This window comes from Cornus florida, unplaced genomic scaffold, assembly GCF_030987335.1.
Source record: "Cornus florida cultivar Cherokee Brave unplaced genomic scaffold, ASM3098733v1 CherokeeBrave_3.0.0_Hap2_Chr01, whole genome shotgun sequence".
Taxonomy (NCBI): Eukaryota; Viridiplantae; Streptophyta; class Magnoliopsida; order Cornales; family Cornaceae; genus Cornus; species Cornus florida.
Window position 1 is genome coordinate 86840737 of NW_026775571.1, and position 135571 is coordinate 86976307.

Consider the following 135571-nt stretch of genomic DNA (forward strand, 5'->3'; position numbering starts at 1 on the left):
ACTATTAGGGTAGGTCTATTGTATTCACCATGCCTGGTTAGGATATGTATGTCATCGTGATGCCACGTTCTAATGGAGGCACTAGCACTTACTTGTTCCATGTGGAGGAGAAAACGGAAGAGCAAGTTACTGTGTCATTGGATCGCATACCAATTATACAGGACTTTTCAGATGTTTTTTTTGAGATTCCGGGGTTGCCACCTAGTCGCGAGATCAATTTGGTTATTGATTTAGCTCCGGGCACTACACCTATTGATAGGGCACCATACAGGATGACACCAGTAGAGATGAGGGAGCTGAGGGATCAGATTCAGCAGTTACTCAGCCAGGGCTTTATCCGTAGGAGTACTTCACCCCGGGGAGCACTGGTTTTGTTTGTGAAGAAGAAGGATGATTCGCTTCGTCTGTGTATAGATTACAGGGAGTTGAACAAGGTTACGATTCGTAACAAGTATCCTTTGCCCAGGATTGATGACTTGTTTGATCAGTTAAAGGGAGCCACATACTTCTCCAAGATTGATCTGCGTTCTGGGTATCATCAGCTGAGGGTTAGGGAGCAGGATGTTCCTAAGACAGCATCTCTCACGAGATATGGTTCTTATGAGTTTCGTGTTATGCCGTTTGGGATGACTAATGCGCCAGCGGTTTTTATGGATTTAATAAATCGAGTTTTCAGGGCATACTTGGATCAATTTGTCATTGTCTTCATTGATGACATATTGATTTACTCGAGGTCAGAGGACGATCATGCTAAACATCTTCGGATAGTCTTGTAGACGTTTTGTGAGCACCAGTTATATGTCAAGTTCGAGTAGTGTGAATTTTGGCAGCGAAAGTAAAGTTTCTGGGTTACGTGGTGTCAGAAAGGGGGATAGCTGTTAATCTAGCCAAGGTTTCAGCTGTGGTAGAGTGGGGACAGCCTACTTCACTTACTGAAATTCAGAGTTTTCTCGGTTTGGCAAGATATTATCGTTGGTTCATCTAGGGGTTCTCCAAGATAGCAGGACCACTCACTTATCTGACCAAAAAGGGTGTACAGTTCGTGTGGCATGAGCACTGTCAGCGAGCTTTTAATGAGCTGAAAAGGAAGTTGACTTCTGCATCGGTTCTGGCTACTCCACAGAGTGGGATAGAGTATCTTGTCTATATGAATGCTTCGTTGCAGGGTCTTGGATGTGTATTGATGCAGGAGAAGCGACCGATTTCTTATGGATCTCGGAAACTTAAGCCTCATGAGCTTAATTATCCAACACATGATTTGGAGTTGGCAGCAGTGGTTTTTGCCTTGCGTATTTGGAGGTATTATCTGTTGGGTGAGTTCTTTAGATTATTCAGTGATCACAAGAGTCTGCAGTACTTGTTCACTCAGCGGGAGCTGAATATGAGACAGCGCAGGTAGTTGGAGTTTGTAAAAGACTATCATTTTTCTATACAGTACTATCCAGGGAAAGCGAATGTAGTGGCGGATGCACTCAGTCGCTGACTTGTTGGTAGTCTTTCTGCTCTATTCATTACTGAGTGGAATGCTTTGAAGAGTGTAGATGAGTTGTCAGACGTTTTTATGGCTTGCATGGTGGTTACACCTTCCATCATTCGCAAGGTTTTACAAGCACAACTCACCGATCAGCAGTGTGTCGACAAGGTCGCAGAGATAGCTTCCGGAGAGGTTCCATTCTACTATATTGGGGCTAATAGAGGTTTAAAGTACAAGGGACGGTTAGTGGTACCTTCTGCTGATAATTTGAGGAAGGATGTGATGACTGAGACTCATCACTCTGAGTTCTCTGTTCATCCAGGAGACGATAAGATGTATCAAGATATGAAGCGGCAGTTTCGGTGGGCAGGTATGAAGAGGGACATTGCTCTTTTTGTTTCTCAGTGTAGTACTTGTCAGATGGTTAAGATTGATCATCAGAGGCCGCTAGGAGCTCTACAGCCACTACCGATACCGGAGTGGAAATGGGAGAGCATTTCTACGGATTTTATGGAAGGGTTGCCAAATTCTTTCAAGGGGTATAATTCCATATGGGTCATTGTGGATAGGTTGACCAAATCAGCTCATTTCTTGCCTATTTACACTGACTACACTTCGGAGCAGTTGGCGAGGCTTTACATTTCAGAGATTGTGATGCTGCATGGCATTCTATTGTCTATTATATCGAACAGGTATTCGAGCTTTGTATCTGGATTTTGGAAGAGTTTTCAGCAGGCTTTAGGTACGGAGTTACACCTTAGTACTGCTTATCATCCTGAGACTGACGGACAGACTGAGAGGGTGAATCAAATTATGGAAGATATGTTTCGGTCGTGTGTTCTGGATTTCAAGGGCCACTGGGAGGAATATTTGCCACTTGTGGAGTTTGCTTATAACAATAGTTTCCAGAAGACTATTGGGATGGCACCTTTTGAGGTGTTATACGGTCGACCGTGTCGATCACCTGTTTGTTGGATGGAGGTCGGAGAGAATCGATTCTTAGGTCCTGAGTTCATCAAGGATACTTCTGAAAAGATTGCACTTATTCGAGATCGCATGCGTACTGCCCAAAGTAGGCAGAAAAGCTATGCTGATCGTCGTACTCGTGCTTTGGAGTTTCGGGTTGGGGATCAGGTTTTTCTCAAAGTATCTCCTATGAAGGGTGTTATGCGCTTTGGGAAGAAAGGGAGTTGTCTCCACGATTTGTCGGTCCATTCATGATTACGGATCGACTTGGCGCTGTATTTTATAGGTTGGCATTGCCGGATAATTTGGATCGCATAAACAATGTGTTCCATGTTTTCATGTTGCGGAACTTTCTGCAAGATGAGAATCGGTATCAGCATATCGATGTTGGGGAGATTGAGTTGCAGCCGGATGCAACTTATTTGGAGCCACTGTGTCGTATTGTAGCTCGTCGGGATCAAATCCTTCGTAACAAGGTTATCCCTTTAGTGTGTGTCCAGTGAAGTCATCACAATGAGGCTGAGTCCACTTGGGAACAGGAGGAAGTCATTCGCTCGCAGTTTCCTAGATTATGGGAAGAAGGTAAGAGCGAATTCCGAGGATAGAATTCCTTTTGTTAGGGGGGAAGAATGTAATACTCCTAATTTTAAAAGGATAGTTCTGGAATTTATTTAAATATTTAATTGTGTTTTTAGTTTATTTAGTTGGTTATTTGTAGTTGTTGTGTTTGTTTGTTTATTTAAATTGTTATTTAGTTAAATTTTTATTTTGCTTTAATTGCTTAAATTGATTATTTGTTTTATTTTAAATTGTTTTATTTTAAATTGGTTGTTTATGTTAGTTAGTATTTATTTGAATTAAGTTAAATGTTTTATTTATTAAATTAGGGTTTTATCAGTTTAGGGAAGCCACGTATTTAGCCGACTTATTTTTTTTTCTGTCTAGTAATAGGATTAGGGTTTAATTGCACCTAGGTTTAGTTGGCCTATATATATATCTGTATAAGACTACCAAGGGTTTAGAACCCTAACCACACGTATTGGAGGCAGAAGTATCAGGGGAGTTAGGAGAAGGTAGTTCGCCGGAAAACTTCGAAGAAAGACGTTGAGATTTTTGAACCGAATCTCATAGGCAAGTTTTATTACTAACTCTATCTCTTTGGCCTGTGTTCTTTGTATCTCTAATTCAGTTCCAGGAAGAAATAAAGCTAAATTAATTTGGTTGTAATTATTTGTTTCAAACAGTATGGGTTCTTGTATGTATTTTTCCGTTCGTGATGAAACTGTTTGTGCTTGTTCTTGTTTTAATTGAATTTGATTAACAAGTAATGAACTTAGATAACTATGGAGCACTTTGGGACTTAGTTTTAATCCATAGGAAACTTAGGTTGGAGGAACAAGGTTGCCGGAGTTAGAGAAGAAGTTGAACAACATGTTTCCTTATAGGTGCATATTAACCGTTTTTTAATTATTTTGTTTAATTCTTGTTCCCACTGAATGTGATTATTAATCAAGGAAGTTAATTAACTTTTGAAGACCCAAGGACTTAATTTTAATCAGCAAGAAATTTGGTTTGGAGGATCAACATAACTGGACACCGCCGGAATTGGAAAAACGACGTACAGGGGAAGGAGCCTGCTCTATTTCAAGTAGAACAGGCTCAATTAAAAAGTGGAGTAGGCTCTACTTTGTAGTAGAGCCGGCTCTACTTGGTAGTGGAGGCGGATCCACTTTGTGTGGAGCCGGCTCCTTCAACAGGTTTCAGTTTTTTGCCTTTTCAGTGATGGTTTTGGCTACGGGTTTCAGAATTTGTTGTTTTCAGATGCTATTAGGAGCTATGCAGGGATGTTTCAGTAGCATCTAAGTCCTATTAGAAATTCTGAAGGTGTGATGATACATAATAAATTACAAAAAAATCGGTAGATTTAAACCGTTATAGTTTTCAGGTGAACTTGTGGACTGTTCTTGGAGGCAGAGGATTTTAAGCGCATAACCCTATGAGTTGCAATTTATCTGGGAATGGTAATATTGTTAAATCATCTTTCTGTAATTTAAGTTAAGTTTATTAGATTACAGAATGATTACATATATTCATAAGTGACGGTAAAACACTTTTAAGGAAGTTTACATGGTTGAAATTTTGTAGATGATTCAAGTTGATTAATTTTAAATTAGCAATTGAATTAGGAGTTTGATATGTAAATCATATATCAGTGGTATGGTGATTAAGCCTATTAACTAATATAAATTCAGTTAATACTTAATAAGGAACCAGTTGATGTTACCAAGAATTTATTTATGTCAACTTGTGGAATGTTGTGGAACAATTACAAGTAAGCATGTATATACTATTGTTATTATTATTATGCTTATTGTGAGTTACAGGATGGTTATATTTCTTCTCTATATTTAAAAATTTGTCAGAGAATCAGGTACTAGATGTATGGAACAAGCATGCTAATCAAACATTCTTGTTATGCTTATGATTGGATATGTTGATATTGATATGTTATGCTATCATATATATATTATCAATACTGGATGGATGGTTTGTATGCACCGGTATGGGACAGTGTCATACTAGGGGGATTAGCTCAAAAATAAAATGCTAAGTCCTACCTACTCTGGATTAAGTGATGGATTAATTACAAAAGTTAAGTCCTACCTGTCTTCTGTGTCAGATCAATAAATAATTGAGTGACACTTTGGTTTGGAATGGAATTTAAATATATTTTTATGATGCCACGATATGAGCCTGAGACTTAGAGTCGTTGGTTAGGGAGCGTATATGTATTGGGATGCATAGTTGGCTATGATGGTTGGATGTGTACCCTGCTAGGGCTAGGTAGTCATGCCAACCTTTGGGTGCATTTTCGCATGGTGCCTACTAGTCAGATTGAGACAGGCCTGTAGTCCAGTGAGAGTCCTGTAGTGTGATTATATATATATATATTTATCTACGGACTATTAGCTATTGTTGGATTGGTTAGGATGTACATGCGTATCGGGTCTCTGCTTGGGTAGTAGTAGTATAGAACTTGCATGTGGGCCTGACCCACTCATCATTTTTCAGGTATCGGACATTTCCAGTCTAGAGCTTATTCGTACTGAGCAGAAACGATCTTCCATTCTACCGATGACGTAGGATTTCTTTCCAAATATTAGATTTGGATTTTATTTTCAGTTTTTACTTTCATTTAGTTTGGGATTTTTATTAGGGGTCCACTAGAGATGGATTCCCGAGTTGTTAAACTGATGGAGTTTTGGATTATCAGATTCTAAGTATTTAATTATAAAGGATTTTACTTTTAGTTTCTTCCAGCTTAAACTTTATTTATTAAATTCATTTTGTCATCTGTGTTCGATTAAATATTAATTGTTTGATATCCTTCGGATCTATGCTCGGACTTGATCACCTGTGTCTCTAGAATCGAGGGGTATCATAGCTGAAGACGGCTCAATGGTTAATAAGAGCCTGCTCTTGGTTTTTTTAGAGTAGGCTCACTTATGTGTGTGCGTTCTGAAATTCTTTGTGCAATGTTTGGAGAAGTTTCATTTTTCAGAAGGGTTTGGAAGTTTACAAGGGTTTCTAAATATGGTTTTCATGAAGCTTTAAATCCTCATATGGCATAAATTATATCTGCAGACGTAATGGATGCAATGGTAGGAAAGTAAACAATGGAGCAGGCTTTGTGGTTTCGGGTGTTACAGTGTGTGTTACAGAAGCTTGAAAACTTAGAAAAGGCTCTTGAAAACTTAGAGAAGGCTCAATCCACTTAGAGAAGGCTCTTGAAAACTTAGAGAAGGCTCTCCCTTAGTTAGGGACGTCTCTAGGTAGCTTAGAGCCTTCTCCAGGTTTTTTTAGAGAAGGCTCTCTTCAATAGTACACTTGTTTTGAAATTTTTCTACAACTGTTGGTACTTTGGAGCATGGGATTACTTCTGTTGATTATGGGGTTTCACAGAAGTATTAGAAGATTGGTTTTGGATGTTGTTAAATCTTTATATTGAGTAAGGTTGACCTCTAAGTGAATGGAATTAACAGTGCGTTATTCTAACAACTATGCGTACGGTTAATTGCTGGAAGGAGATTTATTGTCTAGTTTTAATTTGACAATTTAAGGTGTTATATCATGATTCCAAATTAAGTTTTAAATACATGGTGAAGTCTTTTAATTAACAAATTGGACTTGGGGCATAGTGTATGGCTCCGTGCTAAAGGATAAAACAGAATACGAGTATAGAACTTAGTACGCTGTTACCGGATGGAAAGAATTAAATTGCTTAAATTAATTTAGCAATTGTTTGGACTATAACATGATTATAAAACTTATTTAAATGCACGATAGAGTTGTTGATTTATTAAAACTGATTTATGTATGCTCTGGATACTGGTTGTTGAACTATTAAACCATTTCTTGCAAATACATGGTTTAGATCTTGGATTTAAATTGCTGAAACTTTAATCACTTTTTCTGCAATGATATGGATATTTGGTTTTGGACTGTAAATTACTTGCTTATTATTTATATGTTGTAATTTACATGGATATGGAGGATTGTATGCACCGGTATAGGTTGGTGACATACTAGGTATGGTTTAGCTCAAAACGCTAATTCAGGAACGTTATGGATTTTAATTGGTGAACAGTTTTACCTGTTCTATCAATTATATGGATTTTGTGGATTGTATGGACCGGTATGGGACGGTGGCATATCAAAATACTCAGTCCTATCTATTTTGGAATAAGGGTACGAATTATAAAAATATAATTCTCCTTATATTTAAGTTTGTGCGGTTGAATAAGCTGAACGACTTATTGGATCTCTTATATAAGTCTGTGCGGTTGAATGAGCTGAACGATTTATTAGATTTCCTATGGATGTATATGAATGGATTTTAAATATATTTTTATGGTACCGCAATCTGAGCTTGAGTCTTATAATTGACGGTTAGGGTGCATATATGCAGTAGGATGCGTAGCTAGCTATGTTGGTTGAGGTATACCCTGTTAGGCTTAGGTAGTCATACCCACTCAGGTGCGTATTGCATGTTGCCTTCTATTCAGGTTGAGACCCTCAGCATAGTTTAGTGAGAGTTCTGTAGTATGAATATATATTTATCTATTACGGAGTATATAGATATGGTTGAGACATTTAGGATGTATCTGCGTGTCGGGTCTTTATTTGGATTGTAGTTAGGATAAAACTTGTTCGTGGGTCTGACCCACTATTATTTTTCAGGTAACGGACGGTTCCAGGTCTTAAATCTAGTTCGTGCTGAGTAGAGATGGCTTTTTATTCTTCTGATGACGTAGGAGCTTCTTCATGATTTAGCAGTGGAGTTTTTCAGTTGATGATTTCAGTGTTAGAGTTTTTAGGGGTCCACCAGATGGATTCCCGAGTTGTATTAGAAATGGAGAATTTGGATGTATCAAAATAATTCTTTATTAATTTAATTTTATTATGAGGTTTTAGTATTTGGATTATTATTCTAGTTTCTTTTCAGCAAATTTTTATTTATTCCTGTTTCCTTAATTATATTCTGTGTTCGTTTATTACTAATTGGTTTGATATCCTCGGGTAATCAGGCGTGGGCCTGGCCAACCCGCATCCGTAAATCTGGGGGTATCACAATATATATGTATAATATATATAATATATATTTCAATATATTATAATACACACACACACACACACACACACACATATATATATATATATATATAATATTTCAATATATAAGACAACCATTTTACTTTACGTTTGAAGTTCTTATACCTAGGAAATTTTACATGTTTAGAGAACTTACCCCCAAAGGAAAATTCTCAGAAGCTTAGAGCAACTCCAATGAAGTCTTTAAAAATTGGCTCTTTGAATTTGCAACGCCAGCATTTTCTAAGAGTCAAATCAGCGTTTTGGAGTCTCCAAATTTTAGTTATCGGATGTACTTCAATGGTGCATTTTCGCTCTCCAAAAATATTAATAATTTAATATTTTTAAAAATTTTAATATATATATATATATATATATATATATATATATATATATATATATATATACACACTCTATCCTAAAAGTTATATTTCAAGCGGTTATATCATACAAAAAAATTTAAATAATACAATATTTATTATGGATTATAAAAATTAAAACAATACAATACGATATGAAATTAAAAAAAAAAAAAAAATACAATACCATTATTAAAATCAACTAGGAAAAACACAACAATCATATGGGAAGCTTGAGGCACTGTTTGTGTCACTTGAAAACTTTAAAAAGGGAAGGAAAAAAAAAAAAAACCCACTTTTTTCCATTATTTTAAACTTTTTTTTTTTTATCCAAAAAAGCCTTTAAGGCACTGTTTGTGTCAGCCAAACAGTGCCTTAAAGGCTCTTTGGTTTAATTATTGAGAAAAAAAGGCCAAAAAAAACCAAAAAAAACTATTTTTTGAAATTTTTTGATTAGCCAAACACGCCCTTAAATTTATTTTGGGTTACAGTGTTTTGGGCCACAAAAGTTAAAAAATCAAAAAATAGGCGAGCCCGCATAAGGTAGCCCGCAATTGCCAATTGGGTTGCCCTTTTTGGCGACCCATTCCGCGACCAAAAAAATGGGGCTCATATTTTGGAGACCCCATTGGACTAACCCAATCGGTAAAAAAGGCTTAAAATCTCTAAAACGAAGTATGGTGGAGATGCTCTTACAAATGACTCAAAGATATATATATATTTTTTGGAAATTAAATGACTCAAATATCTTGTTGCACTATAAAGAATTATTTCAAGCATAAAGGTTATCCAGTATTATTTGCCACCATGGATCATAGTACTTTTATGCTTCAAAAGTGAAATACAATGGCTATATAAGCGAAGGATTTTTAATAGTTATTTAAAAATATAAACTGACATCCTGAAAATAAAAGAAAGTAACAATTCTCAAATTTAGTTGTTATCAATGCACGTATTGCACATTTTCTCCCCTCTATGATTTTTTTTTTTTGGTTGTGCACCGATATGGCACAATATAAACACTTTTGGTGTACTTACAAAACATTGCAAATCGATATTATAATTATTATTTTTTGATAATAGAATTTAATGTAATTTAAATATACTATGAATTAATTAAAAAAATTAATTTGTAGAAAAAAATTACAGTATAAGTTTCAATTATTATGGGTAGCCCTCTGTTTTTTTTTTTTCTTGGGCTGCAGTTCTTGCAGTTTGGATCGGATACTCACTATCTAGGGTCCATTCTAGAATAAATAACATTTTGAAATAAGGAACCGTTGTACTATGTCTCAACGGCTAGTTTTGTTTAACTTCATTCCTTTCTTTTCACCCGAGAGAGAGAGAGAGAGAAGGGGTTGGAGGTTTTTTTCCTTCACTACAGTGTCAGGACAACATCGCGGCCAGTTTAAGCTGACCCATCCAAACCCATCTCTACTATTCCGATCCAATTTGTGGAATAGGAGTGAAAATTAGGGTTTTTGGATGACCATTTAAAACGTTCTGGTCTGTGATACAGTAATCGTTTCCACAGAGGAAGATCTCCTCAATTAGGGTTTTTGGGTGAATTGCTTCTCCAATCTCATTCATTCATTTCCAATCATTGCTTCAACAATTGCACTAACAGAGTCAATTTGAATCAGCCCAGGTGATCAATTTCTCATCTCAATTCTTTTTTACCCCAAAAAATGAACGAACCAACAGTTGAAGTTCCACCGCAGCCTCCGGCTGCCGCCGACACTACTGCCCTGGCGGCTCCTCCCCTGCCTCACCGCCGTCCGAGGGTGAGGGAAGTGAGCTCCCGGTTCATGTCTCCATCGGTTTCCTCTTCTCACTCTTCTTCTTCCGGCGATCCCCATCTTGTGCCGGCAAGATCGCCCCATTCCAAGCACGTCGCCTCAACTCCTAATCCTACAGAGTTGCAGGGAAGGCGGCACCAGCAGCGGTCCAAATCCGTGCAGAGGTCTCGTCAAGAAGCCGACCCCTTATCGCGTGCCGATGAGAACATACCGGAGACGATCCGGAGCTTGGAAACCCCATTGGGGTTACACAGTAAAGGATTGGTGTCTGTACAGAGGAAGCCCTCTGCTTCTGTGAAGCTTTTCAAGGAGAATGGAGGGGGCAGAGCAGAGCAGTCACATTCATCGGATTTTTCACAATCAAAAGGCCTTGTGAGTGGCAAATGTTCACTGAGAAGTGGAAATTTGATTCCCTCAAGGCCTGATACCCCAACTGTGACTGGTGGGGACAGGGTCATTCAGTCGAGATTCCGGCTTCAGCGTCCGGCCAATTCCGGCGGAGGCACCCCTGCTGTCACAGCAGCAGCAAAGCTGTTGCAGTCAAGTGGGTTGTCATTGTCTGCTCAACCCTCCAATTGGGATTCATCCCAAGAAGCCAATTCCAATTCTGTGAACACTTCTTCAGGGGATGATGACAAAGTGGTTTCACAAAGCCATGCTACAATTCCATTATCAAATGATTCAAATTCGTGCAATGGTTCTCCGGTCCAAAACTGCAAGACGCGGGCTCTTCCAGACGTGCGCTGTTCTATGCCAGAGGTGGATATGCTGCCTACTGTGTCCACCAGATTGCTTGCAGATAGAGGTTGCAGCAGTGGGAATGTCAATGGCAGCGATACTTCGAAATTCACTGTTTCTCCTTGCTCTCGTTCTCTGAATTGTGAACAATCCTCCCTTTTCTATTCACTCAAGACCAATGAGAAATCGACATCTATGACCTACAAACCCTGTTCAAATTCTGTAAAGATGGGAAGCCTTTGTCTGCCACCAGTCCCACCCTGTATGAAATTGGGAGCAGATGCAAAGAAGGGAAGGAAGGGTTTCAGTAATCAAGAAGAAATCCATTATCTAAAGTTGCTTCATAACCGTTATATGCAGTGGAGATATGCAAATGCGAAAGCAGAGGTCTCCTTGCATGCTCAGAGAAGGGAAGCCGAGGTTAGTAATAATCATATTGAATGGTGAAATAGCATAAGCAAACTTTACTTTCTATGTTTATATCATTCTTAGTGTGGCTGATTCATGTTGAATGGTGGAATAGCATAAAAAAGCTTTCCTTTCTATGTTTATATCATTGTAGTGTGGCTGATTCATATTAGTTTGATGAGCTTAGCGCTTTTAAAATCAAATGCTGGCTCCCTTTCATCACTTTTGGTATACAATAGAAACAATTGTATTAGTTTGAGGTGACATCACTATATTGTTTGGTGTATAATTAAGCATACAATTTATGTTAGGGGTTAATTCTTTCTCTATCTCTCTGAGCATACAATTTATGACTGCTTGTGCACACACATGCGCGCAATAAGTTATATACCTGTTATCATTTTTGTGGATATATAGTGCTATGATGATCTAACTAATATTGATATTTCTATCTAGCTTGTGTCCTCAACTTTTTATAGCCTAGATCATTGTTGGTGTGGCATCAATATTGGTTTGATAAGCTTAGCGGCTCTAAAATCAAAATTGGATCTCTTTTGTTCACTTTTGGTGTAGAATAGAAACAACTGGATTAGTTTAGCCATCATTTTAGATTTTTTGGACACGCACACACAATAAGTTTGTATACGTGTTCTCATTCTCAAATGCTTAAGATATTAGAAATGGTGTAACTTTAATATTTAAATCCTCCAAAGATATTTCTATCTAGCTTGTGTCCTCAACATTTGCCTTGGTCATCATTTTAGTTGATCAGTAAATTTTTTGTTCCAACATATTTGCTTTTACAATTATTATATAGTAGCCACAATATAATACTTATCACATCTCTCTATCTCTCTTGAACTCTTTTATTCTTTCAATGATATAAAGGAGCTCTTATATTTCTTTTCTTGTTTAAGTCACTTTTTTAACAATGCATTTTTGTTTCATTGGAAAAATTTTATTTAACCCTCAACCTCTAATTTTTCTAATGTTATTGATTTAAGCTTATTTTGTTATCCCTGTAGAGAAAACTTTATTCTCTAGCAGTCAAGATATCAGATTTACGTAACACTGTGGAAGGGAAACGCATTGAACTTGGGATGTTGCAAAGAGCAAAAACTCTGTTCACAATTCTTGAAGCTCATGTAAGGCTGCTATCTTGATGAATCCTGTAGTGTTTCTTAGTTAAGGAAGCTATGGTGTGCATCTTGTTTCTGTTGAATAGACTAGGTTTCCTTTGGGGGAAAAAAAGTTCAATTTAGAGCTAGATGAAGTGGAATTAGTTGATATTATGCTGCATATCCACATTTAACCATCTCTCATATAACCATTCTCACTAGAAGGGAAAGAGTTTTCACTTCTTTGAAGGAGAAATATACCTAGTTTAACTTCCGCATGATAAATTTAAAGTAATTTATAGCTTGGAAAATATGTAGAGTGATGGATTCATAAAATGATCTAGACGAGTAATCTCTTCATGCTTCTTTCCATTTAAATGAGATTACTATACTCTTACTTGGAGCATAGAATTATATTTGTGGTCAAACCATATATGTAATGGGTATAATTATTGATTTTGATCTATTTTAATTGTACAATTGTTTTGCTTTTGTCTATAAGTTGATTGATTTGCTTGTTTTGTTAGTAAACTAATGATGCACAAGTTGTCTAAATGGTGATTCCAAAATGTTATGTGAATCATCTTCTCAATTTTTGTGTTTTCTTTAAATATTAACATTCCTGTTGTGTAATTCTTCGTTTTTTTTTTTTTTGGTCATGACAAATAACTCACACACCCACAACACCTTAATCCGTTGGTGGGTATCCCTATTGTATAATTGATCAATGAATTTTGTTTTCATTTAGTATTATATACTTCAAATCCAATAATTGCAGCTTTCAAGTGACAATATGCAAGCATCCTTGCTGTCCTACTATAGAGCTAATATATTAACAAAGATTATAGTATTTCTTATTAAATATTCCTATTCAGGAGTGAATGCAGTTTGTGATGCGTCAATGATTGTAACATATTTACTATTGTTGGTGTTATTATTTTTTAAAAAAAAAAAAAAGACCATCCATTGGCCTAGTATAGTTACCTATATTGTATCAGAACTGAATGCTGATGTAGTGAAGATGGTTTTAGCTGCTCTTAGAGATGTTACTACTATGTGGGAATTAGGAACATAAATTTCTGTTACAGTGAAGCTTTGGCTCTGCCTGCAGCAGAAATGACTAAACCATAACGTTTTTCTAATAATTGCAACTCAAAGTAAAAAATTTAAGCATCCTTGTTGTCCTACTATAGAGCTAAGTATGAAATTCAATAGTGAGTGCAGTTTGATGATGTGTCAATGAACTGTAATATACTTGGGGAAAAGAAACTGTATATAATTACTATTTAGAACACCATTGGCATGGGACTAGCATAGTGATCTATTCGCATACAAAACTGGATTCTGATGTAGTGATGCTGGTTTTAGCTGCTCCTAGGGATGCTGCTACTATGTTGAAATTAAGAAAATAAATCTCTAAATCTCTGTTACAGTGAAGCTATTGTTATATTTAAGTCAACCAAAGAAGTGACTGAATCATGACTACAAACTAAATGAATTATTCAGAATATTCACTTATCCAGCAGAAAGTAACTGAACCCTGAATTTTCTTTTTGTCATTCATATTCTTTTGTGCAAACCATCCCCCCATCCTTATGTATCCATCGCATTTGTCAGATGATGAATTATCTGACCCCCAAAAGATTTACATTGAACGGTTTGAGTGAAGAATAACTTGACGTGTAATTTTTATGAATATCATCAGTGAAGGGAAGCTTAGTCAGTGAAATACTAAAAAGATTTCAAGGAGAGTGCATTACATATTGAGGATGATGGTTCTTCCAAGGCTTAAAAGTTACATGCAACTAATACCAGAAACAGGTGCTATATTTCTTGGAAGTTGGTTCAGTAGGGTAAAAAAGCTAAAATGTTGATAATACAAATGAAATGTCCTGTTATGTAGTACAAGAAATAGCAGTCTTCTAAGTGGAATATATCCACTGAACCTGCCCAGAGAGATGAGGCTATATTACCCTGTGGGAAGTTAGACTGCTTTTGTTGAAACTTTTAAAAGCATTATTCCCTCCTAATTGCTTGTTTTTCTGTAATTAATTCTGTTGTATAGAAATTACCTTGTTTGTGTTAATTGGGTTTTATACTGCAGTATTTTTCCAGTAAGCATTCAATGCAATTATGCAAATGCACAGACAGTTTATTTGCACGCCACTCAATCTTGATGATTGCGAAGTTATATGCACTTGACATTATTCTATTGTTTCAGTTTTTTTTTTACCTTTTTCCTTCTCACCCCTTTTCAAGATATTCACATACATTGCAACACTGATATTTATTAATCACATATTCTGCTGCCCTAATTTTAGATGCCATATCTTGATGAATGGTTTGCTTTGGAAGAGGAGTTCTCAACTTCTTTGTCAGGAGCAAGTGATGCTTTGCTCAATGCCTCTCTCCAACTTCCAGTCAGTGGGAATGTCCAAGTAAGATATATTTCTGTCTGTTGATTACTTGTGGAGTTGAGATCATAATTTAACCAACGTTTCGGCTTAAATTTTTGTGTATGGGGGGTCCTCCAATTGCAATGCACTAACTATGAGATAATTATGTTTCAGGTTGATATAAGAGAGGTGGGGGAGGCTCTGCATTCAGCAGCAAAGGTGATGGAGACAATCGGTCTTCATGTTCAAATCTTTATGCTAAAGGTATGATGGATGAATAAACTTCATTTTTTCCAAATAGTCAATGGAAGTTGTAGCACTAGAAAAGCTACCACTTGTCTGAGAATAAGCAGTTGACAGGAGACCCGTCTGATAGTTTCCAAAGGAAGCCTATTTTGTTCTCTAGGTTATATTGATACGAGTATAGCGTCCTTAGAATATATTGAGCATAAAGTTACAGATGAAAGAAAAAGGTACAGAATACAACTGTGGGAAGTTGCTGAACTGAACGGACTTGTAGAGTTTCAGAGAGTGCCACCCCGAAATTGGGCACCCAAATTGGTTTCCTTTCCACTTGCTCGTTTTGAGAAAAGAGAGAATATTGAACAAGTTATTTGCTTCAAGGTATTATTTACTATGCAAACTCTAGATGGAGATAACTGGGTGGAGGATAAAAAGTTCTTTTATGCACTTTGGGCTACCACATTTTCAGTTATGCATGGATCATCTTATAATCATTTGAACAATGAGCAACTTCCAATATTGGAAGGAACAATTTGTCCTTTGAATCGAAACAGGTTCAGGAAACTATATACCTTTTTGCCCCCTTGTTTTTTCTTACAAGAGCACCGATGCTTTTTTGTCCCTTGTAATTTCTTGCTAGAGACTCCCACAGAACTTTAATGCTAGTATTATATGTTATCGGAGACATGGAGAACGGTTCTATATTACTAGGAAGGGGTGCAGAATGATGTCAGTTACATCCGGGGATTGAAATATGATATAATTATGGGCAAGTATGTAGGTGTTGGTTCTGATATAGGTATTATCTGCCAAAACAGCATAGATAAGATGTGCTATTATTCCTGCATATTTATGCATCTGGTCATTCTTGTAAATGGGAGAATTTATTTATTTATTTTTAATGCAGGCCGAAGAACTGGATAATTTGATAACAGAAGTAGCCAGGGTTAGTGGTGGAGAAAGAGCTCTTGTTGAAGAATGTGGAGATTTGTTGTTCAAGACTAATAAATCACAGGTTAGTCTCAAAATGCTCCTTTTTGTAACTTATACCTTATATTCCATCCGTGTTCAAGCCTCGGTGGAGGCATAATATATACTGGATGTGTGTTTGCTTGGACTTTTGAAGGAAAAAAAAAAAAAAAAAAAACCGCTGTTCATTGCCGTGGGATAATTTATATTTTCTGCCTCCTTTATGATTTTATTACTGTTTCTGCCGCCTGTATGATTTTATTGTGGAATAATTTATTTTTTCTTTGTTCTTTTTCTCTTTATTTTTTAGGGGGTTCTGTAATTAAGTTGTTTCATTATTAGTAAAGAAAAATATAGAAAAGGAATTGCAAACAAAGTGCTGCCATTGTTCATTATTAAATTATTGGCTAACAAATTTCAGGTGGAAGAGTGCAGCTTAAGGGGACATTTAATTCAATTACAAAGGAGCAACCATGGTCAACCTCAGGAAGGATGAAAAACTTTGATGACATGACAAGCAATTGAGCACCTTATTTTTTATTTTTTGTTGATCAATTTTTTTGTTGATAAGTTTTTTTTTTTTTTTTTTTTTAAATCCCTTGGCACCAAAGGAAGTGAGTAATCAATTTTCATGTTTGTTGTAATGCATGGAATAAGAAAATATTATACATATGAATTGAGAGCAGCATTGAGATGTAGCTTCTCTTCTGAGTCATGTAAGCTTGATCCATATGCAATGTGATTTTTTGCAACTCAAAAATGTTCGAGTCTACGTTTGTACTTCGAGCTGCTTATTCTTAAGAGTAACGATATTTGGACCGAAGTGTTAGGCATTAACTTTTAACTAAATATATTTGATTGATCATTAATACAAGGGATAAGAAAATGACCCCCATTTTCTTATCTTTGGCATATATTGAACAAATAAAAGCATCCGGTTAAGGAATTGTACACAACTCCTGGACTTAAAAATCATTTTCCTATACCTAATTTTGAAACCAAAATGAGAATATTATCAAAAGCACAGTGAATATCTCATCCCATTTCCTTGTTCAGAACTTTATGGCTGGAAGGGGTAAATGCTTTTTTAATTTTAAAATTTTCTGAAGTAACTTTAGTTTTAGAGACTTTGACATACTAGAGCACTTTAGTAATTTCATGAAATGAACTGTTTGGTAAATTGAAAACTTAATTGTTTAAAAATAAATTAGAAAATTTAATAAAATTCAAATAAGTATATGTATTTATTTTTTAAAAAATAGTTAGAAGGGTAAATTCAAAATCCTTCCATGAAGTATATCTCAAATTGGAAAAGATCTTTTTGATCTTTCAATTTCGCATTAAACACCCTTTTAGTATCCATTTTTTTAGGACAAATTACTCGTCAGTTAGGATGCCATTTAAAAAATCGCCATTAGTTCATTACATGATTTTGATAATAACAAAATTACTCTATCGCAATTTTTTTTTTGAATTACTATCAAGAAATTGCACTAAACCCACAAACTATATATATTAAGCAAAAAAAAAAAAAAAAAAAAAAATCTCATCTTTTAAAATTGTACAAAATGCCCCAGCCGACAGAAACTGTTGAATTTTCATTAATTTATGACATGAAATTATTTAATGGCCTACTTTGAACTTGAAAAAAAAAAAATAATAACAACTCCAAACAAAATATATTAATTTTATTTTATTCTTTTTAAGTTCATTAGTAGGAGCAGTTCAGTAAATTCATAACAAATTAGTGGAGACTTGATGTTCATTAAATAAAAGGGGACTGTTTACTCAATTTTGAATGATAAGGGTTTTTTGTTTTTGTCTCAAAAATAGTTTTGAGATTGCTAATTAAACGCAGGAGCCAAACTCCGCAGAGCAATACAAATACAGTTTTATTCTTAAAATTTCAGTTTTAATAAGCAACACCTTCATCCTTTGTCACTTCCTTTCCTTTCCGTTCCTTTCCTTTCCTTTCCTTCCGACGCCTTACATTCTAAATACAAAATACAAAGCCAAACGGTGTCCAATTCCAATCCCCCAACTCAGAGAGAGACGGAGGGACAAAGATTATCCGCAATCAACTTTGAATCTCTGCAGAGCAGTGTGTTGATTTGATAAAGATCATCGTCTCCAATGGCGCTGAAGTTTCTTAACAAGAAGGGATGGCACACGGGTTCTCTTCGGAACATAGAGAACGTGTGGAAGGCGGAGCAGAAGCATGACGCTGAACAGAAGAAGTTGGAAGAGCTCCGCAAGCAGATCCACGAGGAGAGAGAGCGATCCGAGTTCCGTCTACTCCAAGAACAAGCTGGCCTTGTCCCGTACGTCTTTCAATTTCTTCAATTTCGTTTTTTCCCCATGAATTTTGTTCAAAGTTCATATTTTTAGGGTTTTTTTTTTCTTCTTCTATTTCTTCATTGGGTTTGTTGATTTCCATCAATTATTTTACTAAGTTGCTCTTATATATATATATATATTTATTTATTTATTTATTTATTTGCAGCAATCAAGAGAAATCCAACCTCATGTTTTTTTATGTGAAATTTTTAGGGTTTCATTCCTTTTTTGATCCTATTTCTTCTCTTCACCAGGTCGTTGATTCAATCAATTACTTTACTAAATTGTTCATATATAATATATATGTATATCTATTTGCAGCAAGCAAGAGAGGTTGGATTTTCTGTATGATTCTGGATTAGCTGTGGGAAAGGGCAGTTCTGAAGGATTCAAGGCACTTGAACCCAAAACTCAAACGGACACACCCTCCTCTTCTTCTGCCAAGGTTTGTTTCTTCCATATAATTGGGTTCAATTATATGTTAATGGAACTTTTGTTTGGTTGTGAGTGTGACGAATCTTTTAAACGTGGTTTTTGATTCTCTCAGCCGCAGCAGCCAGGAGCTTTATTTGAGGAGAAGCCTCAATCGGCTAATGATGCGTGGAGGAAACTCCATTCAGATCCTTTGCTTTTGATTCGGCAGCGAGAACAAGAAGCTCTGGCTCGTATAAAGAACAACCCAGTTCAAATGGCCAGGATTCGCAAAACTGTAAGTTCACTCTTCATAGGATCACCAGCTCATGCACTAACTATTAAATCAATGGATGTGATAATAATGGTTGACTAATATTTTGATTATGGTAGAAAGAAGGGTAGATCCATAAGTGTTTTAGTATTTGTAAAGTGAATGATATGTCTGAATTGTCATGAATTTTAGGAGCCTCTTGCCTTCTATGTGCGAAAAAGAATAAGCTTTAAATGTTAGACGTAGTTTAATTCTACAATCACAAATAAAAGGTAGTGTTTATTATACAAGAAGCTGTGAACATGTGTTTTTCCTCTATCTTTGTTGTCATTGTTGATGGCCTCTTTGTAAAGGCTCCTTCAGGTGTTCAATATTGTCAAGGCAACAGTACACTCTCTGGTCTGTCTTATAAAAAAAAACAAATCATTACACTCTCCAGTCTCTAGTGAAATACATTGTGGACAAGCACCAAGTTTGTCGTAGTGAAATAGATAAGTGCTGGGCGTGCATCTAATAGGTAGCAGTGAGTTCAAGGGTTCAAAATTAGTGCTGTCAATAAAAATATACATTGTCAAAAAGCTTCTGTTAACTTTTCATTGGTTTCGTGGAGGATTTGTTGCACACTTGGAGGCCATGCTATGGCTCGAAACACTTACAGTTTATATGTAGTATCTCCTTTGTAGTGTTCCTTAGTTTTTGAAGCACTTTTTTAAACATTAATTTGAGCCCTTCAATATCAAATCAACTCATGAAGGTCCATTCAACTAATAAATAATTCCAACCTAGAGTTTTATGTACGCTAAGGTCTTATCTTACCTTTAACTTAAACAATTGATTGAGCTTGACGAGAATATCAATGTGTTCTTCGCCGTGACATGGATTACTTTCCCTATTGATAAACAAACTTTAGGGTCTGGAGGTGGAGTCTTGGAGCAATTGTACTGAGGGATGAGAGAATACAGTCCTTTTGTAGTTTCTGTTTATAATTGATGAAACTTTCTTCAATACATTATTACTGGGGAAGACCCCAAGGTTGCCATTTTGCATACTGCTATTTTAGAGAAGTACTTTTATGCTAGGTTAGGAATCAGATTTTCAATTGCTCTCATTTAATGCCTATAGTTATAGTATTACGTTTTGGTTTGCATTTCTTAATAGGTTTAGAGTCGTGTTCTTCATGCCTTTATTTATCTTTACCATTCTGGTGTCAATGACAGAGATTTGAGAAGTTTAGGAATTTAGGAGTGATTTTCTCTAGGATGATTTGGGTGATTGATGTAATCCTTAATAACTGTAAGAAAGATTAATGCTGAAGAAGAGGGAAATTTTGAAAATTGTTGAATTCCAAATCGGGGCTCACTTGGGGTTCTTGCATCGGTAAGCTGGAGTCTATTCTAGTCTTACTTTGTACTTCCTATAAATTAGTTGTTCTTAGTTCAGCCTTTTATATTCCTCTGTTTTAGTTAGTCAGTTATTATTGTACATCGTGGAACCTAACCGAACAGCACGTTTCTCTCCGGTTTACCAGTTCTAACAGTTTTTTGTACACCTCTAGCTGTGTGGTTTCCATGCACTTCAGCTTTGACCTGGGGTGGGGTTCTGGGGTGAGCCTTTGCCACAATTCCTGGTGTGGGGGTGTATCCCTTGAAAGAGGTATTAGTGAACAATTCTGGATTGTGATGACCAAGGATTCCGCTTTTAGACAGAGTGCTGCTATCATCTATGTTACATGGACTTGGATACTTGTGTTTACAAGTTAGATTTACCAAATCTTGAAATTTAAGGATCCGAGGATATGATTGATTATTTGTCATCTTTAATATTCTTCTTTCATTTTTGAGGAGGTTAATAGTGTTTTTAATGCAGTGTGTTTAGCACGAGCACTTCATTTGCTTTGAAATTATAATGTAATTAAAGGAATATTGTAAGCGATTTGCTTTTAGACAAAGTGCTGCTATAGTCTATGTTACATGGACTTGGATACTTGTGTTTACAAGTTAGATTTACCAAATCTTGAAATTTTAGGACCTAAGGATATGACTGATTATTTGTCTTCTTTAATGTTCTTCTTTCATTTTTAAGGAGGGTAATAGTGTTTTTTATAGTGTGTTTAGCACGAGCACTTCATTTGCGTTGAAATTATAATGTAATTAAAGGAATATTGTAAGCGATTTTTATGCAAGATTATATAGAAACGAATCACGGATATGTATTTAGATGCATGTCCAACTAGACATGTCAGGCACATATTCCATTAGGTGTTGCATGTCTAATAGGGGCACTTTATGCATTTAGAAGCATTCAATAATATAGTTTACCATAGAAAATAGTGTTTTTGGTACAAAGTTTCTGGAAAATTCCTATCTTGAACTGGTGAATGCATTATGAGTTCTTGTATGAGTACAACAAAAAAATCAATACTTCAATGCTTTGTGGTGGAGGGCTTCGAGTAGAGCATAGATTTGCTGTGAGGTCTTTCATACGGACTTGAATGAGAAGTTGTGGGGAAGCTGATAGCTTCCCATGGAGAGGCATTTGGCGTACGATACTTTGCCTGGAGGCAATCTTGGGCAATTTATCGAAAATTGATAACTTGGTAAGGAAGGGCAAATGTATAAGATCCTTCCTGGTTGGTGTTATATGTATGGGGAGTCAACCACCTTTTGGTGCATTGTCCAGTGGATTGAGGACCATAGTCTCTCGAGGGGCATCAATTGGACCTGGCTAAGGGAGGCCTGGGTCTGGGAGGTAGGTTTGCAATAACACAGGTCCTTTTTAACTCATTTTGTCTTGAATGGACATGTCTCCAGTTGAGTGTAGGAATAACTAACTTAGCTTTGAAGGGTTAACCATTGATTGGAATGCTCATTTTGGCCTGCCATACACATAGATATATCCTTGCTGTTAGGAAACACCCAGTGCTGACCACCCTGAGAGACATGAAAGCACAGCATAATGCCAGTTGGCAAAGTGGCGTCAAGCATCTCTAACAGTACTAAAAGAGAGGTCATGATGATATCATCTACGTCCGTACTGCTCGTCGTCGAGTGGATCCTGCATCCAATCAAGTCTTTGAGCAAGGAGTGGGAGAATTCCCACTATCACCAGCAGGCCAGCTGGGCTCTGAGTGTGGGGGGAATGGGCTTCCCAAAAAGCCATCTTGGGTCGGGGTCAGCATAGAATGTAGGGGATGACCCTAATGTTCTGTTGGCATATATAATATTAACCCAAATGCTTGTAGGGTTGCATATTTTTAGGGTCCTTTTTTGCTTATTCCATGTTGTTTGAATGGCCATTTCTCTAATTGAGGGGAGGAATCCCTAACCTTGCTTTGAAGGTTTAATGATTGTTTCAAAATGCTCATCTTGGCCTTTATTTATTTATTATCAAACCAAATGTGGGCATGGTCTGGTTCCATCACTTATTCCTGTGAACTGAAGGTTCTTGTTTATTTAAATGCATTATTTGTCAAAGATGTAATATTAAACACTTCTTAACGGTTTCGTCTTTTTATTTTTTATTTCTATGAATGAACAAATTTATGCTAGTAGACTGTTGTACTATATTGAATTATCCTTATTCGGAATGCATGATGCATCTGTAACCATTTTATATTCGTGGTCTGCTTGTAGTTGTGTTGATAGATCATAGACATGCTTCTCCAGCAAGTCCTTCAAATTTTAGGAAGTGGATTGCCTAATTTTTTCCTTTTGCCTATGAATTTTTTGTGTTCAGAAAGGCTTCAGTACCGGCCCAAAAATACATCATATTTACACCCGTAAATCAGTACGGTGTTGAGAAAAAGCATATGTTGAATTTGTAGTGTTAGATTAGTGTTATAGTTTTAAGTTTTAAACCCTACTTTTAATGCCCATTTCCATGAAAGGTTTTATTAATATGTTGTACATACCGTTTTTCATTTCTAGGTTAAAGGAAAGGAGGACAAGGAGAAGAGTCCTGATAGAAAAGAACGCCACAAGAAGCACCAGCATAAGAAGTCGAAGCATCATAAGAATTCGTCGTCCAAGCACCACTATGATTCCGAAGATGTTGATGAAGAAGAAGAAGAAGAAGAAGAAGAAGAAAGAAGAACCTCTAATAAAGGCAAAAGCTCAAAATATGATGACCATGTAAAGAAAGCAGCTCCAAGTTCAGAAGAATTACATGAAAGGGATATTCGAGGAAAGAAGAATTCTGACAAGGACTTGAAGTACAAAGAGCCACTACCTAATGATTCTAGACAAAGTGAAGATAAATATGGAACCAAGAGGATTTATGACAAGTCAAGACATGAGGAATATTATTCAGAAGGCCGGAAGGATTCTGAATCTGCTAGAAAGGGAAGGGAGGACAGAAGTTTTTCTCATGCAAGCCGTTACAAGTCTCCTGATGTGGCACCACAGGATGAATCACACCAGAAGCGTCGGAATATACCCCCTAAACTTTCTGATGAAGAGAGAGCTTTGAGGTTACGAGAGATGCAAATGGATGCTGAGCTGCATGAGGAACAAAGATGGAAACGACTAAAGAAGGCTGAGGAAGATGATGCGCAGGAGGCTAGCCGAGCACGCGTGTCTAGTGGCAGAAATTTCTTGGATGCTGCTCATAAAAGCGTGTACGGTGCTGAGAAAGGGGGAAGCTCCACAATAGAGGAAAGCGTCCGTCGTCGGAAATTTTATTCGCAGGGCAGGTCAGGAGCGGGCGACAACAATGCTTTCCGGCGATAAGACAGTTGAACTTTGACTCCACAATAGAGGTCATGTGCCAAGCTCGAACTTGGCTGGCATTGTGCTTCAAGGACAAACTGCTCAACGTCAAGCCAGCTAAGTCGAACGGTAACTCCTCATTGTTGTAATGAAAAATAATTTAGCTTGTATTTGGTTCGTTTGCTAGAAAATTGTTGGATAAAACTTGCTAGAAAACATTCGCTGCATGAAATAGCCTTCAACTCTAGTGGTTTGTGAAATGACTTTTCTCCAAATTTTCAAGGGACAAGATAATTGAGTTGTGTTCCACGAATGTTTATATTTGATAGTGTTCAAACGTGATGATCAAAGAAGTTATAATGAATCTCAAAATACACACGCAGAGACTTGTGATTCTGTTTCAATAATATGGTTCGACTCCAACTCTACAAGACTACAAATAACAAATACAATGCAAAATTCAAGTTCAACTGTGGAATTGGGCTTCCTAAATTGGTTCAAATAATTTCTTCTGTGATAAAAAATTACTCTAATCTCCCCAAAAGTAACAAGTAGGTCTAATCCGCTGGTTTGACTTTTTAATGCCACTATTACGGAGTTAAGCTAGTAATCTCCCCAAAAGTGACAAGTAGGTCTAATCCGCTCATTGACTTTCTAATGCCAATATTACCCTTGAAATAGATGAAGTTAAGCTCACAATACTCGTCAATTTGGGATCAGATTTTTCTCGGGAGGTATTGGAATTGGAATGTAATAAAAAATATCGATTCATACAGAAGAAAAAAATGTTCTCTATTGAGATTTTTCTTGGGAGGTATAGGAATTGAAATGTAATAAAGAATATGGATTAATACATAAGAAAATGTTCTCTATTGATTCAAACACTGTTCCCCTTGAATAAGGATAGAGGAAGAAGAAAAATCGAAGATTTCACATAATGTTCTTCTCTGCGGCATACGTCCTAGTGGAATTAATGGGGTGGGCTCATGTACTCGCTCCAATGGGCTCTTCTGCATAGGGGAATCAAAGTTGATTGGCTCTCTTGGCCTAGAAATTAATGGGGTGGGTTATTAACATATGGGAATCGAACTTGGGCCACTTAGTCACAAGCACTCACGCCCTACCAACTGGGCTATCACACCACACCTGAAAAAAGTGTAAATTGAAATGGTGAAAAGTGAGGTGTGAAAATTTGAAGCATGAGATTGAAATTGTAATATTTGGTGCACGGGAGACATGGAATATTTGGCTGAAAAGTATAAAACAATGGGCTGAAAGTTGAAGCAGCAAACATCTAGATGCCTTTGGAAATTGAAGAGAAGAGAAAGGGCCTCCATTCATTGTTTTGTCGATTCACTATTAAAAGAGTGTGAGATTGAAGAAAATTGTATTAAAATATTTTGAAATTAAAAATTGAGTAAGAATATTGTAACTCTTTTGAATTTAAAGTTTTTACTTCGTTATTATCTCAATGTGAGATTTATCTATCTTTTTAACTTCTACTTCCTCCGATACTTCAAACATCTTTATAATATATAGGGCAAATTTCGTATAACCTCCACTACTTTCATTTTTTGATCATAAAACCCCAACCTGTTTCTAAAAACCCCTATACTTTTAAAAAATGTTCACATTGCCCTAATATTCATATCCGACCCATTAATTAGGCTGTGAAATGACAAATTTGACCTTAACATTTAATATTAAATTAAAAAATAAAAAATATTTTTATTAAATTACAAAACACCCTTAAAGAGTAAGCATAGTGTCACGGGCCTAGAGATTTGGCGCAGCGGCACGGCCCGTGCGGCACCAAGGCGTTGCTTCAGCTCGCGCAAGCGCCCTGATCAGCCACCACGACCTGCCCTCCCGAGGATACATGCTGACTGGTTTCGGCCTGCCATGGCCTCGTCAGGGGAACGGCCCCAGCTCCCGACCAGTTTGTGCAGGGATGGCCAACTCCCTTCTTCATAGTCAAGTCCACGACCAGCGACAAGCACCTCGAACTGAACCGAGTCGACCTGCCTGAACTCTGAAGAGGTACCATCCTGTGGTCCTGCACGCCCCTTCCCTGGAACCATTCCCAGTCAATGAATGTTCTTAGCCAACCAGCATGCGTATCTTCTATGCTCATGGCGTCGTTAGGAATCGGATCGTGACATTCTCCCCCACCCAAATCCTGCGACGCCCTCGTCGCAGTGCGGCGCTGACTCCGCTGCGTCCAACATTCCAAAGTCTCTCTCCCCCAAGTGGTATGCTCGCCTGCCCACCATCGCTTCCTTGTACAACCCCTGGCTGCACTCGCCCAATGATAGGGTTTCGGGCTAAAGGGACGCCCACTTCTTCGGGACGCAACCCCACGTTATGCCGCCTCCGCGACACCCCGAGCAAACAAGCGCCCTCCGGCTGACTTGATACCCGCCCTTCACAACGGTTTGCACGCCTCTTGAACTTGCAAGAACTTTGGTGCGCGCGGCCCTCCGGCCATCCGATTTGCGCGGCCCTCCGGCCTAAAGGAGGCGTCTTCATGGGGAGATGGAGGCTCTCCTCCAACAGCATTGATTGCCCACCGACGCTTTAGTGCACCGTCTTCATTCTCAAGACCCCCGGATCGACAAGGGGGCACACCTCTGTGCTTTTCCCCAAGTCCTGCTCTGATACCATTTGTCACGGGCCTAGAGATTTGGCGCAGCGGCACGGCCCGTGCGACACCAAGGCGTTGCTTCAGCTCGTGCAAGCGCCCTGGTCAGCCACCACGACCTGCCCTCCCGAGGATACATGCTGACTGGTTTCGGCTGCCATGGCCTCGTCAGGGGAACGGCTCCAGCTCCCGACCAGTTTGTGCAGGGATGGCCAACTCCCTTCTTCATAGTCAAGTCCACGACCAGCGACAAGCACCTCGAACTGAACCGAGTCGACCTGCCTGAACTCTGAAGAGGTACCATCCTGTGGTCCTGCACGCCCCTTCCCTGGAACCATTCCCAGTCAATGAATGTTCTTAGCCAACCAGCATGCGTATCTTCTATGCTCATGGCGTCGTTAGGAATCGGATCGTGACATTAGGCCTACCCGGGTTAACTTAGTTCCCTCAAAAGTCGATCTCAAACTCACCAAATAAGGTAATATCGCTTCTGGTAGCACGGGAAGAGTAACTATCAAATCTTTCGCCACTGAAACTCGAAGATGGCGGTTCGGGGGATTGTCGAGGAGACTCAGATGGGTAGATTTTATCACTATATTTCTTCCCAAGGGAACAAAACCGGCAAGACTTTATACGAATCCCAATCTCTTTGATGCTTCCCATATCTCCTGATGCATCGATCACCAAAGAGCCATAGCCCCTCGCACAATTCCTACACAACATTCGACCACAGCTTTGGTAGTAATACCTGAGGCAAGTGACTGAAAAGTTCATCTCACACTCGCAACACGCTTTGCAAATGTTGTCATCCATATGGAGTTTCTCAGACAAAGAAGACAGATCGCTTGCTCCCCAATAAATCCAAGACCAAACTCTTTCAATCAAATCTATGAGTGACCTATCAAGTATTCCAATAGAAAGCAATGACCCACCAAATTCCTTCTTCTTAACACAAAAATTTTGTGAATCTTCTTCTCCTCCTAATTATAACTAAAATAACAAAAATCTACTGCTTTGAAATTCTCCGACTTGCTGGTATTCAAAGACCTGATTAAAAAAATTGAAATTACAAAACCCACAAGAAAAATGGTGGGTCTCGGATTCGAAACTCAAATGGGTGATTTTAAGCTTGGTTTTTCTTTCCCCCCTTCCCTTTTTTTCTAGTTTGGTAAACAAATAAAATAGGAAATGAATTTCCTCCTCCAGAACAAACTATGGCAAAAAAAGGAAACCGATTGCTACCACTAAAATTACGTACAAAATGGATTTTATTTACACAGAATCGTATAATTATAAAATGACATAGAAACACAATGAATCCGAACAACAACAATAAAGGAACAGTGTATTTTTTTTTCCCTTTTTTTCTCTGATGAATCTATCACAGCAGTTAAAAATAGCTCGAGACTCTCAAACCCTAAACCCATCTAACCGATCCCAGAATCATCAACATCATCTAATTTAGATCCCAAGATCGATTTGAGCATCAGAAAAACTAGATCCAGAGTTTGAAACCTAGAAGAACACCAACAACCAAACCCAGTTCTGATACGATTCACTTCAAATCAAACAGTGCAAGCTCTAACAACTTTAAGGATGTTTTTGTAATTTAATTAAAAAAAATTAATTTTAAATTTAATATTAAATGATAAGGTCAAATTTGTCATTTCACAGCCTAATTAACGGGTCGGATACTGATATTGGAACAATGTGAACACTTTTTAAAAGTATAGGAGTTTTTAGAAACAAGTTGGGGTTTTATGATCAAAAAATGGAAGTAGTGGGGGTTTTACGAAATTTGTCCTAATATATATACTCCATCTATCATAAAATAAGTGATATGTTTTGGGAATCGTGGTGTGAGTCACGGTTTTCAAAACATAACATTTATTTTGAGACATAGGGAGTACTTAACAAGTTCTTAATATTAAAATGTAACCTTTTCAAAAATAAAATGATAATATAATTGTTAAAAATCATTTAAAATTTATTAAAATAGAAGTATTAAGGTATGTATTATAATTTAGTCCACAATTTTTTTATACAATATAACATCACTCCTACAAGTAACTATTCTTTTTTTAAATTTAAGTCTCATTATAGGTTTTTTGAAGTAATGTATACTTTTTCGTTTTTTCCATATAAATGGGGTGTTTGGGATTTTATCCCGATTAATTGATTTGACTGTGTAAGGCGTCCGCCACACCCTTAAAGAACTATTTGCACGTAGGAGGAATTGATTATAAGACCAGATACTTAATGAGACACTAGAGTTTAAGTCTTTTTATGTGAATCATTTTAAACAAGCCTAAGGCAATAATATATTGAACTACACACCAAGAAGCAATTAGTTCAGTAGTATAACCTCTCTTTCTTCAAAAGAATGGAGTTTGAACCCATGGTAGAAAAAAAACCCAAAAAATAGTAGTGTAATATCATCCGGTGCCTGATGGTTTTGAATGTATGTTGTGTTTTATTGCCTGTACGCTGTATGCTGGGTGACTATGTATTAGTGTCTAAAATTATTTTTAGTGTACGTGGTGTTGATGGTTTTGAATTTATGTTGCGTTTTATTATTGTCTGTATGGTGTGTGGCTACTATGCATTAGTGTCTAAAATTATCTGTTGGTGTATGTGGTGTTTATCTAGAGGAGAGTAGGAATTGTTTTGTTTAGCTTTGAAGAAGTGATAAAAAAAATGTGCTATACTGTAATAAAACTGTATACACAAACTTGATCATGTTTTGGTAGTGGTGAAAAAAATATAAATATATTAACGGGTCAATGATTTGGCGGTAGCAAGACACCATTTCTGAAAGAAAAATCAGAGATTTAAATCTTCACGAAGACATGGATGTATGAGTATGAACTCAAAAGAAAAAAAAAAACAGTTTAAGCAAAATAAAAAAAAATTGTGGTGTTGGAGGCCTCCTTAAAAATTTTTAGGCCTTTAATTGTAATATATAACATAAATAATTATTATTTAAATTTATCGTTGAATATATGTTGATTTTTATACCTTTCTACCTTTATAAAAGAATAAAATATATATTCCTGGATCCTCTTGTATTCATGTGTCCAGTTGGATAGGGACCACTCCAACTTTAGCCATGTAACTTGTGTGATGGATTGTAACGTTGGGATAGGTGGGGTGATACATTTGAATAAAATGCACCTATTTAGTTGAGATTTCGAGAAATTATTAGATAGTCCAAGAGTTATTGATTTCGAGTTAATAAATGTGCTGACACATATGACACATAATCAAATGTGTCGATTTTATATTAACATCAATTAACTTTTATTTATTTGTCATCGTGCGATTGGCTGGAATCAATGGTCTTAAAATTATCCAATAATTTATTGAGGGTTACACTATTTCAGATTCTAGAGTGGGATAGTTTTGTTTTGTATATTTAGAAAGAATGAATCGTGCATTTTGTTGTATCACTGGGTCGGGGTGGAAAAATACTGGAAGAATGTTGTACTGTTCTGAAAAGTCTCCTCATCCATAAATACTGCATTTGATTTTGTCCTCACATCATGCTCTCATTTGCACGTAAATCATTAAATTGAGCTGGTAACAGACTTGAACTACTGGAATTCAAAGGCTAATGGGTCGGTCTTCCATGAAAACAAAAGAAAAGATAGCGCAAAGACAAAGCAACCCCCAGTCTCTTACTAGTCTGTTGCACATGGATCAATAATGCATAAATATTAATTAATTTCAATAACAGAAGTTGTGAAAAGAATCCATTATTTATAAGAGAGAAGAAAATAAAGGGGTATGATGTTGGGTAATTCTTTTTGAGGTTGAAAATATTGTGATTTATTAATTATTAATAAGATGCATTATTGATATGGTTTGATTTGCTTTATGGATTTAGCGGGAAAGAAGGAAAATGATAAATAAAAAAAAATAAATAAAATTCATTTTTTTTTTTTTTTTTTTGAAATTAAAATTTTAAAAAGTTTTATTCTCTTAGTTCAATCAAGGAAAATGCTTTTAGAGCAAAGGATTCTAAAAAAGAAAAATTGGCCAAAGACTTGTGATTGGCTAACTATGCAAGAGATAAGTAACTGGGCCTCACTCCCTTATATCTCGCGAACCACGGTCTTGGGAGGAAGATTTCAGCTAGAATCCTCACTTAAATTATATATTTATGAAATTTTAATATCACGTTCACTGAAATTACGCAAAAAAAAAAAAAAAAAACTCAACTATGGCCTCTTCTCACATAATTTTCTGACTCGGTCCTAAGTACAAGCCTTCATGAATTGATCGTTTGGTGACTCGGGTTTCGAAAAACCAACTGCTCCATTTAACCAAATCTTCACCAAGGAATTTGCAACTGGAAGACCAAAGGAAAGATGATCATGAAAATGGAAAAACGGATGCAACTTTTTCAAACTTTGTAGAATGATAGAAGGAACTTTGTAGAATGATGGAGGGTTTTAATGAAGAATATAAAAAATTACTTGGATTTCATGTTTGGTAGAATGAAAATTATTTAGAATTCGACTGTTGAATAACTCAAACTATTTTGATGTGAGTGTGAGTTGATGTCATGATGACATTAAAATATATTTAGGATATATTGACTTATTGGAAGTTGTGCATCTGTACCAATTCTTGGTAGAAATTGTAATACAATCACAAGAAAATCTTCATGGATAGAATGTTATGACAAATAAATGTCTTTATCATTGTGAGAAATAGGAGTTTGTGTGAATATAATTTCTAAAATGCTATTAGTGTTTGCATATCATTTTCTTGCAACCTTCTTCTTAGGGAACTCTCCTGGACTTGTCTACACTACTAGTTGATGATTAATTTTCAATGCAAAAGAGACCCTTTAGGTGTCCAAATCATTGACTCTTTCTCATCGTGGGAACTCCTGACTGATGTGAAGACCCCAAGTCGTCCCCAAGTGTGTGTGTGTGAGAGTCGTCCCCAAATTCTTGTATTAAAAATAAGAGCAAAGTATAAAAAACCCCTCTCGACTTGTATTATTTTTCAGTAAATTTTTTTAGTCTAATTTTTTATCAAAGAACCCCCCTTAACTTGTAGGTTTTTTCCAATAAATCTCCCTTGTCTAATTTTTTACCAAAGAACCCCCCTCAACTATCTAAAAGGGGTAAAAGAGTTAATATTTGAACCAAAATGCCTTTTTATTTAAATCATAATTCTCCTGAATTTCAAAAAATCATATCTTACAAACCGTACATTTAAAAATTGTAAATAATATATGCACGGAAAGCTTATGAAATAAGGATTCTAGAAATATAAGATTTGTACAACAAACTTTTATAACCAGAGAGAAATTGACAATCTAAAAATCTGCTCTAACAATCTTATTTTATTTTTTAAACAGAGAGAAATTGGCAATCTAAAAATCTACTCTAACAATCTTATTTTATTTTTTTTAAAAAAAATACTCTAGATATTTGCAACAAATTTTTTAGAATTATTCATTTACATATGGAGCCGAATATATAAAAAAATTTAACCCCAACAGAGATCGATTTCATGAAATATCATATTTTGTGTCAAAGTATTTTCATTCTTTTATAAGCTCACTATTTAAAAATAAATAAAAATGAATATTCAGTCTCTATTGGGACTAATTTTTTTATATGTTATGCTCTATATGAAAAATGAAAAATTTTAAAAATTTTCTTGCAAATAACTCAAATATTTTATAAAAAAAAATAAAATAAGATTGTTGCGGTAGATTTTTAGATTGTCTATTTCCCTCTGGTTATGAAGTTTTGTTATACAAATCTTATATTTCTGGAATTCTTGTTTTATAAGCTTTCCGTGCATATATTATTTGCAATATTTGGATGTACGCTTTGTGAGATATGAATTTTTGAAGTTCAAAAAAATAAAAATTTAAATAAAAGGACATTTTGGTCCAAATATCAACTATTTTATCTCCTTAGATAGTTGAGGGGTGTTCTTTGGTAAAAAATTAAACAAGGGAGATTTGCTGAAAAAATGTTACAAGTCGAGGGGGGTTCTTTGGTAAAAAATTAAACGAGAGGGGTTTACTGAAAAATGTTACAAGTCAAGAGGGGTTTTCTGTACTTTGCCATAAAAATAATCTAAATGGGTGGCAAATAAGTTTTACTTGTTCCTTTAACCAAATTTTTTTTTATTTTAATTTTACCGAAATGAAACTAAATTCAAACACACAAAGCAAAAATAAAGTGTAAGTAAAGTAAATAAAGTTTGAGAGATGACACTAGGATTTTTAGCGAGGAAACCCCCAATTGGTAAAATAGACCAATTATTGTGGGTAAAACTCTTGGATTGTGCAGTCCAGAGCAAAACGATCCACTACGATTGAAATAAAGTACACTGAACTTTGACTCAGGTTCACACCCTATCGTTCTACCAAAAACTAATCGTTGACAATTCCTAACTTTGCGACTCCCCCGTCCAACAGCTCTCGGCCTCAGACTTACTCTTAATCTCTGTAGAAGGATTGCTGGTAGATTAAACAACACTCCACGAATGCTTTGACCATTCCAAAGTGTGATTGTTTCACCCATTTTCTTCAAGATCTGAATTTGATGTAGAAGAAATAGATCTGCTTTTCGGAATATTTGAATCTTCAATTTTGCTCAAATCTCGATGAGATAGAGAACACCACTTCTAAATCACTCTTGTGTTTAATTATGTGTGTGCTCTCAATAATAAAATTAGAAAAATCAGATTCGATTTTCTGAATAAAAATATCTCTCAAACAATTCTCTCAATTAGAAAAATATATCTTTTCAATCTTTAAAAGTTTAAGTGAGAAAACATATATTTATAGACTTTTAAAAACCTAATTGTACTTGGAAAACAAGTCAATTTCATGCATAACCATTATGGTAAAAGTCTATAGAAACTAGTAAGCCAAAACAGACAAGAAAACAGAGTTTTCAAAAAGGTCTGAAGGACTTGAACCAGTTGCCAGAAGCTAAAAATAAAATTTAGCTTTACACTTGAACCTGTTCTAAGAAACTTGAACCAATTCAAGTTGGGCAGAATGTAAAAATTCCTAAACCCTAATTTTGAACCTCCTAAGTGTCTTCATAAACTCACATACCTTTCTAAAACATTGTTCTCATCATCCCAGAGTGTATTAAAGTATGAACACTTGAGCTTCTTCAAATCCGCATCCGATCTTCAATTTTGAAATTCTGAACCGAAAGATTACAATTCGATCGGACTTGCTTTGACAACGAAATTAGCCAATTATAATATATATATATATATATATATATATATATATATATCACATTATATACATAAAACAAACATAACATTTCCAAAGGTGTAGGAGAAATGGGGTTGGGTTGGTTCCTTACTTCTTTTTTCATGCTTGCAACATCTTCATTTGCAGGTAATCAAAGGCATGTGATCTGGTTATCTAATTTGGTTCAATGTATTGTTTGCAACATTTCATATAATATAACATTTTTTTTTCTTTGTTCACATATAAAATGTATTTTGATTGGGAATGATCATATTAGTATTATATGTTATGCATAATATTGATAGTTGAAAAGGGACATTAATAAACTTTCTCCTATTTCTCTTTTTTGGGTAGAAGTAGAGCAAGGACTTAACCCTTCAGCTTTGCACTTGACCTTGTATCATGTGGGTGGACACGACTTACCTCTAACCTCCTAGTCTCCACCATCTATCTCCGAGTTACTATCTTAGGACCAAGCACGAGTTAAGTATCTGAACTTCAGACTCACTAACAAATCAGAACAACTTTTTGGACCAAAGTCCATTAGCACACCCGTGGAGCCAGGCGATTCTATTAGTTCGGGCAATTACTATGTCAAGATAGGCCTTAGCACTCTACCCAGTGATTCTCCTATGCTTGTTGACACAGACAACACTATCTGCTGGATGCAATGCAAGACTTACGAGGTGTCTTGACATGAATAGGTCGTTCCCATTTTCGACCCCTCTGTATCCAGGACACTATACATACATGTGACATGCTGATATAGTTTAGGATTCTAGTTTCCTGTTATGTCTAAACCTTTTTTTTTTTCCTAGTTGGTACTCACACACACTTGTCTCTTCTGAGACTTGAACCCCTGACCTCCCTTTGAGAAGTAAGAGGCTGATACCTCTAGGTCCATTAGTTGTTTAAACTTCCTATTTGGTATAGACTTGTTTCCAAAAGACTTATGCACGGAAATTACCTTTTCCTAAGCATATCTAGGTCTTTGAAAATTCAATATAAACCTTGATTTACATCTTGGTTGATACGGTTTTTTGTAATACATCTTCTTATTCTTAAAAGCCTGTTTGAGAGATATTTCGCAAAAAATCAAATCTGATTTTTCTGTCTTTATTTAAAGAACACACACATAAATACAAGAGTTATTTTATGGTGTTATTCAATTCTCAATCGTGTTCAAAGTTTATTGAATATTGCATCTACAACAATCAGAGAAAGCAAATCTATTTCTTCTACCAAATTCAGAACTTAGAAAAGGGGTGAAATGATCACACTTTGAAAGGGTCAAAGTATTCGAGGAATGCTTTTTGATCTACTAGCAATCCTTCTACAGAGATTGAGACTCGAGAGTAAGTCTGGGTCAAGAGCTGTTAGACGGGACGTCGCAAAGCCAGAAGATTGTTAGCAATTGGTTTTTGGTAGAACAAGAGGGTGTGAGCTTGAATCAAAGTTCATTATACTTTGTTTCAAACATAGGGAATCGGTTTATTTTGGACTGCACAGTCCACGAGACTTTTCTCACAACAATTGGTCTATTATACCAATTGGGGTTTCCTCGCTAAAAATCTGGTGTCATATCTCAAACTCTATTTACTTTATTTTACTTTTATGTTGCATGTAATTAATTGATTGATTGCTAACTTAAGTAAAGTTGATAAAAATAGAAAGACACGTGATTAAATCCTTCCTCTATGAAAACTTAAACTTTTCACAATAATCTTCCGCTGCATAACTCATAGGATTGAGCAAGAATATTGTAATTCTTTTGAGTTTGAAACATTTGCTTCGTTGTTATTATCTTGGTTTAAGAATTATATATCTTCAGCTTTTACTTTGTCAGTTTTTTCTTTGATACTTTAATTATGTATTCAATTATTTTTAGATACTTCAAAATACATATTTAACAAGTTATGAACATTAAAATGTATCTTTTCCCATAATGATATGATAGTATAATTGTTAAAAATATTTAAAAATTTATTAAAAAAAGAAATATTGAAATATATATATATTACTATATAATTTAGTCAATAAATTATTTATACAATATAATTAATTAAACTCTTATTTTGTTTGTTAATCATAATATTTTTATAAAGAAATGTTAATCAGAGTTAATCACAATATATAATATAAACAATTATTTTTTAAATTTATCATTGAATATGTGTTGATTTTTTTATATGTCTACTAACTTTATATATATATATATATAGGTGTCCTTGTGCATCCTATGATTATACCTGTCCGTATCAAGATCTTCGGCCATCACGATGTTGGGAAACATGCTAGTTTTAAAAACTTTTCGAGGGATTTAAATTCATAGATCTTGATTCATCACATAGAGACAAATTTTATGCAAAAATAAAACATGATGTATCATTCAATTAAAAGATTGAATACCATCAAGGTTTGAGTAAACCTTAGATCTCTCCTCTAAAGTGAATGTTCTCACTTATTGTAGATCCCTTTTGCTAGACACCTTTTCCATGGATCTCCATTTTCTTGGTAATTGTTTTGCCTTTAGGAATCACTCATAAGCCTCCATGAATGACCTTGGAAAACTAGGCTTGTGGGAGCCTCCATTAGATAAGAACACTAACCCTAATTTTCTAGAGAGAGAAAATTTATTCCTTTTTCCTTCTCATTAAAATCTCTCCTAAAATATACATAGACCATGTATATTTATAGGCAACATAAAAATAAAGAAAAGGAAACAACAAATCCTTCTCAATCTCTAATTCATATGTCTCAAATCTAATATGATTCTAATATCAAGTTGGGTTATGAGTGAGAATCCATTGGGCCTATTATTTTATTGGCTACAATGAATTAATAACTGGCCCGGTCCATGAACCCAATTCAATTAATTCATAAATTAATTTCTACTCCACTAAAAGAAATTAATTGAACTCCAATTAAATAATAAATAACCTCTAAGTCAATATTGCACTTTGACCACTCTATGCATAATTAGTTATCGGATAAATAAAACCATCAATCTGACTACTTAATTAATATATTTATTTTGGTACCATTGATTATTTCTGACTCGATCACAATAAAACATTTGTTTGACAAAAATAATAATTTAATAAATAAATATATAATAAATCATTTTGTCTAAAACCACACGAAGGCCTTCGAATTTACTTTGTGATCAACCATAATCAATACAAAATAAATACAAGTAGTAATGATGCAAATATTGAAAATATAACCCTCTAACTATTAATCACATAACTACCCAAAGTGTCAGTCTAAGGATCCCGAAGAATCCGCCGAACAAATCAAAGTAATTATTAATTAATAAAAGAGTCTATAATTTTCTCATGCTTAAGAGTCAAATGCCATGACGATGATAGGGAGCAATTGCATACGACGGCTCTCGCAATATATCTCAACCTAACGCGGATCCAGTTCAAGTCTTAATTAATTATGAGTCCATCCATAATTACCGACTATGAACAATTTATAATTACTATTTATATATCATGCATTGATTGCCATCACTTATATATATATATATATATATATATAAATATTTCTTGTAATCACAGGGACACTATCAATTTCATAGTGAATCGAAACATAATACATTGAATTCACCAATTATATAAATCATAAATATTTCAAATATGTCAAGAACATATGTCACTATAGTCCAGATAGGAATTTGCTATGCCAGGGCATATAAATCTCAACAGCTCCCACTTGCCCTCATAGCTAATTCAAATTGCACCTAACACCAATGTTATCCAGATGATGATCAAAATTATTGATCAATGACACCTTTGATAATGGATCAACAAAGTTGTGTTCCAATGCAATGTTCTGGCTACAAGTACATTTTCTTGCCGGACAATATCATGTAGAACATGATACTTCCTCTCAGTGTAGCTTGTTCCTCTATAGAACCTTGGGTCATTGGTTTGGACTACTTCTGCACTATTGTCGCAACATAGCTCAATAGGTAGGCTAGTATACTCCATAACCTCTAAATCAGTGAGATCAAACCAATAGGCTTCCTTTGCTGCCTTTAAGGCTGCAATGTATTCCACCTGCAGGTTTGAGTCAGCAGTTGAAATCTGCTTAACAATCTACTAACTGATTTCCCTTCCATTAAATGAACATACACTAAGTCATGAACCTCATAGTATCTACTTCTGATTGAAAATCAGAACTAGCATACCTAACTAGGACCATATCATTACATCCATAACTAAGTATGATATCCTTGGTCCTCCTTAGATACTTAATGATATTTTTCATAACAGACCAGTTATCAAGTCCAGGATTGGACTGATATCATCTGACTATCCCTACAATGTAGCGGATGTCCTATTTGGTATAGACTATGGCATATATGAGACTCTCATATGCCAAAGCATATAGTTTCAGTCTCATTTACTCAATCTCTTCTGCTAGTCTTGGAAAACTACTTACGAGAGAGAGCAATCCATATCAATAAAGTAAGAACTCATTCTTTGAGTTATGCATACCAAACTTGATAAAAACTTTTCCAATGTAGGATTATTAAGATAAACCTATTTTCCTTTTAACCTGATCTTGCAAAAGCTTGATCCTAGGAATATAGCTAACATCTTGAAAATCCTTCATTTAAAAGTAATTGAACAACTACCTCCTTATCGATGACAAAACTTCCACATCATTCTAAATGAGTAGGATGTCATATATAAATATAGAATCAGAAAAATAATGACATTCCCTTGTACACTCATGATTTATTCACTAAAAAATCTTCTGGTATCTTTTTGTAGATTAACTTGCCTTCCATAGAAATCACCCTACTAGAAAGTTTTACAAGATCCCAGAATTTATTAGAATACATAGATTCCAACTCTGATTTCATAGTAACTTGCCAAAATGATCTGTATCCATATCGGTTCACGCTTCCGTGTAGCTTACTGGGTCCAACTCATGTTTAACAGGAATGCCCATAATGGTCTCACCTAAAAACATGATTCTGTCGGATTGGATAATAATCCTCCCACTACATTAATGTACCGATGCAAGAATCTGTGTACTAGATGATGCTGACGCATCAATAGGGAATTCATTTATTATTCTCAATCTCTATAATAAGTGTGTTCAAATGTGGTACATCTGACACTCATACCATATACTCTAACATTATGCTACTAGGTATATAATTCATAATATGATCCTCCTATAGATAAACAGTGAGTGTAAACAATAAACTTTTATCATTGAGATCATAAAATAATCCATCCTAGTGACTTTTAGAATAGCTATCAGATCTATCATGCGTATGATCTGTTTCCAACTTACTTGTCCATATCAAGCGCACATGTGCAAGACTACCCCATATGTGCATGTGATTCAAACTAAGATTTAGTCAAAAACACAGCTCAAAGGTATCCTTGAGACAGACTAAGATGGAATGCAGTTCATAATGCGCATCGATGTCATTAACGCTAAACTCTTAAATGAAAGAGATAATGTGGCATAACTGATCATAGATCTAACCATGTTAAGTGGAATTCTGTTATTCCTATTTGACACCTAAATGCATTTAGCGTCAATTGCGGAAAACTGGTACACAACACCCTCATTGATCATATAGTCTTTGCACTATCCCAAGAAATACTCATATCCTCAATCAGATCGAAGTGTCTTGATAAGTTTACCTAATCTGTACTCCACATCAGTCTTGACCCTCTCGGAATATACCAAAAGTATAAGACTTGTGTCGCAATAGGTAAATTTATCCAAAACGTGAGTAATCTTGCTTGGATGTTCACAAGACCACACGTGTCCGTGTGTACCGACTCCAATTGTTCTTTATGTCTATTTCATTTGGCTGATTAAGCCCTTAGAGTTATTTATCCTTCAAAATAGGATTCACAAGTTTGGTTTAGGCTCCTCTGCCTCACTAGGTAATAAACCTTCTTTGACCAATCTTTAAATCTCATTTTGATTGATAACAACCCAAAAATAGACATTAAAAATACAATGAGTCTGGAATAACAAATTTTCTCTTAACATTCAATCTAGAAGATGCAACATTAGTTTCTACATCTTGCAAATCTTAAGAGCTTGTGATTATAGTATATTAACCATCTTTCAATGCACCAGAAGCAATCGCATATCTATTCAATTTTATAAAACCAGTTTTACAAAATAACAATCCAGTTTTTATAAACCACAAGTGAAACAAAAATTAGATAGCGTCTAACCTCTGTGCATAAAGATAATTCTCTAATACTAATATCCTCATACTCTCTAATTTCAGATGTAATATTCCTACTGACTTAGCTACAACCTTGATATCAGGTTAAGTACAAATATATTTCATATCATCGAGGCTTCTGGATTCCTTAAATCCTTGCAATGAATTGCAAACATGTTTAGTGGCTCCAGAATCTATTCATCAGGAATTAATAGATACAACCACATAACATGGCTCAATGATTAAATATATATTTTCCTATGCCACGTCATTACTTAGACAGTTTGTCCTTTAGTGTCTTAGTTAGCGACAAAAGAAACAGTTTTCTTTACCCTCAACATACACTGCCTCATTCCCTTTAACCTTTTGGATACCCATGTTTTGTGCTAGTCTAGTCCTATTATCATCCTTCTTCTTTGCTTTGCCCGTCCACTTGGGCCTAGAAGAAGATGGTATAGACTAGGTTAGATTGATAGGAACGCCCATACTCTTGATTATCCCTTCATCTGTTACCAATTCTATAAGAATATCAGTGAGTGTGAACTCAAACTGATTCCTTATTTAGTTCACTCTAACAGAATCGAACGAGTTTGGTAACAAGGCAATAATCATGTCAACTTGAAACTTACCACTCAAGTTAGCCCTATTGATCTCCAGCCAATTTTTAAATAATAAATAATCATTTTCCAAAATTCGATTTCAAACTGGAGTTCTTGAGGCTATCTTGATGGTATTTAAATTTGACACAGTACTTAGGCATATGCTCTATCTAATCTCACCAAAGTATCGTATTGACATTTAACATGATGCTTGAAGAAAATAAAATAATGTAAATGTTAGCTTTGGAGCGTATTCGAGGTAAACTCTAGAATATTGCACTAATTCATCTCATTTGCCTTATTTCACTTATTCAAAACATTAATGTTCTCTTGGGTATCTTAAAGTAAAAGGATTAGGTTTAGGAGTAGTAAATACATTTGTACCCTTACGTTGTGAATAAAATATCTAAGTTCCTTTTCCAGTCAATATTAATAAGGTCCAGTTACATTGAATATGTAAGCAAGCAGATAAACTGGATTAGACATAATTCATCTGAATATAAATACATTCATACAACATGTAAGGTAAATTATTAATACTGTCATGCATATTTAAAATTAAAATGAGTTTGTTAACCACATAATATAATAAATCTCAATCGAACAAGAGATCATTATCATTATTGGTGAACAATCCATTTTAATTAATGCGGGTCCCTCAACTCTGTAGCATAATAAATCAACCAATCAATATGTCAATAACTTATCCTGTTGGAGGAGTTCATTATTACTATTGTTGAGATTCATTTACTATTAGGCAAGCACTTTCATTAAAATAGTATGTGGGTCCCTTAACCACTGCATGAAAAATCGGATAACCAATATGCCAATAACTTATTCGGTTGGCGAAGTTCATTATTGTTATTGGCGGGCAAATCCCATCATCTCCATATCTCTTAAGACAATGCCTTGTCGATCTATATGAAATGATTTCCGATTATGTTTAGCCTTTCTAAAATCACCTAGTGCAGACCACTCCTTTGGGGAGCTAACACTATTGATTTTAGATTGAGTGTATAACGTTATTAATGTCCTAATGAAAAATAAAACATTAAATATCTTGTCATTATAATCTAGACTCTTTAAATCATGCGTAGGGCCTTATTTTTAAAGATCTAATTACAATGAACATTTAATATTATTATTTTCATGAGACAACCATTCTTGTAATATTAAAACTCTTCAAATCATGCGTGGGGCCTTATTTTTAAAGATCTAATTATAATTGTTTTAATAACGAAGGCCATGGGGTAATGTATAAAAATCCCCGTTCCCACTCAATTTTTAATCATTAAATTAGGGTTTTCATTTTATTCATTTACATGATATAATGTATGCAAAACGTCTTGATTTTAATCCAATTAAATTTAGAAAATAATTGAATTTTTAAATGATTCACTAATATTTAATTGGAAGCACACTTTAAAAATAATTTTCAAAAATAATTTTTCGTTTCCCAATAAGTGCCCTCAAATTAATTAGTAATCAGATCCACTTAATTTTTATAATTTAATTAATATAAATCAAGTCATTTAATTAAATATCATGGATCCAATGCATGAATAATAATAATAAACAATTAATTATTTCATGCATCAGTTAAATAAATAAATGACAGACAGAAACAAATTAAATGGCCAATGGATTCCGCTTTTAACATTTAAATGCTCTAAGTATTGCGCAAGGATCAATCAAAGGCTTGTGAACACTTGCAGAGGCTTGTACGCGTATAAATTGGTTAAAACAGGAACTGAAGTAGCAAAACAGCGCGTGACACGCGCTTCCACGCGCTGTCACGAGCCTGAGGAAGCATTAGCACGTCATCACGCGCATGTACGCGCCAAGCCGCATTCCACACGCTCCTCACGCGCCTGGACGCGCCTGTTCAAGTTTGTGGGGCGTGGCACGCGCCACATGGCGCTGACTTGGTCTCTAGCCGACGCGTGTTCCTCACGCGCCGGAATGGTTGACTTTTCTGGCGTGTGGAACCCACGCGCCAAACCTACCACTTCTGGTGCGTGTTCCTCACGCGCCAGATTCATTATTGGTGCTCTGCACCAGATCCCAACCTCCTCCAGTAGTTCTTTTCGCCGCCGGTGATGCTCCGGCCACCGGAAAAACGCCGAAAAATCCAGAAAAATTAATAAAAAATTTCCAGAAAAATTCTGAAAAATTTCGAAAAAATTTCAGAAAATTACTGGAGCATAATTTAACCCTTTTGGACCCTCTTGAAGCTTCATAGCATCCTTTGATGAATATTACATGGCTTTAAAAATATTTACAATTTGAAATACAATGAAAAAAATTAAATTACATCATTGAACTTTCAAACGGCTAAATCAAAGCCTTAATTGCATTCATCCAAAGATAAAATTTCATTCCAATAACCTATAAGCTTCATCCATGGCCCAATTATAAATCAACATTCATCTAATCACAAATATACATACATCATGATAATATAAAAAATATATATACATATGCATATATAACTTTGGATCCATGAATGATGATTTTCATAAAATCATGATCTCTAGTGATGAATCAAACCATGCTCTGATACCACTGTTGGGAAACATGCTAGTTTTAAAAACTTTTCGAGAGATTTAAATTCATAAATCTTGATTCATCACATAGAGACAAGTTTTATGAAAAAATAAAACTTGATGTATCATTCAATTAAAAGATTGAATACTTACATCAAGGTTTGAGTAAACCTTAGATCTTTCCTCTAAAGTGAATATTCTCACTTATTGTAGATCTCTTTTGTTAGACACCTTTTCCATGGATCTCCATATTCTTGGTAATTGTTTTGCCTTTAGGAATCACTCATAAGCCTCCATGAATGACCTTGGAAAATTAGGCTTGTGGGAGCCTCCATTAGATAAGAACACTAACCCTAATTTTCCAGAGAGAGAAAATTTATTCCTTTTTCCTTCTCATTAAAATCTCTCCTAAAATATACATAGACCATGTATATTTATAGGCAACATAAAAATAAAGAAAAGGAAACAACAAATCTTTCTCAATCTCTAATTCATATGTCTCAAATCTAATATGATTCCAATATCAAGTTGGGCTATGAGTGAGAATCCATTGGGCCTATTATTTTATTGGCTACAATGAATTAATAACTGGCCCGGTCCATGGACCCAATTCAATTAATTCATAAATTAATTTCTACTCCACTAAAAGAAATTAATTGAACTCCAATTAAATAATAAATAACCTCTAAGTCAATATTGCACTTTGACCCCTCTATGCATAATTAGTTATCGGATAAATAAAACCATCAATCCGACTACTTAATTAATATATTTATTTTGGTACCATTGATTATTTCTGACTCGATCACAATAAAACATTTGTTTGACAAAAATAATAATTTAATAAATAAATATATAATAAATCATTTTGTCTAAAACTATACGAAGGCCTTCAAATTTACTTTGTGATCAACCAAAATCAATACAAAATAAATACAAGTAACAATGATGCAATTATTGAAAATATAGCCCTCTAACTATTAATCACATAACTATCCAAAGTGTCGGTCTAAGGATCCCGAAGAATCCGCCGAACAAATCAAAGTAATTATTAATTAATAAAAGAGTTTATAATTTTCTCATGCTTAAGAGTCAAATGCCATGACGATGATAGGTAGCAATTGCATACGACGGCTCTTGCAATATATCTCAACCTAACGCGGATCCAGTTCAAGTCTTAATTAATTATGAGTCTATCCATAATTACCGACTATGAACAATTTATAATTACTATTTATATATCATGCATTGATTGCCATCACTTACATATATATATAAATATTTCTTGTAATCACAGGGACACTATCAATTTCATAGTGAATCGAAACATAATACCAATTATATAAATCATAAATATTTCAGATATGTCAGGAACATATGTCACTACAGTCCAGATAAGAATTTGCTATGCCAAGGCATATAAATCCCAACACATGAACCCGACAATCTATCTAAATGAGAAGACCCTGCTCACCAGGTACAGAGACAACTTCAATTGATTTTCCAGTCTTGTAATCTACTTTAGTTGCGTGATGCATTGTTATGGCGTGACAGGTGGGGTGATAGATTGCAATTTATGTTTTGTACGTTTGGAAAGAATAGAACGCAGCATTTTGTTGTATCACTGGGTCCGGGTGGAAAAATACTGTAATAATCCGAGTACCGTTCTGAAAAGTCTCCATGCATTAATAGTAAATTAGATTTATGTGAAGACCCAAAGTCGTCCCATAAAATGTTCATGAAGTTAAGTGAATACCCCAAGTGGTCCCGAAATTGTTATTGAAACTTCTGCTTCTCTTCGTGTGTATATGTGTGTGTGAGAGAGAAATATATACATAAAACAAACATAGCATGTCCAAAGATGTAGGAGAAATGGGGTTGGTTTGGTTCCTCACTTGTTTTTATTTGCATGCAACAACATCTTCTTTAGCAAGTAATCAGGGCATGTGTTGTGGTTATCTCATTTGGTTCAATTAATGTATTGTTTGCAACATTTCATATAATATTCGGAGTAATATTTATTTTTCTTTTCTTTTCTTTGTTCACATATAAAATGTATTAATTGGGAATGATTATATTTGTGCATAAAATTCATAGCTGAAAAGGGACAATAATTAACTTTCTTATATTTTCCTTTTTTGGGCAGAAGCAGAGCAAGGACTTAACCATTCAGCTTTGCACTTCACCTTGTATCATGTGCATGGACATGGCTCACCTCTAACCTCCCAGTCTCGGCCATCCTTGGCCGAGTTACTCTCTCGGGGCCAAGCACGAGTTAAGTATCTGAACTCCAGACTCACTAACAACAGAACAAACAGTGTCACAAACAACACCACACAAAAATCAGAACACCTTTTCGGACCAAAGTCCATCAGCACACCAGTGAATCCTGGCCTGTCTATTGGTACATTAAATTACTATATCAAGATTGGCCTTGGCACTCCACCCAGTTACTATCCTGTGGTTGTCGACACAGGCAGCTCCATCTCCTGGCTGCAATGCCAGCCTTGCGAGAGGTCTTGCCACAAACTAGTCGTTCCCATTTTCGATCCCTCTACATCCAGCACCTACAAAAAGTTATCGTGCACAACACCGGAGTGCAATTCACTTAAGGAAGCCACTCTCAATGACCCTGCTTGCACTCCTTCTAACGAGTGCGTGTACACCGCTACCTATGGGGACAAGTCTTTCTCTCGTGGCTACTTGAGTCAGGATTCACTGACCCTAACCCAATCGGAAACACAGCCTGGTTTTGTGTATGGGTGTGGGCAGGACAACCAAGGGTTGATCGGTCGGTCTGCTGATCTTTTTGGCCTGAATCGTGACAAACTTTCCATGGTCTCTCAGTTGTCAGCCAAATATGGAAATGCCTTCTCCTACTGCCTCCCAACAGCCAGCGGAGGCAGTGAAGGCTCATTGTCCATTGGAATGGATTCGTTGATGGGATCATCCTACAAGTTCACTCCAATGCTTACTAATTCTATAGATAGCAGCTTGTACGGTTTGAATTTGACTGCAGTTGTGGTGGCAGGCAGGACATTGGGAGTGTCAGAGGCCGAGTACAACGTTTCAACAATATTAGATTCTGGGACGGTGATCACGCGTCTGCCTCCGTCAGTATATGCAGCTCTCCGTGATGAGTTCACGAAGATCATGTCCTTAGAGTACGAGATTATCACCCATTCTGGTGTTCTCGATACATGTTACAAAGGTAGTTTGAAGGAGATGTTATTAGTTGTGCCCGAGGTTCGGATGGTGTTCCAAGGAGAGGCCGACCTCACTCTTGCGCCTCAAAGCATTCTTGTAGATATGGATGAGGGTATTACGTGCTTGGCCTTTGCAGGAAATTCAGACAAGGATGCTGTCGCCATTATTGGAAACTATCAGCAGCAGACATATAGGGTGGTTTGTGATGTCTCCAATTCAAGAATTGGGTTTGCTGCTGGGGGCTGCACAAGAAAGTATACAAGTATGTATTTTCAATGTGATATCTCCAACTAATGAAAATTCCTTTCTTTTCTTCATAATTCCTCATTTCTCTATTATTAACAAGGATATTTTAGTGTTTATGACTCCATTGGCCGATGAATATATATATATATATATATATATATATATATATATATATATATATATATATCCACCTCAAACAAATAAGAATCCCTTTTTATACCAAAGTTTATCCCTCTACTGGTGGGGCAATTACTATATCAAGATTGGTCTCACGGTGGCTTCAAGCAGGGTTCATTTCATCAATGGGCGAGTTTTTGCAAAGATATTACTCTCATAACATTGTGACATATATGTCCCTAGAACATATAGTAATATGTATTCCCTCCCTCCCATATTAGATGTGTCCATGTTTAGAAATTGGAGTTTTTAATGGGACATATAATTAATGCATTGTTCCCTTTTAAATTTATGAACTTGTCATTTTTAGTTTAGACAGAGATAATTATCAAGTGGAAAGATAAAGATTATTTGTTTTGACTTTTCAAATGGATAACTAATTTAAAGTATCTAAAAATGAGATAGTGGACTTCTAATATGTGACAGAGAATTTATGCAATTGTACGAAAAGAATAATTCTGATTTTAAACACATAAAAAAAAAAAAAAAAAACAAACAAACAAACTTTTCTACTAATTGTAACTTGTTGGAAGGGGGTATCTTGCAAAATTGTTGGTATATATTTTGAGTACTTACTGCTAAAAACTTAGTAGGAGAGGTAATATACAATTTCTTTGTTGATTAGGGAGATTGTATATATGCAATTAATCCTAAAATTCAAACCAGTGATTTTTCTCCGAATTTGATGAGATGGAATCATTTCCCTTTGGAGTAAATTATTGGATCTATTGGGGTCAGTCTCACTTTGAAAAGAAAAAAGATGAGAAGCCATTGTGGATTTCATATATATTATGACGGAGTAAAGTAAATTAATTAAGGTGCTTACTGAATAATAGCACACCGGATGAACAGTGCATGTGAAAAGCAGCAAAATTACTTATTAATTTCAATAACATAAATTAGGGGGGAAATTCATTATTTACAAGAGAAAAAGTAAACTAAAATAAATGGGTATGCTTTTTGACCATGATGATTGCAAGAGATATAGTTCAAGAGAATAAAAATAGAATTCACGTTTTTATTCTATTCATATAAAAAGGAAGGTAAATTAAGAATTCGATAGTTTAGTGGTATCTCTTCTACCTCTCAAATAGATGGCGAAGGTTACCGTGACCTTATAAAACTTTTTTCCTTACTTTCATTTCATTTTAACTCATTAGATTCAGTCTAGGTTCATTCACACGAGTCTTCAAATGAACAAAATGAATGTATTTGAGTTTCTAACTGTTGATGATGGATTCTGCGCAACCCGGATCTGATCTGACTTCCTGAATGAAAAGAAGAAAAAATGATCCTATAGGCACCGGTGTGTTACCGGTGGAGTAGGCTCCGACGAACACGAAGTAATCTCTCTGGAGAAATCAAGAAATTGAGTTAGGATCTATTCTATACCTTAAAATGTTCGATTAGCCCCTTTCTTTATAGGGTTTAGGTTAGGATGTAACGTAGACTTACCATTGTCTTAATCCTTATCGTAATCTGTAGGCTTAATACTTATCGTAATTTGTAGGCTTAATTCTTATCGTAATCTGTAAGCTTAATCTTTATTGTAACCTGTAGAGTCTATCTTAATCTTATGAGATAGTGCGTTAATTTAACAACCTTCCCATATCCGCGAGTATTTAAATTATACATTCATCAGTTGCCCCCCATTTCGGAGGATTGCTTGTCAAACCACCAGAACATTAATTCCCAAATATTACATAATAATAGATATTTAGAATTAGAGAGCCTTGTCCATTAGCCTAACTCATATTGCCATTTTGCGAACATAGTCAGGGGTCAAGATTTAGTACTCCGCAAAGTTATTCAAGCACCCAAAGATTCAACCATGGGGAAACTGAATCCCAAATGGGAAGGGTCTTACAAAGTTACGCGATGTCAGAGACCAGGAACATACTGGTTGGAGGATTTAGAGGGAAAGCCACTGCCTCACCCGTGGAATGTTGAGCATCTGAAGAAATATTATCCGTAAACAATTTTAGTTTAATCTCAATTTATTATTTGTTTTTGCTGATGCTTCTAGTTTCAATAATTGTTTCATTCTCTACAAATGAGTGTCTTCAATAGCCCTGTTATCAACTTTACTTTTAATAAAGTATTCCTTATTTGGATCAGTTGTTTCAAATAATTCATTACTATTTTGAAATGTTAAGATATTTATGTTAAATGGATGAGCTGCATGAAGTTCGTAGTTATCTACTTCCCTTACTGATACGGAATATTCGACTAGATAAGAATTCCAAGTGACATGGAGACTCAAAGGGTATGGATAAACTTAAGGAGATAGAAATAACAACTATTACCCTCTCCAATGACTCTTAAATCCGTAATGGACAAGGAAAGTAAATTTGTTTCATGATAGAAGACTACTACCGTTAATACTTCTATAAAAGACACTACAAGAAAAGAGGGCTTTTACGACATAGTATTTACGGGGCTTCTTTATTTTGCCTCGTGATTACCACTATTTACGGAGTTTTTAAAAGAATCCTCGTAATTGTTACGTTATAGGACATGCTTTCACGAGGATTTTATAGAATCGTCGTAGAAAAATATTTTTACGGCGTATTAAAAAGCCCGTGAATATTTAGATATATTTAACGGGATAAATGTTCCTCGTGGATAAATTTCACATCTAAGGCGTCTTTTTTGCCCAGTGGATAAATTTCATATCTACGGCGCCTTTTTTGCCCCGTAAATAAGTAATACAATAAGTTCTTTTAAGGCGCCTTTTTTGTCCCGTGGATAAATTTCACATCTAAGGTGCCTTTTTTGCCCCGTGGATAAATTTAACATCTAAGGCGCCTTTTTTGCCCCGTGGATAAATTTCACATCCGCGGTACCTTTTTTGCCTCGTAAATAAGCAATACAATAAGTTCTTTTAAGGTGCCTTTTTTGTCTCGTGGATAAATTTCACATCTAAGGCGCCTTTTTTGCCCTGTGGATAAATTTCACATCTAAGGCGCCTTTTTTGCCCCGTAGATAAATTTCACATCTACGACACCTTTTTTGCCCCGTAAATAAGCAATACAATAAGTTCTTTTAAGGCGCCTTTTTTGTCCAATGGATAAATTTCACATCTAAAGTGCCTTTTTTGCCCCGTGGATAAATTTCACATCTAAGACGCCTTTTTTGCCCCGTAAATAAGCCCCACTACATTTTTTTTGGCACAGTACGCCCTCACCACATCCCCAATACCTAAAAAAATGGACAGCGGAAAAATTTTGCGCCTAAAAATTTTTTGCCCATGATTATTTTATTTTGCAAAAACTATAAAGTGGTATTAAACTACATCATTTTATGTAAAAAAAATAATAAACCTAACATTGTAAATCATTCTCTTCATCAATTGATCTAAAAAAATAAAGTGGTATTATTTTTTTGTTCTTTTTCTATATCTTTTTTTAATGGGGTTTTGGGGAGATGTATTTAATTTCTTGAATATGAGTTGGTCAAAAGAAACATGACTAGCCTTGTAGGACTTTTCATGCTTTGAAATCTATGACACTAGTAGTTGCAGAACTACCTTATTTATTGATGTTGTTGTGTTTTTATGCATCTAAGAATAAAAATGACAACAAACTGATGTTATGATAAATTTCGTTAAATTAGTAAATTTATGACACTAGTAGTTGTAGAACCGCCTTATTTATTGATGTTGTTGTGTTTCGTTCCTTTTCCCTTCTACTTGTTCCCTGGCCATTTAGAATGCGTCTTACAAATTTGTTCAATTTGTTCAAATGATTCACTCATAATAAATAGGAGAACTTCTGTTCAAATTTGCTCATTCCTTTGCTCCAGCCATTTAGTTATGATGATATTAAGAGAATAAATCCTAGTAAAAAGAAGCAAAAGTCTGGTAAGAGTAATCTATTCACATAATAAAAGTTAATTTGTGGTAGAGTTTTAGAAAAATTATTTTATTTTATATATCAATTAATAAATATTTTTTATATTAATAATTCTTGTCTAAGTAGATTTTTTTATTAAAAAATTCATAATAATAAATAGAAAAATAGGTTAATTTAAATTTTATTATGTAAATTTTAGTATTTTAAATAAATTTTATATAAATAAATAAATACTTAAATACTGAAATTCTTTGCACATCTAATAATAATATAGATAAAAAATCTTTTTATATCAATTAATAAATATTTTTTTTATAAGAAACTCATAGTAAGAGCTAATTTGTGATTGAGTTTTAGGAAAATTATTTTATTTTATATATCAATTAATAAATATTTTTTAAAATTAATAATTCTTCTCTAATTAGATTTTCTTTTATTAAAAAAATCATAATAATAAATAGATAAATATGTTAATTTAAATTTTATTATGTAGATTTTAGTATTTTGTAGAGTTTTTTTTTTTTTTTTTATTTTTTTTTTTATTTTTAAAAACTCTTTCCATATCAATTAATAAATATTTTTTTATATAAATAAATACCAAAACTCTTTGCATATATTAAAGAAAATCAAATTATACGAGTATTATTAATATAAAATAATATTTATTAATTGATATAACAAATAAATTTTAAAAAAATTTCTATAAAATTTTTACACAATTTACCTATTTGTCTATTTATTATAAGTTTTTTTTTAATAAAAGTAAATTTAATTAGACAAGAATCATTAATATAAAAAATATTTATTAATTGATTTAGAAAGAGTTTCTATATAAAATTTTAACACAAATTATCTATTTATTTATTTATTATGAGTTTTTAATTAAGAAATCTAATTAGACAAGAATTATTAATATAAAAATAATTTATTAATTAATATAAAAAATGAAATAATTTTTCTAAAACTGAACCACAAACTATCTTTTATTTTGAGTTTTTTTTAACAAAAGGTAATCTAATTAGACAAAAATTATTAATATAAAAAAATATTTATTCAGTACAAGAAAAATAGTTTTTTACCACGTATTTTTTTGCCACGGTTTTAAAATAATCTTTGACACGGTTTTAAAATAATCATAATAAAAAATATACTATTATTTTAAACTGTGATAGAAAAGTTTTTTACCACTATTAATGAAAAATGTAACTGAAATCATGGTAAAAAGTGAAATATTTTCACTTATCATTTGGCGGGCCGTGAAATTTTTACTTATCATTTGGCGGGTCTTATTCCCGCTGGTGCAATAAAGTCACTTCTCTCTCTGAAAAAACCCTAGCCTCTCTCTCTATCTCTATCTCTATCTCTATCTCTCTGTGTCTCACGCCGAGGCACCACCACCATCAACCCACATCCTCACACCATCACCAAGCCCTCGCTCTCTGTTCGAACCCCACTGTCGCAAGCTTCTCCAGCCAAACCTCTTGGCCGCCGCTGCTGCTCTCTCCCCTCTTCTCGGTCTCACTTTCTCTGGCCGATTCTCGGTCAAGGAGAACCACATCTCGCCACCGGCCACCACATTTCCAGTTCCGGTCGTCTTCTCCAGCCAAAAATTTCAGGCCGAGTCTCTCTCTCTCGTTTTTCTCATTTTTCTCTCGGGTAAGCTCTCTTCAACCTGAAATTTGACTTTTGGACTTTGATTTTGGAATAGGAATTTAGAATTTCCTACATATATTTGTGGTTGTGTTTATTAGGGCTGTGAATGTATAAGTCTGTGATGTGAAAAAGGAGGAAGGGCTATGGTAATGGAGAATGGACTAAAAAAAAAATTCTGTGAAGGGCTTGTCCCTGATTTTTGAAATTGAGGTTGACGATGAATTGAATTGAAAATTCTAAATTGAATTGAATTGAATTGCAACTTCTTGGGCCTTTAAATTTCAGATTAAATATATATGGCCTTGTGTTGTATCAAAAATTCTGGACTGTACTTGAATTCATAAAAACTGTGAGATGATTTTGATATAAATTCATCTCTGTGACTATGCTTTTGAACTGAAATGGGGCTGTGAAATTTAAACTGAAATGATGTATATATCTTGTTGCCATGTTGAAAATTCTATGAAGCTTGAGACTATGTTTTGATATATACCCATACATTGTTTTCTTTTGTTTGAACTTAAAAATATTTATAGCTATCTCTCTCAATGGAACTTTTATTAATTTATTTGTATTGTTGAATCTCAGCCCTCCTGACATCACTTTGTGAAAACTAGAATGGTGCACCAATTAGAATTGGCGGCATTTCTTGAAAACAAAAAAAGCTATGCCATCATCATTTATATCCCCATGTTTGTGTAGATTTTTCTAGTTATTTTTTTTAATCCTTTAGGCCTTTGAACATAACACAGATTCTCCATTTTCAGAACTAATGATCAATAGGTTCCTTTTTCTCTTGATACTTCACATAATGGGATTTCACTGGCCTGAGATAGGTTTTGTTGTACAAGTCCTATGGGGCATTTTTTTAAGGCGTGACTGAGTTTGTTGGATCCAAAGAAGCCCCATGGTAGTCAAGGCTCTGCTACAGTATCTTATTCCATGATAGGTGAAGCCCTATAACAGGCACTCACAAAGGCATTAGGTCTTCTGTAGTAGGCTTCAAGATTAAGAAAGCTCGAATTAATTTTTTTAGTCACTTATTCATATATCTTCTTTATTTTCAAATGCCCATTTATTAATATGATATTCAGCTTGGAATTCTTGGGCTTATGTTTGACTACTTGAATTACATTTGTTTAGGGCTTGATTCTGTTATTTTTATAATTTAATACATGTTTGCACTTTGCAGCCTTCTGTTACTGTACATTTCCATTTTTTATTTAGTTGAGTGCACTTGCAAATTTTATTTATGCCAAATTGCATCTTTGTCAGAAGCTTTTTTCTACTTGCTTTTAATTCTTCTTTTTCATCTGTTCCCTTCTCTCTTGATCCTAAAAGTTGATGGAAAGGTTTTAATTTGCATAGCATTTTTTATGGTCGTTTATTCGATTTTTATATGGAATTTTAGGAAATTTTTATTTTTAAGCCAGTAGTTGGTGCACCACCAACTGCCACCTAGGAAGCACCTATACTTCTACAAGAGTGACGTACCCATGTTGTGTCGGACACCAATATTTCTCAGATACTCATGGATGAGTGTTCGATTCCTATACGTATTATAATTTTGAAATATATTTTAAAATTTCAACCACATACCGATACTTCTCAGATACATATTTAGCAAGTTTTGAGAATTAGAATGTAACTTTTCAAAGAATATCATAGTATAATTGTTAAGAAAAGTTTAACATTTATTCGAAAATAGAACTTAATTTATCCATACAATATAACTCTCAACTCTTGTTTTGTTTGTTAATCATAATATTTTATAAATAAATGTTAACAACAATACTTGTGAAAAAAATAGAAAAGATATGCTAATAACAATACATATAACATAAACAAATATTATTTAAAAATTTTCATAGATGCATATATATTGATTTTTATACATATCTACGTTTATATATATATATATATATATATATATATATATATATATATATATTGTCCTATCCTTGCATATCTGTATCTATAATTTAAGAATTTGTTGTATCTGTATCCATATTTCATAGATTGTCACCATCACAATTCACAACACCACAGCTTCTTGAAAAATCAACACCACGATGTAGTATTGCATTGCATGTGGCTTATTTTGGTTCATTGCAAGGTGAAAAAGGATATGCTACTAGCTTAGGCACCATTGAGTTGAAGTTTTCTACTCCATGCACATATTGGAACTTTTGTATTCATTCTGATTCAGCTATTATTATTTAAATATTGTACATGATCTTTCTTAACTACTGTTCTGTGCTGTCATTGAATTCTTTTGTGTAAGCATGAGTGGACTATTAATAATTGCGCTGCTCTTGATGAACACAAGATTGTGCTCTTTTCTTTATTGAGTTGTCGTCGTTTAAGGAATTAACAGATGATGTGAACAATGAAGCATCATTTCATGATGACAAATTCCTTTCAAAGAATGGGCAACCCAAAGAATTCTTCTTATCCAGCGATGCTAATGCTGTAGTTGAACACACAAAAAAGGTTTTGGTAATTTAGGATGGTGAAGTTGTTCATCTTAAGGTATTTGTGTTTGTTTCCCTTTTCTTTTTTCTTTATTCTTCGCCTCTTTCTCTCTCTCTCTCGCTTTGCAATCCACCTTCAAGTTACAAATCCTTCGTCTTGTTGTGTGCCTATGAATAATAGATTTGATATCTTTCATATTATCTTTTGAGATTGCTGACAGCCACAAGTATTCTTTTACAGCAACTATGAATGATAACTTGGTTGTTTTTTGTGGCTTTTGGTTGTTTGGGTGAAGTCTCGATGAAAGGAAGGACTGGCCTACCAAAGTAGCTTTCTTATAACTTTAAAAAACATAACAAATAAACTAAAATAAGAAGACGACAAAGAATAATTTCAGGAATTTCACCTTAGATTTCTCAGGGCTCATTCCCTAAGGCTGTGTTGCATCCCAAATTACCTAATCTTGGATTTTCTGAAAATTCAGTCCATTGCATAGAAATGTGATACTGCATTACTTGCATCATGGACTTCTTCATTGTTTATATATTTTTTAATTATTTTGCATAAATGGAGGTCGGGAAATTGTTGTGGATGGAGTATGGTTTTCATTGATCGCATTTTAATTTGTTGAATCATCAAATAAAACAGCATATAGACTGAGATAAAATTCAATTTAATCATGCTATAAAGCCAAAATCTCTTTATATATTCACAACCACCACCACCACCTTTGCTTGCTTTTCTTGTCACTTATGCTAAAGAAATGCAGTTTGGCTTTCTTATATGAAGTTAGTAAACCAGAATATCATGTTTATCACTTTTGGAAAAGGAAAACTTGTAATTGAATAAGGCATTAAACAACTTTAAATATGGCTAGGTTTGGTAAGATGAATAACACATTTTCTTGCAACATAAAAATATATAGGTTTAAAATTTATTTTCCGCGATCAAGATTTTTTAAGAAGATAAACATCTTTATGCATTGACTCTTTCCTAATTGGATACTTTGCATAGGTTCATGTGATAAGACCACATAAGATACAAGGAATTTATGCTAGCATCATCCCAGCTATTCATTAAAAGGAAAAAAGAGATTCCAAAATACTTTTGTCATGTAGAGAGCCATAGCAACGAATAATGATATTAATTTCAAAGAAAGAGGGAATTCTCAAAGACCTACTAGTTCATTATTCTTACTCAGACCTATAAAGAGACTACAGAGAAGGGGGTCCCTTTAAGGGAATTCTCAAAGACCTACTCGTTCATTATTTAGTGTGTCCAGTTCTCTTTGTGACCCCAACAAGGTTTATGACTTCGTATTGGAACTAAAAAAGAGGTTTGGGGTGAATTAGGAGGATTGCTTCACCTCAAGATGCAAATTAGATACTGCTGTATGTGTTCTTATTTATGTAGTCTTTTGTGTTCTTAGGATGGTGCACTATTTGGTTAAAATAAAGGGTATACTTAAGTTGTGTCTTTGGGATAATTCCTGTTAAAGAATTTGGAAAAGTCACAGATCTTTATGCAGCTCTGGTAATTTTCATTTTTATTTAGAAAAAAGTGCTAGCTGTTGTAGAAAAAAGGGAAATAAATAAACTTTGGCGTGCTTGCTTGGTTTCAGATGAAGTTTACATTATAACGAGTTAAAAAATGGTCTAATAACTACAATGATTCCTCTTAATAAAAATCAGTTTTAAAAGACAGATTAGGGAAGTGAGATATATATATAACAAAATAAAAAGAGTGCTATAAATTCATTTTATTAAGAGGCGAGTACCCTAGTGGATAAATAAAAATGATTTTGAAGTGAGAGCGTGTGCATATATCAACGTATATATATGTACACACACAATATATAGTAATAAGTTTTGGGTTTGATATGATTAATTAAAATGGTTAATTGGCAGGGGAAGGAGGCACTGGTGGATCACTTTGAGAAGTCAACGTTTCGATGTGATACGAATGAGTTCCTGCTTGTGTGTTTCAGCCCAGCAAGAGATGGTTCTGGTAAGTGGGTGAAACAAAATTTGGTTGGGAAGCATATATATATATATATATATATATATATATATTAATTAATTAAGGGTTTAGTTTAGGGTACCATATCATTGGAGTATTTGGAGCAAGCGCCGCAAATAAACACTATAATAGTTCCTATGTGGTTTGTTTAATGACTTCTAAGTATTAATTCATCTTTTCTATTCCTACATCATCTTTATTACTAATTTGATGAGCTTTTCATTTTTTTTTGGTAAAAAAAATTTAGGTGGAGGTTTAATATCTGGGGTTACATTGGCTGCCAAGTTTATCAACCCTGCTATTCGAGTTTTGGCTGCTGAATCAATGGGAGCACCTACTTACTTGGATTTTGTACTGTGGAAAATGAGGTGGTGTTTTTGAAAAGTGTAGATTGAAACTTAATTGTTAGGAAATTGATTATTTATTTATTTTTTTTTGTAAATGAATTTACTTCCTATTTTGGCACATTGATCAATCATGAATTCTTGAATTGTAAAAATATTTTAAGTCTTTTGATATGTTTAATGTGGTATTTCAAGATATTTTTTTGGTTATAGTTATTGACATTAACATATAGAATTGAAACTATGAATGTGTTGATATATTTTTGAATTAAATGATAGTTGAAAATTGATGCCAATTGCAGGTTGTGTGAATGATTAGGTAGCATTTAAGGGTAATGTTATATATATATATATATATATATATATATAATTGATACCCATTGCAGGTTGTGTGAATGATTAGGTAGCATTTAAGGGTAATATTTTATAATTTTTTTTTTAAATAAAATTATGTTATCTACGGGGAGCTTGAAACCCCCGTAAATATTATTTACGGGTAGTTACAATACTCCGTAGAAAACTTTTTTTTTAAAAAAATTATGTTATCTACGGGGAGCTTGAAACCCCCGTAAATATTATTTACGGGTAGTTACAATTCGTCATAGAAAACATTTCTACGGCAGTTATATTTTGTAGTGGAAAAATTTCTACGGCAATTATAATTCGTAGTGGAAAACGTTTCTACGGCAGTTACAATTCGCCATAGAAAACGTTTCTACGACAGTTATATTTCCCCGTAGAAAAGTTTTCTACGGCAGTTATATTTTGCCGTAAAAAAGTTTTCCACGGTAGTTACAATTCGCCGTAGAAAACGTTTCTACGGCAGTTATATATCGCCGTAGAAAAAATTGAGTATTTACGGAACCCTCATACACGAGGGCTTAGAATGCGCCGTGAATACGTTTTTACGACGTTTTTGGCCCCTCGTAGAAGCCCTTTTTTCTTGTAGTGAAAAGTCATCGTCAACCTAAAATGTATGCCATAAATCCCATATTTAATCATTTATCGGATATTCAATCGTCAAGTACTAACTTGACTGTTGGAGTGCACCCGGTCGGCACCACGCCGATCATCTCTTTTCTCTTGTCTTACAGGAATCGTCACGGGCTCCGGAGCGTGTAGATTTTGCATCAACAGTTGGCGCCGTCTGTGGGAAACGTAGAGATGTTCGAAAATCCAACTCTGGGTTCCACAACAGTATAGCAAACTTCATCCGCTAGCACAATCGTCAACCCTTATCCTTGGTTGCCATCACAATTGTTGGCGCAACCATGAAGTCTCTAATAAGAGGTACCAATTGCTCGGTATTGTGCATCTATCTACGGATCAGAGGTATCAATTGCTTAGTATTGTGCATCTATCTGCAGTATTCTAACATTGTGCATCTATTTGCAATGATAACATATACATTTACAGCCATAACAATATTATGCATCTATTTGCGATAATAATATATTGCATGTAAACTCTTAACAGTTTTGTTCATCTATTTGCAATGACAATATATATTGTTTGCACAAGAAATATCTAGTATTACAATCAATGCCATGTAATAATTTTTCCTCTCTCCACCCAGCATCTTAAAGATTGATATTATTAGTTTCAAGTAAACACCATTGCACAATAATAGGAAAAGTATATACACCGCTCCATTATTTATAAACTTCAATTCCAAATTATTGGACCAGTACTTTTAGTCTTCCTGTGTCAAGTTCGAGAAATGTGAATTTTGGCAGCGTGAAGCGAAGTTTTTGGGTCACGTAGTATCAGAAAAGGAAATAACGGTGGGTCTAGCCAAGGTCTCAGTAGTGGTAGAGTGGGGACAATGTACTACACCTACGGAGATTCGAAGTTTTCTGGGATTGGCAGGATACTATCGTAGATTCATTCAAGGGTTCCACTCACTCATTTGACTAGGAAGGGTTTACGGTTCCTATGGGATGAACACTGTCAAAAAGCTTTTGATGAGTTAAAGGACAAGTTGACTTCTACACCTGTTCTATCTACTTCTCAGAATGGGATAGAGTATCTTGTCTATACAGATGCTTCTTTACAAGGTCTTGGGTGTTTAGTTGCAAAGCTATGGAAGTACTTTTAAATTTAAAACAAAAGAGTACTTAACTATGCTATTTAATTTCATTGTTTGCTTGGAGCAGCCATAGCCTGAAATTGTTTGAATATGTACAAAACATTGTCCTATATAAGTATCATCATTCCTAACCAATTGGACCGTCTCCAATTCACACAGGACGGGGAAGATTTATCAAAAGCAGGTTGAATCTATCTTATGATCAAAGAAGATCAGTTATTTTTTGATAAGCAAATGACAAAAGCTATATTGTATAGTGAGTTATTCGATTGGCATGTTAAGAACTAGTCTTTACATCATCATATAAAATTTTCAAGAACCTCCTTGAGATTGAAGGCGTGATAAGTCCTTCTGACTAATTTATATGGCTGCCTTAATAATTTAAGTAACTTTAGAATAAGATTACATATATGGTGATAATATAGTTTGTTATTTCCAATAAATCATGTGTTGGTAAGAGCTATCATGTGGCTTAATTTAAATAGGAGTTTCGAAAAAATCTTACACAATATGTTGATTTTTCATGGAATAATTCTATTCTTTAATAAATTTAAAGCATTAGTACAAGGCTGGTCCATCTTTGTTTACCTCCAGAAGCTGCTTTCTAAGTATTGTTATAATCTTTGCTATGGAGGTATATGTATAAAGTATACAAACTTATTTTAAAATATATATATATATATATATATATATATATATATATATATATATATATATACCCTGTAAATTATACAGGGGCAAATTGTTAAAATACAAGAAAGAGTAATAATCTACAACTGGCTTATCATTATTCTGTGTAGAATTTAGTAGCCTTCAAGTGTACATTATATGGGTTGTTTTATGGTTTTAACCGCATGCTTCACAATAATGCACTCTGTTACGACTATGGAAAACTGTCACCATAAAAACTTGAGATATCACTGACTCAAGATCTAAGAAAACAGAGCTCTGCAAACTCTTCACAGAAAAACATAGTCCTGCTGCATTTTTGTAAGATTCTAGCAGAGCTGATGGAAAAGGCGCGCAACTGGCAGTACCTCTCCCAAGCATTATCAATTCAGAAATCCCAAACTTGAACAACCCAAATCCAAACAATTCTGCAAACAAAAACAAATCTCAGTTGTCCAACAAATAGAATTGCTTGAATAGTGGACCCAATTGGCAAACCTGATTCAGGTTCCAACCCGTTGCCGCGACTGACATTGCCGCCCGACTGGAAGTCGGATGAATCAATGAGAACTCGTTCTCTTTTTATATGCCAGATGCAAGAAATTCAATCAATTCTTTTTATCTCTTAAAAAATAAAGATGGATTAAGTGAATCCAACTATGTAAAAATGACTGAAATGCAAAGGGTTTTGCTGCGACACGCGTTTGACAACCTCTCACATTCATCATAATGAGCTGAGCCAAGGAAAACTCTCACATCCACATCATACTGCATGATTAATTCTATGTGAGTTATGCACTATATTACAGGTCAGTACTATATGAAATTTTCATTATCTTAATGAATTCTTCTTGTTTGGTTGCTTGTGATGTTGGAAAGAAATTTAATTCAGTTAGGCTGTGCATTCTAGGGGTGCTTATTTTCCTGTCAGACAGCGTATTGTCTAAACACATTTTCCAGTTCAATAGAGGGAAGTGTTGGTGCTTGTGATACCCCCAAATTTTGGAACACGGGTAGATCAAGTCCACGCACAAAATCAGGGAAATATCAAAATAATTAAAGTATTTAACAAGCACAGAATACAAAGAGAAAATAAAAAGAATTATTCATACGCTGAAGAAAAACTAATGAATAAAAATTTCCATTAATAACTCTCCAATGGTTACAACTCGGGAATCCTGTAACTTAAGGACCCCTTAAACCATTATCCAATAATTCAATCAACTATAAAAGTACACAAGCTGAATAGATGAATGATAGTCCCCCAGCTACGGATCCTCAACCTCGAGACTGGAACTTCGAATAACCTGAAAAATAAATCGTGGGTTAAACCCTACGAGCAAGTTCACTCTATCAGACCTCTGAAAACCAATAAGTAGATCATCTCTGATTAAAACCAAACCTAATAAAGTTTTAAGTTTACTAAACAATGATACGCCTATGTATAAATAATTATATACGGTATAACATTCACATCCATTAATAGTTTCATTAATTTTCAAAACCATTAAACCATGATTAAAGCATAACCATACCTAAACCAATTCAAAACTCCTTCTCTTTTAAAGAGAAACCCCTCTAACCTTAAATCTATTTTAAATAAGTATTTAATCAATTAAATAATAAAATATAATTCAAGGAAAACTATAACCCAAAAGCCAATAATGAATTTAGTTATTTAAATCATACAGCCAATACCTAGGCTTTGACAAATTATACATCTCTACTAATGTTATTTTATTAATATAATAAAATAAATAATTAACCTATAAGTGCTAGGTAATTCTAATATAAGAATATCTAATCCTAATCCAACTTACACATACAAAAACCTTAGATGAAATTTTAATCATCAAACGCATAGCAATTTAATTGCGCTTTGGCAAATCAACCATGCCATTATCAATACATTTATTTATATATTGGCAATTTAACCATGCCTCCTTTAAGTATATTTATTTATACATTAGCAATTCAACCATGCCTCCGTGTATGTATATTTATTTATACATTGGCAAATCAACCATGCCTCCAGAAGTATATATATATTTATACTTTTAAACTAGCAACTCATCCATGTTTCCTATGTATGTAATTTATTCATATACTTAATTAAGCAATATATATTTACATCTATAACAACTCAACCATGTACCAACCTTTAAACTTTTAAAAAAATAAGTTAATTCATACATGAACATCTCATGCATATTATAAGCATATCATTTATTTAAACAACCAGCCAATTATGATTTAATTAGGCAATACCACATATAAGGCATACTAACCACACAATCACAACTTATTAGTTGATTTAAAACTTATTAATTAACTCTATATACCATAAAGTAACTTTAACTATTACCTTTATTAATCCGAAGTAATGTAATCCCCTCTATGCAATTTAATTCGTAGTTGCATTAGAAAACGTTATTAAAATATCGTAGTAATGTCCTACATTCCTTAAACACCTAAAATACATCATCTAATGATTGATTTCAACACTAACCAGCTTGAAATCAATTCTGGAACATCACCAAACACTGTAGCGACTTACTGAGACCTCAAACAATGCCTCACGCGCAGCCACGCACCGTCACACGCCCCTAAACACCCCTCACATGCTTCCACGCGCCACCACATGCTGACAGCTGGTCTCACGCGCTCCCACGCGTTGTTCACGCTCCTGCTTCACCTTCTGGCTGATGTGGCGCACTCTGATTGGCTGTACTCCTCCCTGTCGCATGAGCGCACCTTCACTGGATCACCCACTCCTCATCAGCGCATCTCAGCTCTCCAAAGCTAGCGCGTACCACACCTCTGTGATCCGCATCACACCGGATCAGCTCAATTGATCAAATTGCATCTTGCGGTCTCTGATAAATGGAGCACTAAAGCTCTATGCGCCACACTACACCAAGGCTATCGTCTCTTTATCAAGACATCTCAGCCGTTCATGACCCGCGTGCGTAGTAACACTATGTATTGCGCCGCACTGGATTGCATCACTATTGATGCGCCAGTACACTCCCAGTATGTATATATATATACAGTGTATATATATATATATATATATATATATATATATATATATATAAATATACATTTTATTTATTTTCCAAATAAATATAATCCATAAATCAAATATAATTCCAAAAAAATATAAAAAAATTACCAGAAAATTTTAGAAAATTCCCAGAAAATCTATAAATCCTAAATAACTCCTAGGTCATAGATCAAGCACAACAATTGAATTTAAAAATAAATACAACACACACACATCAACAATTTAAAATCCAAAGTTTATATATATATATATATATATATATATATATATATATATATATATAATACAATAATTCATGCTCTTAATTAATCCGTTCTAATCATTATTTAATTAATAAATTAAATATAAAGCCTTGATACTCAAGGTGAAATTCTTATGAGTTCTAAGAGGAAAGTTAGAGAAAAACTCGCCTGAAGGTTTCGAAACAAAACCGACGCTTCAAGCCTTAATTATCTCTTCCAATTCCGGCATCTTCTTTCTCAGATCCGGCCTCCTCCTTCCAGTCCTCCTTCTTCTTTCTCTGCCTCTCTTATTTTTCTAACGTGACAAACTTTTATCGATTAAACCTTAAGTGTATATTTATACACATTAATACCTAATCCTATACCAATAATGACTACTAAATAAAAGGAAACTAATTATCCTTAACTAATACATATATCTAGACACGCATATTTTATATAATATATATATGCATATATCCTTCCATAATTAATTATTAATTAATTAAATCACATATACCTATATATATCCATAAATAAATAAATAAATAAATATATATATATATATATATATATATATATATATATATATTCTTCCATAACATTAATTAATTAATTATATTTATAATTATACAAAAAAAATAATTGTTACATAATCACAAAACCATGGGCTTTATTAATTAACCCAATAAAGATTCATTCAAGCCCAAGACCATATCCTTTGATCCAATTTTCCTTAAGCCCAGTCCAATTAATTTAAATAAATAAAACAGTTAAATAAACACTTAAATTCAAATAACTAATTACATAAAGTATATAAACAAACAAGGATTTTTAACTAAGTCAACCATACCAATAAAATCAACACGCCAACAATTCAATAACTAATTAAGTACACAAACAATCAATCATCATACAAAATCAATAATTCCCGAAATATAAATAAAATAAAACAATTAATCAAAGCACTTAATAAAACAAATCAATTAAAATTAAAATAAACACAATTAACTAAATTAAATCAAATAAATCATTTAAAAATAAAATAAAATAAAATAAAATAATCATAATTAATAAATTCTTTAAATTATCGAGGTATTACAGTGCCACTTCCATTTATTGTTTAGCTGCTCTTGTTTACTGCTAAGATAATGTAGAAAAATAAAATAGACTTACCAAAAAGTAAATAAATTTACGAAAAATATAGGAAATTAAAATTTCGCAAATTCGTAGTTTTCTATCTAACAATTGAAATAACTACTCAACTATTGTTAAGGCATTTAGTTTGTTTTGATGGGACCTTATTTCTTAGAAATTCAAAACAAAATAAAAAGGCTTTGAGGCAATGGAGGCCAAATATTAAGGGTGAGCTGGGTGAAACTCATAATACTCTACTTCCCTTGTTAAAGGGTGAGCTAGGTGAAACTCATAGTAATTTACGTCCTTTATTAAAAGGGTGAGCTGAGTGAAGTTCGTATTAATCTACTTACCTTATTACAGAGACGAGCTGAGTGAAACTAGTATTAATCTACTTCCCTTATTAAAGGGACGAGAGGCTGACTACACCTTATTAAAAATTTCCTCATTAAAGGGACCAAGGGCTAACAACACATTCTTTCCCCATTAAAGGGACAAGAATCCGACTACTCCCTCTACACAAAAGGGTGAGATAATTAAAACTTCCTTCATTTACTAGAGAGACGAGACGACTACCTCTCGTATTAAAATGGTCACCCTCATTAAGACTATACCTCTTTCCCCCATAAAGAAACAAAGGGCCAACTTCATCTTCTTCCTTCAATAAAGAGATGAGGGGTTAACTACTCCCTTATTAAAGGGTGAGCTCACAAAGCTCAAGCAAATTCACTCCCTTATTAAAAGGGGCAAGAAAGTAATCATCAAGCATGCTTAGCTTGGAAGGACTTGGCATTCTCGAAGCTTGACAAGCAAGATTTCGGGAAAGTGGGGCTACTGATACGGAATATTCGACTAGATAAGAACTCCAAGTGACATAAAGACTCAAAGGGTATGGATAAACTTAAGGAGATAGAAATAACAACTATTACCCTCTCCAATGACTCTTAAATCCGTAATGGACAAGGAAAATATATTTGTTTCATGATAGAAGACTACTACTGTTAATGCTTTTATAAAAGAAGTCATTAGTCAACCTAAAAAGGTATGTCATAAATTTCATATTTAATCCTTTATCGGATATTCAATCGTCAAGTCTTAACTTGACCGTTGAAGTGCACCCGGCCGATACCATGCCGGTCATCTGTTTTCTCTTGTCTTGTAGGAATCGTCACCGACTCCGGAACATACAGACTTTTGCATCAACTTTTGATATATATATATAAAAGAAAAGCAAGAATGATTATGATTCAGTCAAGCATTTGTAACATTAGGACTAAGATGAATCTACAAGTTTGTTACCAATTTTTTATAATAATAATAATAAATAAATATATAAGACTAGCATGTTGATTCCAAGGAATTTGCAACTGGGAAGTTGAAAGAGAATAAAAAAAAAAAAAAAAAAAAAAATGCGGAAGGAACAGCATGAAGAATGATTAAAGGGCAATGATTAAAGGAACAACGTGAAAGGTTTTATTAATATGTTGTACATACCGTTTTTCATTTCTAGGTTAAAGGAAATGAGGACAAGGAGAAGAGTCCTGATAGAAAAGAACGCCACAAGAAGCACCAGCATAAGAACTCAAAGCATCATAAGAATTCGTCATTCCGAAGATGTTGATGAAGGAGAAGAAGAAGAAAGAAGAACCTCTAATAAAGGCAAAAGCTCAAAATATGATGACCATGTAAAGAAAGCAGCTCTAAGTTCAGAAGAATTACATGAAAGGGATATTCGAGGAAAGAAGAATTCTGACAAGGACTTGAAGTACAAAGAGCCACTACCTAATGATTCTAGACAAAGTGAAGATAAATATGGAACCAAGAGGATTTATGACAAGTCAAAACATGAGGAATATTATTCAGAAGGCCGGAAGGATTCTGAATCTGCTAGAAAGGGAAGGGAAGACAGAAGGTTTTCTCATGCAAGCCGTTACAAGTCTCCTGACGTGGCACCACAGGATGAATCACACAAGAAGCGTCGGAATATTCCCCCCAAACTTTCTGATGAAGAGAGAGCTTTGAGGTTACGAGAGATGCAAATGGATGCTGAGCTGCATAAGGAACAAAGATGTAAACGACTAAAGAAGGCTGAGGAAGATGATGCGCAGGAGGCTAGCCGAGCACGCGTGTCTAGTGGCAGAAATTTCTTGGATGCTGCTCATAAAAGCGTGTACGGTGCTGAGAAAGGGGGAAGCTCCACAATAGAGGAAAGCGTCCGTCGGAAATTTTATTCGCAGGGCAGGTCAGGAGCGGGCGACAACAATGCTTTCCGGCGATAATACAGTTGAACTCTGGCTCCACAATAGAGGTCATGTGCCAAGCTCGAACTTGGCTGGCATTGTGCTACAAGGACAAACTGCTCAACGTCAAGCCAGCTAAGTCGAACGGTAACTCCTCCACATTGTGGTAATGAAAACTAATTCAGCTAGTATTTGGTTCGTTTGCTAGAAAATTATTATGGAAATTGTTGGATAAAACTTGCTAGAAAACATTCGCCGCATGAAATAGCCTTCAACTCTAGTGGTTTGTGAAATGACATTTCTCCAAATTTTCAAGGGACAAGATAATTGAGTTGTGTTCTAGGCATGTAAATATTTGATAGGGTGTTCAAATGTGACGATCAAAGAAGTTATAATGAAACTCAAAATACACACGCAGAGACTTGTGATTCTGTTTCAATAATATGGTCCGACTCCAACTCTACAAATAACAAATACAATGCAAAATGTTAAGTTCATGGTAGAAATTCCATAGGAGGGAGAGCTCTCACTTATGTCAATTGGAGAGTTCTAGAGTTCTAATGACATTTTCGCCGAGGTAAAAGACTTTAACTCAAATATTTGACCAATTTTAAATGTGGAATTGGGCTTCGTGAATTGGTTCAAATAATTTTTTCTGTGATAAAAAATTACTCTAATCTCTCCAAAAGTAACAAGTAGGTCTAATATGCTGGTTGACTTTTTAATGCCAATATTACCCTTGAAATAGATGAAGTTGGGCTAGTAATCTCCCCAAAAGTGACAAGTAGGTCTAATCCGCTCGTTGACTTTCTAATGCCAATATTACCCTTGAAATAGATGAAGTTAAGCTTACAAAACTAGTCAATTTGGGATCAGATTTTTCTCGGGAGGTATTGAAATTAGAATGTAATAAAGAATATCAATTCATACAGAGTAGAAAATGTCTTCTATTGAGATTTTTTTGGGAGGTATAGGAATTGGAATGTAATAAAAAATATGAATTCATACAGAAAAAAATGTTTTCTATTGATAAGGATAGAGGAATAAGAGTTTGATAGAGGAAGAAGAAAAATCGCCGCATTCGTCCCAGTGGAATTAATGGGGTGGGCTCATGTTGTCGCTCCAATGGGCTCTTCTGCATAGGGGAATCAAAGTTGATTGGCTCTCTTGGCCTAAATGGTTTTGGAATTAATGGGGTGGGTTATTAACATATGGGTCCAGAATAAAAGTGTAAGTTGAAATGGTGAAAGGTGAGGTGAAAATTTGAAGCATGAGATTGAAATTGTAATATTTGGTGCCACGGGAGACATGGAATATTTGGCTGAAAAGTTTGAAGAAACAATGGGCTGAAAGTTGAAGCAGCAAACATCTAGATGCCTTTTGGAAATTGAAGTGAAGAGAAAGGGCCTCCATTCATTGTTTTGTCGGTTGTAAATCACTATAAAAAGAGTGTGAGATTGAAGAAAATTGTATTCAAATATCTTGAAATTAAAAATTGAGTAAGAATATAGTAACTTTTTTGAATTTGAAGTTTTTACTTCGCTATTATCTCAGTGTGCAATTTATCTATCTTTCAGCTTCTGCTTGCTCGAATACTTCTTTGACACTTCAACCCCTATTCGATTCTTTTCAAATTCTCAAATTCTTCAGAATATATACTTAACAAGTTTTAAATATTAAAATGTAACTTTTTCAAAAATAAAATGATAATAAAATTATTAAAAAACGTTTAAAACTTATTAAAATAGAAGTATTAAGATATGTATTATGAGTCCATAAATTTTTTATACAATATAACTTCACTCTTATTTTGCTTATTAATCATAATATTTTTATAAGGAAATGTTAATCACCAGGGCAGCTGGAGTCTTAGGATGTCACCTAGCCCATTCAAGGGAAAGGCCCACTAATATTTCTTAATTTTTATTTTATTTTATTTTATTATTTATTTAATTTTTTCTACAAGTAACTATTCTTTTTTAAAAAATTAAGTCTCATTATAGGTTTTTCGAATTAATATATACTTTTTTTTCAATAAATGGGGTGTTCGGGATTTTGCCCAATTAATTCATGGGACAATGTAAGGCACTCACTACACCCCTAAAAAATTATTTGCATTTAAGAGGAATTGATACTTTGGGAGACACTAAAAGCTAAGTCTTTTTATGTGAATCATTTTAAGCAAGCCTAATGCAAGAATATATTGAACTACACGCCAACGAGTTATTAGTTCACTAGTATAACTTCTCCTCTTCAAAATGGTGAAATTCGAACCCCATACTAGATATAAAAAAAAAAAAATAGTAACAGTAGTTTAATATCATCCGGTGCTTGATGGTTTTGAATGTATGTTAGTGTTTTATTGCATGTATGCTGCGTGGCTACTATGTATTAGACTATTAGTGTCTAAAATTATTTTTAGTGTACGTGGTGTCGGGTTTTGAATTTATGTTGTGTTTTATTATTGTCCGTATGATGTGTGGCTACCATGCATTATTGTCTAAATTTATCTGTTGGTGTATGTGGTGTTTATCTAGAGGAGAGTAGGAATTGTTTTGTTTAACTTTGAAGGAGTGATAAAAAAACAGGTGCTATACTGTAATAAAAGTGTATACACAAACTCGTCGTTGTAGTGGTGAATATATATATATATATATATTAGCAGGTCAGCGGTCTAATAGGATCAGAATACTATTTCTCAAAGAAAAGTCAAATTTTTAAATTTTTATAGAGATATGAATGTGTGAGTACCAATTAAAAAAAAAAAAATAGTTTAAACAGAATAAATTTTTTTTGTAGTGTCGGAGGACTCCTTAAAAATTTTTAAGCCATTAATTGTAATATATAACATAAATAATTATTATTTAAATTTATCATTGAATATATGTTGATTTTTATACCTTCTTACCTTTATAAAAGAATAAAATATATATTCCTTGGTCCTCGTGTATTCATGTGCCCAGTTGGATAGAAAGAGAAAAATGACAAGACCCAACTCACAGCTCACCAAGCATAGAGGCACAACTCCAACTTTAGTTGTGCAACTTGTGTGATGGATTGTAATGGCGGGATAGGCGGGGTGATAGATTTGAATAAAATGCAAGTATCCAGCCGAGGTTTCTAGAAATTATCAGGTAGTGGAGGGACTATTGGCTCCCGATTAATGGTGTACTAGCACTTAATTAAATGTGTTGATTTTATGTCAACATCAATTCACTTTTATTTATGTGTCATCATACAGTTGGCTGGAACCAATGGTCCCAAAACTACTTAATAATTTACTTAGGATTACACTATTTCATATTCTAGCATGGAATAGTTAAGTCATGTAAGTTTAGAAAGAATAAATGGCGCATTTTGTTGTACCACTGGCTCAGGGTGGAAAATTCTGGAATAATCGTTGTACTGTTCTGAAAAGTCTCTGCCAAATAATTTCTCAAGAATTACACTATCCCATACTCTAGGGTGGGATAGTTAGTTTTGTAGGTTTAGAAAGAATAAAACGCGCATTTTGTCGTACCACGTTCACCGGGTCGGGTGGAAAAAATACTGAAATAATAGTTGTACTGTTCTGAAAAGTCTTTCCATCCATTAAAACAGCATTTGATTTCGTCCTCGCATCATGCTGTCATTTGTCTTACACTACCACTAGTTGATGATTTGCAATGCAAAGGTGTCCATATCATTGACTCTTTCTCATCGTGGGAACTCCTGACTTATGTGAAGACCCCAAGTCTTTTTTTTTTTAAAGGTACAGAAGACCCCAAGTCGTCCCCGAATTCTTATTAACAATTTTGCTACTCTGTGTATGTATGTATGTGTGTGTGTGTGTGGGAGAACCATATACATAAAACCAGTATAGCAGTTCCAGAGGTGTAGGAGAAATGGGGTTGGGTTGGTTCCTCGCTTCTTTCTTCCTGTTTGCAACATCTTCATTTGCAGGTAATCAAAGGCATGTGATATGGTTATCTCATTGGTTCAATGTATTGTTTATTTTTTTTTCGTAGTTGGTACTTACACACGCATGTTTTTACTGAGGTTCAAACTCTTGACTTTCTTTTGAAAAATAGAAATCTGATACTATTAGGTCACTGACATATTGATAATTCAATATATTGTTGGCAACATTTCACATAATATAACATATACTTTTTTTCTTTGTTCACATACAAAATGTATTGATTGGGAATGATCATACAAGTATTATACGTTGTGCATAATATTGATAGCTGAAAAGGGACATTATTTAACTCTCTCCTATTTCTCTTTTTTGGGCAGAAGCAGAGGAAGGACTTGACCATTCAGCTTTGCACATGACCTTGCATCATGTGCGTGGACATGGCTCACCTCTAACCTCCCAGTCTCCACCATCCATCTCCGAGTTACTATCTCGGGACCAAGCACGAGTTAAGCATCTGAACTTCAGACTCACTAACAAATCAGAACACCTTTTTGGACCAAAGTCCATTAGCACACCCGTGAACCCTGGCGAGTCTATTAGTTCTGGCAATTACTATGTTGAGATTGGCCTTGGCACTCCACCCAGTGACTATCCTGTGCTTGTCGACACAGGCAGCACCATCTCCTGGCTGCAATGCAAGCCTTGCGAGGTGTCTTGCCATGATCAGGTCGTTCCTTTTTTCGACCCCTCTACGTCCAGCACCTACAAAACGTTATTGTGCACAACACCCGAGTGCAATTCCCTTGATAACCGTGCTTGCACTACCTCTGACGAGTGCTTGTACAAGGTTACCTATGGGGACAAATCTTTCACTAGTGGCTACTTGAGTCAGGATTCACTGACCCTAACCCAGTCAGAAACGCTGCCTAGTTTTGTGTTCGGGTGTGGCCAGGATAATGAAGGGTTGTTCGGTAAGTCTGCTGGTCTTTTTGGCCTGGACCGCAACAAACTCTCCATGTTCTCTCAATTGTCATCCAAATATGGAAATGCCTTCTCCTACTGCCTCCCAACAGCACACGGAGGCACTGGAGGCTCATTGTCCATAGGGAGGGATTCATTGATGGGATTTTCCTACGAGTTCACTCCAATGCTTACTGATTCTCAAGGGGGCGGCTTTTACTTTTTGAGTTTGTCGGCGATTGCAGTGGCAGGCAGGACACTGGGAGTGGGAGAGGCCGAGTACCAGGTTCCAACAATTATAGATTCTGGGACGGTGATCACTCGCTTGCCTACGTCAGTGTATGCTGCGCTCAGGGATGAGTTCACAAAGATAATGTCCTCAAAGCATGAGACTGCCCCGCCTTCTGCATTATTCGACACATGTTATACAGGGAGTTTGAAAGAAATGTCAGATGTGCCTCAGGTTCGGATGGCGTTTCAAGGAGAGGCTGACCTCACTCTTCCGCCTCAAAACATTCTGTATGATGTGGCTGAGGAGGGCATTACATGCTTGGCCTTCGCAGGAAACTCGGACTTGGGTGATATCGCCATTATTGGAAACCATCAGCATCAGACATATAGTGTGGCTTATGATGTCGCCAATTCAAGAATTGGGTTTGCTCCTGGGGGCTGCAACTAGTTATTTAAATGAAATTAACTTTATGTAGTAGATCAATAAATATGGCATCTCATGAAATGGAGCAACTGAACCATTTCTATATGATACATGAAGATCTCATGATCTTGAATTGCTCTTGTTTGGAAGCGTCAATCCCAGCATAAACAACGGATCAAATTATTTTATGGTATATGCTAGAGAGAACATATATGTTAACACCCTTTAATATATATTCCAAAATAAGATAATTTCAAATTAAAGATTAGAAGCGTGTAATGACTTCAAGGTAATTGAAGTGTCTACTATAGGTGGTTAAAACATCAAAATAATAGCATTCTTTTCGAAATTTAATTAAGTCAGATTTAACAATTAAGTATGTTCATAAAATAGCACCCTCTATAAGTCATTGTATTCATTTTTTATTTAAAAAAAATTGTAATTTTGAAAAATCATGTTATTTTAATTTAAAACACGTACTAATTATATATTGAGTATAACTTAGAAACGCTGCCAAATTGAAATTCCTAGCATTCCCATAATACTAGTTTCATTGTTAGAACCTCACCAAAATTCTACGTTTAGTCCTTTTTATAGGCCCTTGGTTCATGGGTGATTAAATTATATATTTAGTTATGAAGCACAAGTTCATCCATTACATGAGTTACAAATGACCCATCAACCACCATGTTGATTTTGATGGCCCAGATTGTTTCACGATGTAACTAATCAAGCAACACATAAAACACGAGATCCATCAGCTAAGATCACTTGATCATGTAATCGAACAAGGTAGATGATGAAGGTTTTTTTTTTTTTTTCGTCTATTCAATTAAATAGTAATAGAATATATGAAGATTATACAAAAACACTTAGATTTCACTTTCGGTAGGAAAATTGTTATACAATAAGAACACACACAAAATATCTTAATTATATGATGAAGGTAGATGTGATTTTCTTCTTTCTTTCTTCTTAGTGAGCTATACCAGTGGTGGTTGATTTTTTTTTGCAGAAGGGACATTTTTAGTGTCCAAATCATCAACTCTTTCTGATCGTGGAATGGACCCCATAATTTAGACATTAGATTGGTTGTACCATTCAAGTATCTCTATGTGACTTGGGACTGTCTGGTTTAAATAATAAGTAACATGTAAAAATCAAAAGTAATTATGAATTAAAGAGAGATTTTTGATATAATATCTTATTAGAAGATTAAACTTTAGATACTTTTGAGAATTCTTTAGTGCCTTTTGAGAGATTTGAAAAATTAGAGCACTTTACCACCTTCTAAGAGTTGTCGATACGATAAGTCTGAATAAGGATTTTAAAACTCTTATATATAACAACAACAAGCATACCTAAGTCTCTATTCCTATCATGGAAACTTAGATATTAATGGTTAAAATTAGATCACACCAAATAAGTTGGAAAATCACAATCCAACGGTAGAAAAACTATATTCTTAATTAGACCACCAAATTAGAAAGTACAACCCAATCCATGAAGTATCAATAATTACATTGCAATCCTACTTTAAAAAACGTAGTGCACAGGACCATAAAATAATTTTTATTATTTATATATAAAAAAAATTTCCAACAATCTCCCACTTTATTCATGTACTTTAAGTTTTATAAAATGACACTATGGATTGCAACACACTTTATAAAAGTTAAGTGACCACTCATTTTTTATTTAGAAAACAGAATTATCGAAATTGATGGATTGAAACTTTAGAACACTCTCCTCCATAAATTTTCTCAATAGTGGATCATGAATGCGTAGATAAGTAATATATTAGTCTAAACAGTTTCATGGTCTCAAATCCAATTCCATTTAGGATTCAAGCAAATATAGTGGTTGTTATTGTATTTTATGAGATGTGCAAACTGTATATGGTCTAAAGGCACACCTCACTATCCGTCCTGCTTCATATCATCGCGTAATGTCACCTGAACATATTACAACAAACCTCCAACTTTTTGTTTAGTGTGAGGGTTTACCGATATAGATATATCTAGCCCAAGCTATCCTCATAGAGCATTAACACTCATACAGACAAACTTTAGTAGTTATGTTTGGATTTACCAATGTGGTGCCAATTTCACATCTAGCCCAAACAAATTCATGAGTGAAATACCACTCCCAGGCAACAAGAATAACATGTGCACATATCATATACAACAATGTAATAATAATAATGGTGCATCATAACTTTATTTTCATGTAAATATTTGTCACCATAAGGTGTAAATAAACTGAAAGAAAACAATTGCAATGTAACATGATGTAGTAGAGAAATCAGACATCATAACACAATGACTCTTGAATACTCATTCGAATCACGTGCTCTTTAAATATTTTTAGCTAAAGACCTTTAGTGAGAGGATCTCCAATTATCCTTGTTGTATCTATATGAGGAACCTCAATAATATATTGCTTAACCTTCTCGCATACGTAAAGGTACTTTATATCTATGTGCATATTACGCTTGGTCAATTTTTCATTTTTCAAATATTTTGTGACAGCTTCATTATCACAGAAAAGTATTAAAGGCTCGTGTATGGAGTCTACAACCTTTAAATTCGCAATAAAATGTTTTAACCACATGGTACGTTTGGTCATTTTATAACAACTGATCAACTCTGCATACATAATTGAATCTGCGATAATGAATTGCTTAGAGCTTTTCCATAATACAGCTCCTTGAGCCAACATAAAAATATATCGAGAAGTGAATTTTCTACTACTTGAACAACTTGCATAGTCCGAATCAAAATAACCAACTATCTCCAAACGATTTGATTCCTGTACACCAAGATAAACTCTTTTGTTCTCTGAAGATACTTGAAAACTTTCTTCATCCCCCTCCAATGAGCAATACCTGGATTTTGCTGAAATCTTCCAAACATCCCAACCACATAACTAATATCTGGTCTAATGCACGTTATAGCATACATCAGACTTCCAACTCCAGACGCATATGCGGTGACATCGATTTTAGTTTTCTCAATCTCATTCCTAGGACATTGTTCTTCTAAAAAAATATCCCCATTTACAACTGGAACCTCACCAGGTGCATAAGTTTCCCTCCCAAAAGTTTTTAAAATTTTATTAATATATGCCTTTGAGATAAACCAAGTGTGTCTGTTATGCGATCTCTATGGATCCTAATACCCAGGATAAACTCAGCATTACCCATATCCTTCATATCAAAATGACTTGATAAAAAATTCTTCGTATCATGTATCGCATGAATGTCATTGCTAGCTAGTAAGATATCATTAACATATAAGATAAGAATAATAAAATGACTCCCACTGACCTTAAGATATATGCATTTGTCTCCAACATTCTCCTTAAACCCATAGCTAGTAATCATTTCATCAAATTTCAAGTACCACTGTCGTGAAGCTTGTTTAAGCCCATAAATTGATTTTTTTAATTTACACATTTGATGTTCATGTCCCTTAACCATAACACCTTTAGGTTAAGACATGTATATCTCTTCTTCAAGGTCTCCATTAAGGAATGCTGTCTTCACATCCATCTGATGCAACTCAAGATCATAATGTGCAACAATAGAAAGAATGGCTCTCAAAGAGTTCTTTGATGAAACTGAAGAGAAAGTCTCAGAGAAATCAACACCTGGCTTCTGCTTGCAACCTTTAGCCACAAATCTAGCTTTATATCTATCAACATTTCCAAGTGAATCCCTCTTGATCTTAAAGACCAATTTGCACTCCACCGCATTGCGATCTGTAGGTAAATCAGCAAGCTTATACACCCCATTAACATCCATAGAGTGTATTTCATCTTTCATAACATCTATCCAACTAGACGATTCATGATTCTCCATGGCTTCATTAAATGAAGTTGGATCCTCATGCTCGCCAATGTCAACCTCATTAATATACACCTCAAAGTCATCAGGTATAGCGGACCTCCAAGTTCTAGAAGATCTTCTAAGTTGAGCAGGCTCAGAAAGTGGATTAAAAGTTGAAGCAAGAGGTTGCATACGAGGAATAACTGAAGGGGTGGGACTAGGAGCTTTGAATGGAATAATTGAAGTTGGAATTAAATTTGTAGTAAATGGAATAGGCACAGAAGATTGCTCTTCTGTAAAAAAGAGAAAGTACAATGATCCAAACTCCTATTGGATTCGCCATTCTCAATAAATTTTGTATGACTTGTCTCAACAATCTCCATAGGTCTAAAGGGATAATAAAATCTGTAACTAAATGATCTCTCAGGATACCCAATGAAATGACAAGTAACAGTGCGAGGATCAAGCTTCTTAATATCAGGATTGTACAACTTTGCCTCCGCAAGACATCCTTACACATGCAAATGTCGAAGACTAGGTCTACGACTTGTCTAAAGCTTGAAGGATATTTCAGGAGTTGCTTTACATGGCACCTTATTAAGAAAATAAACTGCCGTTTTAAGAGCTTCTCCCCAAAAGTTCTTAGGTTGTGAAGAATGGCTCATCAAACTGCGAACAACATCTTGATAGGTGCGGTTTCTCTTCTTTGTAACTCGATTTTATTCAGGAGAACCAGGTGTGGTATACTGTGGCACTATTGTGATACCCCTCGGATCCGAGACACGGGTCGATCAGGCCCAGGCCCGAGCACGAGGGAATATCAAATAATTAAAGTATTTTATAATGAACATGGAATACAAAATGAATTAAGAAATGAAATTAAAGCTGAAAAGAACTAAAAATAGAATCCGCAAAATATTATAATTATTAAAATCCATCAAACCCAAACTCCAAAACTCCATCAGTTTACAACTCGGGAATCCATCTCTAGTGGACCCCTATTAAACATCCAAACGGAAGATAGAACAACTGTAATAAACATCCAGAAATAAAACCATAGAGAGAGCCTTACATCGTCGGAAGAGTGAATAGAGACCTCTGCTCAGCACGAACACGTTTAAGCCTAGAACTGTCGTGTACCTGAAAAATAGAAGTGGGTCAGGCCCACGCGCAAGTTCTATACTACTACAATCCAAACAGAGGCCCGATACGCATGTACATCCTAAACAATTCAACAATAGCTAATAGTCCGTAAATATATATATAGTCACACTAAAGGACTCTCACTGGACTATAGGCCGGTCTCAACCTGAATAGAGGTAACATGCTAAAACGCACACGAAGTGGGCATATGTACCTATACCTAAACAGGGTACACCTCTAACCATCGTATCCAGCTATGCATCCCAATGCATATACGCTTCCTAACCGTCGATCCTGAGACTCAAGCTCATATCGAGGTACCATAACAATATATTTAAAATCCGTCATGTATCCTAGTAGTGTCGCTCAACTAGTTGTTGCCATGACACTACAAACAATAGGACTTAACTTTTAGTTAATCCCATTATTAATCCAGAGTAGGTAGGTTTTGGAATTTTTGAAACCAAACCATCCCTAGTATACCACCGTCCCATACCGGTGTATACAATCCATCCGTCCAGCAGTTGATAACATAGTCGCTAAAGGTAAATATCAACTAAATCTATACATCCGTCACTGATACTAACAGTTATCAGGTAATCATAAATACGCATAGTTAAACTATATACGTAAACATGTCCAGATTTATATCCATTACTGATACTAACAATTATAATATAAGCATCAATTAACATAGTCACGATATTTACATAAACCTACTCAGTTTAGGTTGTACCATATAATCCGGTATAATGATAGGATTATTTCAGATTATCATTCAACCCTCAGCAATTGATATTACAGATATTTAAAGTAAACATCAACAAAATCCATTCCTCCAATAGTTGATACTAACAATATTAATGCAAGCATCATGACAGAACTAAACGATGTATAAGTACATACTTAGCTTAGGTTGATTTTACAAAATCCCATTATTGCTAAGTTTAAGAATTATTATTCTTCAACACTAACATATTCTAGACAAGTGTAATTCAGATAGACGCTTCTGATATAGAGTTATACATGTTCCAATTATATCATCCGTCTCACAAGTTTACTATGGCAGAGAACTAAACATTACTAGCTTTACAGATTTAAACATAGTATAGCTACCTGATTAAGTCCCTACTGTCCAAGCTATTCTAAGCAAATAGAGTTAATTAATACTACATCTGAAGCTTTAATCCAGCCATGTGCACAAATTAGACCTTCCATATTCAATTCTACACTCAACTGAAGACTCCAGAATCAACAACTGTATGCAAAACTGACTGGAAAACGCAGAAAAACAAAAAAAACACCAAAGGAGACGTCTCCCAAAATGTGGAGCCGCCTCCATTAGATCTTGGAGCCGGCTCCACATGTTGGGAGCCGCCTCTAAACACAAAGGAGCCGGCTCTCTCCAAGGGAGAGCTGGCTCTCTCCCTCTCTACTCCTTCTTCTCCAATTCCGACGCCCGTTGCACCTTCTGTACCTTACTGCTATGATTTCCAGAAGTTGTTATCCAATCCCAGAGTGTTCCCAGTCCATGCTTAAGTCTTAATTACATTCCATTCATAGGTTTAAATAGAGAATTTTGCAAGCAACATCACGTTTTAGCAAGTTTTCCAAGCAAACACACATACTGTGATAAATCAAGTTCTAGTATAAACAGATAACGTTTTTATTGATTAAATCAATCCTAGAATTATTTAGGAATACAAAGAACACGAAACCTAAGGGAGAGAGTAAGGATAGAACTTGCCTTACACCGACGTTCGTCTCAGTTTTCCGGCGAAACTCTCTCTGTTGGCTCTCTGTTTTCCTTCCCAGCCGTCTCCAATTCCCTCAGCCCTTACTATATCGGAACAGTTTTTCTAAAACCCTAGTCAGAAAATTACTTGAATATTTATAGGCCACTAACCTTAGGTTCAATTAAACCCCAAACATAATCTACACGGCCCATAGAAAAACTTGGTTAAAACTACGACGGCTGAACTGAAAACCCAATACAAAAACCTATATGCATGCAATACAATCACGTGCACACTAACTAAATTTAATTAAATAAATGCCTACCATTAATCAATAATTACAACAACTAATTAAAACAAAAAATAATAATTATTTAAAACAGAAAAAATTAATTAAACAATTAAACCCAAAAATTAAAACAACGTAATTAAACCACTTATACCAAAAATAAAGAAGTACAAACAACAATAAAACAAGTCATAACTCAAGTAACAAACATTTACAATTTAAACAAGTACAAATAACAAATATGTCAAATAAACAATTAAATAATTGAAAATTCAATTAAAAGAATAAATTAAATACCAGGACTATCCTTTTGAAATTAGGGGTATTACATTCTTCCCCCTTAACAAAAGGAATTCCGTCCTCGGAATTCACTCTTACCTTCTTCCATTAATCCAGGAAACTGCAAGCGAATAACATCCTCCCGTTCTCAAGTGGACTCAGCCTCATTGTGATGACTCCACTGGACACGAACCAAAGGAATAACCTTATTACAAAGAATCTGATCCCGACGGTCAACAATACGACACGGTGGCTCCGAATAAGTTGCGTCCGGCTGCAACTCAATCTCCCCAACATCGATATGCTGATACCGATCCTCATCTTGCAGAAATTTCTGCAACATGGAAACATGGAATACATTATGCACGCGATCCAAATTATCCGGCAGCGCCAACCGATAAGCAACAGCTCCAACTCGATCCGTAATCATGAATGGACCGACAAACCGCGGAGACAACTTCCCTTTCTTCCCAAAGCGCATAACACCCTTCATAGGAGATATTTTGAGAAGAACCTGATCCCCAACCCGAAACTCCAAAGCACGAGTGCGACGATCAGCATAGCTCTTCTGCCTACTTTGGGCAGTACGTATGCGATCTCGAATAAGAGTAATCTTTTCAGAGGTATCCTTGATAAACTCAGGACCTAAGAATCGATTCTCTCCAACCTCCATCCAACAAACAGGTGATCGACACGGTCGACCGTATAACGCCTCAAAAGGTGCCATCCCAATAGTCTTCTGGAAACTATTGTTATAAGCAAACTCCACAAGTGGAAAATATTCCTCCCAGTGGCCCTTGAAATCCAGAACACATAACCGAAGCATATCTTCCATAATCTGATTCACCCTCTCAGTCTGTCCGTCAGTCTGAGGATGATAAGCAGTACTAAGGTGTAACTCCGTACCTAAAGCCTGCTGAAAACTCTTCCAAAATCCAGATACAAAGCTCGAATCCTTGTCCGATATAATAGACAATGGAATGCCATGTAGCTTCACAATCTCTGAAATGTAAAGCCTCGCCAACTGCTCCGAAGTGTAGTCAGTGCAAATAAGCAAGAAATGAGCTGACTTGGTCAACCTATCCACAATGACCCATATGGAATTATGCCCCTTGAAAGAATTTGGCAACCCTTCCACAAAATCCATAGATATGCTCTCCCATTTCCACTCCGGAATTGGTAGTGACTGTAGAGCTCCTGGCGGCCTCTGATGATCAATCTTAACCATCTGACAAGTACTACACTGAGAAACAAAAAGAGCAATGTCCCTCTTCATACCTGCCCACCAAAACTGCCGTTTCATATCCTGATACATCTTATCACCTCCTGGATGAACAGAGAACTCAGAGTGGTGAGTCTCAGTCATCACATCCTTCCTCAAATTATCAGCGGAAGGTACCACTAACCGTCCCTTGTACCTTAAACCTTCATCAGCCCCAACATAGTAGAATGAAACCTCTCCAGAAGCTATCTCTGCGACCTTGTCGACACACTGCTGATCGGTGAGTTGTGCTTGTAAAACCTTGCGAATGATGGAAGGTGTAACCACCATGCAAGCCATAAAAGCGTCTGACAACTCATCTATATTCTTCAAAGCATTCCACTTAGTAGTGAATAGAGCAGAAAGACTACCAACAGGTCGGCGACTGAGTGCATCCGCCACTACATTTGCTTTCCCTGGATGGTACTGTATAGAAAAATGATAGTCTTTTACAAACTCCAACCATCTGCGCTGTCTCCTATTTAGCTCCCGCTGAGTGAACAAGTACTGCAAACTCTTGTGATCACTGAATAATCTGAAGGACTCACCCAACAGATAATGCCTCTAAATACGCAAGGCAAAAACCACTGCTGCCAACTCCAAATCATGTGTTGGATAATTAAGCTCATGAGGCTTAAGTTTTCGAGATCCATAAGAAATCGGTCGCTCCTCCTGCATCAATACACATCCAAGACCCTGCAACGAAGCAACCGTGTAAACAAGATACTCGATCCCACTCTGTGGAGTAGCAAGAACCGGTGCAGAAGTCAACTTCCTTTTCAGCTCATCAAAAGCTCGCTGACAGTGCTCATCCCACACAAACTATACACCCTTCTTGGTCAGATGAGTGAGTGGTCCTGCTATCTTGGAGAACCCCTGGATGAACCGACGATAATATCCTGCCAAACCGAGAAAACTCCGAATCTCGGTAGGTGAAGTAGGCTGTCCCCACTCTACCACAGCTGAAACCTTGGCGGGATCAACCGCTATCCCCTTTTCTGACACCACGTGACCCAGAAATTTCACCTCTCGCTGCCAAAATTCACACTTCTCGAACTTGGCATATAACTGGTGTTCACGAAGCGTCTGCAAGACTATGCAAAGATGTCTAGCATTGATCGTCCTCCGACCGAGAATAGATCAAGATGTCATCAATAAAGACAATAACAAACTAATCCAAATAAGCCCGGAAGACTCTATTCATTAAGTCCATGAACACTGCAGGTACATTAGTCGTCCCAAACGGCATAACACGAAACTCATAAGAACCATATCTCGTGAGAAACGCTGTCTTAGGAACATCCTGCTCCCTAACCCTCAGCTGATGATACCCAGAACGCAGATCAATCTTGGAGAAGTATGTGGCTCCCCTTAACTGATCAAATAAGTCATCAATCCTGGGTAAAGGATACTTGTTACGAATCGTAACCTTGTTCAACTCCCTGTAATCTATACACAGACGAAGCGAACCATCCTTCTTCTTTACAAACATAACCGGTGCTCCCCAAGGTGATGTACTCCTATGAATAAAACCCTGGCTGAGTAACTGCTGAATCTGATCCCTCAGCTCTCTCATCTCTACCGGTGCCATCCTATAGGGTGTCCTAGCAATAGGCGCAGTGCCTGGAGCTAAGTCTATCACCAAATCGATCTCGCGACTAAGTGGCAACCCTGGAATCTCCTGAAATACATCCAGGAAATCCTGTACAATTGGTATGTTATCCAATGACACAGTAATCCCCTCATCCTTATCCTCCTCCACATGGAACAATTAGGTGCTACCGCCTCCTTTAGAACGTGGCATAGCTACTACATACATATCCTGACCAGGTATGGTAAAAATAATAGATCTATCAAAACAATCAACTTGGGCATGGTAGTGAGACAACCAATCCATCCCAAGTATCACATCGTAAGTGTGCATGTTCAGGACCAGTAGATTGGCTAGAAATCTGAGTCTGCCAATATCTAGTGTCACAGGCCCACCACTCTCATGTATAATAGCTGTATCACCCAATGGTGTAGAAATACCCTGAGGTCTAGTGCATACCCTCGTCCTCATCCCAGATAAAGCAACAAAAGTCCTAGCTACAAATGAGTGTGTAGTACCCGTATCAAATAAAACACGTCCATGTAAACCATGAATAGGAAACTTACCCTCAATAGTCTGAGGTGCCTGAACATCCTGTGGCTTGGGGTTATACACCCTGCCATAATGCAACTGCTGTGGTGCCTGTCCCTGAGTTTGCGGCGGTGCTGGTAAAGCCAGATGTGTCTGTCCCTGAATCCGTGGAACCTGTGGAGCTGGTAGAGGCACTGGTGCCCCCTGTCCCTGCTGCACATACTGTCTCTGTCCCTGTCCTGCTTTAGGACACTGCCTAGTGGTATGACCATACTCTCCACAAGTGTAACAACTACCCTGGAAAGTACCAAATGGCCTCCTCTATCGGTTAGCCTGTGGCTGACCCTGTCCTGCCTGTAGTCCCCCATTCTGTTGCCTCTGAATAGGTGCCCCATTCCGATGAGCATCTGAACCACCCTTGTGGTTCTTCCAAGGCTGTTGCCCTTGGAACTTGCCTTTGTCATTCTGCCGGTGACCATTGTCGTTCCCCTTTTCAGTTGACTGATTAGTAGAGTCTTTATCACCCCGCTTCTCACCACGAGCCTGTCTGATGTCCACAGTCAACTGATACTGTTGTAGAGCGGCGTCTACCACCTGAGCATAGGTAGTATAGGCTGGACTACCTGTAATAGCTCTCTTGATAGACCACATCAGTCCCTTGACGAAACTGTTACGCTTCTTCTCCTCTGTATCCACCTCCTCCGGTGCAAAGAGAGACAAGCGTGTGAACTGCTGCTCAGATTCCGCCACTGTCATGTTTCCCTGCTGCAGACTTAGAAACTCGGTCTTCATAGCTGCCCTGACTGCATAAGAGAAATACTTTTCATCAAAACGGGTACTGAACTGATCATAAGTCAAAGTCATCCTCTTCTCTGCGGTGGTAACTAACTCCCACCACTGTAGTGCATCCCCAACTAGCTTGAAAGTAGCAAGCATCTGCTTCTGAACCTCCGTGCATTGAACCAAGCGAAGATGTCGCTCGATGTCCTGTTTCCACTGATGAGTTGCTCTCGCATTGGTGGAGCCTGTAAACACAGGTGGACTTCCCTTTGTGAAAGAGCTCCTAGCCTTTTCCCAATAATCCGTCTGAACAACCGGTGCTGGTGTAGGTGCCTGATGAACTTGAGGCTGGTTTCGAAGTGCAGCCGTTACCCCTGCTTCTATAGCCCGAGCAACAAGGTCATTGAGGTGAGGAGGAATCTCTGGATCCCTGACCTGGTCCAGAGTCTACTGAACATTCTCCTGTTCCTCCTGAAACTGACCCAAGTCATCCTAAAATCCAAGCCTTTGCTGCTCTTCCCCCATTTGCTGACGCCGTAGGAGATATTGTTGCCTACGTGCCACTCTCCTTTCTTTCCTAGTTCCTTGCATGTTCTGTCCGTTTCTAGCGTTAACCATCTGTTAACACGAAAAGACAGACATCAGTACCATTTCCATACGAACTGTAAGGAATACAATGAATCCTAACTTAAGCTCTATTCAAGAGAAAACGCTACGCGAAAGTCTTATACGATAGAATCCTAGAGACACTTGAACCTGGAGTGCTCTGATACCAACTGTGATACCCCTCGGATCCGAGACACGGGTTGATCAGGCCCAGGCCCGAGCCTGAGGGAATATCAAACAATTAAAGTATTTTATAATGAACACGGAATACAAAATGAATTAAGAAATGAAATTAAAGCTGAAAAGAACTAAAAATAGAATCCGCAAAATATTATAATTATTAAAATCCATCAAACCCAAACTTTAAAACTCCATCAGTTTACAACTCGGGAATCCATCTCTAGTGAACCCCTATTAAACATCCAAATGGAAGATAGAACAACTGTAATAAACATCCAGAAATAAAACCATAGAGAGAGCCCTACATCGTCGGAAGAGTGAATAGAGACCTCTGCTCAGCACGAACACGTCTAAGCCTGGAACTGTCGTGTACCTGAAAAATAGAAGTGGGTCAGGCCCACGCGCAAGTTCTATACTACTACAATCCAAACAGAGGCCCGATACCCATCTACATCCTAAACAATTCAACAATAGCTAATAGTCCGTAAATATATATATAGTCACACTAAATGACTCTCACTGGACTACAGGCCAGTCTCAACCTGAATAGAGGTAACATGCTAAAACGCACACGAAGTGGGCATATGTACCTATACCTAAACAGGGTATACCTCTAACCATCGTATCCAGCTATGCATCCCAATGCATATACGCTTCCTAACCGTCAATCCTGAGACTCAAGCTCATATCGAGGTACCATAACAATATATTTAAAATCCGTCATGTATCCTAGTAGTGCCGCTCAACTAGTTGTTGCCATGACACTACAAACAATAGGACTTAACTTTTAGTTAATCCCATTATTAATCCAGCGTAGGTAGGTTTTGGTATTTTTGAAACCAAACCATCCCTAGTATACCACCGTCCCATACCGGTGTATACAATCCATCCGTTCAGCAGTTGATAACATAGTCGCTAAAGGTAAATATCAACTAAATCCATACATCCGTTACTGATACTAACAGTTATCAGGTAATCATAAATACGCATAGTTAAACTATATACGTAAACATGTCCAGATTTATATCCATTACTGATACTAACAATTATAATATAAGCATCAATTAACATAGGCACGATATTTACATAAACCTACTCAGTTTAGGTTGTATCATATAATCCGGTATAATGATAGGATTATTTCAGATTATCATTCAACCCTCAACAATTGATATTACAGATATTTAAAGTAAACATCAACAAAATCCATTCCTCCAACAGTTGATACTAACAATATTAATGCAAGCATCATGACAGAACTAAAGGATGTATAAGTACATGCTTAGCTTAGGTTGATTTTACAAAATCCCATTATTGCTAAGTTTAAGAATTATTATTCTTCAACACTAACATATTCTAGACAAGTGTAATTCAGATAGACGCTCCTGATATAGAGTTATACATGTTCCAATTATATCATCCGTCTCACAAGTTTACTATGACAGAGAACTAAACATTACTAGCTTTACATATTTAAACATAGTGTAGCTACCTGATTAAGTCCCTACTGTCCAAGCTATTCTAAGCAAATAGAGTTAATTAATACTACATCTGAAGCTTTAATCCAGCCATGTGCATAAATTAGACCTTCCATATTCAATTCTACACTCAACTGAAGACTCCAGAATCAACAACTGTATGCAAAACTGACTGGAAAACGCAGAAAAATTAAAAAAACACCAAAGGAGACGTCTCCCAAAATGTGGAGCCGCCTCCATTTGATCTTGGAGCCGGCTCCACATGTTGGGAGCCGCCTCTAAACACAAAGGAGCCGGCTCTCTCCAAGGGAGAGCCGGCTCTCTCCCTCTCTACTCCTTCTTCTCCAATTCCGACGCTCGTTGCACCTTCTGTACCTTACTGCTATGATTTCCAGAAGTTGTTATCCAATCCCAGAGTGTTCCCAGTCCATGTTTAAGTCTTAATTACATTCCATTCATGGTTTAAGCAGAGAATTTTGCAAGCAACATCATGTTTTAGCAAGTTTTGCAAGCAAACACACATACTGTGATAAATCAAGTTCTAGTATAAACAGATAACGTTTTTATTGATTAATCAATCCTAGAATTATTTAGGAATGCAAAGAACACGAAACCTAAGGGAGAGAGTAAGGATAGAACTTGCCTTACACCGACGTTCGTCTCAGTTTTCCGGCGAAACTCTCTCTGTTGGCTCTCTGTTTTCCTTCCCAGCCGTCTCCAATTCCCTCAGCCCTTACTATATCGTAACAGTTTTTCTAAAACCCTAGTCAGAAAATTACTTGAATATTTATAGGCCACTAACCTTAGGTTCAATTAAACCCCAAACATAATTTACACGGCCCATAGAAAAACTAGGTTAAAACTACGATGGCTGAACTGAAAACCCAATACAAAAACCTATATGCATGCAATACAATCACGTGCACACTAACTAAATTTAATTAAATAAGTGCCTACCATTAATCAATAATTACAACAACTAATTAAAACAAAAAATAATAATTATTTAAAACAGAAACAATTAATTAAACAATTAAACCCAAAAATTAAAACAACGCAATTAAACCACCTATACCAAAAATAAAGAAGTACAAACAACAATAAAACAAGTCATAACTCAAGTAACAAACATTTACAATTTAAACAAGTACAAATAACAAATATGTCAAATAAACAATTAAATAATTGAAAATTCAATTAAAAGAATAAATTAAATACCAGGACTATCCTTTTGAAATTAGGGGTATTACAACTATACCTTGCTCCTTGAAGTACGTGACGAAATGATCATGATTCATACCCTCCTGGTCCATTCTCCCATAATACTCACCACCTCGGTCCGATCTTACAATTTTATTCTTTTTCCCTAACTGTTTTTCAACTTCAGTCTGATAGATCTTAAACATGTTAAGTGCATCGGACTTTTGGTGTATTAGGTACAAATAAGCATACATTGAGAAATCATTAATAAAGGTAATAAAATACCTTTGTCCTCCTCGAGAAGCGGTAGGAAACAGACCACAAATATCTGTGTGAATAAGGTCCAAAAGACTAGATGACCAACTAGCCTTAAAATTGCGTTTCTTCTGCATCTTCCCCTTGACATAGTCAACACATAAATCAAAATCTGAAAAATTTAGTGGTCTTATAATCTCATCCTTGACCAAGCGTTCAAGTCTCTTTCGAGAGACATACCCCAATCTCCTATGCCACAACATAGATGAATCCTCTCTAATAAAAACAAGTTTTAATCCGAAAGGTATTGAATCCACAAAAAAATAAGAAGCAGGTATATGAGAATCATCCAATAATAACTGATATAAATCATCAACTAAACAACCATGTCCAACAATATTATTACCATAATGAATAGTAACTGATCCATCACCAAAAGAAAATCGAAAACCCAAAGCATTAAGTCTTGAAATTGAAAGTAAATTACGCCTAATAGTAGGAATAAAAAAAACATCTTGAAGCTTTAAGGAAAAACCAATGTGTAACACTAGCGAAATCTTCCCAACAATTGCAATATGAACCGCATCAGCATTACCTAACACCAATTTCTCCTCAGCCCTGGGTTTTCTCTGGCTTTGAAGTCCCTGTGATGAACAAGAGAGATGAATAGATGCACCTGTATCAATCCACCAAGTATGATTAGGCACATTTACTAAGTTGTATTTAAATATTACGATAGCAACTTCCATACCTGCTTTATTTTTCTTTAACCAATTTTTGTAACTGTAGCAGTCTTTCTTTTGATGTCCTTTCTTATTACAAACCTAACACTCATCATTCGCATTTGCATGATCAAGGAATTTTCCTCTGTTGTCCTACTTTCATGTTTCTGAATTGCCTGATTCCCTTTTTTGCCACCTTTCCACTTAAAGTTATTCCTGCTTTTACAGCTTGTGGCAAGATGAGCTGACTCAAATTTAGCGCCCTTGAGCCACTCTTCCTCTATCACACAAAGTGCCAATAGTTGATTAATGCCCCATTTTGTCTCTTGTGAATTATAATTTACCCTGAAAGCATCAAAAGATCTAGGAAGAGAATAGATCACCATATGGACCAATAACTCATCATCAAATGTGATTCCCTGCTCCCTGAGACCATTAACCAGCTTGCATATCTTATAAATGTGCTTCTACACTGAACCACTGCCATCATAACTGGTTGACATAAGTTGTGTCAGATAATAATACTAAAGTTGCTTCTTGGTACCCATGAAATGCTTCTTAATTAAATCAAGAAGCGCCTTGGCAATATTAAAAACAGGAATACCACCATGAATAGTCTCACCAATAGAAGCACGGATCAACCTGATGGCTATGGTATTAGCCTTAGTCCACTTAGCATGCAACAACTTTACTGCTTTAGAAAACTCTTCAGTGATTGCAGCAGGTTTCTCCTCATAAAGTACGAACTCATAGTCCAAGAAACCCAACATAATATCAACAATTATCCTCTAAGTAGTATAGTTCGAACCATTTAATGGTTCAATCCCTATGAGCTGTCTTTGAATAGCGGAAGCGTCCATAACTGTAATACATGTTATATTAAATAATATAAAATGAACAACATATAAAATAATATGTCACAGCTTTAGAGATTATTACTTTAATTCGTGCTTGGGGTTTTAAGCCGAATTTCTCAGGATGTTTTATTACATGCAAAAATCGTCCACCCTGCGGTAACAGATAAAATGCTATCTAAAAATCACCTTTTCACAGAATTTTAGATTTTTTATTTTACCCCCCAAACTTGCGATCAAATCGCACAGACTTATTTGATTATACTTGAATTGTTGCTAAACACTTCCACTACCTTTTGGCAAGAGGGTTATTTAGTTATACTCCAAACATTTTCAAATATTCTACTCACTTATCCCACACTAAGACATTAATCACCTTTTGGTAGAACAAATGCCTTCATATATGTAAGTGCACTATGAGACCTCAATAAGACCAATGCCTTAAAATTTCAAAAACTAATAACCACCATGAGCGTGTCACTTTTTAGCACGCATCACTCACTTTGACTATTATTTTTGATACGATCACTTTATTGGTTCTCATAAACTCCAATGAAGGACCTTATTTTTTAGAAGTTTCATTTTAATCAGGTTCAAATTTATTTATTTAGTGTGCATAAATTAGACCAAAATATGGAACAAATACCATAAATTGATAATAAAGCATTGGATCAGTACCATTAAAATTATATGTATAGCACACTCATGAGGTCGTGCAGTTTCATCACCATTATATTAGATTACTATCAATTAGTCAATGGGCAATAAATAAATAATACATTAAATTACTACCTCACATATATGGAATAATTTAAAGAAGTAATTAAATATTCAAACATATATCTCTCTCTATATACTATACACAGTATGATTTTCAGAATCTAATTCATTAACATTTTTGTTCCTCGTTCAGCATGTATAAGGAAACAAAATTGATGCATTCCATAACAAATTCATGCTTAAAATAAAAAGTTCTTGTCTAGCATGCATAGTATTTAAAAATAGAACCTTTGAATCAATTATGTGATGAATTTATATGGTTTAATTAATTAGATATCCCAAAAGCCATAACTGATTGATCAAACACCATTATTGATTATATTAATATTTTCAGAGAGTTTTAGACCATGTGATTAATTGTTAATCACCCACGAAAATCATGGAGACAAAGGTAATCAGTGCGATTTCAAATACATCGATTTAAGTATATTACATCATAAATCAATCTTTACTATTTTGATTTCTACAAATCCTAACTTGGCTCTGATACCAATTTTAAGGTTTAAATAATAAAAAACATGTAAAAATCAAAATTAATCATGAATTAAAGAGAGGTTTTTGATATCATACTTGATTAGAAGATTAAACTTTAGATACCTTTAAGAATTCCTTAGTGCCCTTTGAGAGATCTGAAAAATTAAAAGCATTTTACCCCCTTCTGAGAGTTGTCGATATGATAGGTCTGAATAAGGGTTTTAAAACCCTTATATGTAACAACAACAAGGGGGATGGCTTCTCTACAAACAAGCATACCTAAGTCTCCCTTCCTATCATAGAAACTTAAATATTAATGGTTAGAATTAAATCACACTAAATAAGTTGGAAAATGATAAGCGCTGAATATTGCATATTCAAGCACCCTTATTTGCATCAGTTCAGTTCATTAGTTGATCATATTGTATATATTAGCTTCATCTGCGTGTTTTTGTTTGCTTTCAAGTTGGTTCCCCAAAGATAGTTAAAAGTGCGGCTTTGTTGAGTTCTTGAAGAATCAAAGTATGCCATTGACGGGAACCTTCATTTTGGCCAAGCCAGTAACCCATTGAACTCCTGGTTATCCCTCCAAAAAGAGCTAGCCACGATGAGCGCGTCAACGGACCGAGCTAAAAACAGTTCAAAATGCAGTGAAGTGCCCTGCAGTATTGCGAGCGCCCGCGGATTGAGGTAGAAAAATAAAAAAAATGCGGGGCCCTGTCGTACCTCACGGGCCCCCGCCAAGTGCCACCCTTGAGCTCCCTTGACACCGCACGGGAGCCCGCCCTACGCTGCTGGCGCCTGCCGTTCTGCAGACAAGAGAGCATCGCCCTCTTTATTTCAACTAATGTTATCCCCTTAATTGGGGGGATTGCTCTACACTTCTCTAGGAGTTTTGGGCCACGAAAATAGAGTGGTTGAAAGGCTATGGTTGCTAAATAGAAGGCTTGATGCATGTAATAAATATATCTCATATTGTAAGGGGTTCTAGAGAGAGAAATATTGAGTTTTTGAGGGTGTGTGTGTATTGTGGCTTCTAGGTGTGAAAATGGAGGGTAAGATCACCTCTTCTCCTTCATCCTTTGTGTCTATGGGTAACTAACTCCCTTTCTAGGGAGGTGATGAAGCCCTTCCTTATAAGCATGCCTTAGTTTTGGTTTAAATTTGGGGAATGATGTATATGTGTGGTTATTTCATAATCTAGAGTTTTGCACTTGATGTAATGGACCTAAATTTCTATAAATGATCATGTTGAATCTATTATCTTGTCTTAGATTGTATGTTCTCATGGTTTTATGGCTTTCGTTTTCATAGTGATAATGAAAATGAGATTGTGGAATGGTTTTAATGGCATGCTGTTTGAGAAGCTTGATAGTCCATGGCTTAGGTCCTTCCTTTGATGGTCTATTATTGATTTTTAGTTTCATGTGCAATATCATTTGATTAAGGGTTTGATAATCTCTAACTTAGTGAGCATGTCTAAGGCTACACCCTAGGTTAGGTAGTTCAAGCATGTAAAACTTTGATAGATTATTTTTGTCTATTGATTGCATGAATTTCTTGAAGATAATGTAACAATTTTGTATTGTTACATATCATGGTCATATATATATGGTGTTCCCCATGTTAATCACAAACTAGCATGTTTATAGGTTTGGTAGTGAATTCACTTTCCTAACCCTTTTTACATAAATCTTTCTCCTTTAAATTCATTGCGTTTATTGTTTATGCATAATTTTTAATTCCAAGTACCAAGTGACAAACCAAACAAAACCTTACACCTCTTTCATCAAACTAAAAGTGATTTTACAATCTTGGTTGCCATAAACTAGCAATCCTTATGGTTCGACTTACCCGTACAGTAGCCCTATTTTACAATGATTTGTGCTATTGCAAAGGGTTGATTATAATTGTACTCGACACGACCAATCAATTTTTGGTGCCGTTGCCGGGGATTGCAAACAGTTTTGTAACCGAGGTTCAAAGATTAACTTTGGTTTGATTGTGAATATTGTGTTTTGTGAATATTTTCTTGTTGGTTTTGGTGACATTGGGCTCTAAGTTTTCTTGCGAGATTCTAGGGACTCAAGGCTTGCCGAGGGAAAACTGAAAATATCAAAAGTCTAGAGGACTTCAGGTAAGTTTTTCAAAGTCTAGTTTCAAAATTGTGAATATCTTGCAAGTGGTTAAATTAGAGATATTTGATTGTGGAGCCCTTGTCGAGGCTATTTCTGTTTTACTATTTTACAAAGCATCGGTCCTTGTCGAGGCCATTTATCTTCTGTCTTGTTGATAATAGAGGAGAAAGGGAACATTGTATATGGATGTTATGGTGAAGAAGTGTTGTGCTTGTTGTGAATTGTGTAGTTGATGTTGGGACGTAGGTCATTGTATTTGCCAACTCTTAATTCTCCAATTGACATAAATTCACTTGAAAGGACTCTTAGAAGAAACCTTAGGGAATCTGAAAATATAAGAGAAATTGAATTTGAATTTAATATAATGGCCGGAAATGAAGGAAATGTCGGGAATGAGTGTAATACCCCTAATTTTAAAAGGATAGTCTCGGTATTATTTTCATTATTTTAATTGCACTTAATTATTTAGTTTATTTTTTTTGGCTAATTGTTTACTTGTTTAATTAATTTAATTATTTGTTTAAATGTGTTAATTGACTTATTTGTTTAAATTAAATTGTATGTGAAGATATGTATTTATTTAGGAATTATTTTTGTATTTTTAAGGAATCAGATATGGATAGTAGTAATGGACCAACCAATTGGGTCCCATGGACTACTTGGATAAGGGGTTTAATGGTTACGGATAATTACCCATGGATAATTATATATGTATATATAATAAATAAATAAATATATATATATATATATAAAGAAAGTCCTTTAGTAATAATCTGATGTATATTTATATATTATATATAAAAAGGATTACACACAGATTATATGTAAAATATATTTTAGTTACCTTTTTAGTATTTAAATTTTATTTTATTTTTATTATTAGTTTGACTTGGATTGGGAAAAGGATTATGGTTATTTTATTTGCTTATAAATATATAACTATATGGTTGTGAAAGAGATTAGAAAATATATCACGTATTATATTTTAGAGAGAGAAAGAAGAAAGAGAAAGGAAGAGAAAAAGGAAAAAGGAGGTTAGGGTTTTTATCAAATCCCTAAAGGCAAGTTTTAATTCTTCTCTTCTCTTTTGATTCATACTCTATACATGCTAGATTAATTCTAGGTTCTTTAAATAAATTAATTGAATCTAATTATATGAATTAATTTGAAAATTAAAGTTCATGTGTTTAAATAATGAATTTGTGATGAATTTTCATATTTTAATAAATTGAATTTTAAGGTGTTTTATTATGGTTGTTTAGTGGTTGGTATATTTATTATTATTTTTAAGCATGTTTTTACATGATTTAGTATGTTATATACCTTACATGAAATTGTGATTTCTTTTGCTTCATAAATATACACGCCGAATAAGAAGGAGTAAAAAGTCAAAGGTCTAAACAATGATGCATCAGTTTTGCTTTTTAGTTAAAATTACATTTTTTAAACAATGCACCAGTTTGGTAATTCTAAATTGAAATTTCATATTGGTTAGGGGGTTAGGAATGTTGGTTAGGGGGTTAGGAATGTTGTTAATTCTAAATTGAAATTTCATGTTGGTTAGGGGGTTAGGAATGTGTTTGGTATATAAAAATAAATAAATAAAGAATTTCCCATTATGCATCAGTTTGTATGTATATGAGTGAGTCAAAATTGATGGTTGCTTACAAGTTAGGCACGCCGAAAGAGGCAAATTAGAAAAAGGGCATGAATCAGTATGTAACTTTACGAAATACTGTAATTGGAATTTATTTTCTTCGTGAATTGGGCACGCCGAACAAGGAAGAGAAGACAATGGTTTTAGGAAGTAATCAGTTGGATATATAAAAGGATTGGTTTTTTTGCAGTAAATATTTTTAAGTGTTATTTTGGCTAATGCTAGAATATTACATTAATATTTATTGTTTTTGAATGATGGATTTGAATTAAATGTTTATTTAGTTTAAATAAATTCATTAAGAATTAGAATGCAGGATTTAAGTTTACATGCTAAGTATGGAATATAATTAATTTTAAAAAGGATAAATTAATTAAGTATGGTTGGATTAAATTATTTTAATCAATTGTGTAGATTTACCTTAATTTAATCAAAACATGGAGATGTACAATTTAGTTGATATGCATGTTAATTTCTTGTGATGTAAATTAAATGCATGCTACAGAATTGATATTTTGCTCAAGTAAGTCTAAATGATGTGTATATGATTTATATCTTGTTTATTTGGATTATTAGATGTAAATATTATTTACATTATCCTTGGATTGGAAACTTTTATTTGGTTATGATATGGATTAACGCACCATTATGGGATGGGGGCATATTAGGGACGGATTAACTTAAAAGTTAAGTTCTACCTATTTTTAATAAGGGAACGGATTAACCATAATGTTAAGTCCTACTTATTCGTGTCAGGTCAATGGAATAGTTGGATGACATATTATTAAAATAATAATTGGATAGTTTATTTTGATGATTGGATATGACGGATTTTACATATATAATTATACGCCATGATATGAGCTTGAGTTTCAGGATCAGTGGTTAGGGTGCGTATATTGCCAGGGTTGTGTAACTAGATATAACGTAGTTGTGTACTCTGGTAGGTCTAGGTACTCATGCCCACTATATGTGCGTTTTGCATGTTGCCTACTATTCAGGTTGAGACAACTATATAGTCTAGTAAGGTTCCTTTAGTGTGTATATATCTATATATGGACTATTTAGTTATTGTTGAATTAAGTAGGATGTGTACGTGTATTGGGTCTCTGTTTGGGATGTAGTAGATTTAGAACTTGTATGTGGGCTTGACCCACCATTATTTTTCAGGTGTTCGTCAGTTCCAGTCTTAGAGATTGTTCGTACCGAGCAAAGATAGTCATTCACTCTTCCGACTCTACGTAGGACTCTTCTTCATTGTTTAATTATTAGTTTTATTTCAGTTTAGTTTTTTCAGTTAGGATATTATTAGCGGTCCACAATATGGATTCTCGGGTTGTAGTTTTAATTAATTACTAGTATCCGAGGATTGGAGGATTTTATTAATGAATTTTCAATTATTATTTATTTGAGAATTTTAAAATAGGGATTTATTATTTAGTTTCCTTCAGCTTATTATTTATTTATTATTCTTTTTGTATTCAAATGCTTGTTTAAATATTAATTGTTTGATATCCCTTGTATTCTGTGCTCGGACTTGATCACCCGTGACTCTAGAATCGAGGGGTATCATAATGAGGGAATCAATAATGATAGGGCCGAAATTCCAAATGTTGTACCTATAGCTCTCAGGGACCATTTCATCCCTACAACTTATGCTTCTCCTCTTGCATAGTGATGCTAAACATCGAGGCAGCCTAATATAAGATCAAATCTAGCACAATTCAAATGTTTCCCTCAATTTTCATGGCTTTGAAAATGAAGACCCCTATAAGCATCTTGATGAGTTCCTTGAAATTTGTTTTACTGGTTTGTCGCCGCACCAACACTTAAGAATGTGCTAAGAAGGTGTGAGTGTGCAATGTGGCCAAGTCTTAAATTTATAAATGCCACTGCTACCTCTAACTACTAATAATGTAGTAAGGGCAAGTAGGGATCGTCCCAAGGGATTGGTGTCGTATTCAGATATGGAAACAAAATTAAGGTTAGTAGGTCGAGTGATCAAAATGTGGTTGGTTTGATTGATTAAACTACAATTTAGACTAAACACGATCAATATAAAACAAACAATTAAAGGATAGAGAAAACAAGAGAGAGAGGTCTTAGGATTTAGAGATCACCACTAAGCATAACCTTTCTACACACTTAATGAACAATTGATGAGGGGAAAAACATGTGTTGCAACATTGGTGAGTGTGTGTGGTTGTTTCAATAAGCATGGATGACCAATTAACCAAATATTGTCTAAGCAACATGGTGAAAGCCACAATATATCAAACTTAGCCATTAATTCTTTCTTTAAACTCACAATCCAAACATATCACAAAGTTAGAAGCATATGCTACTTGTATTCAAAAGCATGGATTGTCCTCCCATTTAACAACTAAGGTAACTACACTACATCTAAGCTAATGATGTGAAAATTAAACTAATTAAACTAAGGGAGAGGTACAATCCATCAAGAAATGAGTATGAACCATCAAATAAACCACAAGAGCATTCTATTAAGCACTAAGCCTTGACAATCTCTAGATCTATAGCATTAATACACATAGATGTGCATCAATAACACAAAAGCTAAAGATAAACACATGAACATCTATTCTAACATACATAGACATATGGATAGAATGAAATGATCAATTGGAAGTATGAAACTATACAAATCATGAAATAAACAAGATTTATATATAAATCAAGTGTCAAGACAAGTATTACAACACAAATCCCCTCAAAAATACATAAATCAAGATGTAGAAGGCATGCTTAGGGCTAACTCTAGCCCCAAGAGGATGTCTAGCCACTCATAGATGGTGTCCTCCAACCTTCAAGGGCTATCTCCATGGTAGAAATGTTCCTCTTCTTAATGTGGATGGAAGAACTCTCAAGAATGTGTCTCTTGCCTCCTCTTCTCTTTTCTTCCTCTCTAAGAATTGATCTCCAAGATCTAAAAATTGTATATATCTCCCTATGTAAAAAGTAGCTCAAATCCTTATATAGGTAGCTCAAATGTCACACCCAATGGTCTGAGCTCGTACACCAAGGCTCCTCTAATGATTGACTTATGAGACAACTTCTAATGAGCTGGAAATCATTTAAATTCGCACTTGAGGAAGTTCAATCGATCGAACTGTGGTGAGATCGATCGAACTTGGCTAATATCTATCAAACACTGCAGAGATCGATCATCCTTGGCGGTGCCTTTTTGAATAAAGACAAATCTCTGAGATATTTTGGGATATTTTTGGGAAGAAGACAAAAGTGGCAGGTGGGTGGTAGGTGTGGATAAGATGGAATCTTTTCGATCGATCTGAAGAATATTGGATCGATCGAACTTAATGGAATCTTTGGATAAGGACAAAAAGCTTGGATCCATCTTGAAGTGTTGAGATCGATGAACTCCAGATAGATCAAAGTATTCTTGAGATCGATCGAACTTGTTGATTTTTCATACTTTGCTTCATTTAGCTTCCACTTTGCTCATTTCTTTGATTTATCTCAAGATTGCTTCAATTATGCTTTTATTTGGCTAATTTAACTTATTTTGGGGATAAGTGCCTGAAAATGAAAATAATACAAAATTAGTCTAAGGCGGTAAAATAAGATAGATAAAGGTCTTAGAATACCTAAGTTTAATGGGTTTAAATGCACACTTTTCAGTGCTCATCATTTACCATCAAGCTAAGGGGCTTCCCTGAAAATGCTCTCCATTTGCATCTTCTCATTCACCTTAAAAGATATGGCAAAATATTAGTTGAACTCTCTTGCGGCAAATTCCATCACTACATGGGCTTAATTGCAACAAGAATTCTTAAAAAAGTACTATCCTGTGAGTAAGACCAACCAAATGAAGTGTTCAATTCTTATCTTTTCGCAAGGGAACAACTCCATGAGACTTGGGAAAGACTTCAAGACCTCCTTAGAAAATGTCCGCACCATCTAATTCCAAAATGGCAATTGGTGCAAGCTTTCTATGCTGGTTTAACCGACCCACATAGATTCATGGTTGACTCATCATTTGGAGGGATGTTCATGTCTAAAAATATGGATGAGGCTTTGACCTTACTCGAGAATTTGAGTGAAAACTCATTGCAACATAATTCTCGTAGGGCTCCAACCTCAACCAATGCAAAGAACACCAATCTATGTCAACTAAAGACAATGAGGGAAGAATCTTATCAAGTGGATACCATAGCTCACAAATTCTATCAATTAATGGCACCACATCTCTTTCCTTCCTTGTCTCAAAATTTAACAAGTGCGGTGTGTGCATCATGCACTAGCCCATTCCATCTCTCGAGAGATTGCCCCACACCGGATCAATTTCCTAGTAACCATCAAGAGCAAGCAAATGCTATATTTTCCAGGCCCAAAAATAATCCTTATTCTAATACCTACACTCCGGGATGGAGAGATCATCCGAATTTTTCGTGGAGGCAACCTGCCCCATAAAATTCGACATTTCAAAATCAAGGGCATCAAAATCAGCCCTATTCTCAATATCCAAAAGGCAATTTCAGGCCTCTTCAAGTTACCGTCCACCCTATAATCCAAATGTTTCTACTCTACCTCCTGTGTTTCCAGCTGATGACATTCTTGTTGCAAACAAACAAATGATGGAATCTCTAAACAAGCAAATGTTAGAATCTAACAAGTAGTTGTTGACATCATTGCAGCCCACTCTCCAAATGGTTCATTCATATACTCAGTCAATAGCTAAACTTGAGAATCAAGTGCGATAAATAGCTAATTCAATGAACTAACTTCTTCAAAGAGATAAAGGAAAACTTCTCGCTAAACCATTTGAGAATCCTAGAGGGATGCATGTGATTGACGAAGCCCCTCCTCCGAGTGGGCCTACTCATGAATAAGTTCAAGCAATCACCACCCTTCGGAGTGGTCGAATTGTGGACAACAAAGTTGATGGAGGAAAAGATGAAATAATCCTTCCTTCCAAAAATCTAAATCCTAGCTCATCTAATCCAAATTTCACTCCTGAAAATCCAAAGTCTAGCACTGAAAATTCCAAGCTTGTCACCCCAAATGTGGAGACTTCTTATGAGCCTAAGGCTCCGTTTCCTCAACGTCTCCAAGAGTTGACACATTTTGGGAACAAAAGTTGTAAAATTCAGGACATGTGGGAGGTCTTTAAGCAAGTAAAGATCAACCTACCTCTCTTGGATGCTATGAAGCAAATTCCTCCCTATGCTAAATTTCTCAATGATTTGTGCACTCAAAAGCGCACTTCTAAAAGTCATTTACCAAAGAAGGTAAGACTAACTGAACAAGTGAGTGCGATAATTCAGCACAGCACCCTTCCAAAGAATAAGGATCTAGGTGCCCCGATAATCTCGTGTGTCATTGGTGACAACAAGATAGAAAGGAACCTCATTGACTTAGGAGTGAGCTTGAACTTGATTCCATATTCAGTTTACTTACAACTCGGGTTGGGAGATCTTAAGCGAACCTCTGTGGTCTTGCAGCTTTCCGACAGATAGGTTTAGCATCCACAAGGCATTCTTGAAGATGTCATCATCAAAGTGGACAAATTCTACTTCCCGATAGACTTTGTGGTTCTTAACATGGAACCAGTCTATGATCCAAAGAAACATATTCCCGTGATCCTCGGTAAGCCTTTCTTAGCTTCGGCTAATGCTTCAATAAATTACTGAACTGGGGTGATGAATATCGCCTTTGGAAATATACAAGTCAAACTCCACATTTTCCATGCAACTCAACATCCTTCTAAAGAGGATGATTGTTTTTTCATTGATATGGTAGATGAAGTGGTCGAAGAATCTCTCCCCTTCATTCTAAGGAAGTTTCCTTTGAAACTTGCATGTCTTACTTTGATTTCGCAAACTTTGATATCAATTAATCCGTCCAAGAAGTAAATTCTTTGCTTGATATTGGTGCTATCATGGACTTTCTTCCACGGAAAGTGCCAAGAGAACCACTTCCTCAACTTTCCACTACTCCTCCGGTCCCTTCCTTGAAATCTCCATCATAACTTGAGTTAAAGCCGCTTCCGGTCCACCTTAAGTATGTGTTCTTTGGTACAAACAAAACTCTTCCAATCATCATTGCATCGTACCTTTTAAAGGACCAAGAAAATAGCCTTTTAGCAGTGCTACAAGAGGACAAAGAAGCTATTGGTTGGGCAATGGTTGATTTAAAAGGAATCGATCCTTCTATTTGTATGCATCGCATTCATATGGAGGACAACGCTAAACCTTCTAGAGAGGTGCAACGCCGGTTGAATCCAAACATGAAGGAAATGGTCATGAAAGAAGTGATCAAGCTATTAGATGCGAGAATCATCTACCCCATCTCTGATAACAAGTGGGTTAGCCCTACTCAAATTGTTCTTAAGAAATTCAGCCTTACTGTTGTTGAAAATTTAGTGGGAGATCTCGTGCCACAACGCACCACTACCAGGTGGCGTGCGTGCATTAATTACCGGAAACTCAACTCTACCACTAGGAAGGATCATTTTCCTCTTCCATTTATTGATTAAATCCTAGAGAGGCTTGCCGGCCAAAGCTACTACTATTTCCTTGATGGTTATTCTGCCTATAACCAAGTGGCAATTGATCCTCAAGATCAAGAGAAGACCACATTCACATGTCCCTTTGGAACATTTGCCTATAGACGCATGCCCTTTGGGCTATGCAATGCGCCGACAGCTTTCCAAAAGTGCATGATGTCCATATTTTCCGATATGATTGAAAAGTTTTTGAAAGTATTCATGGACGATTTTTTCGTCTTTGGATCTTCTTTTGACTCCTGTCTCCACCATTTATCCCTTGTGCTTCAAAGATGCAAGGAAATAAATCTGATTCTAAGTTGGGAAAAGAGTCATTTTATGGTCCAAGAAGGCATTGTCTTGGGACATGTTATTTCAAAAAGGGGAATTGAGGTCGACAAGGCAAAAGTTGAATTGATCTCTAATCATCTTCCTCCAAACTTTGTCCGACAAATCCGTTCCTTCCTTGGCCATGCCGGCTTTTATCACCGCTTCATCAAAGATTTTAGCAAAATAACCCGGCCCTTGTGTAATCTTCTTGCAAAGGATATTCCCTTTAATTTTGATGAAGCCTGTTTGGAAGCTTTTAAGAAGCTTCGTACTCTTCTCTCATCAGCCCCAATCATGAACCCGCCTAACTGGTCTCTTCCATTTGAGATCATGTGTGATGCATCCGATTATGCATTGGGTGCGGTTTTGGGCCAGGGTATGGACAAGTTACCACATGCTATTTATTATGCTAGCAAAACTCTCTCTGATGCTCAATTAAATACACCACCATTGAAAAAGAGTTGCTAGCCGTGGTGTATGCCTTCGATAAATTTTGTTCTTACCTTCTTGGATCCAAGGTCATTGTCTTTTTAGACCATGCCGCTCTAAGGCATTTGCTTTTCCAAAAAAGAGGCCAAACCCTGCCTAATTTGATGGATACTTTTACTCCACGAGTTTGACATTGAAATTCAGGATAAAAAGGGACAGACAATGTTGTCGCTGACCATCTCTCTCGTTTACTCATTGAGAAATGTTCTGAATTTGCTGCAGTTCGTGATTCCTTTCCGGATGAGCAACTGTTTCAGATTTCTCATTCAAATCTCCTATGGTTTGCGGATATCGTCAACTACTTTGTGGTAGGAAAAATTCCGTCCAAATGGTCCAAACAAGAGAAGGACCGGTTCTTCTCCCAAATAAAAAATTTCTTTTGGGAAGATCTGGAATTATTCAAGTATTGCCCGGATTAAATCATCCAGCGATGCATTACCGAAACTGAATTCTTAAGTGTCCTAAATTTTTGCCACACTCTTGCATGTGGAGGACACTTCAATGCCAAGAAAACTGCTGACAAAGTCCTTCAAAGCGGATTTTATTGGCCCTCTTTGTTTCGGGATGCTTACAATTTCTGCAAGTCTTGTAAACGTTGCCAAAAGCTTGGATCCATGTCCAGAAGAGACATGATGCCCCTGACCCCATCTTAATCATAGAAATTTTTGATGTGTGGGGAATTGACTTCATGGAACCGTTTCCATCTTCTTATGGCTATGAGTACATTCTCGTAGTAGTGTATTACGTGTCTAAATGGGTTGAGGCGAAAACTACCAAAACCAATGATCATAAAGTTTTGGTCAAGTTCGTTCAATTGAATATCTTCAGTCGGTTTGGTACACCTAGGGCCATCATCAATGACGGAGGTTTTCATTTCTGTAACCGTTATCTTAAATCTATTCTTCTCAAGTACTTTGTAACTCATAAGGTTGCCACACCTTACCACCCTCAAACGAGTGGTCAAGTGGAAGTATCTAATCGTGAGATCAAGCATATTCTGGAAAAAACGGTTTGTCCGGACCGCAAAGATTGGTCATTAAGACTAAACGATGCGCTTTGGGCTTACCAGACAGCGTATAAGATGCCCTTCGGCATGTCACTATATCGACTTATCTTTGGTAAAGCTTGTCATCTTCCAGTGGAGTTAGAACATAGCGCTTTTTGGGCCATAAAACGGTTCAATTTTGACCTTAAACAAGCCGGTTCTACTCGCAAATTGCAGCTCAATAAGCTTGAGGAAATCTGAAATGATGTGTATGAAAGCGCTAAAATCTATAAGGCAAAGACTAAAGCATTTCATGACAAGTACATTGTCAACAAGTCTTTCGCCCTTGGACAAAAAGCTTGGTTTTTTAATTCTCGCTTGCGACTCTTTCCCGGTAAACTCCGGTCACGGTGGGATGGTCCATATATCATCTCATCTGTCTTTCCTTATGGTGCAATTGAACTTCATGATCCTACCAATGAATCTCTCTTTAAGGTTAATGGCCAACAGCTTAAGCCCTATGTTGATGGCATCATCCCGATCCGAAAAGTAGAGAAAGTCCTATTGATGGACCCAATTTACTAGGACTGATGCGGCATCATGGTTCGTCTAGCTATCGACATTAATTTTAGCACCCATGGGAAGCAATTCTTTCAACTTCCAAGCTTCCCTCTTCTAAGTTACCTTAGCCAAGAATTTTCCAGAAATTAGCTAAGTATAGCCAAAATGTGACCCTTTATGGAACTATCTCGAATTGCATTCCAAAAGTCACATTTAGTTTTCTTGATCATTTTAACGTCTCGGTACCATTTTCGGAATTTTTCAAGGTCATTCCGGCAATTTTCTCGAAAAATCCAAAAATCATGGGAAATTCGGGTATCAAAATAGCGCTTTTGCAAATGAGCTCTGATTCTCGTTCCGAAGGTTATACAAGGTGTCTCGGGTCCATAGGAGCATAATTTTCTAATTGGGGAATTTTTCGACCCCGGCCCGGCCTCCGTTAGGCCAAAAATCACTTCAAGAAAGCGGTTTCTTCCTAGAAGCAATGCGGGCGCCCGCTATTCTAGGAAGAAAGTTTTGAATTTTGCGGGGCCCCGCCAAGCATTTGGGCCCCCATCGAGTACAAAAGGAGCGTCCTACTGCACGCTGGGGCAAACCTTGACAACCCGCAGGTGCCTGCCAACCTTCGGGCCCTAACTTAAATCAACCATACAAGGCCCATTTTGAATTGTATATCCCTCATTCTCTCATTCTTGTGACTCCAAACCCTTCCTATACCTCTCAACATTCCAGTTATCATTTCCATCTCTTCCTCTCCCATCTCATCTTCCTCCTCCACTCCATCATCTTATCTCACTCTCATCCTCACAATCTCCCATCACCAAGCAAGGAGCCTTTTGCTCTCTATTGTTGGGTAAGTTTCTATCTCTCTCTTTATTTCCATTTTTAGATTGATGGAGGAAGGGATTGATCATGTGGAGGTGTAGTATTTGTTTGGGCTTGTTTTATCTTGATTGCAGGACAAAAATTTTGGGTTTTCACCATTCTAATCAATTCTTGCCTTTTAAAATTTGTTCTTACACACCAGGTGTTTGATAAATTGCCTAAACCAACTCCTTCTTCCAAATGGCTCCCAAAACCTCCTCCAAGCATGCTCGCTCCTCTGAGGGACCATCCAAGGACCCTCCCATGCCAAATTGGGCTGAGTGGCCCATTGAAACCGAGGCCAAATTTGTCATCAAAGACGGCTTTGAAGAAAATCCGAAAACGGTATGGGCGGTCCAAGAGTTGAAGGACCGTGGCTTAAAAGCTCTATTCAAATCACGCACTAGCTCTTTCTATCTGCGCATCGTCCGCCAGTTCTATTCCAACATGTTTTATACATGTTCAGAGCTGGAGGTCATTAAGACCACCATTGATGGCGCAGCTTGTGAATTCACCATTCATGACCTTGCCACAGCCTTGGAGTGTCCATTGGCATCTCCGGTGAATGAATTGGACCAATCTTTGTACGATGACCCTCTAGCTGAGCTGAGATTGTCTGAAATTGTCAAGGAAATATGTTACAACCATTATACCGGCAATCGTAAATCAAGCACAAATAAGTCATTCCTCCCATGCCGGCTATGGTTCTTGGACTCCGTCCTTGCCAAAAATGTCCTTCCCATTCCTAAGCATTCTGAGCGTAAAGGGGTTTTTCTGCACACCCTTTATACAGCTGAGAAGGGACATTGGTTTTGCGTCCCACAACTTATCTGGGACCAGCTTCTCAAGGTCTACAATGATCTTTTTGTGACCCAGTCGGATAATGCCCTTACTTGGGCACTTCCTTTTCCGTACTTGGTCACCAAGCTCCTCAAGATTCAGAAGTTCAAGGTCCCCCAAAGAGAAGAGAAGAACACTGAGGTACTCCTTTTTGACATTGGTGCATGAAAGTTGAGCACTATCCAGTTTAAGACTTCCCGTCAAGCACGTATTGGTGGTGTGTTTGATTGGGGAGGTCCCGTTGTCCCTGTTGCTCCTGCGCCGGCTGCTCCCGCACCTATTGCTCCATTACCACCTGCTATGTCCTATGCTGATTACGACTTTCTCAGCACCCATTTTGATACCAGTCAGCTGCAAGTTGATACCATGGAGGGCACCCTTACGGACCTTCGTAAGGAGACTCGGGAGGGCCAGTAGGTGTTGCAGGCCATGCTGCAGTCCTTGATTGACTGACCGTCAGGCGACGGTGGTGGTTCATCCCCTACTCCGATGATGGAGTGATTTTCTGTTTTCAGTACTCATTTTTATTTCCAGTAGTACTCTTTTGCTTTATGTTGGGCTGCGTTTGGCATTTACTTTCAGCTCTTATTTTGAACTTCTAACTGCAACCCTTTTTGCTATTCTGCATAACTACTCGATTTTTAGTTAAATAAGATTGCAGTTGTTTATTTTTCTCTCTGTCTGGATTTATATGATGCTTGTTGTGCATAGATGTGTTTTGACAGGTTTTTAGAATCAAGTTTGTGGGCGTTACTTTTGGAATTCGCATGCTGGTGTGTTTATACCGCCACTGATTTTTCTTCCACTTGGTATTATTTCTCTTTGTACCCTCCTTTTTTAATTCCATTTCCATTCTTTGTCTTCTCACATTGAGGACAATATGACATTCAAGTTTGGGGGTACATTATTGCATTTTTGGTATTACATTTTTTATTTCATGCGCTAAATTGTTTATGCAAATTAATTAAATCATTTTTTGGAAAACAATGATTTTATAACCTTAGAACTTATTGGAGATTGAAGTATGTGTTGAATACTTTGTATATAGATGCAACAGATAGTTTTGAAATTAAAGAAAAATCTGAAATGATCATGTTGATTCAAACCGGTTTGTATAAATGCTTCAACTAGATTTTCGTCGGATTTCATGCTTTTCTATGCTTCACACTGCATAGATGCACCCCAAAAACTTAATAGTGAGGCATGCAACCTGATTTACCTTGAGCTTGACTTAGTTAATGTGAATTGATGACCCTAATGAATGGATATCTTTGGCATTGAATCTTAAAAAAAAAAAAAAAAAATTGAATGAATAAGGATAATGACTAGTTTAAGTTTGTAGCCTTACTAACTCGAGTTATTAAGCCCTTGGAGTATCCTTACACTTAGCACCCTAAAGCCATTCGGTTTGGGAGTTGTTGGCCTAACACTTGCTACATGGGTTAGTTAGAAAGTTTAAGGGATTTAGGCATTGCACGGTCATTCACAAAAATAAAAATAAATAAATATAATTCGTTGGAGTTTGTAGCCTTGCCAACTCGAGTTATTAAGCCCTTGGAGTGTCCTTACACTTAACACCCTAAAACTATCTGGTTTGGGAGTTGTTGGCCTAACACTTACTACATGGGTCGGTTAGAAAACTTGAGGGACTTCGGCATTGCACGACCATAATATGTATCATAAAAAAAAGAAGAAGAAGAAGAAGAAGAAGCAATAAAAGTTGTATTTTGAATAAATTCATGCCTTAGAGACTTCATTTAAAAGGGAAATTCAATGATTTGAAGACTTGTGTTTGGAAATTGGAAAAATAAGGTAAAAGCCACATATTAAGAATCCGGTTCACTTTCATTGAAGTTAGAGTTGATTTCTATTAAAGAGATGACAATTGAAGTATTTATATAGGCTATGATGTTGATGCATGAGAATTGAAATATGTTTAGCCATGTTGTTATGTCAAGGCTTCATATACGCAAGATAGTCTACAAAATGATTCCATCTCCAATACTCTGTCTGTTCTAAGTTGCCTGTGTGTGTATTTTCTTGCACCATGGTTGATGTATGTTCATAGCATTTCAATTGTTGTCATTTTATTAAGATCTTCATTTTTGGTTTTTCTCTAGGACTAGCAAAATATAAGTTTGGGGATGTGATAAGCGCTAAATATTGTATATTCAAGCGCCCTTATGTAATACCCCTAATTTTAAAAAGGATATTCCTGGTATTTAATGGTATTTAATTTATTATTTAAGTGCATTTTGTTTGATTATGTGTCATTATTTTTTTAATTAGGTGCTTAATTGTTTTCTTTTGGAATTACTTGTTAGTGTTTTAATTATTTAATTGGCATTAATGGTTTAAGTGTAATTGGTTTAATTATTCTATGTGTGTTTTATTTTATGTGTGTCTTATTTGGTTTAATTGGGTTTACTAATTATTATTTTGTTCAATTAGGTGCTTAATTGTTTTCTTTTGTGGTGATTTAATTTATTTAAATGATATTTATTTTTAGTTATTTGATTGGAATTACTTGTTAGTATTTTAATTATTTAATTGGCATTAATGGTTTAAGTGTAATTGGTTTAGTTATTTGATTGAAATTACTTGTTAGTGTTTTAATTATTTAATTGGCATTAATGGTTTAAGTATAATTGGTTTAATTATTCTATGTGTGTCTTATTTTATGTGTGTCTTATTTGGTTTAATTAGGTTTACTAATTATTATTTTGTTCAATTAGATTATTTGTTAAGTATTTAATGGTGAATAGGGTAATTAGGTAAATACATCTAACTGGGGTTTTAATTACAGTATAAATTAGGGTTTTATATTATAGCCGTCGTAGGTTTCTACGTTAATTGGATGGGCCGGTTAGGATTGTGAATTGGACTTAAATGAACCTAGGGTTTAGGAAAACTCTATAAGTATAAGGTAGACGTCTGTGTAAGGTTTTTTTTAAACAAAGCACACATTTTGTGGAAGTGGAGAAGGAAAAACGCAGTTTTTCACATTCTGCCAAGGTTTGATCAAAGCTCCGATCCCGCTTCGTCCGTGGTCCGATCGAGCTGAATTTTGGAGGAGAGGTTCATGACTCAGTGACGCACAATCTGAACGGTGAAGATCAGAGTTTGACCTCGGGAACAGTGATTCGTACTCGTGAACAGTAACTGGGTCGCACAGGTTTTTTTTCCTATTCTGCCCAAATTTCATCAAACATCCGATTCCGCTTCGTCCGTGGTCCGATCGAGCTGAAATTTGGAAGATAGGTTCATGACTCAGTGTCTCACAATCTGAACGATGGAGATCAGATTTTGAGTTCGGGAATAGTGTTTCGTACCCTTGAGCAGTAACCGGGTTTTGGAACTCGCCGGGATTTTTTAAGAAGACGACGTTGAAACTAACAAAAGTTTCTGAGGCAAGATTCTATCCTTACTCTTTTCCTTAGGCTTCATACTTTTTACACTCTTAAATGATTTCAGGATTAATGAAGATTAAACCAAACTAAAATGATATCTGTTTTGCTATGAAACTGGTAGTTACAGTAGTGTTGTATGCTTGTTCAACCTAGACTAAGTATGTTTGTGGATGCATTGTGGTTCTGTGGTTCACGTTTTTCCTTACCACTGCTAGTATAAATTATTGGAAGGATGGGTCTAGATGATAGCTATCTTAACTTCTGTAATAGCAACTGTTGGAACTTAAATACTAGGAGGATTTGAGTTTAACACTAGATCGGTTTTGTGGAACACTATAATTTGAGCATGTCTACATACATACTGTGAATATTGTTTTGATACTTACATTATCACAGTTAGTATCAACTGTGGAGGTTAGGATTTTGTGATACATACCCTACATATCTGTATGTCATTTGTAAGGTGTTAAATGGAACTTTTAATTAATCATGTCTTTATATCAGACTAAAGGGAACAACTTAAATTGGGCATGTATATGTTGTTGCTGTAACCCTGTTTATCAATGCTTATTTTATCACTGCTAACATTGAATGTTGGATGTTGGAATTTAGTTGATATATACTTGATTTATTGTTATTATTGACTACTGGAGGATTGGAAAGTAGGCACCGGTATGGGACGGTGGCATACTAAGGATGGGTTTGGTTTTTAAATCAACATCATTACCCACCTACTTGGAATAAGAATGGGATTAACTAAAAGTTAAGTCCCGTGGATTTGTATTGTCATGGCAACTACTTGTTGAGCGGCAATACCAGGGATTTTGGATGGATTTTATATATGTACTGTTATGGTGCCTCGGTATGAGCTTGAGCCTCAGGACCGATGGCTAGGGAGCGTATATGCATCAGGATGTGTAACTGGCTACGATGGTTGGAGGTGTACCCTGTTTAGGTATAGGTACATATGCCCACTTCGTGTGCGTTTTAGCATGTTACCTCTATTCAGGTTGAGACCGGCCTGTAGTCCAGTGAGAGTCCTTTAGTGTGACTATATATATATTTACGGACTATTAGCTATTATTGAATTGTTTAGGATGTACATGCGTATCGGGCCTCTGTTTGGATTGTAGTAGTATAGAACTTGCGCGTGGGCCTGACCCACTTCTATTTTTCAGGTACAGGACAGTTCCAGGCCTCTATTCACTCTTCCGACGATGTAGGGCTCTCTCTATAGTTTTATTTCTGGACGTTTATTACATTTGTTCTATCTTCCGTTTGGATGTTTAATAGGGGTCCACTAGAGATGGATTCCCAAGTTGTAAACTGATGGAGTTTTGGAGTTTGGGTTTGATGGATTTTAATAATTATAATATTTTGCGGATTCTATTTTTAGTTCCTTCAAGCTTTAATTTCATTTCTTAATTTATTTTGTATTCCGTGTTCATTATAAAATATTAATTGTTTGATATTCCCTCGGGTTTGGGCCTGGGCCTGATCAACCCGTGTCTCGGATCTGAGGGGTATCTCAGTTGGTATCAGAGCACTCCAGGTTCAAGTGTCTCTAGGATGTTTCGTATTAAGTCTTCCGCGTAGCGTTTTCTCTTGAGTAGAGCTTAAGTTAGGATTCATTGTATTCCTTATGGTTCGTATAGAAAGGGTACTGACGTCTGTCTTTTCGTGTTAACAGATGGTTAACGCTAGAAATGGACAGAACATATAAGGAACTAGGAAGGAAAGGAGAACGACACGTAGGCAACAATATCTCCTACGGCGTCAGCAAATGGAGGAAGAGCAGCAAAGGCTTGGGTTTCAAGATGACATGGATCAGTTTCAGGAGGAACAGGAGAATGTTCAACAGACTCTGGACCAGGTTAGAGATCCAGAGATTCCTCCTCACCTCAATGACCTCGTTGCTCGGGCTATAGAGGCTAGGGTAACAGCTGCACTTCGGAATCAGCCTTAGGTACAGCCGGCACCTGTACCAGCACCAGTGGTTCAGACGGATTCTTGGGGAAAGGCTAGGAGCTCTTTCACAAAGGGGAGTCCACCTGTGTTCTCAGGCTCAACCGATGCGAGAGCAGCTCACCAGTGGAAACAGGACATCGAGCGACATCTTCGTTTGGTTCAGTGCACGAAGGTTCAGAAGCAGATGCTTGCTACTTTCAAGCTAGTTGGGGATGCACTACAGTGGTGGGAGTTAGTTACCACCGCAGAGGAGAGGATGACATTGTCTTATGATGAGTTCAGTGCTCGCTTTGATGAGAAATATTTTCCCTATGTAGTCAGGGCAGCTATGAAGACCGAGTTTCTAAGTCTGCAGTAGAGAAACATGACAGTGGCGGAGTATGAGCAGCAGTTCACACGTTTGTCTCTCTTTGCACCGGAGGAGGTGGATACAGAGGAGAAGAAGCGCAACAGTTTTATCAAAGGACTGATGTGGTCTATCAAGAGAGCTATTACAGGTAGTCCAGCCCATACTACCTATGCTCAGGTGGTAGACGCCGCTCTATAACTGTATCAGTTGACTGTGGACATCAGACAGGCTCGTGGTGAGAAGCGGGGAGATAAAGACTCTACTAATCAGTCAGCTGAAAAAGGGAATGGCAATGGTCACCGGCAGAATGACAAAGGCAAGTTCCAAGGACAACAGCCTTGGAAGAAGCACAAAGGTGGTTCAGATGCTCACCGAAATGGGGCACCTATTCAGAGGCAACAGAATGGGGGACCACAGGCAGGACAGGGTCAGCCACAGGCTAACCGACAGAGGAGGCCATTTGGTACTTTCCAAGGTAGTTGTTACACTTGTGGAGAGTATGGTTATACCACCAGGCAGTGTCCTAAAGCAGGACTAGGACAGGGACAGAGACAGTATGTGCAGCAGGGACAGAGGGCGCCAATGCCTCTACCAGCTCCACAGGTTCCACGGATTCAGGGACAGACATATCTGGCTTTACCGGCACCGCCGCAGACTCAGGGACAGGCACCACAGCAATTGCACTATGGCAGGGTGTATAACCCCATGCCACAGGATGTTCAGGCACCTCAGACTATTGAGGGTAAGTTTCTTATTCATGGTTTGCATGGACGTGTTTTATTTGATACGGGTGCTACACACTCATTTGTAGCTAGGACTTTTGTTGCTTTGTCTGGGATGAGGACGAGGGTATGCACTAGACCTCAGGGTATTTCTACACCATTGGGTGATACAGCTATTATACATGAGAGTGATGGGCCTGTGACACTAGATATTGGCAGACTCAGATTTCTAGCCAATTTATTGGTCCTGGACATGTACACTTATAATGTGATACTTGGGATGGATTGGTTGTCTCACTACCATGCCCAAGTTGTTTGTTTTGATAGATCTATTATTTTTATCATACCTGGTCAGGATATGTATGTAGTAGCTATGCCACGTTCTAAAGGGGGCGGTAGCACCTATTTGTTCCATGTGGAGGAAGAAAATGAGGAGTGGATTACTGTGTCATTGGATAACATACCGATTGTACATGATTTCCCGGATGTATTTCAGGAGATTCCAGGGTTGCCACCTAGTCGCGAGATCGATTTTGTGATAGACTTAGCTCCAGGCACTGCGCCTATTGCTAGGGCACCCTATAGGATGGCACCGGTAGAGATGAGAGAACTAAGGGATCAGATTCAGCAGTTACTCAGCCAGGGTTTTATTCGTAGGAGTACATCACCTTGGGGAGCACCGGTTCTGTTTGTAAAGAAGAAGGATGGTTCGCTTCGTCTGTGTATAGATTACAGGGAGTTGAACAAGGTTACGATTCGTAACAAGTATCCTTTGCCCAGGATTGATGACTTGTTTGATCAGTTAAGGGGAGCCACATATTTCTCCAAGATTGATCTGCGTTCTGGGTATCATCAGCTGAGGGTCAGGGAGCAGGATGTTCCTAAGACAGCATTTCTTACGCGATATGGTTCTTATGAGTTTCGAGTTATACCGTTTGGGACGACTAATGCACCTGTAGTATTCATGGACTTAATGAATAGAGTCTTCCGGGCTTATTTGGATCAGTTTGTTATTGTCTTTATTGATGACATCTTGATCTATTCTCGGTCGGAGGACGATCATGCGAGACATCTTCGCATAATCTTGCAATCGCTTCATGAGCACCAGTTATATGCCAAGTTCGAGAAGTGTGAATTTTGGCAGCGGGAGGTGTCTGGTTCACGTGGTGTCAGAAAAGGGGATAGCAGTGGATCCGGCCAAGGTTTCAGCGATGGTTGAGTGGGGACAGCCTACATCAGCTACTGAGATTCGAAGTTTTCTCGGTCTGGCAGGATAGTACAGGAGATTCATCCAGGGGTTCTCCAAGATAGCAGGACCACTCACTCATCTGACTAAGAAGGGTGTACAGTTCGTGTGGGATGAACACTGTCAGCGAGCTTTTGATGAGCTGAAAAGGAAGTTGACTTCTGCACCGGTTCTGGCTACTCCGCAGAGCGGGATAGAATATCTTGTTTACACGGATGCTTCGTTGCAGGGTCTTGGATGTGTATTGATGTAGGAGGAGCGACCGATTTCTTATGGATCTCGGAAACTTAAGCCTCATGAGCTTAATTATCCAACACATGATTTGGAGTTGGCAGTAATGGTCTTTGCCTTGCGTATTTGGAGGCATTATCTGTTGGGTGAGTCCTTCAGATTATTCAGTGATCATAAGAGTCTGCAGTACTTATTCACTCAGCGGGAGCTAAATATGAGACAGCGCAGGTGGTTGGAGTTTGTAAAAGACTATCATTTTTCTATACAGTACCATCCAGGGAAAGCGAATGTAGTGGCGGATGCACTCAGTCGCCGACCTGTTGGTAGTCTTTCTGCTCTATTCACTACTGAGTGGAATGCTTTAAAGAGTGTGGATGAGTTATCGGATGCTTTTATGGCTTGCATGGTGGTTACACATTCCATCATTCGCAAGGTTTTACAAGCACAACTCACCGATCAGCAGTGTGTCGACAAGGTCGCAGAGATAGCTTCCGGAGAGGTTCCATTCTACTATGTTGGGGCTGATGGAGGTTTAAGGTACAAGGGACGGTTAGTGGTACCTTCTGTTGATAATTTGAGAAAGGATGTGATGACTGAGACTCATCACTCCGAGTTCTCTGTTCATCCAGGAGGCGATAAGATGTATCAAGATATGAAGCGGCAATTTTGGTGGGCAGGTATGAAGAGGGACATTGCTCTTTTTGTTTCTCAATGTAGTACTTAGCAGATGGTTAAGATTGATCATCAGAGGCCGCCAGGAGCTCTACAGCCACTACCAATTTCGGAGTGGAAATGGGAGAGCATATCTATGGATTTTGTGGAAGGGTTGCCAAATTCTTTCAAGGGGCATAATTCCATATGGGTCATTGTGGATAGGTTGACCAAGTCAGCTCATTTCTTGCCTATTTGTACTGACTACACTTCGGAGCAATTGGCGAGGCTTTACATTTCAGAGATTGTGAAGCTACATGGCATTCCATTGTCTATTATATCGGACAGGGATTCGAGCTTTGTATCTGGATTTTGGAAGAGTTTTCAGCAGGCTTTAGGTACGGAGTTACACCTTAGTACTGCTTATCATCCTCAGACTGACGGACAGACTGAGAGGGTGAATCAGATTATGGAAGATATGCTTCGGTCATGTGTTCTGGATTTCAAGGGCCACTGGGAAGAATATTTGCCACTTATGGAGTTTGCTTATAACAATAGTTTCCAGAAAACTATTAGTATGGCACCATTTGAGGCATTGTACGGTCGACCGTGTCGGTCACCTGTTTGTTGGATGGAGGTTGGAGAGAATTGATTCTTAGGTCCTGAGTTCATTAAGGATACCTCTGAAAAGATTGCTCTTATTCGAGATCGCATGTGTACTGCCCAAAGTAGGCAGAAGAGCTATGATGATCGTCGTACTCGGGCTTTGGAGTTTCAGGTTGGGGATCAGGTTCTACTCAAAGTGTCTCCTATGAAGAGTGTTATGCGCTTTGGGAAGAAAGGGAAGTTGTCACCGCAATTTGTTGGTCCATTAATGATTACGGATCTCATTGGAGCTGTTGCTTATCGGTTGGCACTTCCGGATACTTTGGATCGCGTCCACAACGTGTTTCATGTTTCCATGTTGCGAAAATTTCTTCGAGATGAGGATCGGTATCAGCATATCGATGTTGGGGAGATTGCGTTGCAACCGGATGCAACTTATTTAGAGCCACCGTGTCGTATTGTCGACCGACGAGATCAGATTCTTCGTAATAAGGTTATTCCTTTGGTTCGTGTTCAGTGGAGTCATCACAATGAGTCTGAGTCCACTTGGGAACGAGAGGATGTCATTCGCTGACAGTTTCCTGAAATATTGAAAGAAGGTAAGAGTGAATTCCGAGGACGGAATTCCTTTTGTTAGGGGGGAAGAATGTAATACCCCTAATTTTAAAAAGGATATTCCTGGTATTTAATGGTATTTAATTTATTATTTAAGTGCATTTTATTTGATTATGTGTCATTATTTTTTTAATTAGGTGCTTAATTGTTTTCTTTTGGAATTACTTGTTAGTGTTTTAATTATTTAATTGGCATTAATGGTTTAAGTGTAATTGGTTTAATTATTCTATGTGTGTCTTATTTTATGTGTATCTTATTTGGTTTAATTAGGTTTACTGATTATTATTATTTTCAATTAGGTGCTTAATTGTTTTCTTTTGTGGTGATTTAATTTATTTAAATGATATTTATTTTTAGTTATTTGATTGGAATTACTTGTTAGTGTTTTAATTATTTAATTGGCATTAATGGTTTAAGTGTAATTGGTTTAGTTATTTGATTGGAATTACTTGTTAGTGTTTTAATTATTTAATTGGCATTAATGGTTTAAGTGTAATTGGTTTAATTATTCTATGTGTGTCTTATTTGGTTTAATTGGGTTTACTAATTATTATTTTGTTCAATTAGATTATTTGTTAAGTATTTAATGGTGAATAGGGTAATTAGGTAAATACATCTAACTAGGGTTTTAATTACAGTATAAATTAGGGTTTGATATTATAGCCGTCGTAGGTTTCTACGTTAATTGGATGGGCCGGTTAGGATTGTGAGTTGGACTTAAATGAACCTAAGGTTTAGGAAAACTTTATAAGTATAAGGTAGACGTCTGTGTAGGGTTCTTTTTTAAACAAAGCACACGTTTTGTGGAAGTGGAGAAGGAAAAACGCAGTTTTTCACATTCTGCCAAGGTTTGATCAAAGCACCGATCCTGCTTCGTCCGTGGTCCGATCGAGCTGAATTTTGGAGGAGAGGTTTACGACTTAGTGACGCACAATCTGAACGGTGGAGATCAGAGTTTGACCTCAGGAACAGTGATTCGTACTCGTGAACAGTAACTGGGTCGCACAGGTTTTTTTTCCATTCTGCCCAGATTTCATCAAACATCCGATCCCGCTTCGTCCGTGGTCTGATCGAGCTGAAATTTGGAGGATAGGTTCATGACTCAGTGTCGCACAATCTGAACGGTGGAGATCAGATTTTGAGTTCGGGAATAGTGTTTCGTACCCGTGAGCAGTAACCGGGTTTTGGAACTCGCCGGGATTTTTTAAAAAGACGACGTTGAAACTTTGAACAAAAGTTTCTGAGGTAAGATTCTATCCTTACTTTTCCCTTAGGCTTCATACTCTTTGCACTCTTAAATGATTCCAGGATTAATGAAGATTAAACCAAACTAAAATGATATCTGTTTTGCTATGAAACTGGTAGTTACAGTAGTGTTGTATGCTTGTTCAACCTAGACTAAGCATGTTTGTGGATGCATTGTGGTTCTGTGGTTCACGTTTTTCCTTACCACTGCTAGTATAAATTATTGGAAGGATGGGTCTAGATGATAGATATCTTAACTTCTGTAATAGCAACTGTTGGAACTTAAATACTAGGAGGATTTGAGTTTAACACTAAATCGGTTTTGTGGAACACTATAATTTGAGTATGTCTACATACATACTGTGAATATTGTTTTGATGCTTACATTATCACAGTTAGTATCAACTGTGGAGGTTAGGATTTTGTGATACATACCCTACATATCTGTATGTCATTTGTAAGGTGTTAAATGGAAGTTTTAATTAATTCTGTCTTTATATCAAACTAAAGGGAACAACTTAAATTGGGTATGTATATGTTGTTGTTGTGACCCTGTTTATCAGTGCTTATTTTATCACTGCTAACATTGAATGTTGGATGTTAGAATTTAGTTGATATATACTTAATTTATTGGTATTATTGACTACTGGAGGATTGGAAAGTAGGCACCGGTATGGGACGGTGGCATACTAAGGATGGGTTTGGTTTTTAAATCAATACCATTACCCACCTGCTTAGAATAAGAATGGGATTAACTAAAAGTTAAGTCCCGTGGATTTGTATTGTCATGGCAACTACTTATTGAGCGGCAATACTAGGGATTTTGGATGGATTTTATATATGTACTGTTATGGTGCCTCGGTATGAGCTTGAGCCTCAGGACCGATGGCTAGGGAGCGTATATGCATCGGGATGTGTAACTGGCTACGATGGTTGGAGGTGTACCCTGTTTAGGTATAGGTACATATGCCCACTTCGTGTGCGTTTTAGCATATTACCTCTATTCAGGTTGAGACCAGCCTGTAGTCCAATGAGAGTCCTTTAGTGTGACTGTATATATCTTTACGGACTATTAGCTATTGTTGAATTGTTTAGGATGTACATGCGTATCGGGTCTCTGTTTGGATTGTAGTAGTATAGAACTTGCGCGTGGGCTTGACCCACTTCTATTTTTCAGGTACACGACAGTTCCAGGCTTAGACGTGTTCATGCTGAGCAGGGGTCTCTATTCACTCTTCCGACGATGTTGGGCTCTTTCTATAGTTTTATTTCTGAACGTTTATTACATTTGTTCTATCTTCGGTTTGGATGTTTAATAGGGGTCCACTAGAGATAGATTCTCAAGTTGTAAACTGATGGAGTTTTGGAGTTTGGGTTTGATGGATTTTAATAATTATAATATTTTGCGGATTCTATTTTTAGTTCCTTCCAGCTTTAATTTCATTTCTTAATTTATTCTGTATTCCGTGTTCATTATAAAATATTAATTGTTTGATATTCCCTCGGGTTTGGGCCTGGGCCTGATCAACCCGTGTCTCGGATCCGAGGGGTATCTCACCTTATTTGCATTAGTTAAGTCCATTAGTTGATCATATTGTATATATTAGCTTCATTTGCATGTTTTTGTTTGCTTTCAGGTTGGTTCCCCAAAGATAGTTAAAAGTGCGATTTTGTTGAGTTCTTGAAGAATCAAAGCATGCCGTTGATGGGGACCTTCATTTTGGCCAAGCCAATAACCCATTGAACTCCTGATTATCCCTGCAAAAAGTGTTAGCCACAATGAGCGCGTCAACGGACCGAGCCAAAAGCATTGCGGACGCTCGTTATGCACCTGTGGGTGCCCGCCAATTGAGGCAGAAAAATTGGAAAAATGTGGGGCCCCTACGTGTCTCGCAGGCCCCCGCCAAGTGCCACCCTCGAGCTCCCTTGACACTGCGCGGGCGCCCGCCTTGCGCTGCTGGCGCCTGCTGTTCTGCAGACAAGAGAGCATCGCCCTCTTTATTTCACCTAATGTTATCCCCTTAATTTGGGGGATTGCTATGCACTTCTCTAGGAGTTTTGGGCCACGAAAATAGAGTGGTTGGAAGGCTATGGTTGCTAAATAGAAGGCTTGATGCATGTAATAAATATATCTCATATTGTAAGGGGTTCTAGAGAGAGAAATATTGAGTTTTTGAGGGTGTGTGTGTATTGTGGCTTCTAGGTGTGAAAGTGGAGGGCAAGATCACTTCTTTTCCTTCCTCCTTTGTGTCTATGGGTAACTAACTCCCTTTCTAGTGAGGTGATGAAGCCCTTCCTTGTAAGCATGCCTTAGTTTTGGTTTAAATTTGGAGAATGATGTATATATGTGGTTATTTCATAATATAGAGCTTTGCACTTGATGTAATGGACCTAAATTTCTATAAATGATTATGTTGAATCTATTATCTTGTTTTAGATTGTATGTTCTCATGGTTGTATGGCTTGCATTTTCATAGTGACAATGAAAATGAGATTGTGGAATGGTTTTAATGGCATGTTATTTGAGAAGCTTGATAGTCCATGGCTTAGGTCCTTCCTTTGATGGTCTATTCTTGATTTTTAGCTTCATGTGCAATATCATTTGATTAAGGGTTTGATAATCTCTAGCTTAGTGAACATGTTTAAGGCTACACCCTAGTTTAGGTAGTTCAAGCATGTAAAACTTTGATAGATTATTCTTGCCTATTAATTTCATGAATTTCTTGAAGATAATGTATCAATTTTGTGTTGTTACATATCATGGTCATATATATATGGTGTTCACCATGTTAATCACAAGCTAGCATGTTTATAGGTTTGGTAGTGGATTCACTTCCCTAACCCTCTTTACATAAATCTTTCTCCTTTAAATTTCTTACATTTATTGTTTATGCACAATTTTTAATTCCAAGTATCAAGTGACAAACCAAACAAAACCTTACACCTCTTTCATTAAACTAAAAGTGATTTTACAATCTTGGTTGCCATAAACTAGCAATCCCTGTGGTTCGACTTACCCGTACAGTAGCCCTATTTTACAATGATTTATGCTATTACAAATGGTTGATTATAATTGTAATCGACATGACTGATTAGAAAACCACAATTCAACGGTATAAAAACCATACTCCCAATTAGACCACCAAATTGGAAAGTACAACCCAATCCATCAAGTATCAATAATTACATTACAATCCTATTTTGGAAAACGTAGTGCATAGGATCATAAAATAATTTTTATTATTTTTATATATATATAAAATTTCCAACAGGGACCTCATGGAGTTATATGTGTGAAGACCCAAGTTTTCTCAAAATTGTTTTTAAAACAGAAACTTATGCTTTTCTTCTTCTTCTTCTTCTTTTTAGTTTTATTTTTATTTTTTTTATCTTATTATTATTATTATTATTTTTGTGTGTGTGTGAGAGAGATGTATATTTGAAGAGAATGATCAGGTGAAATGTACTTAAACAAACAGTATTCCAAAAGATGTAGGAGAAATGGGGTTGGTTTGGTTCCTCGCTTCTTTTTTCTTGCTTGCAATGATACCCCTTTATTTGCAGGGCATCAAGGCATGTTGTTATCTCATTTGGTTCAATAAAGTTTAACATTTTCTTGTTCACATATAGGACGTAATCCTCTTATTCCATGGATTTTATTGATTGGAAATGACCATATAAGTATTATATGTTATGTATAATATTCATAGTTGAAAAGGGACATTAATTAAATTTCTTCTATTTCTCTTTTTTGTGCAAAAGATAAGCAAGGACTTAACCATTCAGCTTTGCACTTGACCTTGTATCATGTGCTTGGACATAGCTCAGCTCTAACCTCCTGATCTCCACCATCCATCTCTGAGTTACTATCTCGGGATTAAGCATGAGTTAAACATCTGAATTCTAGACTCACTAAGAATAGAACAAGCAGTGTCACAAACTCCACCTCAAAAAAATCACACCACCTTTTTGGATCAAATTTCATTAGCACACCTGTGAACTCTGATATGTCTATTGGTATGGGCATTTACTATGTCAAGATTGGCCTTGGCACTCCAATCAGTTACAATCCTATGATTATCGACACTGGTAGCTCTTTGTCCAGGCTACAATGCCAGCCTTGCACCGGCTACTGCCACAAACAGATTGTCTCCATTTTTGATCCCTCCACATTTAGCACTTATATAAGGTTATCGCGTGCATAACACCCAAGTGCAATTCGCTCAAGGAAGCCACGCTCTAAATAACCCTGCTTGTTGGTTATAGTTTCAACCAACTAAATAATTTCTATGTGAAGAGATGAAAGGAATGAAGAAACAAATATTTTTCTATATTGTATTGAATTCTTTGTTGTGTTGATATATCTTAAGAATAAATCCCTTAGACTATATATACTATTCTCTCAAAGACCATTGAATTTTTTAATACAATTCTTAACCACACACATGATACATGTACTCACTTGATATATGTATACACTGGATACATGTATGATAAGTACTCAAATGTGATGCATTTTAGCACTTAAGTTAGGGTATTTTAATCCATTAATCTATCTTACTCTCCTGTTTTAGTTCTAATTTTGTATATTTCAGGTCAATAAGGTTCAAACAGGCTAAAAAGAGCCTACTAGCTCAGTTTTGGAGCTAAGGAGAAAATTCAGAAAAAGTCAGAAAATCTGCACTGTTGAAGTTTCGATCGATCGAAGGAAATCCCGATTGATTAAAGGAAGCTATAATCGATCGAGATCGAGGCAGTGCCAGCTCAATGGATAAGGCTGCCAGCTGTCTAAAATATCTTGCCACGTCAGCTTCGATCGATCAAAGTAAGTATTGGAATGATTGAAGCTCTGTTCGATCGATCGAAGTGAGTGCTGGCAGTGAGCTGTTTTAATTCCCGAGCGCCCCCGAACTCCTCCAAGTTTTGTAGCTGCTAGTTTGCACTAATCAAAGGCCTTATTTCTGACTTGTTGCCTACTTAAAGAGGCTTGTATTTAAATCAAATGAACCAATTTGTATAGGGTTGTTTAATTTCATATTTTACCAATTATAGAAATAGCTCTTAGATATTTTCTCTCTCTAGAACTAGGGTTTTGGAACAAAGCAAAGAGGAAGAAGATGGTGCCTACATTAAAGAAAACCCTTAAGGGTTCTATGGCCACTACCATGAGTGGCTAGATCATTCTCTTGGGGTTAGAGATATACCCTAGGCTTGCTTCTTAAACTTAGTATTTTGTAATTTTTTGGGATTTTAGTTGTAAATGATGTTTTGACCATGAATAAAAATAGATCTTGTGTTTTTACATCATTTGTATGAATTAATGCTTCCAATTGATCTTTTAATTCTATTCACATATCTATGTATGTTAGACTGAATGGTCATGTTTTTATCACTAGGTTTTATGAGTTTGATGCATGTCTATGTGTGTTGAAATTATAAATCTAGTGATGGTCAAGACATGGTGCTTAATTGATTATTCTTGTGGTTTGTTTGATGGATCACGCTTATTTCTTGATGGATTGTGCTACCTCCTTAACTTAATTAGGTTAATTTCCTTGTCATTAGAGTAATTGTAGTGTAGTTGCTTTAAATTCTTAGATAGGTTGCCAATCCATTCTTTTTGTTTAATGATCCATACTTATGAGTGCAAGTAGTACATTTCTCTAGATTCTTGTGTGTGCATTAATTGTGGTTTTATTGAATGGTTAATGGCTTAGTTTGATAGGTTGTGCTATTTACTAAATTGATTAGATAATTTATACTTAATTTGCCATCCATACTTAATTTTCAATTAATGTCACACACACATTTGATTTACAACATGAAATTCTCCTTAAATTTACAAGTGCTAATGTTTAGTGAATTGAAGCTTAGTGGTGAACTCTAAACCCCAAGACCTTTCTCTCATTCTCTTTACATTAATCTCTACATTGATTTTAGTTTGCATCTTATAGATTCTGGGACGGAGATCACGCGGCTGCCTATGTTAGTATACGTCGCGCAGCGGGATGAGTTCGCAAAGATAATGTCCTCCAAGCATGAGATTGCCCTGTCTTTTGAATTTCTTGACACATGTTATAAAGGGGGTTTGAAGGAGAAGTCGGATGTGCCTAAGGTTCGGATGGTGTTTCAGGGAGAGGCTGACCTCACTCTTGCGCCTCAAAATATTTTGGAGGATGTTGCTGAGAAGGGCATTACGTGCCTGGCCTTCGCAGGAACCTCGGTCACTGATGATATGGCTATTATTGGAAACCATCAGCATCACACATATAGTGTGTGGCTTATGATGTCGCCAAGTCAAGAATTGGGTTTGCTGCTGGTGGCTGCAACTAGTTACTGTATTTAAATGATTGTAATTGTATCTCATGTATCAATATATATGGCATCTCTGTAATGTTAGAATGAAGATATAAATGTTCAAATAACATAATTTCAAATAGAGGCATGCAATAATTTTCTTAAAGATAGTTGAAGTTTATACTAGGACAATCATAACATCAAAATGACAGCGGGACGGACCTACATTCGTGTGGGGGTGGGGGCCATGTTATTTTTTCTTTTTGTCCATTATAGACTCATAAAATATTGTTATTGTCCCTTAAAATTATTTAAAAAATTCATTTTTACCCCCAGCTCATATTCTGGGTCACCATCTTCAAAATTTAATTAGATTTAATAATTCGCATGTTTCATAAAGTTTTACCCTCCATGACTCACTGTATTCATGTTTATATCGATCTAAAAAAGAATAATTTTGATAAATCATGTTATTTTAAATTTAATTATTAAAATTATATAGTGAGTACAGAAGTTAAATACACTACCAAATTGGAATTCCTAGCACTTCCATAATTGTTGTAGTGAGAATTGTAGTTCCATCCAAAATCCTAGGTTTAGTCGAAGAAAACTTCACCTGTTAGCCAAAATCTTAGGTTTGGTCACTAAAAACTTAACCGAAAGTTTACAAGATTGTAGACAATTTATCGAAACCTTCATCAGAGTTTCGCGGAAGTTTGTCAGATTCTAAACAATTTAACAGAAACTTCATCCGAGTTTCGTCCAAATTTCTTTGAGCTTTATCACTATATTTTGACCACTAATCAAGCAACACATGAAACACATGAGATTCACATATAATTGACCAGGGCAATATGATGAGTGATTGATAGTGAAAATAGAGACAATATTTGTGTCATAAAACAGACAACTATATAAATTTTGAAACATGTCCACCAAAAAAAAATAAATAAAAAAAAATGCACCAATAGTATCTCCTTAAATTTTTACATGCAAAAAATAAGTGTGTGAATTTCTTAACATAGTAAAAAGTAAATAATAAGGTAAATAAATTAAAAAATAAAAATAAAGAGAAAATAATAGAGAGATATAAGTCACCAGACTCACCACTCCTCTGCCATATTTCAGATTTACTAGTACTGGGAGTATGCAAATTTTTACGTAGTAATAGTTCAGGTAGATTTTATGTAATTAATTCTAATTTAAGGTTAAAAATGAAATTTTAGAAGTACTTAATACGCATCCATGCTCTCATTTCAACATAAATAATTAAATTGAGTCAATTCTATGTGAACTATTGGACTGCATCATCTCAAGGTCATTCTCACTTGGAAAAGACTCACAAGCATCCTCCCTCTCCCTCTCCCTCTCCCTCTCCCTCCGCCAATCTTGTCGATGTAGATTTTTTCAAAGAAAAATGATGAGCACACAAAGCAAGACTTTTCTATCATACATGTAAACTTCAACAAGTCGAGTTCAGACTGGACCTTTATATTTAAAAAACAATATTTATGATTCATAATTTAATAAATTATTTGATATTTAATTCAAATCTGATAACTCCCTATGATAAGATTAGTTCTACTTATTCTTAAGAAAATATTACAAAGTCTTATTTTAAATATAAATAATTATATTATTAAATTAAATAATTCATTATTTTATTATATGTTTCTGCTAAAAATAGACATCATCAAATACAAATTTATTTATTTATTAGAATTTAAAATTATAAGGGTAATTATGGTTTATTCAATCGCTTTCTTTTCACTTTCATGCCATCTAGAATAACAAATCAATATTTTCATATAATTTTCTTGAATAAATTTTCATACTAATCAAATGCATGCGAGAAAATAACTTTTCTTTTCATTTACTTCATTTTTCTTACATTTTCCATTTTTTTTTTCTTTGCTTGCTTATTTCCATCTAAATTATTTGTTATCATTTTGTGATGAAGAAATTTGTGTATGTATATAAATTATAAATGTTGTTACGGTTGGACAAAAGAAATTTTTGTTTAAAATTTTGTTTCTTATGATTAATTTTTTTGTAACTTAAAGGGTCCATTTGGTTAGATGAAAATTAATGTCAAAAAGTGAAAGTGAAATGAAGGAAAGGAAATAGATTTTCTAAGATTCATTTGGTTAGCATCAATTTTTTTTAAAAAAATAAAATATAAGAAAAAATTATTTAACAGTTTGGATGGTATGAAAGTTAATAGAAAATATTATGATTTACCTAACTTGTCCATTTATTTTTATTAAATATAACAAATGGTTTAAAGTAATTTAAATTTTAAAAAAGTTATTTTTAATTGTAATATAAGAATCTAAATAATAAAATTTTATAAGATATCTTAGAGAGTTAACTATTATAATATTCTTATTAAAAATCATGCATAAACGCAATTTATTTTAGAAAGTAAAAAAGAAGGACAATTGAAATTTTATATAGTTTTCTCAAGAAAGCAAAATTTTGCTATGCTTTTTATAGGGAAAAAAAAAATAAGAAAAGAAGAAATGAACCCATTGGATTTAAAACTTACTTTTCACAAAATTTTTTTTTCTTTTCTTGTTAATCAAACTCTTAAAAAATTAAAAAAAAAAAATTTCTTTTTATTTTCTTTCTTACTATTTGGATCTAACCAAATTAAGTCTTACAAACTCTCGTAACTTCTGATACTAGTGGTTGATGTTTTTAAATGTGAAAGAAACCCTTTGGGTGTCAAAATCATCGACTCTCTCATATTGGGGTTACACATGGAGTACATATGCATGTTACGACTCAAAGTCGTCCCAAATTCGTCCCAGACTATTTCATGTATATATACGTGTGCGCGAGAGAAGTGAATCATATACACATAAAATATACTTAAATCAAGATAGCATTCCCAAAGGTGTAGGAGAAATGGAGTTGGCTTGGTTCCTCATTTCTTTCTCTCTGCTTGCAACATCTTCATTTGCAGGGAATCAAGGTATGTGGTTATCTCGCATTTACAAGATCCACTTAATTGTTTGCAAGAATTTTTTATTTTATTTAGAAGGTTAAACAAATACATATTCATGCCTTTATTAAAGTTCGAATATTCAACCTCTCTTTTGGCCAATTTGTACTACTTGAACTATTGTCCATTTGATTATTATTTGCATCATTTTCTTTGATTACATATACGATGTATATATATATATAGGGATTATTACATATAAATGGGGTTAAGGCACTATATTTACCTAGAGGCTGAGTCAAAGTTCCATAGTTTCCCTAAAATGAGTTTGACTGAATTGCTGAGGTGGCACATGGAGTTTTACTGTTTAAAAATTGTGTTACCTAAAATGCCCTTCCCCCTTTTTTCTGTGTTGCCTAAAATACCCTTAAGGTGATCGAGCGCCCTTTTTAGCTTTACCTTTCGCATATCTCTGCCTTAGTTTCAAACCCCAAATAAATCACTCTTCTTCTCCCTTCGAATTTTTCATCTGTCCTCACCGATTCTTCTCTTTCCCCACAACTCTCTAAACCCAACCTCCACTCCCAATTCCTTCGTCCATCCCTCATGGTTTGTTCTCATCTTCCACGGTGTTGCGGCTGTGATTTCTTGCGCCATGGTTCTGGGTTACTTTTCTTTGCCGAGTTTGGGTCGCCGAGTTTGTGAATCACCCTGCTCTCCAGCGATTCTGGCTGGTTCTTCTTCGGCGATTGCTGTTGGGTTGCAGGTTCCTTTCGGTGAGCTTTTGAATCGCCGGTTTCTCCAGCGATTCCGGCTGGATTCCTTCCGGCAAGTTTCTGAATCGTCGTTCTTTAGGACGATTAGGGTTCTTTGCGTTGCTGTTCTCCAACGATTTCGCTGCGTCGTTTTTCTTCGGCGAGCTTGTGAGTCGTGGCTGGGTTCTTCTCTGATCGTGGCAGGGTCTTTCCGGCGAGCTTGTGGGTCGCCATTCTCCGACGATTTTTGACCGTTTTCTTCCAGCGAGCTTGTCGGCTGGCTGTTCTTTGCTTCATTGTCTCGCCGGCGATTTCGGCTGGCTCTTCTCCGACGAGTTGTGGGTAAGTGCTGATTTTGATAATAAACAAATAATAATAATAATAAATAAATAAATTTTTTTTAAAAAATAAATAATAATTGAAGCAATTAAAAAAAAAAAAATTTGGTTAAGTACTGATTTTGCAGCAAATAAAAAAAAAAATTGAAGCAATTAAATTTTTTTCGGGTAAGTGTTGAATGTATGGTGGTTGTTGGCAGTGGTTTGAATAGTTGAATTGTTGATTGGGTACTCTTTTGCATATGAATTGCGTAGTTGATTGGGTTTCCTTTGCAATATACATTGATGATAAATATATAAAAAAAAAAAAAAAGTTGAATTGATAAAATAAAAAAAAAACATGAAAAAATTTCACAGTGGCCAAATTGGGTGTTGGCACATACTGAAATTTCTGAAAGGATTTGTAGGTAGAGATGAGCGAATGTCTCCAAACCTTAATTAATTAACAAATCCATTTGCCCTAATTTCAATTTCAATTTTTGATTTTCAATTGTATCCAAACATCTTATTTTTTGATATTTCCATTAAAATGGTATCTCTCTTTGATTTTGGATCATGTGTGTGATAATGAAATTATGTATTGATTTGTAAGGTTGTTTTCAGATTTGGACAAAAATAAAATGAAATGCTCTATAGTTTGCTGATGTAATGAGCTTAAAAATTTAAAATTATATGCTTTGAATATATATCTATATCAGTCCATGGCAATTACTGCTTAATGGTAAATAAGCCGTGAAACTACTTTGATCATATGGAGCTTATTAGTTGCATCATGATTACTACTCACACTGCGTGGACTCATCACCTGAGAAGTCTTTACTCATGCTTGCTGGTACATTTGCTTCCCTTTGTTATGTTATTTATAATTTTCCTAAAAGCAACTTAGTGATAGAATGGAATTAACATGGTGGAAAACTGAAAAAAATAATATTAAATAATATTAGTTCTTGTTGTCTTCTTTGTTTTCTGTGTGTCATCACACTCTAAAGCCTGCATATCTGTAGCAGAATATGTGTCGTGACTTTGCTTTCCTTTGTTACTATCTCAATCCATGTTAAGTTTTATCTTGTCCTTCCCTTTGCAATGTCTTCAATGTGGACCATGTCATTTTTGTCGCGTATGTAGTTATTGTTTTTTTTTCTATTTGCATATGTAGTTATTGGTAGCCAACTTAATCATTTTTTTTATTTTATTTTATTTTATCTTATTCCCAATGTGTGTTGCTTCATCTGTCTCAACTCTCATGAATGCATTGCCAGAAAAGAAAAACCATCTGAAAAATGTATTTATTCCTAATTTTATTCTTTCTTGTGTTAGCATGCATTTTCTCAATATTTGCATTTCCCCACACTCCATCTATGAACATGTTTGTTAATCACCCCTCATTCCATCCTATAAATTATGTATGGCTTATATAATAATTTTTTAAGTTTTAAAGATATACGTCAACTGCACATAAAAAAACACTCCCCTACTTAATGTAACTTGTTTTAAATTCTGTGAGGAATGTCATCTTCAATTTGCCCTTCTGTATGAACAATAAAATGAAATTATTCACATTTTAGTATCTAATAATTTTCAAATTTTGCTTTATCTTCATTTGTATTCCTATTTTAAGTAAATTTACATTACAAATATTTAGTTCTATTTTCTAGAATTTATTTCAATACCTATAATTAGATTGTCCCTACATTAGTTCCATTAATCAAAATAATAGAACCAGTATATGGTATGTACTAAGTAATTTCAGCTTAATGTATATTTTCAGTTCATACATAACTAAGACAAAAGATAACGTCTCCATGCTGATCCATGATGTAAAGTTATAGTAATTAGAAAGTCTTTTGTTTTCCCCCCAAATTTTCTCATTATAGTCACAGTTCCATTATATGTGTCTTTTAAATGTTACTATGTGCTATTTATTACTTTTTCCTTTTTCTAAGATACATCATGTTACATTTCTTAAGACTCTGTCACAGACTTCCAAGAAATTTTTAAAAATCATAGAAAAATCTTTCTTATTCTAGCTAAAGCTTTCTATTAGTCTTTCCACTTGCTAAACCATTTCCGTTGTTGACCTTCTTAGCATAAAGCCATATCTGATTAGCACATCACTCACTCCCTAATCACTTACAATATTTTTGACAACTACCTACACCACCAAAATATCACTTTTCCATTTCTGGTTGAAACCCCAGCACCATGGCCACCATCCACCATCCTAATTATCTGCTAGCAACTCCACTAAAACTCACCACTCTGACATCTATAGATAATCATCAGTTCATCACAATCAACCTTACTGAAACCTAATTGCATAACTGTCATTGTCTATCCCATATTCACACCATGACAATCAAATTCACTTCCATAACCACCCCCCCCACCCCACCTCCATTACCACCTCTCTCTAATTTTTTTTTTTTTCCCCCTTTCTCCAAAATTTCCATTTTCGTTTTCTAAGTTCTCTAAAACTGTTACTCTCTTCCTATTGAGATGTTCTCTACACTTTTATTCTCTCTCTAAATTATCAGCAATTATGTCAAAGTACGTCTATCCTCGTATTCTCTCTTTAAAAGTCAGTACCTTCCACTGAAATTTATTGTGATACTTCATTCTCTTTAAAATATTTGTTTCTCTAAAATTCTAGCAACTCCCTCCAAATCTTTTGGCAACTTTTTCTCATTTTAACATTTTATTACGATCTTAGTAAAATTACAAAAATTCTCTTGATTCTTCCTAAATTTTTCAGGATAGCTCTGACTTTTTCAGGATCAGCTTGCAAACCACCGGCTGATTTGATAAAGCCAAGAAACACAACTTTGTCGCACAGAAAAAGCACTTTTTCAAGTTTACTTAAAGCTTCTCCTTACGGAGAACCTCCATGACTTGGTGTAAATGGACTAAATGTTCTTTACTTGTATGATTATATATTAATATGTCATCAAAATTTAACCACAAATGAGCCCAAGAAAGGTTTGAGTACCTCGGTCATAACTCACATAAATGTGGTAGGAGCATTGGATAGTCCGAATACCCAGATTTTCTTCGAACAGGGGGCTATTGTCCCATTTTACATTCTAGCACCACTTTGGTTATTTGGTATCATATTTTCAATGTCATGTATTTATTGTGATCCAAAATCAGTAAATTATTGGTCCCATTGACTCTTTTAAATGGAGTAGCATATTCTACTGAATCATTTAAATGGATGATTTTTTATCACTCATTGTTGTAGGGCAAGCTTAGTAAGAATATGTTTTTGTAGTGGACGTGCTTGATAGCTTAGTGAGAGCAAGAGATTTGGTGGCATTAAAATTTTAAAAGGATAGATTGGATAGGCCTTTTAATATTGAAAATTCCTGAAAATTAAAATGAACAATTTTTGTTGCTAGCATTTGTTTTCTAAACTAATATGTGTATAATGTTTTAACCCTAGACTCAAGTATTTTTAACATTCTTTACCACCCATGGATAATATGGTCTCATTCATACTTAAGCTATATTCCTAGTCTTACCCTTAATGTTTCTTACAAACCTCATTTCAGCTATGGTGAAACTATGAACAAGTTTATTATTTGCTTGGTAAAAAATGTTTCATTCTATATTTTGCTGGTTTTATTGTTGGCTTACAAATATTTCTTAATTATCATATACTACGTCTAAATAGTTGGTATGGTAGATTTTTTATTTCGCACCATTTTAATCGGCAAGGCTGTTTAGGACTTTTGAATAACTATTTCAACAATGCAATTGTTAAACTTTGTCCATGTTTTCAGTTTGGTACCTTCACCTTTTCCGTTTCGCCTACTTCTTTAAGGTTGCTTAATTTTTTCGTTAATGTGATACAATTAAATGTAGTAGTAAACTTTTTTTTGTATTTTTTTTTTTTGACAGTGTGATTGGAGGATCGATTCTTGCCATCAAGACTTTGTATGGATGAGTGGGGGCTAATATTGCAATCAGGACTTCGTATGGACGAGTGGGGGTTAATAAATGTTCAAACTTAATAATTGTGTTCTTATTTTGCAAAAAGATGATTGTTTCCTTTAAATTTAGTGATTTAGTTTTTTATTTCTTGTTGACTTTATTAGATTGGATGGATGATAACTTTTTTGACATTCGTGGTGACTTAAAGTATTTTGTAGACATGGTACTTGACTTGATGATTTTGATTTAATGAAAAGTAATGGATTTTGGTTATTCTGTTTAATAAATACATGTTAGGCTCTTCTATTTAATAAGAAGGTTTATAATTTTTTCAACAGCAGTGCTAGGAAATTGATGATTTTCTTGATAAATGGATTTAGTTCCTATTTTGGAACATTGATGAATGGTTAATTGGAGTAGAAAATTGATAAGTCCCTTTTGCCAAGGTACCACGTTTTTAACTGAAGGTGCCACTTTTTTGCCTCCAAGTACCATGTAATAGTCAAAGAAAATTCAGTGATGCCCTAGTATAATAAGCCATACAATACTAATTCATGAAAACCCAATGTAGAGTTTTCCCTTGGAACAGAAAAGGATTAGGCAGCTGCAGAGGCCCTAGTGTAATACCATTTTCAATTGCAAAAACGAGTGTTTAAAAAACATGGTACCTGGACGCCTTTCCAAATGGACTTATTTTTGCAATTGAAAATGGTATTAAACCCTACACCGCTAATTAGGTTGCACATTAAATCTATAAATAGCTCCATTAGGGCCATGAATAACACAAAATAAACACTCGCTTAAAAAAGTGGTACCTTTAGTTAAAAAATGTGGTACCTTTGGAAAAAAAAGTGGTACCTTTGTAAAAGGCACTTATTTTTGAAATTGAAAATGGTATTACACCCCACATCGCTAATTAAGGAGCACATTAGATCAATAAACAGTTCCATTAGGGCCATGAATAACACAAAATATTCTCCGAGCTAACTAAACGAGTGTTTAAAGAACATGGTACCTGGACGCCAAAAAAAGGCACTTATTTTTGCAATTGAAAATGGTATTACACCCTACATCGCTAATTAAGGAGCACATTAGATCAATAAACAGCTCCATTAGGGCTATGAAAAACACAAAATATTCTCCAAGCTAGCTTAGTGAGTGTTTAGAAAACATGGTACCTGGACACCAAAAAGTGGTACCTTTAGTTAAAAAATGTGGTACCTTTGGAAAAAAATTGGTACCTTCACAAAAGGTACTTATTTTTGCAATTGAAAAGGGTATTACACCCTACATCGCTAATTAACGAGCACATTAGATCAATAAACAGCTCCATTAGAGCCATGAATAACAGACAATATTTTCCAAGTTAGCTAAGCGAGTGTTTAAAAAACATGGTACCTGGACGCCAAAAAGTGGTACCTTTAGTTAAAAAATATGGTACCTTTGGAAAAAAAGTGGTACCTTCGCAAAAGGTACTTATTTTTGCAATTGAAAATGGTATTACACCCTACATCGCTAATTAAGGAGCATATTAGATCAATAAACAGTTCCATTAGGGCCATGAATAACACACAATATTTTCTAAGTTAGCTAAGCGAGTGTTTAGAAAACATGATACCTGGACGCCAAAAAGTGGTACCTTTAGTTAAAAAATGTGGTACCTTTGGAAAAAAAGTGGTACCTTCGCAAAAGGTACTTATTTTTGCAATTGAAAATGGTATTACACCCTACATCGCTAATTAAGGAGCATATTAGATCAATAAACAGTTCCATTAGGGCCATGAATAACACACAATATTTTCTAAGTTAGCTAAGTGAGTGTTTAGAAAACATGGTACCTGGACGCCAAAAAGTGGTACCTTTAGTTAAAAAATATGGTACCTTTGGAAAAAAAGTGGTACCTTTGCAAAAGGCACTTATTTTTGCAATTGAAAATGGTATTACATCCCACATCGCTAATTAAAGAGCACATTAGATTAATAAACAGCTCCATAAGGGCCATGAATAACACAATATTTTTCAAGTTAGTTAAGTGAGTGTTTAGAAAACATGGTACCTGGATGCCAAAAAGTGGTACCTTTAGTTAAAAAATGTGATACATTTGGAAAAAAAAAAAGCGGTACCTTCGCAAAAGGCACTTATTTTTTAAATTGAAATGGTATTACACCCCACATCGTTAATTAAGGAGCACATCACATATCTCTCTATATCACAATTCTATCTTTTAACATGTGTGTCATCACATGTCTTCTAATATAGAGCCCACCTACCACAATTCTATCTTTTTCCCATGTGATGATTTGACAAAAGGGTTTTACACATCTCTGTTTGGCATCTTTCATAATAGTGGCATTAATGTTTTTATGCATCTTTAACTATGTGATGAATTGACAGATTTTCACACATCTCTCTATAAATCCAAATCATACGTCAATTCTATCTTTAACATGTATCATTATATTAACATGTAGCATCATATATATTCTAATACCATTCACTAATCTTCTTTCCATGTATCATCATTATAGTTTCCTCCTATAAATTATTTCTATCATTTGGGTAATTTTTAAATTATTTCAATCATGGCTCTTTCAAGTTATGTATGAATGGTATCTGCGTATCAATACAAAAAAAATTCATTCTACAATTAAAAAAATTAACATTTGTCAATGTTACAAAACAATTCACCATTCATCAATGTTCCAAAACAGGAACTACATCCATTTGTCAAAAATATCATCAATTTCCTAGCACTGCTATTAAAGAATTTATAAACCTTTTAGAACTTGAGCCTTAGTGTCTGCACTTGTCAAAAAACCATCTCATTGTCCATGGTACAAAATCCAAGTAGCTGTATCACACAAGTCTCAAATTCAGTATGCTAATCACAAAAAGGAAAAAGCAAGATTGGCAAGCACAACACAACCATTTATATTTCCATGAGGCAATTCTCATGTTCTCAACTTCATACAGCGTACATTTGTAGAAACACAATCAGTTATTTTATTGAAGGAAAAATAAATACACACTTTAACACATTGAAAAATAAATACACACCAAATCCCGAAGGAGGAGGAGATGATTACATGCCTGGCGTCATTCAATCCACGCATCTCTTAACGAGTACTTTCGCTCTATATACTTTCGCTTCATACATCAACAACTGAGACAATCAATCAAAACCTCCACATACGATGATCCCATACTCCCATGCTTTCAACATTTTAAAACAAGAAATAAAAATGCAAATTAGTGATTTTCGACTAAAAATTATATGTGACCCTAGTTGGAGGACTAAAAATTCCTAAAAGATTGTAAAAGTCAGCATCATTCCTTTAATAATATACAAGTGATGGGCCCTAACTTTCCAGTTTTTGAGGTAAAGAGTTAAATGGCCCAAAATTATTCCCCCCTCTCTATTTTTAGCACATAGGCCTTGGGCGTCCCTTCCAGTCAAGAATTTGGGCCTCAGAGTCACTAGCCAATATGTTTTTCTCTCATGCCTGCCTTTGTTTATAGCTTGATATTCCTATCAATAAAACTTTATGTGGTAGACAAAATTAATTTGAATTACTAAGAATATGTGATTTTTAATTTTGGATTAGTGATTATTTTTAGATTATAATGAAATTGGTGATATTTGAGAAAAAGTCTAACGAAAATGTCCAAATTACGTACACAAATAAATATAAATGACCAAAATATACACATTGCCTCACTCATCGCTTTGTGCCTATAGCATCAATTTCATCTATAAAAATAATGAAAGGAGATTTCTCTTTCGAAGCTGAAAAGCATCACGAACAAGTTTTGCTCCATCTCTAATGAACATGTATGAGCAGTACAAGTATGATTTACTACTTCAATTGTAAAAAATAAATCCTAATAAACACTTAAATAAATCAACCAAGAGATATTCTTTGTTATGGATGTCAAAAAAGTATAGGAAATTTATTTTTATAATTCTGAATAATGTTCTTGTCAATTTTACCAACTGAAAAAGTGAGTTCCATATAACTACTCAATTCATTTACACAAATGCCATCTCCTTAGTTTAAGACCAGATACACTTTAGCAAAAAAAATTTGTTTACTAGTCCAAACGTCTCTTAAGATTCAGACCAAAAGAGTAAATTTCCATTATATAAGCAACAAACAGAAACAAGAAACAATATATCCATTTCCTGATGTACCAAAAAAGATAAAAAGGGAAAGATCAAGTACAGGAAAACTTGATGCAAATTCATCAAAAGCAATCAAAATCCTAAACTAAAAAAAAACATATCTTTCAAAAACTGAATTGACAGGCTTTTCAGAAAGGGAAAACAAAAGTCTTTAGAATCTCCAAAGTTAAATATGATAGGGATTATTACATATAAATGGGGTTAGGGCACCATATTTACTAAGAGGCTGAGTCAAAGTCCCATAGTTTGCCTAAAATAAGTTTGACCCAAAAGCTGAGGTGGCACATGGATTTCAGCAAACTCAACAATAAGATTATGTTTCAACCACATAACTTACAACTTCAAAGACAACAAGAGGTGGACAAAAAAAAAAAAGGATAACAAAACTTCAAAGACAATTTAAAGATCAAAAACTTTAATTTGTCTACTAATGGAAAAATAATATGTGTGTATGTGTGTGTGTCAACAAGAGGTGGACAAAAAAAAGGATGTCAAAAACTTCAAAGACAACATAAAGATCAAAAACTTTAATTTGTCCACTAATGGAAAAATAATGTGTGTGTGTGTGTGTGTGGATCAAAAATTTTAATTTGTCTACTAATGGAAAAATAATGTGTGCGCGCGCGTGCGTGGGGGTGTGTGCGTGCGTGCGTGCGTGTGGGTGTGTGGGTGCGTGTGAAGATATGACTTATCAGTATGAAGTGATGAAAGCACTCTAAAATTATAGAAGGTCCGTAGGATGCTATAATTGTAAAATTTGAAGATAAAGCAAAATTTGAAAATTATTAGATACTAAAATGCGAATAATTTCATTTTATTGTTCATACAGAAGGGCAAATTGAAGATGACATTCCTCACAGAATTTAAAACAAGTTACATTAAGTAGGGGAGTGTTTTTTTATGTGCAGTTGACGTATATCTTTAAAACTAAAAAAATTATTATATAAGCCATACATAATTTATAGGATGGAATGAGGGGTGATTAACAAACATGTTCATAGATGGAGTGTGGGGAAATGCAAATATTGAGAAAATGCATGCTAACACAAGAAAGAATAAAATTAGGAATAAATACAATTTTCAGATGGTTTTTCTTTTCTGGCAATGCATTCATGAGAGTTGAGACAGATGAAGCAACACACATTGGGAATAAGATAAAATAAAATTAAAAAAATGATTAAGTTGGCTACCAATAACTACATATGCAACTAGAAAAAAAACAATAACTACATATGCGACAAAAATGACATGGTCCACATTGAAGACAATGCAAAGGGAAGGACAAGATAAAACTTAACATGGATTGAGATAGTAACAAAGGAAAGCAAAGTCACAACACATATTCTGCTACAGATATGCAGGCTTTAGAGTGTGATGACACACAGAAAACAAAGAAGACAACAAGAACTAATATTATTTAATATTATTTTTTTTCCAGTTTTTCACCATGTTAATTCCATTCTATCACTGAGTTGCTTTTAGGAAACTTATAAATAACATAACAAAGGAAAGCAAATGTACTAGCAAGCATGAGTAAAGACTTCTCAGGTGATGAGTCCACGCAGTGTGAGTAGTAATCATGATGCAACTAATAAGCTCCATATGATCAAAGTAGTTTCACGGCTTATTTACCATTAAGCAGTAATTGCCATGGACTGATATAGATATATATTCAAAGAAT

At 35.6% G+C, this 135571-nt stretch overlaps 5 protein-coding genes and 1 long non-coding RNA gene across 7 annotated transcripts; all 6 read left to right on the plus strand.

The window, feature by feature from the left end:
* Positions 1–9783: 9783 nt before the first annotated feature.
* On the plus strand, positions 9784–16931 carry LOC132304685 (protein ENDOSPERM DEFECTIVE 1). Its single transcript, XM_059802422.1, has 6 exons — positions 9784–11408; positions 12422–12541; positions 14836–14952; positions 15085–15174; positions 16061–16168; positions 16544–16931. The coding sequence occupies exons 1-6, from the start codon at positions 10140–10142 to the stop codon at positions 16616–16618; spliced, it is 1779 nt and encodes a 592-aa protein (XP_059658405.1). The 5' UTR covers positions 9784–10139; the 3' UTR covers positions 16619–16931.
* Positions 16932–18083: 1152 nt separating this feature from the next.
* LOC132304695 (uncharacterized) lies at positions 18084–24157 on the plus strand. Its single transcript, XM_059802428.1, has 4 exons — positions 18084–18443; positions 18781–18904; positions 19007–19168; positions 23071–24157. Exons 1-4 carry the CDS (start codon positions 18256–18258, stop codon positions 23869–23871), a joined length of 1275 nt encoding a protein of 424 aa, XP_059658411.1. The 5' UTR covers positions 18084–18255; the 3' UTR covers positions 23872–24157.
* Positions 24158–45223: 21066 nt separating this feature from the next.
* Positions 45224–47950, plus strand: LOC132276812 (aspartyl protease family protein At5g10770-like; the record flags this gene model as incomplete). Its single annotated transcript, XM_059778429.1, has 1 exon — positions 45224–47950. A coding segment is annotated over one exon (1383 nt), but the record flags the coding sequence as incomplete, so codon positions are not given.
* A 4181-nt stretch (positions 47951–52131) lies between these two features.
* On the plus strand, positions 52132–56923 carry LOC132305573 (uncharacterized). The gene is made up of 3 exons (XR_009481656.1): positions 52132–52245; positions 54610–54774; positions 56625–56923. It is a non-coding gene; the product is annotated as an uncharacterized LOC132305573 (long non-coding RNA).
* An 8860-nt stretch (positions 56924–65783) lies between these two features.
* On the plus strand, positions 65784–66542 carry LOC132276819 (uncharacterized). Its single transcript, XM_059778442.1, has one exon. It carries the CDS (start codon positions 65784–65786, stop codon positions 66540–66542), a length of 759 nt encoding a protein of 252 aa, XP_059634425.1.
* Positions 66543–70259: 3717 nt separating this feature from the next.
* On the plus strand, positions 70260–72212 carry LOC132304702 (aspartyl protease family protein At5g10770-like). 2 transcript variants are annotated; one of them, XM_059802441.1, is made up of 2 exons: positions 70260–70445; positions 70788–72212. In XM_059802441.1, the coding sequence occupies exons 1-2, from the start codon at positions 70388–70390 to the stop codon at positions 72041–72043; spliced, it is 1314 nt and encodes a 437-aa protein (XP_059658424.1). In that variant the 5' UTR covers positions 70260–70387; the 3' UTR covers positions 72044–72212. The 2 variants fall into 2 exon arrangements, with proteins under 2 accessions (XP_059658424.1, XP_059658419.1); XM_059802436.1 differs by having other exon boundaries at positions 70262–70445; positions 70782–72212.
* The last annotated feature ends 63359 nt before the right edge of the window (positions 72213–135571 follow it).

Bases quoted from the DNA above. Each gene is read 5' to 3' on its own strand.
- LOC132304695 (XM_059802428.1), top strand. From the start codon at position 18,256: ATGGCGCTGAAGTTTCTTAACAAGAAGGGATGGCACACGGGTTCTCTT. The intron at 18,444-18,780 runs GTACGTCTTTCA...ATCTATTTGCAG, and splicing joins GAACAAGCTGGCCTTGTCCC to CAAGCAAGAGAGGTTGGATT. The intron at 18,905-19,006 runs GTTTGTTTCTTC...TGATTCTCTCAG, and splicing joins CCTCCTCTTCTTCTGCCAAG to CCGCAGCAGCCAGGAGCTTT.
- LOC132276819 (XM_059778442.1), top strand. From the start codon at position 65,784: ATGAGGACAAGGAGAAGAGTCCTGATAGAAAAGAACGCCACAAGAAGC.
- LOC132304685 (XM_059802422.1), top strand. From the start codon at position 10,140: ATGAACGAACCAACAGTTGAAGTTCCACCGCAGCCTCCGGCTGCCGCC. The intron at 12,542-14,835 runs GTAAGGCTGCTA...CCCTAATTTTAG, and splicing joins TCACAATTCTTGAAGCTCAT to ATGCCATATCTTGATGAATG. The intron at 14,953-15,084 runs GTAAGATATATT...ATTATGTTTCAG, and splicing joins CAGTCAGTGGGAATGTCCAA to GTTGATATAAGAGAGGTGGG.
- LOC132304702 (XM_059802436.1), top strand. From the start codon at position 70,388: ATGGGGTTGGGTTGGTTCCTCGCTTCTTTCTTCCTGTTTGCAACATCT. The intron at 70,446-70,781 runs GTAATCAAAGGC...TTTTTTGGGCAG, and splicing joins TGCAACATCTTCATTTGCAG to AAGCAGAGGAAGGACTTGAC.